Source organism: Triticum urartu, chromosome 3A, assembly GCF_056163025.1.
Source record: "Triticum urartu cultivar PI428250 chromosome 3A, HENAU_Tu73, whole genome shotgun sequence".
NCBI classification, from domain to species: domain Eukaryota; kingdom Viridiplantae; phylum Streptophyta; class Magnoliopsida; order Poales; family Poaceae; genus Triticum; species Triticum urartu.
In genome coordinates, this window is record NC_141875.1 from 50,354,849 (window position 1) to 50,499,027 (window position 144,179).

The 144,179-nt window shown below is 46.3% G+C and overlaps 2 protein-coding genes and 4 pseudogenes across 5 annotated transcripts; 4 read left to right on the top strand and 2 right to left on the bottom strand.

The window, feature by feature from the left end:
• Positions 1–35,608: 35,608 nt before the first annotated feature.
• On the top strand, positions 35,609–41,371 carry LOC147978422 (zealexin A1 synthase-like). Its single transcript, XM_087516595.1, has 2 exons — positions 35,609–36,394; positions 40,675–41,371. Exons 1-2 carry the CDS (start codon positions 35,612–35,614, stop codon positions 41,308–41,310), a joined length of 1,419 nt encoding a protein of 472 aa, XP_087372721.1. The 5' UTR covers positions 35,609–35,611; the 3' UTR covers positions 41,311–41,371.
• A 21,660-nt stretch (positions 41,372–63,031) lies between these two features.
• On the bottom strand, positions 63,032–63,719 carry LOC147978423 (uncharacterized; annotated as a pseudogene).
• Positions 63,720–68,018: 4,299 nt separating this feature from the next.
• LOC147978424 (uncharacterized) lies at positions 68,019–70,979 on the top strand (annotated as a pseudogene).
• Positions 70,980–73,469: 2,490 nt separating this feature from the next.
• Positions 73,470–77,494, top strand: LOC125546633 (disease resistance protein Pik-2-like; annotated as a pseudogene).
• A 1,898-nt stretch (positions 77,495–79,392) lies between these two features.
• On the top strand, positions 79,393–83,634 carry LOC147978425 (disease resistance protein Pik-2-like). 3 transcript variants are annotated; one of them, XM_087546271.1, is made up of 3 exons: positions 79,393–80,375; positions 81,170–83,119; positions 83,257–83,634. In XM_087546271.1, exon 1 carries the CDS (start codon positions 79,549–79,551, stop codon positions 80,242–80,244), a length of 696 nt encoding a protein of 231 aa, XP_087402397.1. In that variant the 5' UTR covers positions 79,393–79,548; the 3' UTR covers positions 80,245–80,375; positions 81,170–83,119; positions 83,257–83,634. The 3 variants fall into 3 exon arrangements, with proteins under 3 accessions (XP_087402397.1, XP_087402396.1, XP_087402395.1); XM_087546270.1 differs by having other exon boundaries at positions 79,410–80,375; positions 83,219–83,634; XM_087546269.1 differs by having other exon boundaries at positions 79,410–80,375.
• A 752-nt stretch (positions 83,635–84,386) lies between these two features.
• Positions 84,387–88,494, bottom strand: LOC147978426 (DNA excision repair protein CSB-like; annotated as a pseudogene). Its single transcript, XR_015599255.1, has 5 exons — positions 88,241–88,494; positions 87,481–87,574; positions 86,489–87,362; positions 85,772–86,200; positions 84,387–85,683 (listed from the first exon to the last, which is right to left on the bottom strand). The product of XR_015599255.1 is annotated as a DNA excision repair protein CSB-like (transcript).
• Positions 88,495–144,179: the final 55,685 nt, after the last annotated feature.

The window sequence follows — 144,179 nt, forward strand, 5'->3', positions numbered from 1 at the left end:
GAGTAATACCCACCGTAATACTTATGCTCTCGAGAGAAGCCACTAGTGAAACCTATGGCCTCCAGGTCTATTTTCCATCATATTAATCTTCCTTCAACAAGCTATTTCCTTTTATGTTTATTTTTCTTTCTTTACTTTGCATCTTTATTATAAAAATACCAAAAATATTATGTTATCATATCTATCAGATCTCACTTTCATAAGTGACCGTGAAGGGATTGACAACCCCTTTATTGCGTTGGTTGCGAGGATTTTATTTGTTTGTTTAGGTGCGAGGGACTCGTGCGTGGCCTCCTACTGGATTGATACCTTGGTTCTCAAAAACTGAGGGAAATACTTATGCTACTTTGCTGCATCACCCTTTCCTCTTCAAGGGAAAACCAACGCAGTGCTCTAGAGGTAGCAAGAAGGATTTCTGGCGCCGTTGCCGGGGAGTCTATGCAAAACTCAACATACCAAGTACCCATCACAAACCCTTATCTCCCGCATTACATTATTTGCCATTTGCCTCTCGTTTTCCTCTCCCCCACTTCACCCTTGCCGTTTTATTCACCCTCTCTCTCTCTCCATCCTCCTTCTCTTTCTCTTTTGCCTCTTTTTGCCCGTCTCTTGTTTGCTTGTGTGTTGGATTGCTTTCTTGTCACGATGGCTCAAGATAATACCAAATTGTGTGACTTTACTAATACCAACAACAATGATTTTATTAGCACTCCGATTGCTCCTCTTACCAATGCTGAATCTTGTGAAATCAATGCTGCTTTGTTGAATCTTCTCATGAAAGATCCGTTTTCCGGCCTTCCTAGTGAAGATGCCGCTGCCCATCTAAACAACTTTGTTGATTTGTGTGATATGCAAAAGAAGAAAGATGTGGACAATGATATTGTTAAATTGAAGCTATTTCCTTTTTCGCTTAGAGATCGTGCTAAAGCTTGGTTTTCGTCTTTGCCTAAGAATAGTATTGATTCATGGAACAAGTGCAAAGATGCTTTTATCTCTAAGTATTTTCCTCCCGCTAAGATCATCTCTCTTAGAAACGATATAATGAACTTTAAACAAATTGATCATGAACATGTTGCACAAGCTTGGGAGAGAATGAAATTAATGATACGTAATTACCCTACTCATGGTTTGAATTTGTGGATGATTATACAAATTTTTTATGCCGGATTGAATTTTGCTTCTAGAAATCTTTTAGATTCGGCCGCGGGAGGCACTTTTATGGAAATCACTTTAGGATTAGCTACTAAACTACAAGATAATATTATGGTTAATTATTCTCAATGGCACACTGAAAGATCTACTAATAAGAAAGTGCATGCGATAGAAGAAATTAACGTTTTGAGTGGAAAGATGGATGAACTTATGAAATTAGTTACTAATAAAAGTGTTTCTTCTGATCCTAATAATATGACTTTGTCTACTTTAATTGAGAATAATAATGAATCTATGGATGTGAATTTTGTTGGTAGGAATAATTTTGGTAACAATGCGTATAGAGGAAACTTTAATCCTAGGCTGTATCCTAGTAACTCCTCTAATAATTATGGTAATTCTTACAACAATTCTTATGGAAATTTTAATAAGATACCCTATGATTTTGAATATAATATTAAAGAATTTATTACTTCGCAAAAGAATTTCAATGCTTTGATTGAAGAAAAATTGCTTAAGATTGATGAGTTGGCTAGGAACGTTGATAGAATTTCTCTTGATATTGATTTTTTGAAACATATATCTATTCCACCTAAGCATGATATTAATGAGTCTCTCAAAGCCATGAGAATTTCCATTGATGAGTGCAAAGAAAGAACCGCTAGGATGCGTGCTAAGAAAGATTGTTTTGCGAAAGCGTGTTCTTCTAGTTTCCATGAAAATAAAGATGAAGATCTAAAATTTATTGATGTGTACCCTATTAAATCTTTGTTTTTCAATATGAATCTTGATAATGATGGGACTGAATCTGATCCACCTTTACCTAGAAGGCGTTCCAAAAATTCGGAGTCTTAAAATTGTTAAAAGTGGGATTGAAGAGGTCAAAACTATAAATATCAATGAACCCACTATTTTGGATTTCAAGGAATTTAATTATGGTAATTGCTCTTTGATATGTTGTATTTCCTTGTCACAATCCGTGCTAAATTCTCCTCATGCTTATAGTCAAAATAAAGCCTTTACCAAACATATCGTTGATGCTTTGATGCAATCTTATGAAGAAAAACTTGAGTTGGAAGTTTCTATCCCTAGAAAACTTTATGATGAGTGGGAACCTACTATTAAAATTAAAATTAAAGATCATGAATGCTATGCTTTCTGTGATTTGGGTGCTAGTGTATCCACGATTCCAAAGACTTTGTGTGATTTGCTAGGTTTCCGTGATTTTGATGATTGCTCTTTAAACTTGCACCTTGCGGATTCCACTATTAAGAAACCTATGGGAAGAATTAATGATGTTCTTATTGTTGCAAATAGGAATTATGTGCCCGTAGATTTTATTGTTCTTGATATAGATTGTAATGCTTCATGTCCTATTATTCTTGGTAGACCTTTCCTTAGAACGATTGGTGCAATTATTGATATGAAGGAAGGGAATATTAGATTCCAATTTATGTCAAGGAAAGGCATGGAACACTTCCCTAGAAATAAAATTAAATTACCATATGAATCTATTATTAGAGCCACTTATGGATTGCCTACCAAAGATGGCAATACCTAGATCTATCTTCGCTTTTATGCCTAGCTAGGGGCGTTAAACGATAGCGCTTGTTGGGAGGCAACCCAATTTTATTTTTATTTCTTGATTTTTTCTCCTGTTTAGTAATAAATAATTTATCTAGACTCTGTTTTGGTTGTGTTTTTTGTGTTTAATTAGTGTTTGTGCCAAGTAGAACCGTTGGGAAGACTTGGGGAAAGTCTTTTTAATCTTGCTGTAAAAAACAGAAACTTTAGCGCTCACGAGAATTGCTGCCATTTTTATTTGGAAAGCGCTATTTAGTTAATTATTTTTGAAAATGATTAATAGATAAATTCCTCACGTCAAGAAATTTATTTAAGAATTTTTGGGGTTCCAGAACTTGCGTTAGCTACAGATTACTACAGACTGTTCTGTTTTTGACAGATTCTGTTTTTCGTGTGTTGTTTGCTTATTTTGATGAATATATGGCTAGTAAAATAGTTTATAAACCATAGAGAAGTTGGAATACATTAGGTTTAACGCCAATATAAATAAATAATGAGTTCATTACAGTACCTTGAAGTGGTGTTTTCTTTCCTTTCGCTAACGGAGCTCACGAGATTCTCTACTTTAAGTTTTGTGTTGTGAAGTTTTGAAGTTTTGGGTAAAAGATTTGATGGATTATGGAACAAGGAGTGTCAAGAGCCTAAGCTTGGGGATGCCCATGGCACCCCAAGATAATCTAAGGACACCTAAAAACCCAAGTTTGGGGAAGCCCCGGAAGGCATCCCCTCTTTCGTCTACTTCCATCGGTAAGTTTACTTGGAGCTATATTTTTATTTACCACATGATATGTGTTTTTCTTGAAGCGTCTCGTATTATTTGAGTCTTTATTTTTTAGTTTTCCACAATAATCCTTGTCGTACACACCTTTTGAGAGAGACACACATGATTCGGAAATTGATAGAATACTTTATGTGCTTCACTTATATCTTTTGAGCTATATAATTTTTGAGTGCTTCACTTATATCTTTTAGGGCACGGTGGTGGATTTGTTTTATAGAAACTATTATTCTCTCATGATTCACTTAGATTATTTTGAGAGTCCTACAAAACAGCATGGTAATTTGCTTTAATTATGTTAGGCATTCAAGATTAATAATTTTTTTCTTATGAGTGTGTTGAATACTATGAGAAGTTTGATACTTGATAATTGTTTTGAGATATGGAGATGGTGATATTAGAGTCATGCTAGTTGAGTAGTTGTGAATTTGAGAAATGCTTGTGTTGAAGTTTGTGATTCCCGTAGCATGCACGTATGATGAACCGTTATGTGATGAAGTCGGAGCATGATTTATTTATTGATTGTCTTTATTATGAGTGGCGGTCGGGACGAGCGATGGTCTTTTCCTACCAATCTATCCCCCTAGGAGCATGCGCGTAGTACTTTGCTTCAATAACTAATAGATTTTTGCAATAAGTATGTGAGTTCTTTTTGACTAATGTTGATTCCATGGATTATACGCACTCTCACCCTTCCACCATTGCTAGCCTCTCTAATACCGCGCACCTTTTGCCGGTATCATACACCCACCATATACCTTCCTCAAAACAGCCACCATACCTACCTATCATGGCATTTCCATAGCCATTTCGAGATATATTGCCATGCAACTTTCCACCGTTCCGTTTATTATGACACGCTACATCATTGTCATATTGCTTGCATGATCATGTAGTTGACATCGTATTTGTGGCAAGGCCACCGCTCATAATTCTTTCATACATGTCACTCATGCATCATTGCAGATTCCGGTACACCGCCAGAGGCATTCACACAGAGTCCTATTTTTTTCTAAGTATTGAGTTGTAATTGTTGAGTTGTAAGTAAATAAAAGTGTGATGATCATTTTTAGAGCATTGTCCCAAGTGAGGAAAGGATGATGGAGACTATGATTCCCCCACAAGTCGGGATGAGACTCCGGACTAAAAAAAGAGGCCATAAAAAGAGAGAAAAGGCCCAAATAAAAAAATGAGAGAAAAAGAGAGAAGGGACAATGCTACTATCCTTTTACCACACTTGTGCTTCAAAGTAGCACCATGATCTTCATGATAAAGAGTCTCCTATGTTATCACTTTCATATACTAGTGGGAATTTTTCATTATAGAACTTGGCTTGTATATTCCAATGATGGGCTTCCTCAAAATGCCCTAGGTCTTTGTGAGCAAGCGAGTTGGATGCACACCCACTTAGTTCTTTTTGTTGAGCTTTCATATACTTATAGCTCTAGTGCATCTGTTGCATGGCAATCCCTACTCACTCACATTGATATCTATTAATGGGCATCTCCATAGCCCATTGATACGCCTAGTCGATGTGAGACTATCTTCTCCCTTTTTGTCTTCTCCACAACCACCACTCTATTCCACATATAGTGCTATGTCCATGACTCACGCTCATGTATTGCGTGAAGATTGAAAATGTTTGAGAACATCAAAAGTATGAAACAATTGCTTGGCTTGTCATCGGGGTTGTGCATGATTTAAATACTTTGTGTGGTGAAGATGGAGCATAGCCAGATTATATGACTTTGTAGGGATAACTTTCTTTGGCCATGTTATTTTGAGAAGACATAATTGCTTAGTTAGTATGCTTGAAGTATTATTATTTCTATGTCAATATTGAACTTTTGTCTTGAATCTTTAAGATCTGAATATTCACACCACAATTAAGAGAATTACATTGAGATTATGCCAAGTAGCATTCCACATCAAAAATTCTGTTTTTATCATTTACCTACTCGAGGACGAGCAGGAATTAAGCTTGGGGATGCTTGATACGTCTCCAACGTATCTATAATTTTTGATTGTTCCATGCTATATTATATCCTGTTATGGACATTATTGGGCTTTATTATACACTTTTATATTATTTTTGGGACTAACCTATGAACCGGAGGCCCATCCCATAATTGCTATTTTTTTGCCTATTTCAGAGTTTCGCAGAAAAAGAATATCAAACGGAGTCCAAACGGAATGAAACCTTCGGGAACATGATTTTCGGAACGAACATGATCCAGAGGACTTGGACCCTACGTCAAGAAAGCAACCAGGAGGGCACGAGGTAGGGGGTGCGCCTACCCCCTCAGGCACGACCTCCACCCTCGTGGGGCCCACGTTGCTCCACCGACGTACTTCTTCCTCCTATATATACCTACGTACCTGCAAATTACTAGATACGGAGCCAAAACCCTAATTCCACCGTCGTAACCTTCTGTATCCGTGAGATCCCATCTTGGGGCCTTTTCCGGAGCTTCGCCGGAGGGGGCATCGATCACGGAGGGCTTCTACATCAACACCATAGCCTCTCCGATGAAGTGTGAGTAGTTTACTTCAGACCTTCAGGTCCATAGTATTAGCTAGATGGCTTCTTCTCTATTTTTGGATCTCAATACAAAGTTCTCCCCCTCTCTTGTGGAGATCTATTCGATGTAATCTTCTTTTGCGGTGTGTTTGTTGAGACCGATGAATTGTGGGTTTATGATCAAGTTTATCTATGAAAAATATTTGAATCTTCTTTGAATTCTTTTATGTATGATTGGTTATCTTTGCAAGTCTCTTCGAATTATCAGTTTGGTTTGGCCTACTAGATTGATGTTTCTTGCAATGGGAGAAGTGCTTAGCTTTGGGTTCAATCTTGCGGTGTCCTTTCCCAGTGACAGTAGGGGCAACAAGGCACGTATTGTATTGTTGCCATCTAGGATAAAAATATGGGGTTTATTTCATATTGCATGAGTTTATCCCTCTACATCATGTCATCTTGCTTAAAGCGTTACTTTGTTCTTTTGAACTTAATACTCTAGATGCATGCTGGATAGCGGTCGATGTGTGGAGTAATAGTAGTAGATGCATGCAGGAGTCGGTCTACTTGTCTCGGACGTGATGCCTATATACATGATCATACCTAGATATTCTCATAACTATGCTCAATTCTGTTAATTTCTCAACAGTAATTTGTTTACCCACCGTAATACTTATGCTCTCGAGAGAAGCCACTAGTGAAAACTATGGCCCCCGGGGCTATTTTCCATCATATTAATCTTCCGTCAACAAGCTGTTTCCTTTTCCATTTATTTTGCTTTCTTTACTTTGCATCTTCATTATAAAAATACCAAAAATATTATCTTATCATATCTATCAGATCTCACTTTTGTAAGTGACCGCGAAGGGATTGATAACCCCTTCATTGCATTGGTTGCGAGGATTTTATTTGTTTGTGTAGGTGCGAGGGACTCATGTGTGGCTTCCTACTGGATTGATACCTTGGTTCTCAAAAACTGAGGGAAATACTTACGCTACTTTGCTGCATCACCCTTTCCTCTTCAAGGGAAAACCAACGCAGTGCTCAAGAGGTAGCATAACCATAGAAGCATGTTTACTAATAAGTTTAAGTTCACCTTTAATATTAGCCATATAATCACCCAAGTGTTCAAGCATATCAGCATTGCATTTTAATTCTCTACCAAAATAAGCATTAAAGTTTTCTTGTTTGACCATAAAGTTATCAAACTCATCTAAGCATGGGCTAGCAAACTTAGTAAATGGGATTTCAGCTTTATTATATCTATAGAGAGAATTTACCTTTACTACCTGTGTCGGGTTATCAAGACCATGTATTTCTTCAACAGCCGGTAAATTAAGACCATGTATTTCTTCAATAGGAGGTAAATTCTTAACATCTCCAGCTTTAATACCTTTTTATTTCGTAGATTTCTTTGCCTCTTGCATATCTTCAGGACTGAGAAATAGAATACCCCTTTTCTTCGGAGTTGGCTTAGGAGTTGGTTCAGGAATTGGATCAGAAGTGTCCAATTATTTTCATTAGTCAACATATTATTCAATAGAATTTCAGCTTCATCTGGTGTTCTTTCCCTGAAAACACAACCAGCACAACTATCCAGGTGGTCTCTAGAAGCATCGGTTAGTCCATTATAAAAGATATCAAGTATTTCATTTTTCTTAAGAGGATGATCAGGCAAAGCATTTAGTAATTGGAGAAGCCTCCCCAAGCTTGTGGGAGACTCTCTTCTTCAATTTGCACAAAATTATATATTTCCCTTAAAGCAGCTTGTTTCTTATGAGCAGGGAAATATTTAGTAGAGAAGTAATAAATCATATCCTGGGGAGTACGCACACAACCAGGATCAAGAGAGTTAAACCATATCTTAGCATCACCCTTTAATGAGAACGGAAATATTTTAAGGATATAATAGTAGCGAGTTTTCTCATCATTAGTGAAAAGGGGGCTATATCATTTAATTTAGTAAGATGCGCCACAACAGTTTCAGATTCATAGCCATAGAAAGGATCTGATTCAACCAAAGTAATTATTTCAGGATCAACAGAGAAATCATAATCCTTATCAGTAACAAAGATAGGTGAAGTAGCATAAGCAGGATCATATTTCATTCTAGCATTCAGAGTTTTTTGTTTCAGCTTAGCTAATAATTTCTTAAGATCACTCCTATCATTGCAAGAAAGAAAATATCTAGCAGTTTCTTCATCCATAACATAACCCTCAGGCATAACAGGTAATTCATATCTAGGGGAGAGTCTTCACTATCACTTTCATCAATATTATCAGTTTCAATAATTTCACTCTCTCTAGCCCTAGTAAGTTGTTCATCAGGAAATTCATGAAGTGGCACAGTAGTATCAAGCATAGAAGTAGTTTCATCATAAGTATCTTACATAGCAGAAGTGGCATCATCAATAACATGCGACATATCAGAAGCAGGTTTAAGTGTTGCAAGCTTACTCAAAACAGAAGGTGAATCAAGTGCAGAGCTAGATGGTAGTTCCTTACCTCCCCTCATAGTTGAGGGATAAATCTTGGTTCTTGGATCTTTCAAGTTCTTCATAATGATAAGCAGATATAAATCCCAAGTGACTCAAAGAATAGAGCTATGCTCCCTGGCAACGGCGCCAGAAAATAGTCTTGATAACCCACAAGTATAGGGGATCGCAACAGTTTTCGAGGGTAGAGTATTCAACCCAAATTTATTGATTCGACACAAGGGGAGCCAAAGAATATTCTCAAGTATTAGCAGCTGAGTTGTCAATTCAACCACACCTAGAAACTTAATATCTGCAGCAAAGTGTTTAGTAGCAAAGTAATATGATAGTGGTGGTAACGGTGGTAAAAGGTAACTATAGCAAAAGTAATATTTTTGGTATTTTATAGTGATGATAACAATAGCAACGAAAAAGTAAATAACTGGAGAACAATATATGGAAATCTTGTAGGAAATGGATCGGTGATAGAGAATTATGCCGGATGCAGTTCATCATGTAACAGTCATAACCTAGGGTGACACAGAACTAGCTCCAGTTCATCAATGTAATGTAGGCATGTATTCCGAATATTGTCATACATGCTTATGGAAAAGAACTCATGACATCTTTTGTCCTGCCCTCCCATGGCAGCGGGGTCGTAGCGGAAACTAAGGGATATTAAGGCCTCCTTTTAATAGAGTACCTGAACAAAGCATTAACACATAGTGAATACATGAACTCCTCAAACTACGGTCATCACCGGTAAGTATCCCGATTATTGTCACTTCGGGGTTAACGGATCATAACACATAATAGGTGACTATAGACTTGCAAGATAGGATCAAGGACTCTCATATATTAATGAAAACATAATAGGTTCAAATCTGAAATCATGGCACTCGGGCCCTAGTGACAAGCATTAAGCATAGCAAAGTCATAGCAACATCAATCTCATAACATAGTGGATACTAGGGATCAAACCCTAACAAAACTAACTCGATTACATGATAAATCTCATCAAACCCATCACCGTCAAGCAAGCCTGCGATGAAATTACTCACGCACGACGGTGAGCATCATGAAATTGGTGATGGAGGATGGTTGATGATGATGATGATGGCGACGGATTCCCCTCTCCGGAGCCCCAAACGGACTCCAGATCAGCCCTCCCGAGAGAGTTTAGGGCTTGGCAGCGGCTCCATATCGTAAAACGCGATGAATCCTTCTCCCTGTTTTTTTCTCCCTGAAAGTGAATATATGGACTCAGGATTGAGGTCGGTGGAGCGTCAGGGGGCCCACGGGCAGGGGGACACGCCCAGGGGGTAGGGCGCGCCCCCCACCCTTGTGGACAGGTGGAGGCCCCCCTGACGTGGATCTTCCTTCCAGTATTTTTTATATATTCCAAAATAATTCTCTGTTGATTTTCAGGTCATTCCAAGAACTTTTATTTCTGCCCAAAAATAACACCATGGCAATTCTGCTCAAAACAACGTCAGTCCGGGTTAGTTCCATTCAAATCATGCAAGTTAGAGTCCAAAACAAGGGCAAAAGTGTTTGGAGAAGTAGATACGATGGAGACGTATCAGTCGACGCTGGCAGCACCCCCACTCCCCCGCCCCGCGACAATAGAGAGTAATTATGTCCACTGACTTGTTTGTGACTATTTTTCCATTGTATTGATGTGAACTGATTAGAAGCAAGTACAAAGGTACTAGTTTAGCTTGGTTAGTCCGTTAGCCCTCAACGTTTGCGTGCCATTTGGATGTGTTCTAAGTCAGGATGTGATGCCCACATCATATGCAACAAGTTAACATCCCAGTCTAGTTTAGTTTCCTCAGATAAATATTTACTTCCTTCATACATCAATAAATCTAGTCATAACATTTATCTTTGACTCTCCGACAATTGATAATTCAGAACAGTGCCCGGTCTCATATACACCTGTTGAAAAGTCTATTTTTCAAAAAAAATATGAAAATTTTAACATGTGCACAAGGTGTGTGCAAAATTTCGTGGTGTTTGGACATGTGAGGAGCTCATGCCAATTTTTTTTACCCCGAATAGTGTTCTTTTTCAAAGTTCTCACACACTTGAAATTTGTTTTTTTGGCACGAAGTCCTAAGATGTCAAACAACACAAAATTTTGAACACGGCTTGCACACATGAGTATCTTGGATGCTTAAAAATTTCAGATTTTTTGGGAGTTTGTTTACTGTTTCTCTTGAATTTTCTGTTCAGACCCGGGTGTAGATGAGAGTAAGTGCAGAATAGCCGCTCTTGTAGTTATTTACATACACATTACTCCTACAATTTTGAGTTGCAAAGACCGTTGTAGTGCAATCTTCCATCTTTCCACAAAATAAAAATCCTTCGTCTTTCATAATATATATCAGACGGAAATTATTATTTGGTCAAGTTAAATTATCTCCGACGTTGTTGGATAGATATTCATACAATTCCTATATGTATCTGATGCATGAAATTTAGTATCAGCATGTAGGTATATGCTTAGAAATCAGTGGTCACATGTAACGCCCCGGACACACCCGCCGGTGGTCGTTACTCCTGGCGGGATCCAGACTGGCCCCGCAGATCAATACTAGTCTTTTCTGCGCACTTTGTCCTCACTCGTGCGCACCCGGGAGCAACTTCCCGGTCGGTCACCCATCCTAACACTACTCCAAGCTGAGCACGCTTAACTTTGGAGTTCTGTCCGAATGGGCTCCCGGAAAAGAAGGAATTCCTTATTGATATGAGTAGTCTATCATCCCTAATAAGCTAGGCTATCACATACACCCCCACTCAGAGGAACCGACGTCCTCGCTGGGCCACAGGAACGTTCCCTCTTGGCACAAACGTCTGTGCTTCCAATCCGGTACATGTGCCATGCCGGGTGCCACGACGGGTCAAAAACGTCATGAACAACATGACCACGCACCTGTCCGCAACCATCCGTGTAACTGCGAGGGTCGGCTCTGATACCAACTTGTAACGCCCTCGATGCGGCTATATCTCCTACGTGTCGAAGCATGACTTAGAGGCATAACCGCATTGAAAGCAATGTCGCAAGTGAGGTAATCTTCGCAAACAACCCATGTACATAAATAAAGGGGAAAAGTACAAAGTTGGCTTACACTCGCCACGTCACACAAATACATAAATAAGTCATTACATTCATCCAATACACTCAAGGTCCGACTATGGAACCAAAATAAAGATCAACCCCCAAATGCGACAAAGTCCCCGATCGCCCCAACTGGGCACCACTACTGATCATCTAGGAAAGACACATAGTAACGATGAGAGTTTTCATCGAACTCCCACTTGAGCTCAAGCGCATCATCTGGAACGGTATCATCGGTGCCTGCATCTGGTTTTGGAAGTAATCTGTGAGTCACGGGGACTCAGCAATCTCGCACCCTCGCGATCAAGACTACTTAAGCTTATAGGTAAGGTAAAGGTATGAGGTGGAGCTGCAGCAAGCGAGTAGCATATATGGTGGCTAACATATTCGCAAAAGAGAGCGAGAAGAGAAGGCAAAAGCACGGTCGAACAACTATGATCAAGAAGTGGTCCTAGAACAACCTACGTCAAGCATTACTCCAACACCGTGTTCACTTCCCGGACTCCGCCGAGAAGAGACCATCACGGTAACACACGCGGTTGGTGCATTTTAATTAAGTAAAGTTTCAGGTTATCTACAACCGGACATTAACAAATTCCCATCTGCCCATAACCGCCGGCACGGCTTTTGAAAGTTCAAATCCCTGCAGGGGAGTCCCAACTAGCCCATCACAAGCTCTCATGGTCAACGAAGGATATTTCTTCTCCCAAGACAATCCGATTAGACTCGGCATCCCGGTTACAAGACATCCTCGACAATGGTAAAACAAGTCCAGCAACACCGCCTGAATGTGCCGACAAATCCCGATAGGAGCTGCACATATCTTGTTCTCAGGGCACACTCAGGTAAACAATCCGTACAACTAAAACCAGCCCTCGAGTTTCCCCGAGGTGGCGCTGCAAGGGGCTCTAGTTTGGACCAACACTCAGAGGAGCACTGGCCTGGGGGGTTTAATAAAGATGACCCTTGGGCTCCGGAAACCCAAGGGAAAAAGAGGCTAGGTGGCAAATGGTAAAACCAAGGTTGGGGATTGCTGGAGGAGTTTTATTCAAGGCGAAATGTCAAGGGGTTCCCATTATAACCCAACCGTGTAAGGAATGCAAAATCCGGGAACATAACACCGATATGACGGAAACTAGGGCGGCAAGAGTGGAACAAAACACCAGGCATAAGGCCGAGCCTTCCACCCTTTACCAAGTATATAGGTGCATTAAGATAACAAGATAATATTGTGATATCCCAACAATAAACATGTTCCAACAAGGAACGATCTCCAATCTTCACCTTCAACTAGCAACGCTATAAGAGGGGCTGAGCAAAGCGGTAACATAGCCAAACAACAGTTTGCTAGGACATGGTGGGTTAGAGGTTTGACATGGCAATATGGGAGGCATGATAAGTAAGTGGTAGGTATCGTAGCATAGGCATAGCAAAAGAGCGAGCATCTAGCAAGCAAAGATAGAAGTGATTTCGAGGGTATGGTCATCTTGCCTGTAAAGGTCTCAGAGTTGTCTTGATCCTCGAAAGCGAACTCAACGGGCTCCTCGTTCACGAACTCGTCTCCCGGCTCTACCCAAACAAGAACAACAAGCAAAAGGGAACACAATCAACCACGTGCAATGCTCAAGCAACATGATGCAAACATGGTATGATATGCGGGATGCGATATGCGATGCATATGCATGATTTGCAAAGGAATGATTTAACCTAGCCTCAACTTGGAAATCCAAGAGTGCCACTGGAAAGGTGAGTTGATTTCGGTCGAAATCGATATAAAGACCACCGGAATCGGATGCACGATTCGGAAATGGCAAGCAAAACAAATATGGCACCGGTCTGCGATAATCAGCAAGTGACCAACTAACTGCATCAAGATAAATATGCTACAACACTCAAACATAACAACAAAATACATGGCAGGGATCCACTCATGATGCTTGACAAAAGATGAACACTGAATATGCTAGTCGCTTGCTGCAACTCCACCTCATACCTTTTACCCTACCTATAAGCTTAAATAGTCTTGATCGCGAGGGTGTGAGATTGCTGAGTCCCCGTGACTCACAGATACTTCCAAAACCAGTTTGCAGGTGCCAATGTTACCAAGCAGGTGACGCAAACAAGCTCAAGGAGGATCCCGATGAAGATCTTGTCCTTTGTGTTGTTTCGCTTCCTTTTGATCAGTAGTGGAGCCCAGTTGGGACGATCGGGGATCTGTGTAGCATTTGGGGTAGTCTTCTTTTATTTTTGGTTCCATAGTCGGACCTTGATTGTATCTGGATGATGTAATGCTTTATTCATGTATTGTGTGAAGTGGCGATTGTAAGCCAACTATGTATCTCTTTCCCTTATGTATTACATGGGTTGTTTGTGAAGATTACCTCACTTGCGACATTGCTTTCAATGCGGTTATGCCTCTAAGTCGTGCTTTGACACGTAGGAGATATAGCCGCATCGAGGGCGTTACAAGTTGGTAATCAGAGCCTTCCCTGACCTTAGGAGCCCCCTGCTTGATCGAATCGTTGGCGTTATTGAGTCTAGAAAAATGTTTTGAGTCATTTAGGATTATATATATCGGAGAGTTAGGAATTCTTTTTACTCCTCAGTCCCTTCGTCGCTCTGGTGAGGCATCCTGACGTAGAGTTTTGACTCTTCTCTTCTCAAATTTCACTAAATTTTTTTAGTATCACGCGGGTATCTTCGAATCGTTCCAATGGTTTTGTGACGAGAACATTGTTCTTGGTGCCTCCTGACATTTAGGGGTTGTGGCAGTGTCCCGGGGAGTTGAGCTCCGAGGTGTTGTCGTCACAATTTTATCGTTGCAGTTCTGGAATACCTGAGTTCGCCGACATCGAAAATCTCTTTTATGCAGTTGTTGGTGAGATAACCTCAACGCCACCCAGTACTGGGGCGGGAGTTCGGGAGTATTGCCATAACTTGTATAATGGATGCTTTTCGAAGGTTGAGGTAAACGATTTCCGAAGGTTTCTTGGTTATGTGTTGAAGGATGGATACAACTGGATGTAGGATTTGCTAGTTTTGGGTGAGATATTATGCTTCCCCTATATCCCCAACACCTGATTGCATAACCGGAAAGTTTCGGGAGTTTATAAGTGGGAATTCAAGTAGATCTTAGGATATCTTTCCGATAGATGTATGATATAAAATTGGGGTTCGACGTTTAGTGGTCCGCCTATCCACGGTTGGTTTTACAGTGGTCTCGTTGTGTCTTAAAGAGTCCTTGGCTATGCCGACTCGGGGACGCTTCGTATGTCGTGTGCACTGCCTTATACATGATGGTGCTGTACGATCGAGCCCGTGTAGGCCCCACCACGAAAACTTCAGACGAAATCTCTATCATATGTTTGTTCCGGCTTATTCTGCAAGCCAATCCTTTTTTTTGTTTTGAGTTGTGGTATTCGAGTTGCTTTGAAGTCAAATGTTGATTCCATACCTTCCCCAAATGGTGTTCCCATACTCCGATGTGAATACTAATCCTTCATGATCATCGAGATTGTCATGTCAATCCTTTTCAACCGGTGTGCTTCTCTTCAAGAGGATCCGTCCATTTTCAACATCCGCAAGATCAAGTATCAGTTTCTTCTGAACGGTGTTTGTTTCATCCGTTCCAAGTTTCCTTTATTTTCCCACCCTCCCTCCCTTGTTTTTCCTCAAGGACTCAGATGTCTTAATCAAATATCCATTTTATTCTTGTGAAGTCTCTCCATACTTTTCCGTCAATGTTCTTACCCGGTGATTCTCATGAAGATTCTAGTGGAGCTTCAAGCTCATCATTCTGCGTTCTTTTCCTTCTCCGGTGGATTCAATTCAAGCTTTGGTATTGAGAATAGTCCTTTCATTTTGGCCAATGCTTTTCTCGTGTCGGTGCACCTCATAACCATTCACTTCTCGCTATTCATTTGTTCCAGAGTGCTCAAGATATCCCGAAGATTCGTGTTTCCACTCTGCATTCGTTCAAACTCTTTTGAGGATGTTATCTAAGTCAAGCCTTTTATTCAACCGGTGCAATCTCTCTTCAAATCTTTCAACGGTGTATCTTTTGAGTGGTCCCTAACCCATAGGTCTTTTTCCAGGATCTTACCTGACTCTTCTTATTTTCCCGGAGCTATCCTAAATTCTTTTCATAGTTTGACGTAAGAATGATTCATCATCAGTCATATGTATTTCTCCAAGATCTTTCAAATTCTTTTCATCATTGGCTCAACCTTTCCATTCTTCATTCCGGTGTGCCTCAATAATTCTTGGTGGTGTTTCTCGTCATCATTCTCAACATTTGAAGACCTAAGAAGATTTTTACCTCCATATCTTATCCGTTCTCTCAGAGATTCATGGTTCTAGTTCGAGGCCATCCTCTCATAATTGTTTTGATTGTGAGAATTATTTTCACCCATCCGGAGCAATTAAGGAGTCTTTTCAGTTTGATTCTTCGGAGCCCATCATCTTAAAATTATTCATTCTCAGCTTTCAGATCTCGTTCTCCAATCTTACCGGTGCATCGATCAAATATCCTTTAATCAGTTCATGATCTCTTCGTTCTTTTGTATCTAAACTCTCTCAAGTATCTTCGTTCATTTGTTAATTCTTACCGGTGATTCACCCCTTTATTTGTTTCATTTCCAATTCTTACGGTGGTTCGTTCAAGATTTCTCTTCCTTTGTTATTATATCAATTCATTCGTTGTTTCCAAATCCTACCGGTGGTTCGTTGAAGACCTTCTCTAGTTTTCGCTATATCTATCTTAATCCTTTCTACGAGAATTAGTAGTATGCCAAATCCAATATGGGTCATCATTTAATTGGTGAAGAATAAGCATAATGTAATTCTTATTCTTGTTTCATCAAATTAAATCAATTTCTGCTTTCCGGAGTGATTCATCATATCACATTCTCGGTTAGAGATGCTTTATCTTTCCTTCCGGAGCCCCAAGTGTCCACTTTATCTCGTCGCAAAGTTTCTTCCAATCATTGCAAGGATTCACCTTGTGTTTTCAACTTCTCTTTCCTTTTCGTTTGATCATTCTTTTATTACCGGAGTCCTTCATGGAGGTTCTACATGATTGGTTCATCAAGGATTTAATTCCTTTTCAAAGTGTTCATCGACATTCTTTTCTAAGGAGCTCAAGCATTCTTCATCTTGCAATCCGGAGTGCAATTCGTTCTTTCGTATCATGGGAGGTGGTTTTATGTCATTCTTGATAATTTGAGTTCATGTTTCATGATTCACATGTTGTTAAGAATGAGGTATTTTAAATCCACCAACCTCTTCGTTGGAGTTATCTGGTGTCATGTTTCACCTAAATCCTTCCCTAAGGATTGTTTCTAAAGGACCCAAGTTCTTCTTTCATCCTTTCGGTGAAATAAGCTTTCTCGTCTCCTTCTTCATACCAATCCAATTCTTTTCCCGCGAGTGGCAGGCTGTCACCTCATAATTTGAGATGTTTCCATAAGACCATATCAAGCTTATCCTTTTCGTTGTTGGTTTTCCAACAATTCCATTCGACCCTTCTCCTAAGGATGCCTACTCAAACTCTTTTGTGACAGAAGTTGGCATTTGCTTCTCCATTCTTTTATTTCAATTATCTATATTCTATTCTTTCGTTCCGGAGGCATTGTGATGTTGCTCTTTTCAACCCATCATCTCGTTTGTCAAAGATCATGTTCTTTTCATGCTTATCCATTTAACCGGAGTGTTGTGTCCTCTGCTCAAGTTCTTTCATTTTATCAAGCCTTGCATATCTTTCCAACCGGAGTGCTGTCCGAATTTGTTCTTCCTTTGTTCTTTCTTTTTCCTAACGGAGTGCTTTCAACTTCGCTCTTTCTCGTTGCATTCTTTCTTTCAATTTGTTCAACCTGTCAAGGCTCGTGGTTTCACTCGTTTGTCAAAGAAGCAACTTAGTTTTACCTCTTCTCTTTCTCTTCCGTTTTCCCTCCGGTGCCATTCTAGATCTCGGGACGAGATCCTCTCGTAGTGGTGGAGTGTTGTGACGCCCCGAGACCAATGTGCCAGGTGTCCTCCAGTTATTCGCTGTTGTTGAATTGTCATTGCTTGTGTGTCATGCATTGCATAGCATGTCATCATGTGCATTTCATTTGCATACATGTTCGTCTCATGCATCCGAGCATTTTTCCCCGTTGTCCGTTTTGCAATCCGGCGCTCCTATGTCATCCGGTGTCCCTTTCTACCTCTTTTCGTGTGCGGGTGTTAAACGTTTTCAGATTGGACCGAGAATTGCCATGCGGCCTTGGTTTACTACCGGTAGACCGCCTGCCAAGTTTCGTTCCATTTGGACTTCGTTTGATACTCCAACGGTTAACCGAGGGACCGAAAAGACCTCATGTGTGTTGCAGACCAACACCCCTCCAAAGTGGCCCAAAACCCACCTAAACCCCCTCCATCATCTAGATCGTTCGATCACGATCGCGTGGCCAAAAACCGCACCTCATTTGGACTCTCCTAGCTCCCTCTACCTATAAATATGCCCTCCCCGTCCATTTTCGCGGACGAAACCCTAGATCCATCGTCCCCGCGCCGCCGGACATGTCCGCCACCGCCCCGTAGCAAATCGGAGAGCGCCACCTATCCTCCGCTGCCGTCCTCGCGCCGCCGGCCCGCGGGGCCCACGGCAGGCCTGCATGGGCCCGGATCCGCATCGCCGCCGCCCGACCGCGCGCCCCCGCGTCCTTCGCCCGCCGCCCGTCACCGGCGAGCCCCCGCCGCGGCGATATAAAGATCACCGGAATCGGATCCACGGTTTGGAAATGGCAAGCAAAACAAATATGGCACCGGTCTGCGATAAACAACAAGTAGCCTCCTAAATGCATCAAGATAAATAAGCTACTGCACTCAAACATGGCAACAAAATACATGGCAGGGATCCACTCATAATGCTTGACAAAAGATGAACATTGAGCTACGGCTAATTCACTCAATAACAGGTTCAAACAAGCATGACAAATGGGCAAAATATAACAGGTTACAGACTTAGTGAAATTAACACCATGTCAGGAATTCATCGACAGGAAGCAATTTTTAGAGCATGAAAACTACATGCTACAGGAACATATCATGGCAAAGCAAGGCATGAAATCAAGCTACTCTAAGCATATAACAAAAGTCCCTTAGTGACCTTGAGCAAAAAGGGATCAGAAAATACAATTGCAAGCATGTGAACATAGCAAAAACATAAACAGATTCAGACTTTGTGAAAAACTGGAGCATGCAAAATAGTTAACGAGTAGGCATGTTTACGAGCTCGATGCACTCACTACAAAGCATGGCATGATAATCCAAGCATACATCCAGCTAATAGACATGGCATAGAATCTAGACATGGTAAGAACAACAACATATCATGCACGGATGAACTACAACAAGCTCGGCAAAATTGCTAAACATGTTAACAATCTGCCGGGAACATTTTATAGCAAAAGTAGAGCTCGATTGACTGAAGCTAGGGTGATCCATAATTGCAAACAAAGACATGGATGGATAGAGCACCACAATATTAACAAAACATCCTTACTGATCATCCTCAAAAGAGGCACGGATCACTAGTAAACAACATGAACATATGGCATAAAAATAAGGATAGGCAAGGACTTAGTTAAATTCTAAGTCCCTGAAATCAGCATCATTGAGTAAGCTACTTTGCATTCTTGTGCTAGTCACCACAAATATCACAAAAATACATGGCACACACCCCTGTAAAGATGGCATGGCATTCTACAAAACACATGTAGAGCTCAGGATCATAGCATGCACACATTAAACATGGCAAAAATGACAAAAGGCCATTTGCTGAAACAGATCTGACATAATCATCACATAGCCCTCTTCCAACAGCGTTTCGGGCATTAAGATGAGCTCAAATGAAAATGATGCAATGAGATGAAATGATGTACTTGTCTAGACGAACATTTTGATATGCTACACGCGTGAATCGGAGCTACGATGAGGGAGTTATGGCATGTGAAAGTATGCAAAAAGTTAGGGTTTCGGGCGAAAAAGTCAACCGTCTTGTTGGATCTGGATCTGGATCTCAGATCGGTCCGGCACTGTAGCTGTGAGGACGAGGACGCCGGAGACTTGGCCAGCCGGAGCTGCCAGTGGAGGTGGCCGGACTTGGGCCGGAGAGGAGGGGCTCGCCGGAGGAGGGAGCTCCGGTGGCCGGCGCGCGGATCCGGCGGACTCGGGCGCGGCGCTCGCGGAGGCGCGGCGAGGTCTCCTGCAGCGGCGCGCGGGCTTGGCGGCGAGCGGGGCGGCGACCGGCGCGGGTGGCGCGGTGGCCGGCGGCGAAGGAGCGCGGCAGAGGCGGCGGCGAGCCAGCGTAGAAGGCGCGGCGTCGGGCGGGCGGCGCGTGCCTGTGGGCGGGGGCGGCGGCAACCGGGCCCGAGCGGGCCTGCCTCGGCCCCACGGGCCGCGGCGGGGAGGAGAGAGAGGCGCGGCGAGATGGCGGCGCCTGGTTGGTGGAGAGTGGCGACGTGGTGACGTGGCGTCTTGCCATTGGGCGGAGTGAGGTGGCGGCGGCGAGCGGACATGTCCGGGCGGCGAGGTTTTGTCCGGCGACGATGAGGGAGTTGGATCTAGGGTTTGTATCGCGAATATTTTGGAGGGGATCACATATATATAGGTAGAGGGAGCTAGGAGAGTCCAAATGAGGTGCGGTTTTCGGCCACGCGATCGTGATCGAACGACCGAGATGATGGAGGAGGTTTAGGTGGGTTTTGGGCCACTTTGGAGGGGTGTTGGTGAAAGATCGTGGATGTCGCCTAGAGGGGGGGTGAATAGGCGCTTTAAAATAATTACGGTTTAGGCTTGAACAAATGCGGAATAAACCTAGCGGTTAATTTGCCAAGCATAAAACCTAAAACAACTAGGCTCACCTATGTGCACCAACAACTTATGCTAAGCAAGATAAGCAACTATGAGATAGCAAGATATATGACACAGAACAATATGGCTATCACAAAGTAAAGTGCATAAGTAACGGGCTCGGGTAAGAGATAACCGAGGCACGCGGAGACGACTATGTATCCCAAAGTTCACACCCTTGCGGATGCTAATCTCCGTTTGGAGCGGTGTGGAGGCACAATGCTCCCCAAGAAGCCACTAGGGCCACCGTAATCTCCTCACGCCCTCGCACAATGCAAGATGCCATGATTCCACTAAGGGACCCTTGAGGGAGGTCACCGAACCCGTACAAATGGCAACCCTTGGGGGCGGTCACCGAACCCATACACTTTGGCAACCCTTGGGGCGGTCACCGGAACCCGTCAAATTGCTCGGGGCGATCTCCACAACCTAATTGGAGACCCCGACGCTTGCCCGGAGCTTTACACCACAATGATTGAGCTCCGAACACCAACAACCGTCTAGGGCGCCCAAGCACCCAAGAGGAACAAGCTCAAGGGTACCAAGCACCCAAGAGTAATAAGCTTCTCAACTTGTAACTTCCACGTATCACCGTGGAGAACTCAAATCGATGCACCAAATGCAATGGCAAGGGCACACGGAGTGCCCAAGTCCTTCTCTCTCAAATCCCACCGAAGAAACTAATGCTAGGGAGGAAAATGAGAGGAAGAACAAGAAATAGAACACAAAGAACTCCAAGATCTAGATCCAAGGGGTTCCCCTCACATAGAGGAGAAAGTGATTGGTGGAAATGTGGATCTAGATCTCCTCTCTCTTTTCCCTCAAAAACTAGCAAGAAACCATGGAGGGATTGAGAGTTAGCAAGCTCGAAGAAGGTCAACAATGGGGGAAGAACACGAGCTCAAAGGATAAGGTTCATTGGGGAAGAAGACCCCCTTTTATATGAGGGGGAAAATCCAACCGTTATGTGCTCAGCCCGCACACGAGCGGTACTACCGCTCCACGAGCGGTACTACCACTCAGGTGGAAGAAACAGGGAAAAGGAGCAACAAAACATGAACCTTGGGGAGGTAGTACCGCAGGAGACAGCGGTACTACCGCTGGGTTAAGCGGTACTACCGCACCCTTCAGCGGTACTGCCGCACAGAACGAAGGGTAAAGGGAAATAGGGAACCGGGCGATACTACCGCGGATGAAGGGCGGTACTGCCGCTAAGGAGCGGTACTGCCGCACTACTGCCGCGGTGAGGTACCGTACAATCCGACACAGAAAAAGACCCCTCGAATCGACACGGTAGAGACCCGGTAAGCCAGCGGTAGTACTGCTGCGGAGTCACCGCCGGTACTACCGCTGCGGAGCGGTACTGCCGCTTGTGACCCCTCAGCGGTACTACCGCTGGGTACCACGGTACTACCGCTGGGACCCTGACAAAACCACACTCAAGAAAACAAGAACTGCCATAACTTCTGCATATGAGCTCCGAATTGAGCAAACTCAAGCTTGTTGGAAACAAGACGACGAGTAGCATCAAAATAGTAAGAAGAGGCAGGGGAGGTATGCCAACAAATAGAGGAGTGAAACCTCCAACCGAGAAGAACCGGCAAAACCTCCAACATCGAAAACATCATGGAAGAAGCATGTGAACTCCGTTTTCGATGAACTCGAGCTTGTCATGAAGATGACCATAAGCTCTAAGACTCTCAAAGAGAACCAAACAAGAACCAAGAAAGATGATTCAAGGATGCAATGGTTTGAGCTCTCATCGAACGATACGATCAAGCTACTCATCGAGAGCCCCCCTTGATAGTACGACAATCGATCCTATAACCCGGTCTCCCAACTACCATCATGAGACCGGTAAAATAGAAAACCTATCAAGGGCAAACCTTTGCCTTGCACATGGTCTACTTGAGCTAGATAATGACGATCTTGACTCCCTCAAGTTGGACCACCTTTCTTGATTGGGTTGACTCGATGAAGACTAGTTGATTGCTCCCCCATACTCCACTATGGGTGAGCCACTCTTCCGCACATCTTCACAAGTCCATTGTCACCACAAAGGACGACAAGCTTCAAGCATTTGATCTCTTCGTGATGCTCCACTTGAACTTGCACACCGCAACCTTTCTTGATTGTGTTAACTTGATGAAGACTAGTTGATTGCTCCCCCATACTCCACTATGGGTGAGCCACTCTTCCGCACATCTTCACAAGTCCATTGTCACCACAAAGGACGGCAAGCTTCAAGCATTTGATCTCTTCGTGATGCTCCACTTGAACTTGCACACCGCAACCTAACCCCACAAAGAACCCTCACGAAGACCATGGGTTAGTACACAAAGCGTAATTGACAATGCTTACCATACCATGGGATCACTTGATCCCTCTCGGTACATCCTCTATGCTTTGTGGGTTGGTCAACTTGATTCACTCTTTGACTTAGTCTTGATCAACCTCTCACAAGACCACTCTTTAGGTAATTCCTTGAATAACACCTTGGTCGACGCAAACTCTCCTTGAAACCAACACATGTACTCCAAGAAAAGCCTATGGACAAAAACCTTCAAATATAACTCAAGGCAACCATTAGTCCATAGAGATTGTCCTCAATGACCAAAACCAAACATGGGGGCACCGCATGTTCTTTCAGTTGGGCTGCAACACACATGAGGCCTTTTCGGTCCCTCGGTTAACCGTTGGAGTATCAAACGAAGTCCAAATGGCATGAAACTTGACATGCGGTCTACCAGGAGTAAACCAAGGCCGCATGACAAGTATAGGTCCAATCCAAAAACGTTTAACACACGCACACGAAAAGAGGTAGAAAGGGGCACCGGATGGCATAGGAGCGCCGGATTGCAAAACGGACAACTAGGAAAATGCTCGGATGCATGAGACGAACATGTATGCAAATGAAATGCACATGATGACATGATATGAAATGCATGACACGCAAGCAATGACAAGGCAACAACAACGAATAACTGGAAGACACCTGGCACATCGGTCACGGGGCGTCACAACACTCCACCACTACGAGAGGATCTTGTCCCGAGATCTAGAATGGCACCGGAGGGAAAATGAAAGAGAAAGAGAAGAGGTAAAACTAAGTTGCTTTTTTGACAAACGAGTGAAACCAAAGAACCTTGAAAAGGTTAAGCCATTTCGAGAAAAGAATACAACGGAGACGAACGATGTTGAAAACACTCCGTTAAGAAAGAGGAAAAAAAGAACCGATTTGGGTAGCACTTCGGTTGAAAAGAGAATGAAAGACTTGATAAAATGAAAAAGCTTGAGCAAAGGGACACAACACTCCGGTTAAATGGATAAACCAAGAAAAGAACACGATCCTGACAAAACAAGATGATGGGTTGAAGAGAGCAACCTCATAATGCCTCCGGAACAAAAGAATAGAAGATAGATAATTGAAATAGGAGAATGAAGAAAAAAATGCCAACTTCTGCCACAAAAGAGCTTGAAAAGTCATCCTTAGGAGAAGGGTCAAACGGAGTTGTTGGAACACCAACAACGAAAAAAGAGTAAGCTTGTATTGGGCTTATGGAGAACAACTCAAAATTTATGAGGAGAAATTCTGCCACTGACGGAAAAACAAAAGATTGGATTGATAAGAACAAGGAGACGAGAAACTTATATCACCGGGAGGATAAATGAAGGGCTTGGGTCATTTATAAGCACCATAATTAGCAACAGTCCTTAGGGAAGGCTTTAGGTGAAATATAACCCAAGATAACTCCAATGAAGAGGTAGATGGATTTAAGATATCTCATTCTTGACAACATGTGAATCATGAAACATGAACTCAAATTATGAAGAATGACATAGCACCATCTCAAAAGATGAGGTAAAAAGAATTGCGCTCCAGAATGGCAAATGAAGAATGATAGAGCTCCTCTGAAAAGAATCTTGATGAACACTTCGAGAAGGAATTAATTCTTTGATGAACCAACATGTAGAACTCCATGAAGAACTCCGGTAATAAAAGAATGATCAGACGAAAGGAAAGAGGAGTTGAAAACACAAGGTGAAGCCTTGCGATGATTATATAGATCTCCAGGACGATATAATTAAGAGAGCTTGGAACTCCGAAAAAGAAAGATGAGCAAAAGAAACCAAGAATTTTTCGATGAACCTCCGGAATAAAGAATTGATCACTTGGATGAAACACGAATAAGAATTACCTTATGTGTATCCTTCACCAATTTAGATTGATGACAAGCAACGGATTTGGCATACTACTTATACTCGTAGAAAGGATTAGGAGAGATATAGCGCAAACTTGAGAAGGTCTTCAACGAACCACTGTAAGAATTGAAAGAACGAATAAATTGATATGGTAAAGAAGGAAGAGAAGTCTTGAACGAACCACCGTAAGAATTGGAAATGAAGGAAGTAAAAGAATGAATCACCGGTAAGAATTAGAGAACGAATGATGATACTTGAGGGGATTTAGATACCACTGAAACGAGCTGATTAGAGAATATTGAGTGGTGCACCGGTAAGATTTAGAGAAGGAGAGCTGAAAGCTAGAAAGAATAATTCTGAGATGATGGGCTCCGGAGAATCAAACTAAAAAGACTCCTGAACTGCTCCGGATGGTTGAAAATAATTCTCAAAATTGAGATCAATTATGAGAAGATGGCAACAAGCTAGCACCATGAATCTTGAAGAGAATGGAGCAAGATTAAAGAGAAAACTCTTCTTTGACCTTCAAAAGCAGAGAATGACGATGAGAAACACCACCATGATTTGTTGAGGTACTCCGGAATGAAGAATGGAAAGGTTGAGCCAACAATGAAAAGAAATGGAAGATCTTGGAGAAAGGCATTTGACTGATGACAATTCATTCTTACGTCAAACTTCGAAAAGAATTTTTAAGGATATCTCCGGGAGAATTAGAAGAGTCGGGTAAGATCCTGGAAAAAAAGACCTGTGGGTTAGGGCCCACTCGAAAGATACACCGTAGGACGTTTTATTGAAAAGGAGATAGCACCGGTTGAATTAAATGACTTGAATGAGATAACATCCTTGAAAGAGATTGAACGAATGTAGAGTGGAAACACGAATCTTCGAGATATCTTGAGCACTCTGGAACAATTGAATAGCGAGAAATGAATGAATATGAGGTGCACCGGTATGAGAAGGCATTGAAATGAGGAAAAAGGTATGATCAACAAAGCTTGATTTGAAACCATCGGAGAAGGGAAAAGAACGAAGGATGATGAACTTGATGCTCCGTTAGTATCTTCATAAGAATCACCAGATAAGAACATTGAAGGAAAATAATGGAGAGACTTCACATCAATAAGATGGATACTCGATTAAGAAATCTTAGTCCTTGAAGAAAAAGGGTGGGAGGGCGGGAAAACAAAGACAACTTGGGATGGATGAAACGAACACCGTTGAGAAAACTGAGATTGAATCTTATGGATGTTGAGAAAGAACGGATCCGCTTGAAGAGAAAACACACCGGTTGAAAAGGATTGACGTGACAATCTCGATTATCATGAAGGATTGGTATTCACATCGGAGTATGAGAACACCATTTGGGGAAGGTATGGGATCAACACTTGACATTGAAGCAACTCGAATACCACAACTCGAAACAAAACAAAGGATTGGCTTGCAGAATAAGCCGGAACAAACATATGATAGAATTTTCGTCCAAAGTTTTCGTGGTGGGGCCTACACGGGCTCGATCGTACAGCACCATCATGTACAAGGCAGTGTACATGACATACGAAGCGTCCCCGAGTCGGCATAGCCAAGGACTCCTTAAGACACAACGAGACCACTGTAAAACCAACCGTGGATAGGCGGACCACTAGACGTCGAGCCCCAATTTCATACCATACATCTGTCGGAAAGAAATCCTAAGAGCTACTTGAATTCCCACTTATAAACTCCCGAAACTTTCCGGTTATGCAATCAGGTGTTGGGGATACAGGGAAGCATAATATCTCACCCAAAACTACACAAATCCTACATCCAGTTGTATCCATCCTTCAACACATAACCAAGAAACCTTCAGAAATCGTTTACCTCAACCTTCGAAAAGCATCCGTTATACAAGTTATGGCAATACTCCCGAACTCCCGCCCCAGTACTGGGTGGCCTCGAGGTTATCTCACCAACAACTGCATAAAAGAGATTTTCGATGCCGGCGAACTCAGGTATTCCAGAACTGCAACGATAAAATTGTGACGACAACACCTCGGAGCTCAACTCTCTGGGACACTGCCACAACCCCTAAATGTCAGGAGGCACCAAGAACAATGTTCTCGTCACAAAATCATCGGAACGATTACAAGATACCCGCGTGATCCTAAAAAAAATTATTGAAAATTTGAGAAGAGAAGAGTCAAAACTCTACGTCAGGATGCCTCACCAGAGCGACGAAGGGACTGAGGAGTAAAAAGAATTCCTAACTCTCCGATATATATAATCCTAAATGACTCAAAACATTTTTCTAGACTCAACAACGCCAGCGATTCGATCAAGCAGGGGCTCCTAAGGTCGGGGAAGGCTCTGATACCAACTTGTAACGCCCTCGATGCGGCTATATCTCCCACGTGTCGAAGCACGACTTAGAGGCATAACCGCATTGAAAGCAATGTCGCAAGTGAGGTAATCTTCACAACAACCCATGTAATAAATAAGGGAAAGAGATACATAGTTGGCTTACAATCGCCACTTCACACAATACATGAATAAAGCATTACAACATCCAGGTACAATCAAGGTCCGACTACGGAACCAAAATAAAAGAAGACTACCCCAAATGCTACACAGATCCCCGATCGTCCTAACTGGGCTCCACTACTGATCAACTGGAAAACGGAACAACATAAAGAACACGATCTTCATAGAGCTCCTCCTTGAGCTTGGTTGCGTCATCTACACGGTTCAACGGCACCTGCAAGCTGGTTTTGGAAATATCTGTGAGTCACGGGGACTCAACAATCTTACACCCTCGCGATCAAGACTATTTAAGCTTATAGGTAGGGTAAAAGGTATGAGGTGGAGCTACAGCAAGCGACTAGCATATTTGGTGGCTAACATACGCAAAAGAGAGCGAGAAGAGAAGGCAAAAGCACGGTCGAACAACTATGATCAAGAAGTGATCCTAGAACAACCTACGTCAAGCATTACTCCAACACCGTGTTCACTTTCTGGACTCCGCCGAGAAGAGACCATCACGGTTACACACGCGGTTGATGTATGTTTAATTAAGATCAATTTCAGGTTTTCTACAACCGGACATTAAAAAACTCCCATCTGCCCATAACCGCGGGCAGGGCTTTCGAAAGTTCAATCCCTGCAGGGGTGTCCCAACTTAGCCCATACAAGCTCTCACGGTCAATGAAGGATATTCCTTCTCCCAAGACAATCCGATCAGACTCGGCATCCCGGTTACAAGACATCCTCGACAATGGTAAAACAAGTACAGCAAAGCCACCCGAATGTGCCGACAAATCCCGATAGGAGCTGCACATATCTCGTTCTCAGGGCACACCGGATCGTCCAAACTTCCGGTAGGCCAGCCCAGAGTTGCCCCTGGTGGCCATCGGCGGCTGACAGGTTGGACCAACACTCAAAGGAGCACTGGCCCGGGAGAGGGGGGGGGGGTAAAATAATGATGAACCTCGGGAGCGCGACTCCCAAGGGAAAAGAAAAGGCTAGGTGGCGAATGGTAAAACCAATGTTGGGCCTTGCTGGAGGAGTTTTATTCAAGGCGAACTGTCAAGGGGTTCCCATTATAACCCAACCGTGTAAGGAACGTAAAATCCGGGAACATAACACCGATATGATGGAAACTAGGGCGGCAAGAGTGGAACAAAACACCAGGCATAAGGCCGAGCCTTCCACCCTTTACCAAGTATATAGATGCATTAATTAAATAAGAGATATTGTGATATCCCAATAAAATATCCATGTTCCAACATGGAACAAACTCCAATCTTCACCTGCAACTAACAACGCTATAAGAGGGGCTGAGCAAAGCGGTAACATAGCAAACAACGGGTTGCTAGGACTAGGTGGGTTAGAGGCTTGGCTTAACAATATGGGAGGCATGATAAGCAAGTGGTAGGTATCACAGCATAGGCATAGCAAAAGAGCGAGCAACTAGCAAGCAAAGATAGAAGTGATTTTGAGGGTATGGTCATCTTGCCTGAAATCCCACAAGGAAGAAGAACAAGTCCATGAAGAAGACAAACGGACGTAGTCGAACGGTTCCTCACAAACGCGACGTTATCGGAACCAACCAGAAGAAGCAACACCGGGAAGAAGCACACAACATAGTAAACAACCAACACACGAACATGGTATGATATGCGAGATGTGGTATGTGATGCATATGCAAGATTTGGAAAGGAATGATTGAACCTAGCCTCAACTTGGGAATCCAAGAGTGCCACTGGAAAGGTGAGGTGATTTTGGTCGAAATCGATATAAAGATCACCGGAATTGGATGCACGGTTAGGAAATGGCAAGCAAAACAAATATGGCACCGGTCTGCGATAAACAGCAAGTAGCCTCCTAACTGCATCAACATAAATAAGCTACTGCACTCAAACATGGCAACAAAATACATGGCAGGGATCCACTCATAATGCTTGACAAAAGATGAACACTGAGCTACGGCTAATTCACTAAATAATAGGTTCAAACAAGCATGGCAAAAGGGCAAAAGATAACAGGTTACAGACTTAGTGAAATTAACATCATGTCAGGAATTTATCAACAGGAAGCAATCTTTAGAGCATGAAAACTACATGCTACAGGAACATATCATGGCAAACTAAGGCATGGCATGAAGCTACTCTAAGCATATAACAAAAGTCCCTTAGTGACCTTGAGCAAAAAGGGATCAGAAAATACAATTGCAAGCATGTGAACATAGCAAAAACATAAACAGATTCAGACTTAGTGAAAAACTGGAGCATGCAAAACAGTTAACGAGTAGGCATGTTTACGAGCTCGATGCACTCACTACAAAGTATGGCATCATAATCCAAGAATACATCCAGCTAATAGACATGTCATAGAAGTTAGACATGGAAAGAACAACAACATAGCATGCACGGATGAACTACAACAAGCTCGACAAAATCGCTAAACATGTTAACAATCTGCCAGGAACATTTTATAGCAAAAGTAGAGCTCGATTAACTGAAGCTAGGGTGATCCATATTTGCAAACAAAGACATGGATGGATAGAGCACCACAATATTGACAAAACATCCTTACTGATCATCCTCAAAAGAGGCACGGATCAATAGGAAACAACATGAACATATGGCATAAAAATAAGGACAGGGCAAGGACTTAGTTAAATTCTAAGTCCCTGAAATCAGCATCATTGAGTAAGCTACTTTGCATGCTTGTGCTAGTCACCACAAAGATCACAAAAATACATGGCATACACCCCTGTAAAGATTACATGGCATTCTACAAAACACATGTAGAGCTCAGGATCATGGCAAGCACACATTAAACATGGCAAAAATGACAAAAGGCCATTTGCTGAAACAGATCTGACATAATCATCACATAGCCCTCTTCCAACAGCATTTCGGGCATTAAGATGAGCTCAAATGAAAATGATGCAGTGAGATGAAATGATGTACTCGTCGAGACGAACATTTTGATATGCTACACGCGCGAATCGGAGCTACGATGAGGGAGTTATGGCATGTCAAAGTATGCAAAAAAGTTAGGGTTTCGGGCAAAAAAGTCAACCGTCTCGTTGGATCTGGATCTCAGATCGGGCCGGCACTGTAGCTGTGAGGGTGAGGACGCCGGAGACTTGGCCGGCCGGAGCTGCGAGTGAAGGTGGCCGGACTTGGGCCGGAGAGGAGGGGCTCGCCGGAGGAGGGAGCTCCGGTGGGCGGTGCGTGGATCCCGCGGACTCGGGCGCGGCGCTCGCAGAGGCGCGGCGAGGTCTCCTGCGGCGGCGCGCGGGCTTGGCGGCGAGCGGGGCGGCGACCGGCGCGGGTGGCGCGGTGCCCGGCGGCGAAGCAGCGCGGCGGAGGCGGCGGCGAGCCAGCGCGGGAGGCGCGGCGTCGGGCGGGCGGCGCGTGCCTGCGGGCGGGGGCGGCAGCGACTAGGCCCGGGTGGGCCTGCCTCGGGCCCCACGGGCCGCGGTGGGGAGGAGAGAGAGGTGCGGCGAGGTGGCGGCACCTGGTTGGTGGAGAGCGGCGACGTGGTGATGTGGCGCCTTGCCATTGGGCGGAGTGAGGTGGCGGCGGTGAGCGGACATGTCCGGGCGGCGAGGTTTTGTCCGGCGGCGATGAGGGAGTTGGATCTAGGGTTTGTACCGCGAATATTTCGGAGGGGATCACATATATATAGGTAGAGGGAGCTAGGAGAGTCCAAATGAGGTGCGGTTTTCGGCCACGCGATCGTGATTGAACGACCGAGATGATGGAGGAGGTTTAGGTGGGTTTTGGGCCACTTTGGAGGGGTGTTGGGCTGCAACACACATGAGGCCTTTTCGTTCCCTCGGTTAACCGTTGGAGTATCAAACGAAGTCCAAATGGCACGAAACTTGACAGACGGTCTGCCGGGAGTAAACCAAGGCCGCATGACAAGTCTCGGTCCAATCCAAAAACGTTTAACACCCGCACACGAAAAGAGGTAGAAAGTGGCACCGGATGACGTAGGAGCGCCGGATTGCAAAACGGACAACGGGGAAAATGCTCGGATGCATGAGACGAACATGTATGCAAATGAAATGCACATGATGACATGATATGAAATGCATGACACACAAGCAATGACAAGGCAACAACAGTGAATAACTGGAAGACACCTGGCACATCGGTCACGGGGCGTCACATCACATACGAGATCAAAGTAATTCAGTGTCAAAAGTGACAAGGCATTAATATATGTTGAGCAAATATTTTCAAAACTTTTCAGAAAGGCATGGTGTACATTGACCCAACTAATAATGTTGAAAATAATTGGCCAAGTTTATGTTGAGATGAGACAAAAAAGTCTTATATAATGCTGGGTTAATTACAAAAATACGAACAACAACTCAGCAACAGGCATAGGCATACGACTGGTCAAAAGATAGTATCAATACAAAGTTTAGTTTGTCTCAAATACTGCTCCATATCCCAAATAATTCTTTTTGAAACAATTAAAATATGTTGGCTCAGTCTAACGGTAATCATGTAGAAGCTTTGCAAAATTATTATGAAGCATTTTTTGCTGATGAAAATTATTATGAACCTACACGACTAGAAATCTATCCCTAAGTTTGAAGTTATATACAAAGGGCTTTCTACATAGGGATCGTAAAAAGGCTTTGGGAAATTATTCTGGGCACTAGAAAAAAATCCTTCTTACCGCAAGCTTTTAATGATACACTGTGCTCTGTCAATACATGCGACTATTTGTGCTATAGAAAAAAGGATCAAATTGTTTAGTAAGTACTAAAAGGGGGCTTTCTATATAGGGATAGTGAAAACAAAAACTTTCCCTTATCGGCTCTAGGAAGGAAGGTCACTTCATGATAATAAAAAGAAGAAGAAAGTATGGCCTATATTAGTACTCTATGGATAAAGTTTCTCTAATTTATAGAGAAAGCCTAGTAAAGATCAGTTAGTGAGCAACTGGGTCAACAAAATTAAAAAGACCTCTTACTTATCCCATGGTATGGGTCAAAATTTAGAAATCCGCTTAATGTAATAGAGTTGATCCACTAATGGTGTGTTTCTTAGATGTTCTCTCCCTAGAATGGATGTTCCCCTTTGAGACATGCTTAGTGTAGATGTGTTGAGCACATGCAACTGCAGTTGTTTGGTAGCCATGTATGAGTTTAGACATGCTGAGTTTAGACTTTCATTGGTGGCCTGCATCTAGGGAGACATGCTGGGCTGAGGCTGTGTTTTGGTAAATTGTACCTGATGCGGCCTGCAACAATGGGGTTTTTGGCGCCAATACAACAGTCGATCAACGTTTCGACTATATGTAAATCTGAAAATCATATTTCAATAGTGAACACATAATTCCAGCAATAAAGATCATCATTTTAACATACTCAACAATAGTAAGTTTTTTTTTGACTATTTGTAAATATGAAAAAACACATTTCAACACTTAGCACATAATTCCAGCAATAAAGCATCATCATTTCAACATAGCGTCGACAATAAACATCATAAGTTGTCCTAGCACATTACTAAAATTCATATTACATAGCTCAAATTCAAGTTATAATAGGCATTAAAAAAGGGATAGTTCCTCAACATGCACAAACTACGATCATCTCAAATAAGATCTGGATTCTTTTCCTAGATACGATTGAACGTTGTTGTGCTGAATTCATCATCCATCTTCACGAAATTAAGACATTTTTATTATTACAACTGTTACTATGATCCAAAACAAGCAACCACTCGGCGAGAGGAAACCCAACAAGATCCATGATAATCTTGTAGGGGTCAAGGTCGGCCAGTGAGACGATGGGGGATAAGCTTCATCGTCGAGAGGGAAACAGCCCGGATCACCAGCTAAGGCCCGAGATGGCAAATATTCGGAGATGACTATGAAAACACCTCTCTGGATCCTCGAATTGAAAGAGAGATTGAGAGGGATAAAGAATCCTAATTCTCGCTATTTGGAATTCAGGGTGTGTCTCATCATTTCAGCATGTAAAAATGATTGCAGCATGTACATGCATATCTGAGTGTGACCCAAATAGTGTTGGTCTTCTAGTACTATCATTTTCTTGTCATCATCCCAGAGTGCACCACTTATTATTGGAGATAAACAATTCTTGACCACTTATTCTGCCATTTGCGAAGATGATTGTGCACTTGGATGTTAGAGACGTTATAACCAACTAAAGCAATCAAGGACTTTGCAACTTTCATTTGACCGCTCATCGGGCCTAATAGGTGGTGGTATCACATCCTTCTCAAAGGAACCGTATGTGAGACTCTCGCCTCATACGGCTCCGTCCTGTAATTTGGTACCCCTTTTCCTTTGATCAACGGGTCCTCGAACCCATGGGAGTTACGAATAATTCATTGTTAAGTTTGCATCAGCCGCCCATGTATGCTTACGGAACTGGCTGCAATTAGCCGCCAATCGAAATACTAATTAACATGGGTTTCTATGTGTGTGAGAGCATGCAGCAAAGTTGTCTAGCTTACGGAACTGGCTGCAATTAGCCGCCAATCAAAATACTAATTAACATTGGCTTGACGTATTCGTGTGCGACCAGATCTAATTGCAGTTAGTGTTAACATATTAAGGTCAAGGTGATTCATCCGGCTGCTAACGATGAGAAAATGCATATACTTATGCACAGTAAGTTATGAGCTCTTAATTAGTCTCTACGAATGGATCCTGTGATATACCACAAGGAATCTTGCGGCCTTCTCTGTACGTTCCTTCCCAAGCTAATTAACTAAGTGCTGGCTTCTGAGCGTTTGGGCAATTTGTTAACTTAGCCAAGAAATACCACTACCTCCGATCCATAATAAGTGTCGTAGTTTTAAACTGACCCTAATTCAAAACTGTAAAACTTATATTGAATCGAATGGAGTAGTTGTTTTGTGAATAGCGGTTACAGAACATTACCAGCCAAGCCTAGAAGTGTGAATTCCCTGATTTCCAATGAACCTGTCAAAATGCTTTTGAGGCAAGATATTTGTTGCCCAAAAGTTTTTCCTATAAGTTATCCTCGATAAAAAGTTGAAAAATGGCATTTTCTAAGGAAGGCAGTATTTTTTTTTACCTCAAGATCTTGAGTCCCAAGTAGTGATTTGGTTACTGGGGAGAAAATTCGGTTACCGCCCGGTAATCGTGAATCCCGGCCGGTACCCCACAAGAAATCGTTCTACCAAGCAAAATACCTCAGATTTTTGAATTTTAATGATTTTTTTGGATTCAAATCCATTAAAAAATTGTTCGATAATTATTTTTCTGGTTACTGCTGTAACCGGAAATCTCGGTGCCCCATGAGATTATTTTGCATCAAGAAATACAAAACCTTGATCCCAAGACCACCCTGATCTTTTGGGTGCCAAACGACATCCCATTTCACATGGTTGTATTTCTTCTTTTCACTGTAGTTTTTGCAAGAATAAACTGGAGCTACAATAGTCCAATCTGTGCAGTATTCCTTTTAGAATTGGGAAATGATTATGATCAATCGGCCGATTCAGCGTGGCGCGTCCGCCTCCACTAGCGCGTAAGCGTGTTCCCTGTGGGCCCATGCACCACACTACTCCTTTCTCCCTTTGTCTCAGTCGAGTTGCTCGTTTTTATCCCATCTAGATCTCCTTTTCTCTCCCATCTCTCTTTGTCATCTCTCATGCCTGGTCATGGGTGGCTAGCAATTCACGCGCATGGAGTGGTCGCCTGGACTATGTGAGGTGCCGCAACTCGTTGGGCCGTCGGCCACTTCCACCACGACCGTCAGCCGCTGTAGGTCTGTTGGCTGCTGTGGAGCGCATGGCACGACCCCACCAACCTCCTCCATGCAGTTCCCAATCATCACCATCTGCCTCCCGGTTGCAATTAAGGGCAAAGGCGACGAACGACGGCAATGCTGCTGTGACATGCGTCTGCAAGGACAGGCACCATTTCTGCAGCATCATCTCCATTGCAAAAATTGCTGCAACATTACATATGTTGCAAAAAGGCGAAGGCAACTTTTTTTGCTAATGACCTATGTTGCAAAAGTTTTCTGCAACATGACCTCTGTTGAAAACATTTCTGCAACACAACATTTGCTGCAAAGGTTTCTGCAGTATTACCTCTATTGCAAAATTAAAGAACGCCGCTTGGCCACACGATCTAATGGCTTGTGACCCGACACATTTTTTAAAAAGATCAGCCGGCGGACGCATAGCACACCCCTTTAGAATTTAGAAATGTAGAAGTAAAATTAAGATAGTTTACAAAGGATCAACATATTATCTATAATAAACAATCTTAATAAGTATGGCAGCTTTATTGTCTCGATGCAGCGAATATTGGTACTAGTACTATATATATACGAGCCAAAGCGACAATCACATTTGCAGCTAGCACAAAACAAAACAATGGGCCAACCACCGGGGCCGTGGACGTTGCCGGTTCTCGGCAGTCTGCACCACATCGCCGGGCAGCTCCCGCACCGGGCCTTGCGCGACATAGCGCGGCGGTACGGGTGGCCCGTCATGCTGCTCCACTTCGGCGAGGTGCCCACGCTCGTCGTCTCCTCCCGCTCCGGTGCGCGCGAAGTGATGAAGACCCACGACGCTGCGTTCGCCTCACGGCCCCTGAGCTCCACCGTGCGCGTGCTCACAAACGGCGGGCGGGACATCATCTTCGCCCCCTATGGCGACCACTGGCGAATGATGCGCCGGATCGCCGTGACCGAGCTCCTCACGGCCCGCCGAGTCCTCTCCTTCCGTGCTATCCGGGAGCAGGAGGTCGCCGCCATGCTCCGCGCCATCGCTGCCGGCGGGGAAGAGGTCGACATGCGCGCGCGGCTGTCGGCAATGCTGGCGGACAGCACGGTGCGCGCCGTGATGGGGGACCGCTGCAGGGACCGGGACGCGTTCCTCCGGGAGGTCGACCGCGCCAACGAGCTTGGCAGGGGGTTCAACCTGGCCGACTTGTGGCCATCGTCGCGGCTCCTCGTTTGGGCCAGCGGCGCCGTTCGCCGCGCCGAGGAGTGCCGTGACACCGTGTTCGGGATCCTCGACGGCATCATCGTCGAGCACCTGGAGAGGATGGACGGTGTTGGAGACGACGATCAGGACCTTATCGATGTGCTCCTGAGGATACAGAAGGACGGCGGCGGCGGCCTCGACATGGACTCTCTTAAAGCCGTCATCTTCGTAAGCAATCTCAGTTACATTTACTATACTTAATAACGTCAGTAATTAATCCCGTGCTGGCGAATTTCAGTGTTTACTGCATGTAATGTTTGTACAGAATCATAGACATAGGGTAAACTTAGTAAACCATTTTTATATGCTTAATAATGTATTTTTTAAGAAATACTACTCCCTTAGTTCCAAAATACTCCCTCCGTCCCATAATATAAGAGCTTTTTTGACACTACACTAGTGTTAAAAACATTCTTATATTACGGGACGGAGGGAGTAGATGACTCAAGTTTGTACTAACTTTAATATTAGGTTATCTATTTTGGAATGGAGGGAGTACTTGTTTAATAATATTATCAGTCATCAATCCCTTTCTCACGAGTTTCCAGTGTTTAATCATAGAGACGTAGGGTTGACTAATGTTAAAAAAAGAGATGTGGGGTTGACTTAGTAAAACATTTTCAGAAATTATTTTAAACTTCTCAAAGCTTTTTCTGTTAGCCCTAGGAGGGAACGAATTAAACTACTCCAGTCAGTTTGTGCTTAGAGCACGATAATCTAGTTGTGTCATGTCCAAGCAACTTCTGATTAGTAAACTCATGTAAGAGTAGCAAATTTATGAAGCATGCATGCATGTGTATTGAGGGGATTCAGTGCATATATTGTTTGTCCTTTTTCGAACGGAAACATGATGGATCTTGATTATAATTTTGCAGAAATGTTGAGCACATATACACTCCCGTCATCTATGAATTTCTTAGGATTCTCTTTTTGGATTATATATTTTCAGGACTAATTCATATACATGTAATAGTAGTATTTATTGTGAACAAAATCATGTATTAGTACTAACATAAAATGTTTTTGTTACGGATGTCATGAGGACACCCATTTTTGCTTGATGATCATCGTCCAATCTATTCATGACATTCTGTCAGCGTGGATGTGAGATATTCATGACCTCTATAGTAGTACATTTTTCATGGAACCTCGTGAGAGGAGAGGGTGTTCCTATGATTTCGTTAAGAAAAAAAGAGTTAACCTGGTTTATAGGAAAAAGTAGGCCCTAAACCACACAAACATGGTTGATTATGGGATAATCGCACAAAAAACAATAAGAAATCCCTAACGAATCTAGACACCACAATCAACCACAAACTAACGATCAAGGGCCAAAGAGACCCGACATAAGGGAGAAGCTCTTTGGAACACCTTCAAGGAGGAAATGGTGGCCGTGGGCGCCAATGGTACTGGCACAATGCTTCATCTTGCTCCATACTCCACCACCCCATCATCTTACCAACCCTGTGGAGGGGATCTGCCCGTACCCGCAACCGGAAACCTAGATAGCTACGGCCAACAATGATCTAGTGTCAGGATAAAATCCTCGACAACGTTTTCAAAAAGGAAATAGATGCATGTGGATGCCTCCGCTGCCGATACGAACCCCCGTCCACCAAAGCATATGTCCAAAGCCCGGACACCTTCCACCTCGACAAGCCTCTTGGGAGGAGGACATGCCTCCAACATACTCCAAAGTAGCCTAAGCATGAACGAAGTGGCAATGGCAGACCACGCGAAGTATAAGAAAGGGCGAACCGCCACCTGATGCCTTTCCTCCGCATCACATGTGACCACACCAAGGATACTGGCCTCTCGCCAAGGGCAGAACACACCCATGAGGACTCCATCAGTGTGAGGTATCCACGGACTACCAGAGCACCCACCGGCGAGCCCTAGCCCTAAGACCCCTTTTCTCTCATTGTGGCACGCCACAAGACACCGATGACGAATCTAAGCGGGACCCTAGATCCACAGCTCAGAACCATCCTACAGCAGCCAGAAGTGGCAATCACATCGCTAGAGGAAGAGGATTTTTGTCGCTGCCATTGCTCATAAAACGCCATCTTAAGCCACCTCGTAATCCCCAGCAAGACGCCAAACACCGCAGAGAACACCTCCTCCATGAGCAGCATTGCCAACCCCGACAGCACAAGCCACCACCAAAGTTCAACCATGCGCGCCACCACACACTGGCTCGGACAACCACTGCGCAACCACAACAAAAAGAAGTCGACACCGCCCACCGAGGGTAGTCAGAATCACGATTCTATTGTACAATTCTACGATTTTACGATCCAGACTAACCCTATGATTTTATCATTTGGTTAGTAGAATCTATGTTCCTAAAATTTTAATAGTTTTTTTTGCGACAATAACTCTTCCATTACTCAAATGTTCAAGTGATTACAATCTCGCAATACAATATCCAGGACATCCTCGGGACCCGAACCAAGCCAGACCATGGTTGCGACGAATATGAGTAATGGAAGAGTCCCGTTCCCCCATACTTTGCTTAATCTCTCTGATCATGAAAGAAAACTTTGACATGTTACCCTCAGCGCTCTTCAACATAGTCACAGCTTCTAGGCAGTCGGATTCAATATCGATAGGTAAGGTGCTCCACTGCAGCGCAAGGTTGATCCCTTCCCGAACAGCCAGAATTTCAGACTCCGGTGCATCCTCACAAAGCTCAACATGCCTGCACGCACAGAATATTATGTTGCCTAGATGATCACGAAGAACCATGCCTGTCCCGGCCACACCATTTAGAACCGAGCCATCTGTATGTTTTGTGACCATGCCATTAGAGCTCTGATATGATTTAAGACCATGATACTAACTACCTCAGACCACCTGCAGCCCCCCTGCACCTCGACAGACGGTTGCCAACCACGACCACGCACCCAGGTCACGCGCCCATATTATGCCCGCATCCGCGACCACTACCGTACGTAGTTGGGTGTCGCGCCACCATGCCCAAACGATGCATCCCCCACCCCGCCCCTACGACCACCACGTTGTAGCACCACGACAAGGAGAACCACCACTACGGAGCAAAACTTTGACCCACAACACCGTGAGGAGAGAAAGCCTCACCTCCGCTATCGGCGGAATGGGCATAGCCTAGTCGCATCTTCTGGCAGCGGTGAGGATGGTGCACAGACGATAGTGGGGGAGAACTAGCGGCGGTTGGTTGGGGAACCGCCAGTGTCACTCCTGGGCGGAGCGACCCAAGGGTCTGGCTCTTCCATTCCAGAAATTGTCAAGTTATGTCACAATAAAAGAGACGATTTGTACTTATTTTCTGTTTTTTTCTTTTTACATTAAAAAATATTTTACATTTTTCTAGTAAAGGAAGTCTATTGTTGATTCCTTGGAATTTATCACATATTTGATGCTAGATGACATTGATTTTATTTGTTTATTTATTTCATATTTCTAGATGCTTTATTTACTAATTATAGGGGATTCTATCGTTGCAAGTGTTCTATGGGTGTTGATGGGTGTTAATCAGGACATTCATTTTTTCTTGATGATAAGCATTAAATTTAATTTATGCAATATTTTGTTCAGTACACACACGAGTTCCAAAATATATGACGCTTTGGCAGGCTAAACTTATTACTACATCTAAAGAAATCATTTGTATTTGTTTGCTCTTCCTTTTATGTTTTTTCCATCAAATATGTGAACTCGAAGCCTATTATTGCTTCCCTAAAAGTTATCACGTATATGACAAAAGCTTATAATTAGCTAACGAATAGCTTATAATTTGCTTATCCAACTGCTAACAAAAAGCCTATAATTAGCTTTTCCTAATTATGTGGCAAAACTAAGGGCATATATAGTATTCGCATGAAATATGAGCATAGGACGAAGCTGCCACCGGCCATTACTTGATGTCAACTCCTCGCATGAGTCTCCTCAACGCTTCACCTTCTGTTGGATAACTGCCGATGAGACGCTCATCAACATGACGGTTCAATCAGTTAGCGTTTGTGTAGTTCTCTTCTGCAATTGATATGTAGCTTTCCAATCATTAAAACACTTCTACTGCCTACTAGTTTTTTTTTCGGAGACTCCTGTTCATTGTTCGGAGTGGTAGGGTAGCATAGTCTAGCCAGACACTTATGACCAACTCGCATATAATCTGAATCATTGAAATTTCCTTTTATATAGAATTGACGGCTTAGATCTATTTGCTTGTAGAATTAATGTGGTGGCTGGGAAGATGCCTCCAGTTAGTAGATAGATAGATTCGCCATATTCGATAGATAGATAGATAGATAGATAGATAGATAGATAGATAGATAGATAGATACTAAACCACTTCCATGAATTAATGTGGTGGCCGGAGTAGAAGATTTATGTATGAGCTTGATGGTTTAGTCGGAGTCAGCAGACGGCATAGTCGATTTCTCAACTCAGAAACAATATGAATGCAGGACATCTTTGCTGCGGGCAGCGAGACATCATCCACAACACTTGAGTGGATCATGGCGGAGCTGGTGAAGAACCCGAAGGTGATGCATCGGGTCACAACAGAGGTTCGCCAAGCTTTCGAGGCGGGCGGCACAGTGGTCGAGGAGCAGCTCGCCAACCTCGTCCCGTACCTGCAGCTCGTGATCCGAGAGACGCTCCGACTGCACACGCCGCTGCCGCTGCTGCTCCCCCGAGAGTGCAGTGAAGAGGCAGGTTGTCGTGTGCTCGGATACGACGTGCCGCAGGGCACACAGGTGCTGGTGAACGCCTGGGCGCTCAGCCGCGACGAGCGGTACTGGCCCGATGCGCCGGAGGAGTTCCGACCGGAGCGATTCGAGAAGTCGGAGGTGGATTTCAGGGGAGCGGACTTCGAGCTCCTGCCGTTCGGTTCTGGGAGGAGAATTTGCCCTGGCTTGGCGTTTGGACTCGCCAACGTGGAGCTCGCCCTTGCTAGTCTGCTGCTGCACTTCGACTGGGAGGCGCCGGGGCTGGGTGATCCTGCAGGGTTTGACATGACGGAGGCCTTCGGCGTCACTACAAGGCGGAAGAATGGACTCGTGTTGCGCCCTGTCCTCCGCGTGCCATTGCCAGGTGTCTAGTTGTAATTGTCATTTGTATTTTATTTAGCTCATTGGTTTGGGGTTGCTGAACTTATTTACAATCTGCCACGAAGTAATTCTCAAAATAATTAAAACATTTGACAAAATATTTAATCCACCACACCAGAAAATTCCATGACTTGAATTTTTTTACGGGTCGGCTTTGCGGCGTCTGATTTGGCGCAGCTCCTTCCGGCCCTCCAAACTTAGATTTGCAACTTAAATTGATCTAGCATAATGCATTTCTTTACTTTTGCAACAACATTAGATACAAAAGAAATCACCAAATCTTTGCTAGAATAGCAAAATCAAAGAAAACAAGAACCACAAGTATGCATTTCAGAAGATTTCCAACTTCCATAACTGCTCCCACAAGTTGGACTAATATCTTCTCCATGCATTCATTGTCGATCTGCGGATTCTTGATTTTACATTCTTCTTTCTTCATCTTTGGTTCGAAAGAAGTAGACGTTGCTTCCCCTCTAGTTGCACATGCAGCCGCATCATTGCCTTCGATTGTACTAAGGAGTGCACTAACATCTATTAAGTTTCTTTCTATCAACAAATCAATGTATTGGCCTTCCCAAAACCAAAATGAGCATCCATCGCCCTACACAAAAGAATGAGCAAGCTCGAAGTGAGCTACAACAATTGAACTAAAAATGAGCTATGAAATGAGCTACCGCAAGTGTACCCTGTCGTTTTCGCATTTGAAGAACACCCATCCGGGGTGCTTCGGCGTGCCCGAAGTGAGCCGCAACACTTTCCGCGTGCAGTCGTCGCACTCTATGAGCGGCATCGGCAAGCCACAAAGACGCTGCGCGAGCGCCGAGCCCGGTGGACGGCCGGACGAATCCATGCCCGCAAACCTTCCGCGGCGGCGGGCGGACGAACCGGTACCTGCAGGCGGCGATGCGCCCTTGCCTGGGTTGCGGGAGAGGCTCTCCAACCACTCCATCGCTTGGGGCAGCAACCGGCGGCCGGAAAAAGACAAATCCGACGACCTGCGATGAAGTGTCGCAGATCTGCAAATCCGGCGGCCGGCTGACGCAGGGGAGAAGGGAGGGGAGGCCTCGTGCGCGTGGTGGCCTTCCGGCGTGCTCTTGCCGGCTGCTTTCGCCGGAATCTTAGGCGGCGGCCGGCGGCGGCACGAGGGGGGAGATGAGAGGTGGTTGGTGGGGGAAAGTGCGGGATGAAATGTCCCCCCACCAACCGCTTTCGTTTATATGCAGGGCACCGTAGCCGCGAGGGGGAACCCCGCGTTTTTCTGGGTTGGGGCCGGGATTTTGTCGCGCCGCTTAAAATTTTTTGCAGGCCGGGACGAGATACGGGGTCTGATCGGGCTGGTTTTTCTGCTCCGACCCGCATTTTGACGGTTATTTTATGGGTCGGGACGAGATACGGGGTCTGCTAGAGTTGCTCTTAGGCTGTCTTGGTAGATGTTAGGAGTAGTTTTTGGTTTACGCTACCTTGGTACTTTGATGGATTCTCCATAAGGAATCTATCCAACTAGCTCTACGGCTCTACCTCCTGTACTTTGTACTCCCTCTGTAAATAAATATAAAATCGTTTAGATCATTAAAGTAGTGATCTAAACGCTTTTATATTTGTTTACAGACGGAGTATTTCTCAGCAAAACAGAGTATCTCATACTACGCTCTACATATGGCCGGAAAGTACTCTACCGGTTCTGTGGGCGTGCTCTCAGTCGAAAGTACTCGTCTATGAGTGACGTGTGCACGGTCCCAATACCAACAATCCGTACCGAGCTTTGGTGCACCGTCCATGATTTTCGTAAAGCAAGAAGCAGGTTATGGCATTGGGAGACAAGCAAAACGTGTTGGCAGCAACAGGAGAACCGATGTTGATGGCGAGGATGTCTCACAATACCCCAGCCTAGATCATGAGACTATGCCCCGCGTGATGAAAACGAATGTCGCGATGCAGGGGGCCGAGGTCTGGAAAGCCAGCGACCCGGCAGTGAGTGTTGTACCATGTGGGATTTGAAAAGAGAAAAGAAGAGAGAAATCAAATGTGACACATGCCTTTTGCTAAAGTTTTTTTTAACATCAGTACAGACTTAAGCGCTCATACATACGCGCATACACTCATCCCTATGAACGCACACATGCACACCTATCCCTATGAGCACCTTCGAGAGACTGAGTCGGCATGTCATCTTGAAATTTACGAAGTCACCGTAGGCGCCTCGTCGTCGACGGGAACGTCTCCTTCTACTGAAAGCACATCGCCAGAAAATCCTGAAATAAATCCAGGAATAGTGCGAGTACCAGGACTTGAACACGGTGGGCTGAAGATACCACGGTCCCTCTAACCATCCAACCACAGGTTGGTTCGCTTGCTAAAGTTTTTTATGCATGCGTGTTCGTTGTATTTAGATGTGACCGATTTGTGAACAAATCCCAACAAAGCAGACACTCAAAACTTAGACGGTACAAAGAAAGATGGCTGGCCATCAGGCAGACATGCATGGGCATATGAGATATGACTCATATATAGTGTGTTTTTCTTGGGCTAGCAAATCACCGTCCTGTATATAGTTCAACAATGATGTAGAATATCACAAATGTCCAGCGTACTCTCTAGTTTTTCATGGCTTCACCTTGCTAGTTACCGAAAGAAAGAACAATGCTTGGTCTACAAAGTGTGCTAATGAATTCTACCGAGACACACGACTGTCCAAACGCAAGTTACAAACGCCAATTCTGCCGGCGAGATCCTCCGGAGTCCCCGTGACTTGCGTGCATGTATCCGTACGAGGATCGTAGATCTGAAGCACCAACGATTTCCCATAATCAAGTGAGCATTGTAACAGCAGTTTTCCATCATGCATTACGCTCAACGGCATATAACGGCATACGCACTGGGCCATTGTGATCGTGTAAGCTTTGATCCAGCTGCTCTTGACGGAATCTTCCAGGATCCATATGTTGGTGGACGGAACAATCGGCCGTTCAGCCTTCCTCCAGTAGCACCGATCGGCCACCATCTGTACCATGCAAAAGGCGCCGTTGAGCTCTGTAATGCGCATCGCTATTGTTTCGCTCCACTTCATCTTGCCCACGGTTTTCAGCGGTCCATGGATCACGCCGGGCCTCCATCGCTCGCCCTCGAGGTCGAAGCAGCGTAGTATATCATGGTACACATAGTTGTTCTCATGTTTCTGCAAGCGTTTCTGCTCCGGTGCTCCCCCCCCCCCCCCCCCCCCCCCCCCGGCTGAACGCGGGGTGAAAAAACACATCGACGGTCAGGATGAACCAAAAACGGTCCATAACAAGGGGCACGATCGTCTTTGTTGCCCCCGCGTATAGCCGTCGAGGAGCCCTGGGAGGCCCGTACGGGCCCGGTTAGATAGTATGCCTGGCCGTATACATATGCCCGTCCATATACGTATTTGTTTGTATACGGCGGCCTTTCGTGCACGCGTGAACCCGCCTGCGCGTGGGGCAGCACGTGTCACGGGTAGTTGCCAAAACTGTCGCATCATATAAATGTGGACGACAACCACCTCCGGCCGCATCGCCCACCATTTTCCCCCGCCGCATCGTCTCCCTCTCTCCACTCTCCACTCCCCACTCCCTCTCCTCTCCAACCTCCTCGTCTCCCTCACCGCATCCTCTCGATCGCCATGACGGACGCAGGAGGCGAGCGCCCCGATTGGGGCGCAGATCTGGTGGAGCAGGCGCGGCAGGTCGATGCGGGCACCTTTGTGAGGGGGCGTGCCGGCGTCCAGCGCGGTGCTCCCTCCGCTGGAGATCTGGAGAAGGCGGGGGCGGGCCGCAGCGGCGCGGTCCAGCCAGATGCACCCGCTCTGGCGAACTCCGGCGAGGCGCAGAAAGTGGAGGCGGGCTCTGGCGAGGCGCAGAAGGTGGGGGCGGGCTCCGGCGAGGCACACGAGGTGGAGAAGGTGGAGGCCGGCTCCGGCGAGGAGGAAGCGGAGTAGAAAGTATCTGCGGCTAACTTTTAGTTGGTAGTTTTTAGATTGTGTGGTTTGTGGCCAGAACTTTGTTTGGTTAGATTTGTTGGAGGTAGGGTTTTCTCTGCATTAGGGTTTTTCTGTATTTGATTCGTGCAAGAATGGTGGACCACATATGATTATTAGATTAGGTTAGAAGTAGCCAGATTGAGGGATGGGGTTTTTTCAGATGCTTATTAGATTAGTAGTGAATTTTTTGCAATTCTTTAGGTGTTTGGAGTCAAATATATACTTCTGTATTGGTTTGGGTTGGTGCCTGCTTTAGTTCTTTGGCTTGATGATTAATTAAATGGATGCTTAGTTCTAGGGATTATGGCTGTCATAGTTGCAATTCTTAGATGCTTGATTGATGCATGTTGTCATAGTTGCAGTTATTTGATGCTTGATTGATGCCTGTCAGGCAAAGGCTATGAGATGAGTTGTGCACGGCCTTGTGTTTTTGGAAATTGTCTACGTGAGGTGATTAGATGGTGCATTAGTTTGGTTGTAAATATAGTGAAGGATGTGCTCATGTACTGGGTGTTGTCATGTTAATCAAAAAGAGCTTCTCAAGGGCTGGATTTTTTTGTGCTGAATTGGGGCTTCTGAAGGAGAGGGGAAGCGTGGTCGAGGGGAAGGGGCATTCTATGCTTATTTACTTTGGGTTAGTAGTGGAATTTTGTCGTTGCTTCAGAGATATTGACAGCATTGAACATCCTCTCCAATGTCGTTGCTTCAGAGATAAAAGCATCTTGGGTTTTTTCAGATGCTTATTAGATTAGTAGTTGAATTTTTGCTTGTTAGAATTTAATTAGTATGAGGATGAATACCTTATTTAAGGGGGAATTTAAGATCAGATAGATGTCATATGATTATTAGATCTGTAGTTCAATGCTGCTGACATTTATGATTATTTGATTTGATCTGTGGTTCAATGATACTGGATGGAAACATATTTGATTTGGAATGCATTAATTAAGATGTGCCAATGAATTGATTTAGATGATACAAGATTCATCTATAGTATAATTTGTTGTTGTTTAGGTAAGTAATAAAATTTTAGATGTTTGCTAGAGATGTTTGCATTTATAGTTGAAGTTGTACCTAAATAACTACTGCATTATATTAATATGTGTAGGAGCTTTGCTGCATTATCCCAAAAACAGTAATTTGTGCATATTAAAATTTGTAGTTGGCTTCTGTAATTAGTATATACTATATGTAAAGTGTGAAGTAAACATTCCAAGGCAGGATCCTAGCAACAAAATATACTATATGTTTCCATTAAGTAGTGTGGGGGGGAATTCCCTCAAAAGAAAAGTCTTGGGTTAATCCAGGGAATGTCAAGAATCCAGCTTGCATTTTCATTAGCATTTATGAAGGGCATCATTTATCTGTTGATTGATTGCTTAGATTCTGTATTTATAAGGAAAGCATTTGGTCACTTGCAACATACCAATGTGGTTCACATTCACAATTTTGTTTGTAATGACATTCTGTGAACTGCAATTCAATCATTGTAATTGATGTGCATGTTTGACAATATAGCAGCAGGAGGAGGATCTTCTGGGCAACAAGAGGAAGTGGGACAAGACTGGGTTCTACCCATATGAGTCTGATGAAGATGAGCCGTACGAGGTAAGGCCTAGTTGAAATGTTATTTCTGCATTGAGTTAGTATTATGTGTTTATAGTTTTTGAATGCATAATGTATTAATGTCAGTCATTAATGTGTGCAGTATGAATCTGGAGATGATGTGGTCGAGGGGAACATCGAGTCCTTTAAAGAGAAGGAGGTGTTGAAGATCAGGGTCCAAGGACCTGCTAAGTACTACAACTGGAGGAATGAAAAGTACCGGTGCCCCTACTGCAGCAAGCCCAAGCCCAGGTCTGAGTTATTGGAGCATCTGATAGAACATTGCCGGGCTACATCGATCTCCAGTCATGACTACAAGATCATTGGTCAGCATTCTGCCCTCCTGAAGGTCCTGAGAAACCCTGACCTCTAGTCGTACATCATGCTGATCATCGGAAGCTGGAAGCCGTACTCATCATCAGTATATTTGATGATGTTTTACTTTTGGAATGCTGCATCTGGGTCTTAACTGCTTGAAAACTTGCTATATTAATGTAATGTAATGTAATGTATTGTGTGTTTGAACTGGATCTGTTGTGAACTGCCTGCTACCTATGGTGGTAACCTAGAATGCTATCTATATATGTGTGGCCTTAACTTTATTGGTGGTGAATGCTTCCTTCATGTTTAGTTGTTGTTTCGATGGTGCAATGATCACAAATGGCGCTTCAGTGTTGCTTGAGACATGCTGCACCACTTGTCTATGCTGTGGGCAAGTGCAACATGTTGTGCCCATGTGCCAATTATACCAAATATTGAATGTGGCAATGTTCCAAAATGGCTGTCATGAATTATAGTACATGGGTTTTAGTAAAGTTACTGATAATTGTTCATCCTCACACATTCCATCAACGCATAATTTGAATAAGCAAAAAGATCAAATGTTCCATCATTTGAACCTATGTTGCAATTAGAGAGCAAATATTCCATCATCAAAGTGTGAATGAATTAAATGTAAATTTAGATGAGTAATGTAATACTAGTTAAAAATAATGTGTGCAAAAAAAAGGAATTTGAAATAAGATCTACTTTATTTTGTAATAAAGTTATATTACCCTACTTATTAGAATTTTGAAAATGTCACTTATTTATAAGAAAAGAAAATATAAATATTCAAAAAGATGTGTTTGATAAAAATACCTTTTGAATTTTTGGTATGTTATTATTTGAGGGTTCATGTAATTTTTATGTTATTTTTGGAGTGCTCAGGTAATTTTTATTTAAAGTGAAGGAAAAGGAAAAAAATAAACAAAAGGAAAAGGATGGGCCATCCTAGCCATCTTGGAAACCTAGCTTTATAAATAAAAAATTCAAAAAAGAGAGGGCATTAAAAAAGTAAACAAATATAAGAGGGCATTATAAATTCAAAAAATTTCAAAAATATAGAAAGAATATTTTGCAATGCCCCCCTGAGGTATAGACCGATGTTTTGACCAGTCAGTCTAGAGGGCATTATAAATTAATAAAAAATTCAAAAAATTATAAAACCTTGGAAAACCACCTTCGTTTGTGCAATAGATCATGTGTGCCAAAGTTGAGGTCATTTGGAGGTGGTCGAAAAAATGACCGCATTCCGGAGGGGCCATTTGGTCTAACTTAAGCCAGTTTTTGAAAAAATGTGATTTTCCCCACCACCTCCAAATCACACAAACTTTCTTGAACATGGTGACCCACATGTGCCAATCATGGTTATGAAAGAAAATTTTGAAAAACAATATTTTACAATGCCCCCCTGAGGTATAGACCGATGTTTTGACCAGTCAGTCTAGAGGGCATTATAAATTAATAAAAAATCCAAACAAATTTAAAAAAATTTATTAGATGACTTGAAGGTCAAAACATTAACTTGTCATATATGCAAAAAAAATATGTGTATTGAACGCAAGTGAGCATGTGTATAATTTTGTGTGTGATTTCATGATCAAATCAATACACAATGGCAATATGCCAAAAAAAAGTGCCCACCTACCAGAGCAGGAGAATTCACACTCCACGGCCTGCATATGACTAGGAACCCTGCGGTGCATGGGCCAGGATACAGGCCCGTGGTGCAGAATATCTCTGCTGCTAGTAGGCCCCACCGGGCAAAGGGGACAAGAGTTAGGCAATGTACTGCCTGCAATAGATAGGAGCTTGGGAGGGGAGTCGCAGCAGGGTATATAAACCGGTGCGGCGCTCCCTCGCTTGGAGAGGTGGGACTAAACTCCCACCACCCAACGGCTATGCGCTGCGATGTGCCCTGCGCGACTCCGCCTTGGGTCCAATTCGGACGGGATGACCCAGGTCAGCCTTACTCCGCTCGCTGATACGTTTTATATTTTCTTTGTTTCTTTTCTTGTTTATATTTCTAATATTTAAAATCAAGTCTCTTTATTTCTATATTATTTCTAACAGTGTTTACTAAAATTTAAAAAAATATGCCAAATTCTGTTGTGTTTTATTTCATTTGTTCGTACTCTTTTGTATATTGATAATATTTACGAAATATGAACTAAAATGTTGTGTTTTAATTCAATTCTTCATTCCAATATTTCTTATCTTTATTATTTTTTAAATATTTTTAGTTTGTAAGATAAAATGTTCTGTTTTATTTCACTTCTTCATTCTAATATTTGTTCTCTTCTTTATATTTGAAATATTTCCAAAATGTAAGATAATATGTTGTCTTTTATTGCACTTATTCGTTCAAATTTTTTCTTCTGTTTTCTATATTCTCCTCTTTTCTTTGTTCTGACAGTTATAAATTTAAATAATGTATGATATAATGTTCTCTCATATTTCACTTTTCATGGTTGTCTTTCCTAATTATAAATTTTATTTTCTGTTTCATACTTGAAATATTATTAAATCAAATATAGTTGGGACAATCGCATGTATGCCTCCACTTGCACCATGTACTACAAGCAGGTTCTTCTTCTCGGTCTCACCAATTGATACCAAACTTTTATGCACACCCTACGATGACCATAGCAAGCATGCCTGGCAACTACCATTCATTTCCGACACTCTATGCATCTTGTAGGCGTTTTGCGGTGATAAAACCCTAGAACACTGCCGCGGCGTGACGCAACATGTGTTTTGTGTCCGAACTCATGCACACCTTGCCTGGGGGGGCACATTGGCCATGCTCACATGCTCCCAAAAGTTGGGGTCATCTCATGCATGCCCCCACATGCACCATGTACAAGCCGGACCATTCGGGTCTGTCGGAGGGCAAGTTTGGAAGAGGTTTTTCCTTGACGGTCCCACGAAAAGATTCCAAACTTTTTGCACATCGTACCATGACCATGGCATGCATGTGGTAGTAGAATTCATACACCACGGCCTCATTTTTGTTGAAATCCAATTAGTATCCATGTGTATTACATGTAAGTGAGCATGTGTAAAATTTATTAGATGACTTGAAGGTCAAAACATTAACTTGTCATGTATGCACACAAAAATTGTGTATTGAATGCAAGTGAGCATGTGTATAATTTAGTGTGGGCTTTGAAGATCAATACACATGGCAATATGCCAAAAAAAAGTGCCCACCTACCAGAGCAGGAGAATTCATACTCCACGGCCTGCATACGACTAGGAACCCTGCGGTGCATGGGCCAGGATGCAGGCCCATGGTGCAGAATATATCTGCTACTAGTAGGCCCCACGGGGCAGAGGGGACGAGAGTTAGGAAATGTACTGCCTGCAATTGATAGGAGCTTGTGAGGGGAGTCGCAGCCGGGTATATATACCGGTGCGGCGCTCCCTCGCTTGGCGAGGTGGGACTAAACTCCCACCACCCAACGGCTGTGCGCTGCGATGTGCCCTGCGCGGCTCCGCCTTGGGCCCAATTCGGGCGGGCTGGCCCAGGGCAGCCTTACCCGCGCGCTGATATGTTTTATATTTTCTTGTTTATATTTCTAATATTTAAAATCAAATCTCTTGTTTCTATATTATTTCTAAAAGTGTTTACTAAAATTTAAAAAATATGCCAAATTATGTTGTGTTTAATTTCATTTGTTCGTTCTCTTTTGTATATTGATAATATTTACGAAATATAAACTAAAATGGTGTGTTTTATTTTAATTGTTAATTCTAATAATCTTATCTTTATTATTTTTGAAATATTTTTAGTTTGTAAGATAAAATGTTCTGTTTTATTTCACTTCTTCATTCTAATATTTATTCTCTTCTTTATATTCGAAATATTTCCAAAATGTAAGATAATATGTTATGTTCTATTGCACTTCTTCATTATTTCAATTCTTCATTCCAAATTATAAATTTTATTTTCTGTTTGATACTTGAAATAATATTAAATCAAATGTAGTTGGGACAGTCGCATGCATACCTCCACATGCACCATGTACTAGGAGCAGGTTTATCTTCTCGGTCTCAGCAATTCAGACCAAACTGTATGCACACCCTAGGATGACCATGGCAAGCATGCATGACGAGTATCGTTCATTTCCAAAACTCGATGCATTTTCTAGGGTTTTTTTTGGCGACAAAACCCTACAACACTGCCCCCACGTGACGCAACGTGTGTTTTGTGTCCGAACTCATGCACACTTTGCCTAGGGGGGCACATTGACCATGCTCACATGCTCCCAAAAGTTGGGGTCATCTCATGCATGCCCCCACATGCACTATGTACAAGCAGGACCATTCGGGTCTGTCGGAGATCAGGTCTGAAATTGGTTTTCCTTAACGGTCCCACCATATGGTCCCAAACTTCATGCATACCCTACGATGACCATGGCATGCATGCTTGACAAGTATCATTCATTTGCGACACTCGATGAATTTTCTAGGGTTTTCCGGCGACAAAACCCTACAACACTACCCCCACGTGACGCAACGTGCGTTTTGTGTCCGAATTCGTGCACACCTTGCCTAGGGGACCACATTGGCCAAGCCCACAAGCTCCCAAAAGTTGGAGTCATCTAATGCATGCTTCCACATGCACCATGTACAAGCAGGACCATTCGGGTCTGCCGGAGGTCAAGCCTGAAATTTGTTTTCCTTGACGGTCCCACCAAATGATCCCAAACTTCATGCATACCCTACGATGACCATGGCTTGCATTGTCACATGTATCATTCATTTGCGACACTCGATGCAATTTCTAGGGTTTTCTGGGGACAAAACCCTACAATACTGCCGCCACGTGACGCAACGTGCATTTTGTGTCCGAATTCATGCACACCTTGCCTGGGGGACCACATTGGCCAAGCCCACAAGCTCCCAAAAGTTGGGGTCATCTCATGCATGCTTCCACATGCACCATGTACAAGTAGGACCATTCGGGTCTGCCGGAGGGCAGGTCTGAAAGTGGTTTATGCGTAACCTACGATCTCACGAAATGATCCCAAACTTAATCCATAACCTACGATGACCATGGCATGCATGCATGACAAGTACCGTTCATTTCCGACACTCGATGCATGTATAATATTGTAGAAATGATAGAGATACTATAAATATTGTTGAACATATACAACTATACAATAACTAATACGTGTGAAAGAGTTTTTTAGGGATGAACCAATGATATTTATTTTGACGGAAGAAACAATAAAGGTAGGTGGGCCGGCCCAGACCGCAAATAAGTGTCGGATCCATATTGTGGAGCCCACAATGCTGCGCTTTCCATGCACATCGATCACACGCACGTCGATCACGGGAGTAGTTGCCGTTCTGTTACACAATTCTGGGATCGTGCTAATCCATATGTTCCTAATCCTACGATTGAGGAGCACGTTCAGCCTCGCTTCAACGGAGGAAAATATAGATCGCGAGATTGGCCATAGGGAAGTTACAACGACCTAGGCGTCGACCTCATATATAATCTCCTCCTCCTCGCACATGTCGTTGACTAGATCGACTCCTGCCGGCGAGGCGTCGACAGCTCCGTCCGCCGCATCCCACACGCCACAAAAACCCCGAGAAGATCAAGGTCGTCCGCACGTGCAGGCCAACCTCGACGAACTACGTCGAGAACGCATCGCCGACTTCTTTCATCTTCGTCGACCGATCAAGTAAATTGTCCTCCTTCTCTCGCGCCTTCATAGCAAGCTACTTCCTCCGTCTCGTTGCTTTGATGGACATAGGTTTACCACATATTTTCAACTAGTATGAACTCGACTAGATGCGTTCTGACCAGATGGCGTAGATGAAAACATTCTTTGGTTCTTTCATAGCATGGTAGAATAAGATGTTGTTTCTCGAGAAGCATGACGCAATACAATCCAATTATATTTTTGTCACACGATCCAATTATATTGTTGTGCACATAGAACATTAAAGAGTTATTAACATTAGATGTTGATGAACCTCAAATAGGTACCATTGCTATAGACTCTAGTTTATTTACAGCTCAACAATTTGTCACCCTGTTAGTAAGACAACCAGACGAATTAGTATCAGTTTACCATATTAAATTTATTGGTTATATAATTTATATGATACTCAAAGAACTTGATCAGATGCAAGTAAATTCAATTACCAATTGTAGTTATTTTTTTATTACCTCGTGTCAGCACACACTTGGTTGCATGTTGCAGTATACATGGTGATAGTTTTGTATTTCCATTAGTGTTATTTTTGCATTAGTGTTAGCTACTACCAGAAAGTTTTATATTTTTGCATGCCTATTGTTATTTTTGCTTTAGTGTTAGCTAATGTCACGAAGTTATATATTTTCTTTCAACAGGATGGACGAGCTGAATGGAGAAATAGTATGCGCAGTTGAGAAATGTAGCAAGCTTGTTGCAGATCTATCGAGCGGTCAACGCGCTAGAGTGGCTGATACATCATTGCGCAGCATGCTGCAGATACCATCTATTAAGATGCGTACCCTGCTGATTAGGTATATGATTGAGAATTTTCAGGCCAGCACGGGCAGGTTCATTATACAAGAGTAGGTTGGGGAGGTGACTATCGGTGCGGTCGACGTCGAGTGCATCTTGAACCTCGAGAACCAAGGACTGTCCGCTTCGGACATTCTGACTGAAGAAGGCGAGGACATGAAGGAGCGGGTGCCGCCACAATTTCTCAGTAAGACATCAGAAAACATAGTGATAGATAATCTCATTGAGGACATAATTAAAAGTAAAGCCACCGGCGACGATTTCCTTCGCAAAGTAGTGCTTGTCCTGTTAGGAACAATTATTGCTCCCATGTCAAGCAAGATTGTGCCAAAGCAGTACTACGCTTTGGTCGAAGATGTGAAACGTATTTCAAAGATTAACTGGAATGCCTTCACCATGCGTGTTCTCCTTGATTGCCTTCGCATAGTGAAGAAAGGAAAACACCTCCGCCAATGGCCGAAAGGCAATTTGGCTCTCTTGCAGGTACACATATGAGACCTGTTGTATAATGTCAATTATCATATCATTGCAATTTTATGTGATGTATTACTAACTCTAAATTCTTATATTTTTTTGTAGTACTTGTACTGGGAGAAGGTGCAACCGGTCGAAGGCGAATGCGCCTATAATCCCAACTTGTCCATACAACCTCTTATGAGGAACTGGACAGAAAGTGCAGCCACTAGGAGAGATAGGTTCGACTATGATAATGGGCGCGGCCGTGGTAACGTAATGGTAAGTCATTGTGTTTCGTCTTTCTTAAATGTTTTGTAACTTAATACTATTTATTTTTTATTCATGACATGTACTTCAATATCGCATGCAGATCGAAAATAATATCACCCAGGAATATAGGGCTCAGGAGCCCAACATCCTAAATAATGTGCCTACCATGAAGCCAAAAACCAAGCCTGTAACTGGAAACGCAAAGAAGTCGACGACAACCGCATTTTCAGAAGATTTGATGGAGCTTCTAATGAAGCGGTGCATGGACTTCATACACACCCAGATGAGGCAAATCCCTGATCTAGTTGCTAAGGTATCACACCCAAACTTTATAGTTTACAGTATGTTTGCTGTTTTAAACCATGCTACCATTACTAAGTTTATATTTCTATTGCAGAGGTTGTTGGAGAAGTTGAACAAAGCAGGTGTCATGTACAAGTCGGCTGCTGCCGTGCCATCCGCGGACAATGATCCGGGCGAAGTGGATTCGTTCGAGAATGGTCCATATGAAAAGAAGGAATTCGTGTACAAGGAAGACATGGACAGTGATGGACAGTCGATCATTGACATGACGCAGCCTGATATAGTGCTTCCCGACCATAAAACCGTTCCTGAGGTACTATGTATTTATCTTTTTGTCTATAATTTTCTCGTTTAATTTTTTACGTCCAGAAATGTTCACACGATTTAGTTTGCCAAACAGAAAACCCCACCGAAGATGAATGGACACAAGGAAGCTTCACCTGTTAAGCGTAATGATGTATGTGGGGGTACACCGGAAAACCCTTGGGTGGTTGGTACTTCTACTGTAGCACCTTCATCGGACATAGACATTTGTCCATCTTCTGTCAGCAAGTTCATGGCTAAGGCGAATGGAAAAAAGGGTGTAACAATCGATAAGGATGAGGAGGTTATGTCCGGTAAGCGGAAGCGGACCGTTCCCAAGAAATTTGAATCCCCCTACGCACTTGACAAGCCCGGCAGGCGTACCAGCCGTGGTCAGAGAACCTCTGGTACTAGTACTGCTACTAGAGGTATCGTAACTAACATTCTTAATTTCTTTTATTTACTACCAATGCATATGATCACCATTGTTGACGTTCATATTATTTCATGCAGCTCTATTTTCGAACAATAATGTGCCAGAGGTTGTGGCAGATGAGTTGACGCCGGAAATAATTGATGTAGCTATTTCATTTGTCGAGTTAGCTGCTAGCACTGAGAAGAACAAGAACAAAAAAAATTACTACAGTGAAGGGTGTGGCATAACTCTGACTTCCGAAAGGATTCTACCGGTACTAGCTCATAGATGGCTGTCGGACGATGTAAGTACTACTTGCATGTCCTGTTTTTAAAATGCTCAATAATCTATGTCTCAACTTTCAACATGTAATGCGCTGATATTCTATGCAGGTTATTGATGCTTATATGGGACATTTGGAGCTGCATGTTGGTCATGATCGTTACCTCTGTCCAGCGTGGAGGTCCAAATTCCTTGTAGATCGTGCTATCGCACATGACGATCCATTGCCATCGAGCTGCAACATGGATAGTGCTCTGACCAAAGCTGGAGCTTTTAATAGAGTCACGAAAGAGTATATTGTGTGTGATAAGGTACGTAATGTTTGTGATTCATCACTACATGATAGTTCATCAAGTATTTCTTTTGATCCGTAATGGTTTTTTGCACTGTAGACGTATATCGCGTTGAATATCGACAATAGCCACTGGATGACCGTGGTCATGCACATGATCAAGAAAGAATTCCAAGTTCTCGATTCGCTCTATCCTCTGGACCTGACTGAAAGGACTGTTAAAGCACTGGTAATGTAACCAACATTTGTACCATTGCTCTTACATGTTGTTTATGATTGTTCTTTAACACTATCCTCTTTATAGCGAATGGCTATAGCAAACGATATGTGTCAGGCAAATATTATTACACCAGGGAAATATCCGGACGTAAGTAAGTGGCCTATCAACGAGTATGACCTACCCCAGCAAGAGGATGGGTGAGTTAATAGGACATCATGCACAATCAAACAACAACACACATGTTTGTATTGCCCACCGCTAATGTTTGCATATGTACCAGGAACTCTTGTGGCCTTTTTGTCACAGAATGTCTAGAACATTGGGACGGGGACCGAATCACCCGCCAATTTACACAGGTATGCTGTTATTTTCATTTGTAGACTAGCTACTATGGTGGTGTAGCAACTTCGGTTCATGTAACCTTTATGTCATTTTTTGCAGGCCACCGTTGACGCAAGGAGAAGACGTTTCGTCGCAGAGTTGATTATGTCACCTTCAAACTCGATGGAGTGTGTGAAGAACAAAATTCGCGAAATCGCAAGGAAAAGGCGCCTGAAGAATTCATGCGGCATGCAAGATTGAAGTTTTAGTGGTTTGGATTTAGTCCGGTCGAAGGTTTCGACGGCATGATTATCTTCGGGGTTCTATAATTTTTATGTAATAAACAGGGCACATGCATGTGTATGTGTCTGTCAGACAATTCGCTCGTACAAGACAATTCGGTCATAAAATTCGCTCGGAGAAGACATTGGTCGTACCAATAAAGTTTTGGCTTCACTTATCAATTGTTCTTGCTTAATATTTTTCTTGTTCTCCAATTTTTTATAATTGTATTTTTCACGGCTTCACTTATCAAGTGTTCTTGCTTAATATTTTTCTCCTTCTCCAATTTTTTATAATAGTCTATTTTTCTCTTCAACTGCTCTCGTAAGTTTCATATTAAAAATTTCACAATCTTAACTTTTTTTTTAAACTCTACCAAGCTTAGCATTTTGCCTTAGCTATCTACATGTCATCATCTTGCATAATCTCCTAGTAATTCCCCCTCATCACATTATTATGAAAAGTAGTCATGGTAGATAAGTAAATATATTGAGCCAAAATGTAATATTACACTCATCAAAATTAGTCATGTCGGCTCGTTGGCTCTATCGCGTGTTATCAGGCATCATATTTTTCTAGTTTGTTTTACAAACCCGTTGTTTTTTTATTATATGTATAATTAAATTTTTCTGTACTCACCATAATGCCAGGCACGGCCCATCTAACCACGTGAGGGGCCCCACAGGTGGGCTATCTTCCCGACAGCGCTACACCAGCCCATTTTGCCAGGTTCACATCGATCTTTCCCCTTTTCTCGTTTCCCTTTCCAAATCCCTAGCCCTCTGTCTCTATTTGCGCCTCCAAATCTCGACGGCGAAAGCATGACAGCGAGCTGGGCGTCGGGCGGCGGCGGCTGCGGCGAGAAGAGCGGTGGCGACCGCAAGTTAGGTCGAACCCTGGGTCCTGCAAGCAGGTGGGCCGGATTCAGTGGCACAGGAGGCAGCGGCGGCGGATCTAGTGGAAGAGGGGATGGGGGTTTCGTGGGCGGCGGCGGGCCGGGAGAACCCACAGCTAGGGTTTCTTCAGTCCTTCACTTTGGTGGCAAAAAGGTAAGTTCTTTACCGTTGTTCTTTACATCCCAGCATTATCGCCCATAATTCATCACCTGTGGCCATGACAAGCTCCATCAGAAATTTAACTAAACTTGGCACTTAGGGTGAGCAGTAGATATTCAGTTCTTCAGCCACAAAGAACCCGATCAAACCGTACCGATTGCATAACTTATATGCTTACATATAAAAGCATACCTAACCAACATCAAACCCAAAATAATGTTAACTTATATGCTGAAACATATAACAGCATACCTAACTTAAGATAATCAGCAGCTTCCTCCTCCTTCAGCAACTGTGCCCATCTTCACTTCTTCAGAAATTTGAGGCGGCGTGAGCGGCGCACCACACACGGAGAAGCCTTCTTCTTGACCACCGTTTTGTTGGACAGCTACGCCACCTGATCCTGAGCCATCTCCTCTTCTTCCACCTTCACTATGCCAGGGGGGAGGAGCTCGACGTCGATGGGCATTGTCTTGCCACCCTCGACGGCAACCGGCGCTACCACAGCGTCCTCCTCGCCCTCCTCCTGGTCCAACGGCAGAACTGGCTTCGACACATGGCGGACCTGGTAGTCCGGGCTGACGGGCGCAGGGACAGCGAGCTCGACGTCGACGCGGTCCGCCCTCGACGCGACGCGTGCTGAATCTGGCCGCAACGTCATGGTGGTGGAGCGGTACATCCACCACCTTGCGCGCTGAACAGGGGAGTCGCTCAGCGTGGCCTCTCGCATTTCCCACACGAGTAGGACAGCCGACGGGACGCCGCGGCCGTAGGGGAAGGCGTGCTTCCTCTCGGCGTCGGTGAGGACTTTGACGAGGCCACGCGCGTGGTTGACCAACATCTCCGTGCTGGGGAACCAGCCGCACACCTCCGTCAACTGCGCGCGCCACCCCTCGTCATTGCCAGCGGGGTCCATCATCGCTCTCTGCCAGCCGAGGCTTCTCTCCATGGAGGCGGCTGCAGCGGTCGCCGGCGAGGGTATTTTCGATCTACTGTAGGTGGGGATAAGAGGGGAGTTCGAACCGGCGCCCGTGGGAGGTGGGTGAGTGTGTGGTGGGGAGGAGAGTGGTACAGTTACTTATTTAATGGCATTTAGGACGTGGGCAGGGGAAATGTACAATAATATTCTTTCTACCTCCCGCCCCGGTCATTACACGGCCCCGGTCATTACACAGTAAAGAATTTTTTGATTTTTGTTTACAGGGAAACATCTTACTTTATTTAAACAAAGACTGGGATCTCGTCTGCTAATACACTAAGGATACAATCACGGGGCCAAAGCCTCCAAACCAAAGAAACACAAGCGCCTACAGCTACCTTAGCCGAAGTATGAGCCGGCCGATTAACACAGTAAATAATTGAAGCAAGTGTTCTACTCTTGTTCCTTCTCCACTTTTCTGCGCCTGATAGAAGACAAGGTAAGTTAATGAATGATACAAACTTTAATAATCCACAATGCATACAAACACTTACTTCTGATTTTGTTTGCATTTCTTGCTACGTCTAGTGTGTCCTACCAATTTGCAAGCGCCGCACCGGGTTTTCAACTCATCAAAAGAGAGTGGTCTACCATTTTTCGAGACAGGGCGGCTCTCATCTGCCTTTGTTGCACCTTTGCTTGACACTTTCATAGGATCTTTAACCTCAATCATGTTGCCTTCACCATCGTCCACATATTCAACTGCACACTTACTGATGTCATTTGTTTGCTTCAACACATTTTCCTGTACCAGATCATACTCATGACTCTTAGCTATCACAGCCTTCAAACTCTCCTGTAACTGATCCCACAAAGCAGGGTGTTTTCATGCCGCATGCATAGCTTCAGACGCTAACACACTGACCTGGCTATATTTCATTCTTTCCCCGGCCCCAGTCCAACCAAATCCCAACAGATCACTTGTGCGCCTCGCGGGCAGTCCCAACCTTGCTTCTTTCGTGAACCGAATAAGAACTAAACACTTTGGTATTTCATATATGTTCAAGTGCTTCAGTACATGGAATATGTGCTTGCAAGGTAGACCATTTCGAATCATTCTTCTACAGCTGCACCTTATAGTTTCTGCGGAATTTACTGGTGTATACTCCACCCAAAAACAGCGCTTTCGGTTATTCTTCCAGGCCACGATGTACTGCTGTGATCCGTCTCCCAGCTTAATTTCTACAATCTCCATGCCGTCACTTTTTCTAAGATCATCTTGCAACATATAGAAGTTTGCTGGAGTGAAGACGTGAGAAGTAGCTATCTCAAGTTCCCTCGAGCTAGTAACTGGCACTGGTAAACTCTGTGAGGCCGTGCAGTCATCTCGCGCCTCGTTTTCATGGATACGCACAACGGCGTTCTCATAGTGCAAAATCATATCCACCAGGGTCATTTCACCGTCTAGGTGGAGGTGAAGGCATGAGTTCAGGCTTTCACTCCGCTGGTCGCTTTTCATGCCAAGCCAAAACCCCTCAGTTAGATATGTCGCGGCCCACAGTCTCCTCTTCTTATACATCCGCCTCAACCATGTTACAGTTTTTTCCGACTGCCATCTTTTGGAAAATGCGTGCCATCTCTCCTCAAACGTTGCCGTGGACGTGCTTTAGTACAGAAGAGTTCGGAACTCCTTCAAGGACTTGTGACTGAGGTGAATCTTCATATTTTTCTCTATGTGCCACGTACATATACGGTGCCACACGTCTGGCAAGACTTCACGAATTGCCTTGATCATCGCAGCATCGGCGTCTGTGATAACACTCTTAGGCATCTTTTGACACATGGACCTTAAAAAAGTCTGCAGAAGCCACACGTATGTCTCCTTGGTCTCGTCGAAACTATGGCACAACCAAAAACAGTGGTCTTCCGGTGATTGTTAAGACCAACAAAAGGTATGAATGGCATACCATAGCGGTTCATCTTGTATGTGCTGTCAAATACAAGCACGTCGCCGAAGTCCTCATAGTCATGACGAGACTGGGAGTCGCACCAGAACATCCTATTCAAATGTCCTTCCTTATCTAGTCTGTACTCGAAAAAGAAGTTAGGATCCCTCTGTTTCCTACTGGCCATGATGCCTATGGCTGTGGCAGCATCACCTTTTGAAAGCAGCTTCCTCTTCTCCTTGGCGCAAAGGTTGTATATTTCACGCCTGGTAAAACCAACACCGCCGTACCATACATGTTTGCTAATGAAGCAATCCATCATGTCGTGAATTCTAATCCCTGCAACTCCCATGGACATTATCTCATGCTTCTGGTACTCTTTGATTTTTCCATGGGACCAAAGAAAAGGTACCTCATCCGGTCCTGCCAACATATGGCTATGCTTGTCCTCAAAACTTTCAACATACCAAACCCCACGCTTTTGGTCAAGCTTGACGGTCAGGTGCGCTTCGCAAAAGCAGCATGTCTCGGCTCTGAGCCTACGGCTGTGTCCTTCCTCGGTTAGCAACTTGCTGTCACGTTTCCCTTGTCTTGAACAAACAAACCGTCTATAACGCATATGACGTGACTCTGTTTTGCTATACCTGACCTTATTCTTTCTAATGCTGAAACCATTATCTCTAGCATAGCTGTTGTAGAAATCATACTCAGCATCGTGAGACGTAAATGTCATTTCCATTATCTGCATGAACATATCCCTCTTATCATCTGCACTGGCAGTATCTTGGACATTCTTTGCCCCATCATCTTGTGTCACCTACACAATCAAACCACAGCCATGAAAACAGATTTCTAAGGTTTAACATTACTTACTTCCATAGAACATTGATTACACACATACCTCACTCATGATGACCGATGACTCGGACTCCCCAGAACCAGGTGCATCTAATGATTCGTCGTTAAGGCCTGTCTCTGCGTCGGATTCACCGTAATAGTCGTACGCATTATGACATTCGGAAATGAACTGGAAAATACAACACAAATACATAATTACTTATCATATAATATTCCTGAAGAAATTCAATTTGCATGCCAACAAAAATTTTCACTTACGTACCTGACTAATGTAATCTTCATTCGAGAGCTCCGAGTTGTTTTCCTGATCATCATCAAGCTCATCGATCTATAAATTTTCAACACAAAGATTTAATGTTGTCGGATGCCACCAAAAAATTACAACATGACAATGCCACTCACATTAAGATCGTCCCATTCGTTCCCATTCTCTGACCGATCTTCACGATCTGAATTTTCATCATCTGACCAATCTTCTATCCAGTCTTTCATCAGTTCTCCAAACTCCATGTCTACCATGATATCAGTTAACTCCTCGTCCGCCATTTCCTACAACCAATATTATGTATCATCACATGTGCAAACATTATCAATGATGAAATATAAAACACATAGCACATGATCACGGATGTTATGTAAACAACCGCAACCGAGGCCGTTCAAATCTGCCCAACTTAGTAAGGAAGATGGCCACGGCACCCGTCGTGATCACTTTCAATCGCGAGGAACTGCACGATCTCAAAACCTAGCTTGATCTGTGATTACCTCTGCCGCCGGATACCTAGGTTAGCCGCCACATCAAATAACGATACCGGTGGTGCGCACAGCCGACGGCAACCGACGCTACGTGAACCCAGATCACGAGGAGCAGCACTACCGGAACAAGATCCACGATCGCATGCGCCGCCGGGTAGCTAGGTTACCCGCCCCGCTAGGTTAACCACTACCACTGGCGGCGGCAGTTTGTTCGATGTTGCCGCGAGCGAGACTAGAGGGGGGACGCGGGATGTGGTACCTGTGCGCGTTCGTTGGAGATTCACGACGTTGTCGCGCCCGCTGTCCGACGAGATCGCCGGCGACGAGATAGCCGCCGCTGGAGATCTACTACGTGACTTATGGAGCTGCGTCAATGCTCGCGAGATTGATGGAGCTGCTCGCGTGAATGATTGGATTCGGCAGGTCTTACGTGGACGTGGGGTCGTGTGATGTTTTTTTTTCAAACCAGGGTACTGTACTATACGTTCTGGATTATACAAGGCTAGACAAGGCTTGGATCTGGGCTGCGGCGGGCCAGGAAAAAATAATTTCGCGGGGACAAAAATACCTCTCCGAAATTAGGTTAGGGGAGAGCACTGGAGCAGGGCTCTTCTGCAAGAAGTACATGACCCCGTCGATGGCGACGGGAGAGCCAAGTTAAAGTTGAGGTCCTCGATCGGCGGCTCTTGTGTTTTCCTCCACCCCCTTTCGTCTCCTAAGGTGAGGACCTCGACGGTTCAGTCCGTGGCGACGTAGCGAACCAGCTTGTATTCACCGGACGGGGCGGCACGGCCGAAGCCGAAGATGCTGTAGTAGTGCGTTGCTGCGTAGGGAAACGCGTCGTGCTCTACCACGTCCACCTGTGGGCATGTCACGAGCACCTCCCCGGTGGCCGGATCGATCACCTGGACGCCGTCGCAGCAGGCGCCGTTGACGCAGATGAGGTCGTCGACGCTCGTGGTGCACATCATCCAGTAGCCGCCGACGCCCTTGATGACTCTGAGGACGTTGCCATCCATGTCCATGAGCCGCATGTCGCGGCCTCCGCCGGGCTCTTCTTCTGGAAAGCATCCTGAGTCGACGAGGAGCGGGCCATGGTGGAGCCGGTGCGCGGCGGCGAAGACCGCGCCAGCCCTTTGACGCACACCGGAACCGGCAGACGGACTTCACCAGCGTCCTGGAGAGGATGTCCAAGATGGCATGGTAGGGCAACGTGACACTTGCGGCCATGGCGCCGTCGTCCGTGTTTGCTGCGCCGCCGGCCATGATGCAGTAGTACGTTGCGATCCCTCTGCTTGATGTATATTTTGATTGGTTTATTATGCCATCCACGGAACAGATGGGATGCAATCTGTGCATGGACTCTGTTGTATTTTCTTTTTTCTTTTTTGCAATTGGTGTATCGACCCTGTTTATTGATTGTCCATCAAGTAAACCTACCTGGAGAATTAATCTCCTGGTTCGTTAAACACAAACCATCCCAAGAAAGCAATAACGTGAAGATCCATTCACCTACTCCCTCCGGTCCTTTTTACTCCGCATATAAAAATTTTCTGAAGTCAAACTTCACAAAGTTTGACCATATTTATATTAAAATATCAATATCTACAATGCTAAAGTTATACAATATGAAAATTGAAGTCACGGCGCATCTAATGATAATGATTTCACATTGCGAATATTCGTATTTTTTTCTATAAAGTTGATCAAACTTTATAAGGTTTGACTTCAAACAAATTTTATATGCGAACTAAAAAGGACCTGAGGGAGTATTTATTATACCACCAAACCGGTGAAAACGACAAATTTAACTTTTTTGAAAAGTTTAGCACAAAAAACAAATTCATTTCATAAAAAAAAATCACAAAATGGCCCATCCGCATAATGCCCGGGCCAGGGGCGCCATGGGACGGCGCTGACCCACTACGTGGGATTGAATTGGGCCCAGCTGATGGCAGATAATGCCCGGGCACCATGGTGGAACCGGTGCGCGGCGGCGAAGACAGGGCTGGAAATGAGGATGTGCCAGCCCTTGACGCGCATCGGAACTGGAAGACGGACTCGATCGCGTCCTGTACAGGATGTTGAAAATGACGCGGTACGTCAAGAGACAGCTCTGGCCATGTCGCCGTCATCCGTCTTTGCTCGCCGCCGGCTGTGTATGATGTAGTAGTACGTCGGAATGCCTCTGCTTGATGTAGTATCTATTGATCTGTTTATGTGATCCACGGAACGGATAGGATGCAGTGGAGTCTATTGATCTGCTTGATGTAGTATATGCATGGAGTCTGGCTGATTTCTTTTCGAGCACAGCACGTAGATCTATCTGTAGAATCTCCTGGTTCGTTAAAAACCAACGGATCCATGCGTTAGCTGAGTGCTACTGTTGTTAGTGATTGATCATCGTGGCGGAGCTTTTTTCTTTTCATTTCTTTTTTTATTTTTTGGCTGTGTGTATTCTTGGTGTTTTTGAACATCTTGTTGGTACAAAGGCCGGGTGTAATTGGTATCTTTGCGATATTAATATATTTCCTTTATAAAAAAAATTATGTTCTTAACGGGCCAAGATGCTTAATAACCCCTACATAATTAGCCGGACGGTCCTATTTAAATACCACCAACCCCCCACGTGATCTAGGGTTTTTATTTTGTGACAGAAAACACAGGAAGCAGCCAACACGAGAGAAACCTCATGGATGCCGACGATCATGAGCACAAAAGGCAATCGGCGGAGCAGTATTGGAATCCTAATGAGTAATGAACACCACTACTATGATTCACACGCCCACCGCGCTCATGATTATTTCGCCAACAGGGAGTGGCCGTCCCAGGAAAATAAAAGTAAGCACGCAGCCTCCTAATGGCATACTATTAATTTTCTTTTTCTCAAATACGCATAGCATGCGTATCATTTTATATAAGGAGAAAAAGGCAAAGAAAGCCCTTCACAGGTATAGTTACAGCTTACATCTTTCATGTTACACCATAACCATACTCCACTCCACGCCACCCTAGTGAGCTGTTCCATACAACCGACTACTCACACAAGCTCCACCTACTTAACCTACCGAAGAAACCGTGCACACTACCCTTCATGAGCCCTGCATTCCACCAAGCTCTTCCTTCCTGCTCCACATGTTGCATAACCATGGCAACGCTCGGAGTGACACCATCGAAGACCACAACATTTCGGTGCTTCCACAATTGCCAAAGACCAAGCAGGATTATAGCCCTGGACGTCCTGATGCCAAGGCCTTGCTTGTCTCTACCTTGGCACCATGTGGAGAGCACGTCCGTGCCACACAGAACCCATGTCGGCTCCTCTAGTGCATGGCATATGTGCGTCCAAGCCTCTCTCGAGAAACACACGTTAGCAGTATATGGTTTATTGTTTCTCCCTCTTGGTTGCAGAATGGGCAAGAATCCTGGTGCAGTAGCCCCCTCCTTGCTAACATGTCAAACGTCCAACACCTGTTGCAGAGGGCCAACCATGAGAACATCCGACACTGCAAAGGTGCCCTAGATTTCCACGAGAAGTCTGCCATGGGAACGACCTCACGACCTGCAAACTTGGATGCGTACGCTGATCGTACTGAGAATACGCCACCCCTCTCCCAGGACCATGTAGCCACATCCGGGATGTCATCTTGTAGCTCAATGCAGCTGATCCTAGTCCACAGCCGAAGATACTTTCTTATAGTGTCGATCTGCAGGTCTGGCCCGATATCTCTTGCCCATGCGTTACCCTCGATGGCATCGGCCACCGTCCGAGCACGTCTCAGCCTAGGCGGCATACCAGCATAGACTGCCGGGGCCAGCTCCTGGATGCGGTATCCATCTAACCACCGATCCTCCCAAAAGAGTGTGTTGCGTCCGTTGCCTAGTTGCATCCGAGTTGCTACCCTGAACAGTTGTGTGGATTCCTTTGGCACCGAGATCCTGAACTCTTGCCAACACCTGTCTTCGTCGGCTCGTTTCAACCATGGCCACCGCGCCTGCATGGCGATGTTCATCCACCTCAGGTCTGGGACTCCGAGACCACCAGCCCATTTGGGCGCACACACCGCCGTCCACGCTACTGAGAAGTTACCACCCCTTGCCTCCTTCTTCCCGCACCAAAGAAAACCACGTATGATCTTGTTGATGGCGTTTATAGTTTTCGCCGACAATTCCATGGCCATCATTTCGTGTATAGGCATTGCGCTGAGGACCGAAAGCATGAGGAGAAGGCGTCCGCTTTTGGGTAATGCTGAGGCCCGCCAAGCCGGTAGACTTGCTCCGAGCCGATCCACCAGATACTGCAGCTGTGAGGCCGACTGTTTCCGTAGTGATAGTGGCAAACCAAGGTACTTGCATGGAAAACCTCCCACTAAGCAGCCAAGAATCTGCCCTACCTCCTGTATCTGCTGTTGCGAGCAGCGAATGGGGACGGCAGTGCTCTTCCTCTTGTTCGTTTGCAAACCCGAAGCCATCCCGAAAGTCTGGAGTATTGTTCGGCATCCCACTACGTCTGCGACATGTGGTTTCAGGAAGATAATCACATCATCCGCGAAGATGGACATCTTCTGCTCCAACCCACGCGCGGCCAAGAGCGTGAGGATTCCATCCGTCCCAGCCTTCTCAAAGAGCTTCTGTAGCGGTTCCATGATGAGGATGAATAGCATTAGTGACAACGGCCCCCCTTGCCCAAGCCCACGACAACTAAGAATTGGCTTGCCCGGTACTCCATTGACCAGGATCCGGGTGGACAAAGTTGCTAGCAGACCACTAACCCAGGAGATCCAATGCCGGCCAAACCCCATGTGCTCCAAAACCTCAAGTAGAAACGGCCACTGTACTGAGTCAAAAGCTTTAGAGATATCCAACTTGAGCATTGCCGTGGGCTCTTTTAATGCATGCAATATCCTGGCCATACACTGCACTAGCATGAAATTATCATGTAGTGATCACCCTTGACGAACGCATCTGATGCTTGCCCACCAGGAACGGCAGTTCCTCGGCTAGTCAAACTGCCATTGCCTTATCGAAAATCTTCACAGCACCGTGCATGAGACTGACTGGGTGAAAATCCTACAACTCCTCAGCACCATCCACCTTTGGCAACAAAGCGACTATGGATTTGTTAATGCACCCGATGCCACGTATATCCCCACGGTAGAATGCCTCCAGTGCCCTCATGAAATCCACTTTTATGATCTGCCAACAACTCGCATAGAAGCGACCAGTAAACCCATCGGGTCCGGGTGTCTTGTCCAAGGGCATGGATTTGATGACTCTCTCAACCTCCTCCTCTGTGAAGGGCCTCTCCAGAAGTGACAACTCATGACGCGGCAAACTTAGGGCTTGGAGGTTAACTGCAAATTCCCGCTCCGATGCAACCCCAAAAACGCCCTCGTAGTACTCATCCACCGCAGCCGCAATGGACTCACGGTCGGTCAGGAACTGCCCATCCTTCTTGATAGTAAGACAGAGGCGTACTATTAATTTTCACCACATTCCCTTAATACTTACAACAATGTATAGCTAACTCCACGTGCTTTGATCCGTGGAGCGCCCATCCCTCCTATGTGTTTTACCGACAATCGTCCTGACTGTTTCGGCGGCCCAAGAGATACTTTGCAGATCATTTTTATCAAAATTGCAGCAATAGCAGGAGGTTTATAGTGGCCGTTGGATGTGTTTGGCATGGTCACTGCACGCGATGTCGCGGACGGCCGCAGGCATAATATTATCTATACTCGTACAAGAAATAATTGTCAAACCATCACGGAGGAGGTAATTATTTGTGGATGGACCGGTGTAGCTTGTTATCGTATTTTCTATTCATTGTGGATGGACCCATGCTAAGCTTAGCTTATTATATCTGTTGCGTGCAGCATCCCTATCTTACACTCACCGGCCCTACCCGTGCCATACGGACTTGTTACAATCCCGGGAGCATCGAGATCATGCTCAAAGTTACGGGCGCTACTGAAAGTCAAGACAGAGACCTAATTAAGCTTTCTAACCTTACTTTTAAAAGAAAGAATGTATTGGTTCTTTTCATAAATATTACACTAGCAGGCGTAGCACACTCCAGTGTAGATTCCACCACATGAACAACTTTCTGGAGGCGACAATCAGTGTGCAACTCATTGGTGGGTCATCATTGCCACCTGGTGGTTTTCGAGATGTGATCACAGCTAGTACTGCCAGCATAGATGACGAGGAAGTTGTGTTGCATGCTTTCTGAGATGGTGAATTGCATGTTGTTGATGATGACACAATTACTCTTTCACGATGTGTTGTCTCTATCAAATTGGATGGTGAAGAAGAACTGCTACGTCTTGAGCACTGTGTTGGATTTCCTTGAAGAGGAAAGGATGATGCAGCAAAGTAGCGTAAATATTTCCCTCAGTTTTTGAGAACCAAGGTATCAATTCAGTAGGAGGCTACGCGCGAGTCCCTCGCACCTGCACAAAACAAATAACTCCTCGCAACCAACGCGATAAGGGGTTCTCAATCCCTTCACGGTCACTTACGAGAGTGAGATCTGATAGATATGATAGGATAATATTTTTGGTTTTTTTGTGATAAAGATGCAAAGTAAAATAAAAGCAAAGTAAAAAAGCAAAGGCAATAATAAAGTGATGGAAGATTAATATGATGAAGATAGACCCGGGGGCCATAGGTTTCACTAGTGGCTTCTCTCAAGAGCATAATTTTTTTACGGTGGGTGAACGAATTACTGTTGAGCAATTGACAGAATTGAGCATAGTTATGAGAATATCTAGGTATGATCATGTATATAGGCATCACATCCGAGACAAGTAGACCGACTCCTGCCTGCATCTACTACTATTACTCCACTCATTGACCGCTATCCAGCATGCATCTAGAGTATTAAGTTCAAGAAAACAGAGTAACGCCTTAAGCAAGATGAGATGATGTAGAGGGATAAATTCATGCAATATGATAAAAAAACCATCTTGTTATCCTCGATGGCAACAATACAATACGTGCCTTGCTGCCCTACTGTCACTAGGAAAGGACACCGCAAGATTGAACCTAAAGCTAAGCACTTCTCCCATTGCAAGAAAAACCAATCTAGTAGGCCAAACCAAACTGATAATTCGAAGAGACTTGCAAAGATAACCAATCATACATAAAAGAATTCAGAGAAGATTCAAATATTGTTCATAGATAATCTTGATCATAAACCCACAATTCATCGGTCTCAACAAACACACCGGAAAAAGAAAATTACATCGAATAGATCTCCACGAGAGAGGGGGAGAACATTGTATTGAGATCTAAAAAGAGAGAAGAGGCCATCTAGCTACTAACTATGGACCCGAAGGTCTAAGGTAAACTACTCACACTTCATCGGAAGGGCTATGGTGATGATGTAGAAGCCCTCCGTGATGGATGCCCCCTCCGGCGGAGCTCCGAAACAGGCCCCAAGATGGGATCTCGTGGGTACAGAAGGTTGCGGCGGTGGAATTAGGTTTTTGGCTCCGTATCTGATCGTTTGGGGGTACGTAGGTATATATAGGAGGAAGAAGTATGTCGGTGGAGCAACAGGGGGCCCACGAGGGTGGAGGGTGCGCCCTGAGGGGGGGGCGCCCCACTACCTCGTGCCCTCCTCGAAGCTTCCTTGACTTAGGGTCCATGTCTCCTGGATCATGGTCGGTGAGAAAATCACATTCCTGAAGGTTTCATTCCGTTTGGACTCCGTTTGATATTCCTTTTCTGCAAAACTCTGAAATAGGCAAAAAACAGCAATTCTGGGCTGGGCCTCCGGTTAATAGGTTAGTCCCAAAAATAATATAAAAGTGGATAATAAAGCTCAATATTGTCCAGAACAGTAGATAATATAGCATGGAGCAATCAAAAATTATAGATACGTTGGAGACGTATCAAGAACTCAAGGTCTCTATGGTGTTACAAAGTGAAGAGGATGATCAAGTTGCGACAAGAGATGACATAGTTTTCAAGCCAAAGTATGTCGGTAGAAGTTTAGGCATTCTTAATGCTGTGCATGTAAGATGCAAATCATGATTGCTTGGTCTGGATTCTCGTATTAACTTAACTAATCTAGCAGCGCTGGTCTTTTGTTCAATGACATCATTTGCTATAGATATTCCAAAAGCTAGTGTGTTTGTTATATTGCTCATCACAAGGTTGAGAGTTGATCATCCGGTCAAAGGATTCTTTAATGTGGTATTTAGTAGTAACTAAAGGATTGCTTAATGTGCTATTTAGTACAATAACTATTGAAATATGTTTTATATTGTTGGCGATATGGAATGTGTTCCATTTCATTTTAGGACAAAAAATCCAAATTGTCATGCTCAGGTACGTTTTGAGCCCGAGGAGAATGAAGTGTCGATGGGTCACTAGCCTTTTCTCCATTTTAGCATCCTTAAACAGTATTATGCTCTTCGTATTAATTTTATGCAGCAATACAAAATAGTACAGAATTCAAGCACCTTGCAGTATAGTTACGATGTGGTAATTGTGAGGAGAACTGGAGAAGTACCATGAAAGACCTAAGATGTCTCGTCTTAGGTTATACATGGGCACCATTGCCTTTCTAAATCCGGGCTAGTTGCCTAGTTCCAGTAGCCTAACGAATTTTGATTGCTAGTGTGCATAAAAACAATGAATTAGTTTACAACACTCATGTGAATTTCTAGAATATATTTGTTCAATATCACTCAGATGATTTGTTTGTTTTGTTACTTTTTGGACAACCCTGTTTGTTTGCAATTTGTACTTCCTTTTGCGACTTAGATTTGTAGTAAACCTCGCACGCAAGTGGGGTTGGGCTGTGGTTTTTGAGCTATCTAATTCTTATACAGTTTAATTTTTTGGTTGGTCTGTTGCACCAAACACACTCGAGCAATGAAATATATGGAAAACCTAGAAAACCACTTGCTTAGCCGTGAGCCACTTCAACACCTTGCGGCCCATCCGCAATGCGTTCGCATTCGTGCGGCGGCGGCATTCATCTTCGCCAAGGGCAATAACACGCGCATGATGGTGCAGTGAAGCTGGTCCTTGCCTTAGAGTTGGAGGGCGGGGGACTACCTCGGTCTAGCAAGATTCATGACTAGAGTGCTTGGATCCTGCCCGGGCTGCCGACCTAGCGCCGGGAGTTGCCCACACCTCTGACTCGGGGAGCCGCCACAGTCTTGGAGGTGCCGGGACCAACACTTATTGTTGATCGGCAGAATGGGGGCCCAAAGGTGATAACTCGGAGCTCCAAGAGCCTTGTCTTTTCCAAACCACGACGGTCTGGAGCAGAGCTGTAAGGGTTCTAACGGGCCACCCAAGAGGGCATGGAGCTCGACGACCCGCCTATATCCATCTACCATCGGCGGACGGCAATGCGGATCGCGAGGTCCTTGTCCGGATCGGAACCGGAGGAGCTGCTAAAGCTGGACATGGTGGCAACGGTCAGCAGAGACAAGACTGAAGTAGAGGGGAGGGGTGTTGATAGAGTGAGGTAGGGTTTGGCCCGCGGTGGGGTAGGGTGGGTGAGCTAGCCTGCGCCTATCCGTTGTGGCCGCATGTCCGAACGTCCCCATATCCATCTCACATATGAGTTGGATATGAGTTTGGGGTCTGCAAAAAAAAGTCTAGGATCTGCCATTTTACAGGATCTACTCGGTGCGTTTTTTTCAACATGTACTGCAAATTAGAGGTTTCTTAGAGTACATGTCAAAAAAGGGCAAAAGGATAATTGTAATTCACTCTTTTATTAAATCAGAAATTACATGATTTAAAGATACAAATGTATCCATTGAAACTTGAGTCAGTCAATAATAGTTACTCATCTTTTGAGCAAGATCGAGAATACAGTCAAATTAACACTCAACAAGTAGAGAAAATATAGAGAAATGCCTCAAAGCACGCCACATTATTTCATTGGCAATTAATTTTTTATTATAACACATTGATTTTAAATAAATAAGAAGATAAAATAGATGTGGGAATTATTTTTGGCTCCACGGAGCCATATATTTTTTAAAAAACTGATCTTTAGGTTTTAAAAAATCTGAAAAAATAAATTCACATATACCTATGAATGCATATTACTTGTATGTGAAATTTTATGGTGAATACATTTTTATGTGAGCTACACCAAAATAAAAAATCATTTATTTCTAGCACATGTATTATTTACTAGAAAGTACTCCCTCTGTAAACTAATATAAGATCTTTTAGATCACTAAAAGTAGTGATCTAAAATATTTTATATTAGAGTGATCTAAAAGTTGTTATATTAGTTTACAGTGGGGGTATGTGTTAACGTGCCTCATAGTATGTAGTCCCTTCGTCCCGAATTAATTATCGCAGAAATTGTTAAAAATAGATGTATTTAGAACTAAAAATGTATCTAAATATATTCATTTCTGTGACAAGTAATTTGGAGCGGAAGGAGTACATGTGAATGTGGTTATGCATATGCCTCTTGGTGTAGTTAGACATGTGCTTATTCATAATCATGTAAGGAACCAAATACCACGTTTGTCTATGAGCGAGCTATCAATGAAACTCTGCACTTAATTAATAAGTGCCTTGATGGATCTAAAGATCCAAACAAGGGGAGTGGTGCATGTACGGTCGCCCTGTCGCTCTTGCGTGTATAAATTGTAATCATCCCGCTTATCAATTGCATCTACTTTTTGTGCCATGGCTGCAACGGAGCGCCGAGATGTCAAATGTCATAAATCAAATATCATATCTTTATGGATAATTCATAAAACATTTTATTCGTATCTTACTTAACTTCTCGATTGTAATTGGTCTTTGCGTCACTCGGAGACGCAATGGGTCATCTATAGTATACTATAGTCCTTACTTGCGTGCAGGTCCGTGTGCAACTTCGGTGGTGCTTCCAAACGCTGACTACATCGATCGATGAGAAGTCTTCTCGCATGCATGTGCAAACCATCTTGCAATATGTGAGCGTATCGCCTCAACGTCCTCAACGCACAAACCCATAAGCTCGATCTAGGCAATACGCTAGCGCTACATATCTATGTACATACCCATTAGACAGCACTAGCACTCCGTAAGTTTGCAGCCTGTACTCCCCACCATAATCAGAAGCGTTTCCAAAATCCACATATCGAGAGCACAGCCAACAATGGGTCGAGCCATAATGCAGGTGGTGGCGGGTGCCATTGGCTTCCTCATCCCCAAGCTGTTCCGGCTCCTCAAGAAGGAGTACAAGCTCCAGAAGGGTGTGAAGAAAGACGTGGACTTCCTCACAAGAGAGCTTACGAGCATGCACGCAGCGCTCCGCAAGGTCGCCGACGTGCCGCGGGATCAGCTTGACGAGCAGGTCAGGGTCTGGGCCGACGAGGTCCGGGAGCTTTCATACACCATGGAAGATGTGGTTGATGACTTCCTAGCAAGTGACGAGCTGGGTTCTGATCCCAACTCGAATAAGCTCAAGCAGCTGGTGGAGAAGATGAGAAACTTGCTGATCAAAGGCAAGACTGGTCATCAAATTGCAAAGAAGATTAAAGCAATGAAGATCCTAGTCAAAGTGGTGGCCGATAGGCGTGACAGGTACAATGTCAATGGGGTTGTTGGTAATCCAGCAGCCACGACAACCGTCGACCCTCGGCTGTTTGATCTGTTCAAAGACCAGAAAGAGCTCGTTGGCATTGATATGGCAAGTGAGGAGATAACCAAGAAGCTTGCAGATGGGGATGGGGATGTCCCGAAGAAGCAGCTGAAGATTCTGTCCATTTTTGGATTTGGAGGACTTGGCAAAACAACTCTTGCTAAAGTAGTGCATGAGAGGCTCAGAGACAAATTTTTGCTGAAGGCTTTTATTTCTATCGGTCAGAAGCCAAATGTGAAAAAAGTTCTTGGGGACATTTTCCTTCAGCTTGACAAGGAACGCTACCAAATTTCCAATGCATCAACTTTGGATGAAAAGCAGCTCATCGAACAACTCCGAGAATTACTCGAGAATAAGAGGTACACACAAACCACATTAATATTTTCTCGAGTTTATATTTTCCTCTCAAATAAGGAAACATGTATGCACACACACACACACACACACACACACACACACACACACACACACACACACACACACACACACACACACACACACACACACACACACACACACACACACACACAAGAAATCTAGCTTAGCACCATGAGGAATAACCACCGAGTTCAAGACTTGATAACTTGTTCACATGTATACCACTTACCGGTACAAAATTAAATATCTTGTATTCTATGTTTTATTGGTGCATTTGCCTCATGCATATAAAACACTGACCTTTGAGTATATTGACGACATGGAGGAACGAGTTGTTGATTATCTTCGAGTTGTACAATACAATTTGGATAGTATCAAATTTGATAACATATTATATCTACCATTTTTATTTACATTGTTTATGTTATCTAGGTCATCACCGTTGACAGCCATATATTTTCCTATGTTCCAATACTTCTAAAATATTTAGACTAACCATGAGTTCAAACCAAGACTTCAAAACTAAATTCAATATTACAAGCAAACCCGTCCACTTATAAAAATACAGTGCATGTAAATTTTGTCCTAAGTAAGTTTGACCAAATTTATGGAAATACCAACATGACTGTACACCACCAAAAAGTTACAATATAAAAAATACATTTCATGGTGGATCTAATGATATTTATTAGATAGTGTAGATGTTCATATTTTCTATCTATAGACTTGGTCAGACATAAAAAAGTTTGACTTAAGATAAAATCTATAAATATTATTTTATACATGATTTTCCTGATTCCTAAGACGATATCGGCCAACTTATGAATGCCAATAAATATTTATCTAACACTAGCTTGGCTTTCTCCTTTTATTTTGTTTCTTTATATGTTGAATGGTTTAGATTGAATATTATTTCGATTTTTCGATACTTTTTGAGATAGATGCCATGCTTTTTGTTTCATGCATATATGTTCTACGCAAGTTTTAATTACTAATGTCATGCCATGGCTCTTTGATGTTGATAGATACTTCATTGTTATTGACGATATATGGGATGTACAAGCATGGAAAATAATCAGATGTGTTTTGAAGGATGATAACTGTGGGAGTAGAATAATCACAACTACTCGTATCATTGAAGTCGCCAAAAACTGTGGTGAAGTATACCAGCTAAAACCACTTTCTGATGACAATTCTGAAAAATTATTCTATACAAGATTATATGGTGGTAAAAGCAAATGCCTGTTCGACCAACCAGTTTGGGTGTCCAAAAAGATTTTACAGAAATGTGGAGGTGTACCATTAGCTATCCTCACAATAGCTAGTTTGTTAGAAGGTAAACCAAGAGAAGAATGGCCTAAGGTCTATGACTCAATTGGTTTCGGACACGGAGAAAACCAAGATGTAGATAATACAAGAAAGATATTGTTATTTAGCTATTATGATTTATCATATTATCTAAGGACTTGTTTGTTGCATATGAGCATATATCCGGAGGATTATATAATCTGGAAAGAAACTCTGATATGGAAGTGGGTAGCCGAAGGTTTTATCATGGAGGAACCAGAGATAGGTCAATTTGAGATTGGAGAGAGATACTTTAACGAGCTTTTGAATAGAAGTATGGTCCAACCAATTGAGGCCCATGACAATATTGGTGTGGTAGTTGGATGTCGTGTCCATGATTTGGTGCTTGATATCTCATATGTTTGCTGCCAAAGGAAGATAATTTGTTACAGTAATAGACCTTAATGATCTATACATATCATCCCAAAATAATTCTCGTAGGCTAGCCATCCAAAAGATAGTCATAGAGCATGACAACTCTCTGGCTATCGTGTGCACACCACAACTGAGGTCATTCAATGCCATGTCATGTGATATTCGTATGATGCCATCGCTTTCAAGCTTTAGAGCTTTGCGTGTCCTAGATATGGAACATTGTACTTTTATGAGTGATGGCAATTATCATCTCGACTATCTTGGGTGTTTACTCCAGTTGAGGTACCTGGGATTGCGGAACATGCCTGTTGATAAGCTCCCGGAAGATATAGGGAATCTAACGTTTCTGCAGATACTGGACTTGGAGGGTACTAGTATAAAACAATTGCCACAAAGTATTGGTAAACTGAAGCAGCTCAAGTGCTTGAATGCTGATTTCGCTAAAGGAGTTGGAGGGTTTCATTTGCTTGGGAACCTAACATCATTGGAAGAGCTAAGCTTGGGATATGCCAACGGGTCCCCTGAAATTGTGGTAGAGTTGGGCAAGCTTACGGAGTTGAGGAAGCTCTATATGGTAATTTCATATAACACACACTTTGATGATAGCATGGTGAGAGCTCTAGTGAAGTCTCTTGGCAAACTGCAAAAGATCCAAGTCCTAGACCTTTTAGCTGATTCCGTACGTTTTGGATCTGAGGACTGGGAAGGTTATGTGCCACCTCGACAACTCCGTGAATTGAGGCTAACAACAGAGTATGACATGTTGCCGGTGTGGATTAACCCATCCCTTCTTCCCAACGTCACCAAGTTATCGGTGGCGGTGGGGGATGTGAAGACGCATGACATGAAGATCCTTGGGAGTTTACCAGAGCTCGTGAGTCTAGCATTAGAGACCTTGCAGGACTTCCTCCCAGATGTCATGGCCGGCGACAGTGATGGTGGTGGATTGTTCCCCAAGTTGAGGTACTTCAGTACAGATGCACCGCTGAGGTTTCTGCAGGGAGCGATGTCGATCGAGCCTTGAATACCTTGTGTTCAGTAGGCTCAGCGTGGGGTGGTTGAAGCGTAACAACAAAAACTTTGTATTTGAGTTTGGCAGCTTGAGTAACCTCCCTTTGCTTCAGAGAGTGGAAGCTGGTATCAACTCTCATGATACCGTTGAAGAGGTCGTGAATGAAGCCGAGGATGCTCTGGAGCTTGCAACGGGCGAACATCCCAACCGTCCAAGCCTTCAAATCCGGATTTATGCCTAACTTGTAATCTTCGCGTTTACTAATTATTATTGTGTGATCAATTGCTTCTGCTGCCAGCCTGCTGCACGGTGTACGTACATACCAGTTGCTAAGTTTAGTTTTCAGCTTCTTTAATGTCACCAGACAAAACTGACTTGGTAATCTTCTCTTTTTTCTTCCTCAATTTCAGGCGGAGTATGCATTGTCCAAACATCTGCGTTCAGGTCCTAACGCAGTCCTGGATGCATGTACTTTATCACTTTTGTTTTGGACAACTAAGAAGTGTACATATATGGCCTTCACATATATGGCGCTTGCAGTTGCAGGCAGTAGAAGCTAATCAATTCTTGTGGTTCGTGTGCACGTGCAAGCCTCCCAACTCCTTCAAGCTAACATGGCAGTCAACAATATACTGCTCCATCGTTCTCACCAAACTTCTCCATCTTTGGTTCAACTTTTACCTGCCTACACCTGATGAACGGTGGGCACTAAGAGCTTCTCCCACAACCTAATCGATACGCCCAGATTTAAGTATTTTAGCTGGCTCTGGGGTATTGCAATAAACTACCTAGATTCCACTCTTTGTGCAACGGTGCTATCAGGTTTTTGCCTCATACTATTTGTTTGTGAAATTGGATACGATAAGATAGTGGGCTTCCTGCGGTGTGCCGAACTCACTACCTTTTCACATTTTGATCCTTGACAATTTATTGTTTCATCACGGAACTCTGTTCAAAAAAATTATTTATAGTCTCCATATATGCATTTTGATGGTTGACCTAAAAAAGTATGCATTTTGATGTTTCCTACAAGCTGGTCTCTTCCATGTCTATTCACCGTGATTGTAATAAGAATACGTATTATATGTCGTACTTGGAACAATGTTTGTCACAACAAAGGAAAGATCATAAGATGTTTCAGCATGAAAATGCCGGCGTTTATCATCCTTGCTAATAATGTGTGCATGTTTAGGTGCATTTAGTTTATTACACTCCCTAATTATTTGGGTTTGCCACTAATGCTGGTTTTGAAAGGTTATTCTGGCATGATGAGTACGTGATGCAGGCATGAGATTTTTTTTCACAGTAAATCAATTAAACATTATTTTCCAAAGTAATTGGCAACATACCTAGTATTATTATAGTTTACACAAATATTTGCATGTCCTCTAAGATGATCTATGCACATATTGTTTTCTCATATTAGTGCTCTTCCTTTTGAGATGCATAATCACAGAAAAAAGTTGGATGTGCACCAATATGCATAACGCATTTCTCATAACACCCTCAATGAGAAAAAAAAATGCTCATTTTCTTTGCAGAATATAACAGAAAGCTCATTGTTCTCCCTAATTCTTGGTCTGAGTTTAGGCTCAAGCGGTTACTACGGCCAGGAATTTGGAAGTCGGTCGAGTCACTGGTCTTTCAAGAAAAAAAGAAAAACTGAATCCACCTTACTTCACGCACTGACAGTTCATTCCTCAATTGTTCCTTCCTCAATAGCCCAACAGTTCATTGTGAGCTTAGCATTTCTTGCCGGAGAGAGCAATTTTTACATTGTTTCACCCGAGTGCTTAAACTACGGGCTACTAGGCTGTCTTGTGAACAGTATTTTAGGTTTTCTTGCATCTCGTTCATGTCTGGTTCTTGAGTCTTGACACCACTTTTATCAGTCCCAAGGCCAGATCTGAACCCACTCGCCGGCCAGTCAGTCTTTCGAGTAGTACTAATTAGTATTTTGAGCCATTCCACATCAGCTTGTGAGCCGGCCGGCAGGACTTAGGTTATTTTATTTCCCCGACATCGGCCCAGCGGTGCAAAGCAGTCAAGATACAGCCACATACTCCATATTTATACTACATTCCGTAAGTGCGTGCTGAGTGCCAACGGGCAACTTCCATGTGCTGACTGTCGACCTTTTTGTTGAAGAGTCTGCTAAAACCGCAAATTACGCTAGATCTAGCCTCGGGGGTTGTGCTGACTGTCCACCTATACACACAGCTGTTTCCATTAGCACACCCAGTTTATCTATGACTATGAGTACATAGATAGATGGATGCACACCCAGTTTCCTTTAGCTCGCACTGATCATACTCCCAACAAACTACGCATTTCCACATTCACTCCTCCAAGCTCCAGCCATGCAGGTGGTGACGGGGGCCATGGGCGCCCTCATCCCCAAGCTATTCCTGCTCCTCAAGGAGGAGTACAAGCTTCAGAAGGGCGTGAAGAAAGACGTGGAGTTTCTCTCCAGAGAGCTTACCAGCATTCACGCGGCGCTTCGCAAGGTCGCGGACGTGCCGCGGGACCAGCTTGATGAGCAGGTCAAGGTCTGGGCCGACGAGGTCAGGGAGCTTTCATACACCATGGAAGATGTGGTCGATGACTTCCTAGCAAGTGCCGAGCAGAGCTCCGAGCCCAACTCGAATAAGCTCAAGCAGCTTGTGGAGAAGATGGGCAACTTGCTGACCAAAGGCAAGACTGGTCATCAGATTGCAAAGAAGATCAAGGCAATGAAGATCCTAGTGCAGGAGGCGGCCGATAGGCGTGACAGATACAAGGTCAATGACGTTGCTAAACCAGCATCAGGCACAGCCATCGACCCTCGGCTGTTGGATCTGTTCAAAGACCAGAAAGAGCTCGTTGGCATCGATGTCGCAAGGGACGAGATAACCAAGAAGCTCACAGATGGGGATGGGGAGGTGTCCAAGCAACAACTGAAGATAATCTCCATTTTTGGAATTGGTGGACTTGGCAAAACAACTGTTGCCAAAGTAGTGCATCAGGGACTTCAAGAAAAATTCATGCTCAAGGCTTTTGTTTCGGTGGGTCATTAGCCGGACGTGAAGAAAGTTCTCAGGGACATTTTCCTTGAGCTTGACAAGGAAGGCTACAGGAAATCCAATGCACATACATTGGATGAAAAGCAGCTCATATTAGAACTCCGAGAATTATTTGTGAATAAGAGGTACGCACCAACCACCTATTAATTACCGGAGTTTATTTTATCTCGGACAGTATCTTCAAGTTTGTATTCATTGACTTTCAGGAAATACAGCTCAACGCCATCACTAATAACTGTATTGAGCACCCAAAAAATGATCAAATTATGGATATAAATGATTGCGTGTTGACATGGATGTCGCCCAAATTAAATACAAAAGAATTGACATTCATCTTTTTGTTATTAGTGCATATGTATCATCAATTCAGCATGCATAGCTTCGTCTTCAGTACTAGTATATTGAAGACACAAATTAGGAGCAACTGGATTATTGTCTTTGAGTTTTGTCTTGAGTACAATTTGGATAGTAGGTATTGATTCAATTGTATCTTTAGATTAAAAAATACATTCTGTTTTCCTTTCATGTCTGTTTCATCTAGGTCTTGAACAGTGACATCCATTTTTTTCCAATGCTCCTTGAAAAGTACGTAGAATAAACATGAGTTTAAACTTAGATTTTGAAACTAAATTTGATATCACAAGATATTTTCATTATTTATTTTGAAATGAAATTAACCAGAACTAGAGTTCCAACCAGTAAGATGGCATTGGTAAACTAACGCATGTCGATATATATTTATCTTGTACTAATAGCCATATTCTTTTTGTTTATTTGCTTATATGTTAATTGTTGTAGAAAGAATAGTACTGCAATTTTTGGATAGTCTTCGGGATAGCTGCAATATCTTTCTTTAATACATGTATTCTGCACAAGTTTACTTACTAATTTCATGCCTATGGTGCTCTGATGTGGATAGGTACTTTATTGTTATTGATGATATATGGGATGTAGAAGCATGGAAAATAATCAGTTGTGCTTTGAAGGATAGTAACTGCGGAAGTAAAATAATCACAACTACTCGCAGTTTGGAAGTTGCCGCAAAGTCCGGTGAGGCTTACCAGCTAAAGCCACTTTCCCCCGACAACTCTGAAAACTTATTGTATATGAGATTATATGGTGGTAAAAGCAAATGCCCTTTTGATCATCCGCTTGAGATATCTGAAAAGATTTTACAGAGATGTGGTGGTGTACCATTAGCTATCCTTACAATAGCTAGTCTGTTAGATGGTAAAGAGAGAGAGGATTGGTCTAAGGTTTATGACTCAATTGGTTTTGGGCACGGAAAAAATCAAGATGTAGACAATACAAGAAAGATACTGCTATTTAGCTATTATGATCTACCCTATTATCTGAGACCTTGTTTGTTGTATCTAAGCATATATCCAGAAGACTACACGGTCGAAAAAGAAACTTTGATCTGGAAGTGGTCAGCAGAAGGGTTTATCAAGGAGGAACCGGGGATAAGGCAATATGAGCTTGGAGAGAGATACTTCAGTGAGCTGGTGAATAGAAGTATGATACAACCCATCTGGGGCGGTTATGGCTCATGTTTCGTGACTGGTTGTCGTGTCCATGATCTTGTGCTTGATATGATATCTCTATTGTCAAATGAAGAGAATTTTGTTAGGGTATGGGATGTTAATGATCAAAGGATATCTTGCCAAAGTAATGCTCGTAGGTTAGCCACCCAAAAGATAGTCTTGGAGCAGGATGACTCTCTGGCTAACATGTGCACCCCACAATTGAGGTCATTCAGTGCCATCGGATGTGATATTCATGTGATGCCATCACTTACAAGTTTTGGAGCTTTACGTGTCCTAGATATGGAAGATTGTAGTTCTACTGGAGATGGTAGTTATCATTTGGACCATCTTGGGAGTTTACTCCATTTGAGGTACCTGGGATTGCAGAGGATGCCAATAGATAAGCTACCAGAAGAAATAGGGAATCTGAAGTTTTTGCAGACACTGAACTTGATGTACACTGGGAATCGGATAAAAGAATTGCCACAAAGTTTTGGTCTGTTAAGGCAACTCAAGCGCTTGCATTTTAAAGTCGCTGAAGGAATAGTTGGGATGCATTTGCTGGGGAACCTAACATCATTGGAAGATCTACGGTTGAGATTTGACACTTGGTCTCCTGAGTTTGTAGTAGAGCTGCGCAAGCTGACGATGCTGAGGAATCTCAACCTTGTCATTGTCTCTCACAAAGGCATGGATGATAGCCAGGTGAAAGCTCTGGTGAAGTCTCTTGGCAAACTGAAAGAGATCCAAATTCTGTACATTTACTTTGGGGGTTATGTGAGTATTGGACCCCAAGGGTGGGAAGGTTATGTACCACCTCGACAGCTCCGTGAATTCTCGATAAGAACGGAGAAGGACATGTTGCCGGCGTGGATAAACCCGTCACTTGTTCCGAACCTCACCAGATTATGGTTCAATCTGAAGGAAGTGAAGGCACGGGATATGGAGATCCTTGGGAGTTTTCCAGAGCTCGTTACTCTACGGTTGGCTGATATGTTTCTGGGGTTGAGAGAGTCGCAGGACTTTCTCCCAGACGTCATGGGGGGGTTATTCCCCAAGTTGAGGTGCTTCCGTACACCTGCACCGCTGAGGTTTCTGCAGGGAGCGATGCCAAGCCTTGAATTCCTTGATTACCGTTATCTCGAAGTGGATCAGTTGAAGCGTGACAACAACTTTGTGTTTGAGTTTGGTAGCTGGAAAAACCTCCGTTCACTCCAGAAAGTGGAAGCTACCTTCCGTTCAGGTGCAGCTCAAGAGAAGCAGAATGAAGCTGTGGTTGCGCTGGAGCTCGCAGCCAACCAACATCCCAACCGTCCTAACCTTACAGTCGAGAAATACTGAGTGTGAGTACATGCATACTTCTAATTGATTTTAAGTAGTTATCAGGTTTTTTATTAGTCCTCTTTCTTGCCTAATTAATACTACTGTATTCTCAATTTCAGCCCGTCGGATTCATGAACTCGAATCTTCGCTTATGCAGGTACCAAAAAAAGCTTAATGATGAGGCAACTATTATCTGTCTTCGCTTCAACTATTATCTGTCTTCACCTGCAACTGATGAGAGGCAGGCACCAAGAGCTTCTACCACTACTTAATCGATGCACCGGGATTTTTTTTTCCTTTTTTTCTTCCAAGCTCTAGGATTGTAATAAGCTACCTTTCATTCTTTACGTGACGATGCTATCAGGTTTTTGTCCCATGGTTCAGCAAAATCAGATGCGAGCAGTGGGTTTCCTGATAGTGCGCAGAACTCATTACCCCTTTCCCTTTTGCTGCTTGAAAGTTTGTTGTTTTCGCAATGGATCTCGGATGGAAAATTTTACCTATCATTCCCATGAGTACATTTTGATATTACTTCCGAGCTGATTTCAACTAGAGTACATTGTACATCTATTAAAGAATAAAGAGTGGCCCAGTGCCTCAGAAATATTGACTGTCAGAAACGTTTGCTTTACAATCTCCACGTTTTAAGTAACACCCTTGCTAATGTGTACATGTTTCAGGTGCGTTTAGTTTGTTTCCCAACACTAATTCTACTGCAGTTTGTATCCTCACATTTTTAGGATTGTTTTCTTCCTCACACAGCCATAGAACTGTTTTGCTTTTTTTTCGAGAAGGGGATCATCTCGGCCTCCGCATCACCGTGATGCAGACCCATAGAATTGTTTGCTTCTGGAATGAAAGTTTCGCTCCTGGATTCAATGTTTTGCTTGTGGATGAAACTGAAACAGTCCTATGATATCAATTAGAGTTCTACACACTTGCGAAAATGATTTAACAAGTAACTCTGCCTCGGCTGCTGCACTACATGCACAACCAGAAACTGCAAATTCAGTTTGTTCTCAAGATACACCACCTCCACCAACCAGAATTTCAGAGATAGTACACCAGAGTATTACTTTCATAATAAGAAACCTGTAGTTTCAACTCAAAATGTGCATCATCTTCCAGAAATCTGAAAAACAGAATTCCTGAAGGCATACTACGAGGGAAATATATATACAGATGAGGAAAAGAGGAGCGCGAAAATAATTATTCACAACAATCATTTGCCACCAACCAGAATTCAGAGATACACCAGAGTAATACTTTCGTAATAAGAACCATAGCTAGTGTAGTTTCAGCTCAAAATCGACATCGTCTTCCAGAAATCTGGAGAGAAAAAAATCCTGAAAGCAATACTACGAGGGAAATATATAAACAGTGGAAAAAGAGAGCGCGAAAATAAATATTCACAACAATCATTTGTTTGAATAAAGCCCCCGCATAATCGATGCCTAGCAATTGCATCTGGAGTAATATATGATACATAAAAGTATATTTGAAACCACCATAAATGCAAGAAAAGTGACCACACCGCGCTCATACAGAAACAGAACGACGCATACAAATATTATAAGAAAAGTAGAAGCACGGAGACAGAAAGCAGTATTTGTAAATACTTGTGAATTCAGATTGTAGTTGATTCCCAGGAAACATGTACACCAGAAAAGGATAAAAGGCTAATAAGGGCTTCTGCAAACCACTAATTAACTGAGGAGAAAAAGAACCGCCACCTAACTAACATTCCTGTGCCATCTCTTCCATGCAAAAAGGTATCTCTCAGCCATATCCAAAGATTTAAGAGAGAAATTTTCCATCTCTGTATCAACATCCTATTTAAATGATTTTTTTATGCGAGAATCTACTCCTAATCAAAATTTTGAGCCCATGAACTACTGCCGCAAATTACCCATACTCGGGTTTCAGCACCCACGTTGAGCCGCCTGCGCCCCTTTGCAACATTGCTATCTCCTTGAGCAGGTTCTTGAACACCAGCATATCCTTTGGTTGTATGCGGTTCTTGAAATGTTCCGTCAAGCTCGTCGAGCTGGCGGAGCCACCGTTTTGTTGTATGAAGGTGCACAGCTGGCGGATCAGGACTTCAGGTTGCACGATAATGTTCCTACTAGAAGAAGAGTTAGATGTGCGTCCGTTCTCTGTCGAGCCTGGTCTCTGGTTGGAAGCAGAGCCCAGGCTGAGCTGATGTTCCAGTGCGTCTGAAGCTGCCCCCTCTCGCGTTCCACGCATCTTAGCCAAAAGCTCGGCGGAGGACAGTGCTTTGCCATGTAGAGCGCCCACCTGAAGACTTTGAACCCTGCTGCCGTTTGAACCTTCTGATGGCTGCGAAGAACTAACCAGCTGGGTGTTGAGTGTTGACCCAAATTTCCTGCGGACAGAAGACGGCGCCCCGGCAGCACCAGCTCTTCCTGTCCATGTGGGGACAGCAAAGTCGTCACGGGCTTCTGAGCATCCGTGATTGGCGTAAAGCCTCAGCTGCCCTGTGTGCCACCTGTGAAGCTTCTGCTTCTAGGCGCAGCTTCTGATCGTCGTTAGCACTCATTATGGCATCATGATTTATAGCACTCTGTGCAAGTACAAAATTGAGGGTTATTTACAAAATATTGAACAGAAAAACAAAAGCACAGAGGCTGGGATCAGCACATATTACTTACATGAACGCCCTGGCCATCAAAAAGACTCTTCAAAATGTTGGATTCTTCATCCGCTTGGTCAGATCTAAGGTCTGATTTCCCATTTCCATCAACAGATGGTTCAGCCTCTGCGCTGGTCGGTAAAGCTGAAGATCCCTCGCCTCGCTCCTCACCATCTGGAGCACCGATGTTCACATCTTCAGACAATTGGCCAAAAATGTTGGATGTTTCAGTTGAACCATTCTTGTCATCATCTTGTAATGTGAATAAATCTTTCATGTCTCTGGCTTTAAAGAACCTCCTTTGCTGAGGGTTTTTCAGTACTTTGTTTGTGAGAAAATGCTTGTATATCTGTCGATGGTAGACTTTCTCCTCTATCGTCCCACGTGTGATCAACCTGTAAACTGTCACATCTCTTTTTTGCCCAATTCGCCACGCTCGTTCCCTGGCCTAGTGCACAGAAAGTTTAATCAGGTTAGTGTGATCACTTGTCCTAGGACATAAAATAACACGAGATTATCTTTGCTGCTATCACAACAGAGGACTCCTTAAAATTATTTTATCTACAATGTACTCATCGGCATCCATTTTTGGATGTCAACCATCTCTTCCAAATCCAAAAGGCAAGATAATGAAACCTTAATGTAATTTTATCGAATGACAATGCATCTACAAAGGTTAAAAGGTGGTAGGTGCAGAATTATATACAGGGCAGGCAAAATTTCACATGGACCATACCTGCATGTCTGTCGAAGGGTTCCAGTCAGGATCAAATATTATAACCCTGTTTGCCCCAGTCAAATTCGTACCCAATCCACCAACTTTTGTTGTCAGAATGAAAATAAAAATCTCATCTGTATTATTAAACTCATCATGAGTGCCATTCTTTGCTTTGGAGGTGTAAGTCCATCCATTCGTCGATATTGGTAGTCGCGGGCAGTCAAGAAGTTCTCCAAAATGTCAAGCATCTGTTGGGTCTGAGCAAAAAGAAGAACGCGATGACCTTGATCTTTCCAGACTTTAAGTACTTGCTCAACCACTTTCATCTTTCCACTTCTTTCAATATTTCCATAATCAGGATTCTGAGCAGCTTGTTCTCTCTCAAGAAGATCAGGATGATTACATATCTTCCTCAGGACATCTATCCCATAAAGGGAGTTTCTGTTACCATCAAATATTTGTTCCACCTCTGAACTAGCAAGAAATGCACGATAAGTAGCATGTTGCTCTTGAGTTAAACTACAGAAAAGAACCTGCTCTGTTTTCTTGGGAAGTTGTGCATTGACATCGCCTTTCATTCTCCTAAGAAGATATGGCATAATCAAGTCACGCAGGACAAGAGCACATCTGTACGCTGTGGACACTTGCAACGGTGTTGCATTAGCATACCCGCCGACAATAATTGGAACAGAAAACTCTGTCTCGAACACAGGCAGGACGCCCAATTTCCCAGGGAACACACGTGTTCAAAGACAGACCACAGTTCCGAAAGTTTATTCTGAATAGGCGCCCCTCTCCTGTGCACAGTCTGCAATTGCTTACACACGAGAGTTACTTCGGCATTAAGATTCCTTATGCGGTCGAGTAAGTCTGCAGCTCTTGCCCGGGCGACCTACTTTCCTTCCTGTACTACACGCCGATTAATTAGCACGGAGGTATTGACGGCTCTCTGCTACCATGCCTCTGATCTTATATGCTGTCAACGGCTCCGATGCTTTCCTCTGGATTACCATGCCGTTCCTCTTTGTATGGGTTTTTAGACTACTTACTATGTGTACCAGACTACCGGTGTCGGTGCAACAAATCCTGGGTCTGTTGCCCAGACTGTGCACAGGCACGGAAACAATATCAAGGCTCCAACCCAAGACAGGGTACGAGAAACCAAGAGCTTAGAAGCAAGACACCCTGAGGGAAAAAGCCTCCCTTGCTGGGCAGGCGAGCTCAGCAAGGACGGGGCCACCCCCGGAACAAGACGTCCAGGGCGTCCCGGCAGGGCCTATCGGGACTCGCGAAGGCAGAACCACCTCACCAACTACTCCGCCACGATCCACGTCGTCAATCAGTACGGTGTCAAGCCACAAAGTGACTAAGTGGCGGCTGTTAGCCACATGGCAGCCTCTTTCTACAGAAAATGGCTACAGATGACACCCGTCCTACGACGTGTCAAGCGGGCAGGCACGGAGCCGGCGAGATATCCCGGCAAGGCTTGTCAGGCACCCAGTGATGTGGCATTGAGCGTTGCATTTAATGTGCCCTATCAGCCTGTAGAGTTAGGTATGATAGCACCGTTTGCTATCTTATCAGTGCATAATGACTACTTTGCCATTGTGGTAACCCTTTAATCTATAAAAAGAGGTCCATAGCAACCGTAGAAGGGGTTAGAAGGTTGGACAACCCACACCCTCATACGCGCGAAGCCACTGCTGCCCTCGTTCCCCTAGCGTCACTCCCGCGAGCGACCGAGGGGCCAAGCCCCCCTTCGCCCTCCACCTCCCCTCGCCACCGCCGGACCGCGCCGTTGGGTAAAGCCCGATTGGTGTTGGCAGCGGCTGGACCTCTCTCTCCCCCGCACGGTGGGGCTTGGCACTGGGCGACGCCTTCGTGTGGTGGTGCGGCACGGCGGTGGGATGGCTTGACGACGACAGCGGCATGGGCCTCACCCGAAGCGCTGGAGGACTGGTCGTGGCGAGGCTTCGACCTGGGGCAGCATCGAGCGGCTGGGGGCTCTGCCCAGATCCGTCCATGGGTGCCTTCAGGGCCTCCTGCACGCTACTCGGGGCGCATGCCTAGTCGTGGTGGCTAGGGTTGTGGCTGTTGGTGCTAAACAACTCGGGCATGGTGGATGGGCGCGTCATGGTGGTAGATCAGGGCCACAGCGGTGGCCCAGTCAGATCTATCCTCACGGTGGCGTGGGCCGCGGGTGGGTAGGGCTGCGGGCGGCTGCCTCAACCGGGCCGTCACGGCTGGTCGGTGTGGAGGTGCAGTGGCGGAGGTTTGACCCTCTCCTACTTCTTCATGAGGTGCTCGGGTCTACGGTTGGAGGCGCATCCTGCGGGTGGTGCACGGCGGCTCGACGAGCTTGTCTTTGGCTAGACACGAGGCGCGCAGAGGGCGCTCTGGGGAGATGGCAGGGGTGCCAACAAGGGTCTTGCTGTTGCCGGCTGTGGTGACGTTGGCCCGGACACAGTTCGAGAAATGACGAGGTGGTTGCGGTTTCGCCGGCCGCCGCCTGTGGCCTGCCCCTCCCTTGCTCCGGCCGGCTGGACCTCGTTCTTGCCCAAAGGTGGCGCTTTGCCAGCAGCAGTGCCGGTGAACCATGGTGTAGGTGGCGTGATGGTCTTGGATACTGGGGCGGCGGCTCAGGTGGTGACAGCGCAGGCTCATGGGTGTAGCCCGTGGCTCAACTGCTACCATGGCCGTGTGGGCGACATGGTGGCCGAGGTGTGACGTTCGGTGGAGGTGGTGCGGAGTTCGTCCCATTTGCCGTTGGCAGTGAGCTATGGCCGGGTTGAAAACCTTGTTTTGTCTTTGGGCAGTCCAGGGGCGGCGATTTCGTTCCCTTCTTGAAGGCATCATCATGGATCTCATTGCCCATCATGTAGCTCTAGGGGAAACTCTAATTCTCGGATCGGGTCATGGCGGCGCTCTGGCGCTGTGACCTTCCTGAAGGCGCCGCCTTGGATCTCAAGGTTCGTCATATGTGGCTTCGTCTCCTCATGGTGGCGTGTTCTCGATGGAGGACCCTGGTAGCTCTTGTAGTGGTAGGGGTGGTGTTGCTGCACTCAACTCCTATGTATCCAACCTTGGGTGTGTGCGTGTGTTGGGAAGGTATTTGTTTGTATCGGATTGTCAGTGATCGTTGCTTTATATATAAAACGGGGCGAAAGCCTTTTTCGATATGCCTACAGCGGAGGACCAACTCATCGGGCGAAAGCGCCCACACCTCTTGTGCCATATGAAGCTGGTGCATCACCAAAAGTGTGGTGTGGTGGAGCACCTTTGCCGCCGAGAACAAGCCTTTACTCCATGTAGCGATGTGATCGCCGGTCTTTTTTATCTTGTGGTGCAGGACTTGGTAGGGCTCGGTGTGGTCGGTTTGCTCGTTCCAGGCATTGTGCATCACCTCACTGAAGGCTCGGAGCGAGGCCTAGAAATTCTCAAACTTGAAAGCACGTGGCCTACGCACCCATGTCATCCGCAAGTAACAGAGGGCAATGATCTGAAAGGGACGATGAGAGGGCAACAAGGATATGAGTGCCAAACTGCAGGTTCCACTCGGCATTGCAAAAGAAAGAGTCAAGTTTGCAAAGCATTGGATTTTCCCTTTCATTGCTCCAAATGAAGCGACAATTTTGAAGATGGATCTCCTTGAGGTCACAAGTATGCAAAGTGTCAAGAAACCGACTTATCCGCCTCCTATTGGCATTCCTCTTATTCTTATCACGGGCTCGATACATTTGATCACCTAAAGCAAACCACAGAGAAACATTAGGCGGCATTTGCAAGGTGAGCTCGGCAAATAAAGCTTCTCTGAGGGAGGAAGTTTTTTTTGGAAAAAGGAGGATAACCCCCGGCCTCTACATATGGGAGATGCATGCGTCCATTTTATTGATTATTCTCGAGGACCTTACAAAGTAGAACAACAATATGCCTAAATCTGCCATTTTGGCAACATCTGCCGCTACTCCTATTCAAATGATGAAGGGGGTGCAAGTTGGGCCACATACCCAGACCTCTCACCTAAGCCTAACATCTAAAGCCGGAGGCCCCGACCGACCCATCTGCCGGGCCCGGGGCTCAAACCGGTCCGACACACTCACATGTGTCGCCGCCGCCATCTTCCACTAGACAATCTTCAGAGTAGATTGAGGTGACAACCTTGGCAGGTCCTCCGCCATCGACGCCACCACGACGCCAAACGACGACCTCCACCTACATGACCCTTGGCAGGTCCTCTGCCATTGACGCCACCACGACACCAGCCGACGACCTCCACCTACCCGAGTCCATCTCCAAGCAACGGACGTAATCCATGCTAGGATAGGGCCGCGCCAGCGCCGTCGTCCACCACCCACAAGCGCCACCTAACCCCAAGGTTCCCAAAGCAGCGCCTTCAAGAAGGGAACAGCGCCGTGAGCGCCGCCGCCTTCCCAACAAAGTTAGGGCTTTCGCCCGGGAGAGCTAGGGGAAGGTGAAGTGAGGAGATCATTCCATACTGACGCCTCCAAGAAGGGAACGGTGTCCTCAGGCGTCGCCGTCGGCTCGGCCGATCATGGCCAGCCAGGGATTTCGCCTGAACTAGATCCCCGCCACCAGCAGCGCCTCCTATACAGAATCGGCGACCAAGAGGAAGCGCGGCCCGACCAGGCTGGCCCGCACGCCGAACGGGGGAGGAGGGGAGGCACCAGATCGCGCGCATCGACCGTCGCAGAAGCCGTCGGCGACCGCCAACGACCACCGGATCCCGCCGCCTGCGCGGCCGGGACACGAGATCCACTGCCCACGCGGCTGCTAGCCAGCCGTGCCTTGCCAATGGAGCCGCCACTCCAGATCCGGGGTTCCCCATGCAGAAGCAGGGCAACCAAGGCCCCACCGCCACCATCCTTAGCGCCCCTGGCTTGCCCGATGGCTGCCTCAGGCGGCGGCGAGGAAGGGAAGAGGGAGGGGGTGAGGAGGAGGGGCGGCTAGGGTTGGGTGGTAGGTCAATAAACCGATGTTATCTTAAATCATGAATCGGATTCCTTCACATGGACGCCGAAAGGCAGAAAGCGATGGTGGTGATGTTGGTGATGTCGACCACATGGTCGTCCCAAAGCATGAGAATCGACCACATGGTTGTACTGACATTGATAAACAAGGATACCCTTAGAAACAGGCTTGAAACCACAATGGTTACAACAGCTAATTAAGCAAGGCAACATGCCCACAACACAACAACACACGCACGACATCTAGAACAGGAGCTGGCAACATGCTCACACACACAGCATCCATGGACGCTGTCCACCCTTGAAGGTTGCACTATCATCAGAACCTGTAGAAGCCCAAGTCCCAACGATCCATCAGATAGCAGCAGCCTCCTCGTGGTTGACCCTCAAGCTAATAATGTCCAATATGCCTTCACATATATGTCATTTGCAGTTGGAATCCTCCCAACTCCTTCAAGCTGACAAGGCAGTCAACAATATACTACTGGATCGTCCTCCCCAAACTTCAACATCTTTGCTTCAACTATTAACTGCCTGCACATGACGAATGGCAGGCACTGAGAGCTTCTCCCACAACCAAATGGTACCCCCCGGATTTATGTATTTTAGCTGACTCTGGGGCATTGCAATAAGCTACCTTAGTTTCCACTCTTTGTGGAACGGTGCTATCAGGTTTTTGCCTCATATTTATTTGTGACATCGGATACTATCAGTGTAGAATATGTGAATTGCACAATACATTCCTCTTGTGCATAGTCATGTATATATGATGTACAAAGGTGGGTCGCGGACCTCAACTATACAAGGAACTAGGAGGCGGGTCCAATACACAATGTGCACATATACTCAACACCCCCCGCAGTCGAAGCGGCACCGCGGCTGACGCAAAGACTGGACAGGAACTCCTCAAATGACACCGTAGGCAAGCCCTTGGTCATGATATCAGCAAATTGTTGAGAAGTAGGGACGTGTAAAACACGAATATGACCAAGGGCCACCTGTTCCCGAACAAAATGAATATCCAACTCAATGTGCTTGGTCCGTCGATGATGCACCGGGTTAGCGGAGAGGTAGACCGCCGAGACGTTATCGCGGTAGACCACCGCGGCACGGTCAACAGGGCAAGAGAGCTCCTGAAGCAGCTGGTGAAGCCACGAACACTCGCCGACGGTGTTGGCCACCGCACGATACTCAGCCTCAGCACTGGAACGAGAGACCGTAGGCTGCCACTTGGACGACCACGGAGGGTCCAAGGTAGACACAATAGCCCGAAGTGGAGCAACGAGTGTCAGGGCAGCCCGCCCAGTCTGCATTGGAGTAGGTGGTGAGGGTGGTGTCGGCGGAGGCATGAAGCGTGACGCCAAGATCCATAGTGCCACAGATATAGCGGAGAATCCGCTTGACGACAGCCTAGTGAACGTCTCAAGGAGCATGCTTATGAAGACACACCTGCTGCACGGCATACTGGATCTCCGGTCGAGTCAGAGTGAGGTACTGGAGAGCACCAACGATAGACCGATAGAAAGCAGCATCCGAAGCAGGAGAACCAGCCGTGGAAGAAATCTTGGCCTTCGTATCAACAGGCGTAGCGGCAGGGCTTGCAGTTAAGCATGCCAGCGCGCTCCAGGAGCTCGTGAGCGTACTTCCGCTGATGAAGAAAGAAGCCATCCAGACGGCGCACCACCTCGACACCGAGGAAGTAGTGCAAAGGACCCAAGTCCTTGATGGCGAACTCAGCACGGAGACGAGCCGTGAGCTGACTGAGGAGACCAGCTGTCGGGAGGATGGACCCCGAGAAGGCAACGGAACCTGGATCCTCTTCAAAAATCAACGGGGCTGGCACCGCCCCTCAATACCAGCACGCGCTTGGCCGAGTCGCTCGACCCGGCCAAGCACCACAAGCCGGGCAGACTAGCCGACCCGGCAAGACACGTTGACTCGGCCCCAACAACTAGCGCAAGACAGCCGAACCCGGCACGACCGAAGCCTCCTCGACAAGCCAGCACCACCCATGGCATGCTACGCAATCCATCCACGGGTCAACTCTCGTCCCATCCAGGTCGTATGATGGGACGAGACCTCAATCAATGATGACCGAGGTAACAGTGCCCCGCCCATGACTCTTGTCAGCAGGAACGTGGCAACAGTGCCCCTCACCTACCCGCTGACCAGGGCTAGCGTGCCTACAGTGCCCCCGCCTTCACCGCTGACGACTGCAAGCGGCAGCCTGACGGAGATCACTGTACACGACTCGACTCGGCCACGCCCTGACGATCGGCAAGACGGCGCACAGTCCCCCTAGGCACGCGGGGCCCGCACCTAGGGGAACCCGGCGAACCACAAACCCTCAGCGGGACCCAGCCCGGGTTCCCGGACGTTGACAATATGGACCCACCAACTTGTAACATTACCCTTGTACCCCTGGGGGGTTGGACTATAAAACCCCCCGGGAGCCCGCGATCATGGGCAACCGAACAAGAGAGAAAGCAGAAGACACATAGGAAAAGCAAGCAAGCATAGGACTAGCCACAAAACAGCGACACCGGAGAGGAGTAGCCCAAGCCTTGGCCAGCTTCCTTCCTCCTCCATACAGCTCCAGGAGCAAGGTTGTACTATCGATCATCCAACTACACTCGACAGGACTAGGGGTATTATCTCTCCGGAGAGCCCCGAACCTGGGTATGTCGGGCCTCCCGCGCCCGCTCATGCCAACCTCGCCTTTGGAGTCCACCAACGCCCTCAAGCCTCCTCCTCTCTTTAGACATCCCTTGGCATCTGCCGTGCGCCCACCACGACAGTTGGCGCCCACCGTGGGGCAGCTCGAGGAGCTGGCCGGGAACATGCTTCACACGGGGCCCTTCTCCTACACCGACGAGTCCGTCGCGCTGGCGGACGACGTCGTCGGCACGCTAGCCGCCTCCGTCGCCGCGCTGCGCATCTCCGATGCCTTCGCGGCCGACGAGTACCCCAGCGAGATGCTCAGCTACTCCGACTCTCCGCTCTCCCTCGGCGGCGGCATTTCCGTCGAGGCAATGGACGCCCACGTGGAGGTTTTCGTTACCAGCGACGGCGCCTCCTCCTCGTCGAGCAAGACAAGGAAGGCTACCGAAGCCAGGGCCGCAGCGGAGCGGATCGAGCCTTCCGATCTGTTGCGCGCCGCAATGCAGAGCCTCGTCGACGCCACCAACGTCACTGAGGCCCGAACCCAGCTCGAGGAAAGGCGCCAGCAGATGCTGGACCTGTCCGAGACGCTCGCCGCCACTCAGCGTCGCCTGGACGCCGCTCAGCTGGAGCGCGATGCCGCCTACGGATTCACGCCCACCGCGGCCGACCCAAGCCGGGTCGCCGACGTGCGTGCCCAGGGAGGCGCGATCGGCCGCGCCATCCTAAACGTCTACGAGACCCCAGCGAAGAATATGCGCGCTGCCCAGGCAGCCGCAGCTGGCCTGGACCAGCTCGCGGGTGAGGAGCTGAACGAGCGCACCGGGCGGATGCCCAAACTCCTCCACGCCGCCAACACCCAGCATGACCGCCTCAACCAGCTCGCCAAGCTAGCGGGATCCGGCTCCAGCCGCCTTGGCGGGCCAGACGAACTTCTGCACACCGCTTCCTCGCCACTCGGCAAGGCGCACTCCGGCCGAGTCCGGACTCGGCGCGACCTGGCCGCTACAGCCGCCGGCGGATTGGGCGACGAGTCCGTCCTAGAGATCCAGCGCGGAACCGGCCATCATGGCCGGCGTCCGGCTTCAACCGACCCGGCCCCCCGTGGCCTGGCCGCAAGTCGACTCGGCCAGCGCGCCATCGACGACGCCGACGCCCGCCACCGCCTCGATCGGCTTGCTCGCTCCCTGAAGGTGGAGGAGAGCGGCGCTATCGGGTCGGCGTGCTTTGGCCCACGCATCCGGGAGGAGCCCTTCCCCAAAGGATTCATGCTCCCCCGCGACACCCCCAACTACAACGGGACAGTGAAGCCAGAAGACTGGCTCACTGACTACACCACGGCCATTGGCATCACCGGTGCCAATCGTTGTCTCAGCGTGCGCTACGCACCGCTCATGCTCCAAGGATCGGCCCGCACGTGGTTGAACAGCCTGCCGATGGTCAGCATCAACACGTGGGTGGACTTCGAGGAAGCCTTCGTCCACAACTTCACGGGGACCTACAAGCGGCCCGGCTGCCCTAGCCAGCTCGCCATGTGCGTGCAAGGGCCTATGAAGACCAGTCGCGAGTACCTCACACGCTGGACCGAGCTCCGAAACAGCTGCGAGGGCGTCCATGAATTCCAGGCGATCCAGTACTTCGTCAGCGGGTGCCGAGACGACACCCTCCTCAAGCACAAGCTCTTACGCTCCGAGCCGGCCACCATGGCCGCGCTCATGGTGACGGCGGACAAGTACGCCACCGCCGACTCCGCCATGAAGATCCAGGTGGCGCTGGATGAAGCCGGCAAGAAGAAGCCAGTTCCCCCTCCGAAGCCGGCCGGTGAAAGCAGACGGCAGCAGTATCACCAGAACAACAAGCGCAAGGCCGACCAGTTGGCGCCGCGTCATGACAACCGGCTCGTCGCGACCACCGAGCCCACGGTGGACCCGGCGGCAAAGCGCCGACAAACCGGCAAGACGGCATGGCAACCCGCCATGAGCTTCGAGCAGATGCTCGACGCCCCCTGCAAGCACCACAGCGGCGCAAAACCCTCCACGCACACGCTTTGGCAGTGTGCCATCACCAAGCGCATCATAAGGGGCGACGTCCCGCCCCCTCCGGCTCCGGCTCCGGGCGCAGGGAAGCCGCCTCCGCCTCCACGACCGCCTCCAGCTGGCGGCGCGATGCACGATGACGCATACCCGAACCAGAACGCAGCCTACGTCGTCTTCACCAGCCTCGGCGATGACAAGCGCAGCGAGCACCTCCTTCGGCAGGAGGTGAACACCGTCGTCCCGGCCAAGCCGGAGTTCATGCATTGGTCGGATCGCCCAATCACCTGGACCCGGGAGGATCACCCGGCAGTCATGCCGAGTATGGGTGGTTACGCCCTCGTCCTCAACCCCACCATCGTCGCACGGCGCACATGCAAGTTCTCCTGAGTCCTCATCGACGGCGGCAGCAGCATCAACATCCTCTACCGCGACACGATGACCAAGCTCGGCCTCAAGGCCGAGGACCTGGAGCCGACCCAGACGATCTTCCATGGCATCGTGCCCGGCCTCTCCTGCTCCCCCATTGGCCGGGTCCGGCTAGATGTCTTGTTCGGTGACAACGGCCACTTCCAGCGCGAACCGATCTGGTTCGAGGTGGTGGACTGATACGTCTCCATCGTATCTACTTTTCCAAACACTTTTGCCCTTGTTTTGGACTCTAACTTGTATGATTTGAATGGAACTAACCCGGACTGACGCTGTTTTCAGTAGAATTGCCATGGTGTTGTTTTATGTGCAGAAAACAAATATTCTCGGAACGACCTGAAACTCCACAGAACATCTTAGAAAAATAATAAAAAATCCTCACCAAAGATGAAGACCAGGGGGCCCACACCCTTCTCACGAGGGTGGGGGGTGCCCCCCCTAGGGCGTGCCCCCTACCTCGTGGGCCCCCTGGATGCCCTCCGACGCCAACTCCAACTCTATATATTTGCTTTCGGAGAGAAAAAAATAAGAGAGAAGAAATCATCGCGTTTTACGATACGGAGCCGCCGCCAAGCCCTAAAACCTCTCGGGAGGGCTGATCTGGAGTCCGTTCGGGGCTCCGAAGAGGGGGATTAGTCGTCGTCGTCATCATCAACCATCCTCCATCACCACTTTCATGATGCTCACCGCCGTGCGTGAGTAATTCCATCGTAGGCTTGTTGGACGGTGATGGGTTGGATGAGATTTATCATGTAATCGAGTTAGTTCTGTTAGGGTTTGATCCCTAGTATCCATTATGTTCTGAGATTGATGTTGCTATGACTTTGCTATGCTTAATACTTGTCACTAGGGCCCGAGTGCCATGATTTCAGATCTGAACCTATTATGTTTTCATGAATATATGTGAGTTCTTGATCCTATCTTGCAAGTCTATAGTCACCTACTATGTGTTATGATCCGGCAACCCTGAAGTGACAATAATCGGGACCACTCCCGGTGATGACCATAGTTTGAGGAGTTCATGTATTCATCATGTGCTAATGCTTTGTTCCGGTTCTCTATTAAAAGGAGGCCTTAATATCGCTTAGTTTCCAATAGGACCCCGCTGCCACGGGAGGGTAGGACAAAAGATGTCATGCAAGTTCTTTTCCATAAGCATGCATGACTATATACGGAATACATGCCTACATTACATTGACAAATTGGAGCTAGTTCTGTGTCACCCTATGTTATGACTGATACATGATGAACCACATCCGGCATAATTATCCGTCACTGATCCGGTGCCTACGAGTTTTCAATATACTGGTTTACGCTTATTTACTTTTCCGCTGCTACTGTTACAATCACTACAAAATACCAAAAATATTTACTTTTGCTTGCACTACTCTTTTGTTACCGTTACCACCACTATCATATTACTGTGCTACTAAACACTTTGGTGCAGATACTAAGTTTCTCAGGTGTGGTTAAATTGACAACTCAGCTGCTAATACTTGAGAATATTCTTTGGCTCCCCTTGTGTCGAATCAATAAATTTGGGTTGAATACTCTACCCTCGAAAGCTGTTGCGATCCCCTATACTTGTGGGTTATCAAGACTAATTTCTGGCGCCGTTGCCGGGGAGCATAGCTCTATTCTTTGAGTCACTTGGGATTTATATCTCCTTAACGTTATGAAGAACTTGAGAGATCCAAAATCCAAGATCTATCCCTCAACTACGAGGGGAGGTAAGGAATTGCCATCTAGCTCTGCACTAGATTCACCTTCTGTTATGAGTAAGCTAGCGACACCTACACCTGCTTCTGCTATTTGTTCTGATATGTCGCATGTTATTGATGATGCCACTTCTGCTATGCATGATACTTATGATGAAACTACCTCTATGCCTGATACCACTGTGCCCCTTGGTGAATTTCTTGATGAACAAATTGCTAGGGCTAGAGAAAAAGTAATTATTGAATCTGAATACGATGATGATAGTGATGATGAAAATATGCCTGTTATTCCTGAGGGCTATCTTTTTGATATGGAATCTTCTGGCGCTATTTTAGCTTGCAAAGATAGATATGAGCTTAAGAGGTTATTAGTTAAATGGAACAAAGAATCACTTAGAGATAAAATGAAACCCGAACCTGCTTTTGCTACTTCACCAATTTGTGTTCGTGATAAGGATTATGAATTCTCTGTTGATCCTGATATAATTACTTTGGTTGAATCTAATCAGTTTTATGGCTACGAATCTGAAATTGTTGTGGCACATCTTACTAAGTTAAATGATATAGCTGCCCTGTTCACTAATGATGAGAGATCGCGTTACTTTTATATACTCAAAATATTTCCGTTCTCATTAAAGGGTGATGCTAAGATATGGTTTAATTCTCTTGATCCTGGTTGTGTGCGTAGTCCCCAGGATATGATTTATTACTTCTCTGCTAAATATTTCCCTGCTCATAAGAAACAAGCTGCTTTGAGGGAAATATATAAATTTGTGCAAATTAAAGAAGAGAGTCTCCCACAAGCTTGGGGGAGGCTTCTCAAGTTACTTAATGCTTTGCCTGATCATCCTCTTAAGAAACCCGAAATACTTGATATCTTTTATAATGGACTAACCGATGCTTCCAGAGATTACCTGGATAGTTGTGCTGGTTCTCTTTTCAGGGAAAGAACACCGGATGAAGCTGAAATTCTATTGAATAATATGTTGACAAATGAAAATAATTGGGCACCTCCGGAGCCAGCTCCTGCTCCAATTACTGAGCCTATTCCTAAACCAACTCCGAAGAAGAGAGGTGTTCTATTTCTCAGTCCCGATGATATGCAAGAGGCAAAGAAATCTATGAAAGAGAAAGGTATTAAAGCTGAAGACGTTAAGAATTTACCTCCTATTGAAGAAATACATGGTCTTAATATACCGCATGTTGAAGAAACATATGATCTCAATTCTTTATTTATTGAAGAACCTCCTGATCCCGATATCCCGACACAGGTAGTAAAGGTAAACTCTCTCTATAGATATGATAAAGCTAAAGTCCCTCCAACTAAAATTGCTAGTCAGTGCTTGGATGAGTTTGATAACTTTAGGTTTAAGCAAGACGACTTCAATGCTTATTTTGGTAGACACCTAAAAGAAAATGCTTATATGATTAGACGTTTAGGTGATTATATGGCTAATATTAAAGGTGAACTTAAACTTGTTAGCAAACATGCTTCTATGGTTACCACGCAAGTAGAACAAGTGCTTAAAGCTCAAAAAGAAGTGCTTGATGAAATGAATAGTAAGAAAAATTATTATGCTGTTAGAGTGGCTACTAGAACTGGTAGAATGACTCAGGAACCTTTGTATCCTAAAGGCCACCCTAAGAGAATCGAGCAAGATTCTCAGAGAAATAATATTGATGTTCCTAGTTCTTCTAAAAAGAAGAAAAAGAAAAATGATAGAACTGTGCAAACTTCTAGTGAACCTATTGCTGAACCACCTGATAATCCAAATGATATCTCTATGTCTGATGCTGAAACACAATCTGGTAATGAACATGAACCTAATGAAAATATTAATGATGATGTTCATGATGATGCTCAACCTAGTAATGACAATGATGTAGAAATTGAAACTGTTGTTGATCTTGATAACCCACAATCAAAGAATCAACGTTATGATAAAAGAGACATTGTTGCTAGGAAACATGGTAAAGAAAGAGAGCCTTGGGTTCAGAAAGCCATGCCTATTCCTCCAAAACCATCCAAGAAAAAGGATGATGAGGATTTTGAACGCTTTGCTGAAATGATTAGGCCTATCTTTTTGCGTATGCGATTAACTAATGTGCTCAAAACAAATCCTTATGCTAAATATATGAAGGATATCATTACTAATAAAAGAAAGATACCAAAAGCTGAGGTTTCCACCATGCTTGATAATTATACTTTTAAGGGTGGAATACCAAAGAAACTTGGAGATCCCGGAGTACCTACTATACCTTGCTCCATTTAAAGAAATTATATTAAAACTGCTTTATGTGATCTTGGAGCCGGTGTTAGTGTTATGCCTCTCTCTTTATATCATAGACTTGACTTGAATAAGCTGACACCTACCGAAATATCTTTGCAAATGGCTGATAAATCAACCACTATACCTGTCAGTATTTGTGAGGATGTACCTGTTGTGGTTGCAAACATTACTATTTTAACGGACTTTGTTATACTTGATATTCCCGAGGATGATAGTATGTCTATTATTCTTGGAAGACCTTTTCTTAATACTGCAGGGGCTGTTATTGATTGCAACAAAGGCAATGTCACTTTTCATGTTAATGGTAATGAGCATACCGTACACTTTTCGAGGAAACAACCTCAAGTTCATAGTATCAACTCCATTGGAAAAATTCCATCGATTATAATTGGAGGTTTTGAATTTCCTCTTCCTACTATCAAAAAGAAATATGATATACTTATTATAGGGGATGTGCATATCCCCGTTGAGGTAACTTAGTGTTATTTGAAATTTCTCCGGTTTCATGTTAATCGGAATGAGTTTGTTAACAAGACTTGATCAACCTTGTTAGTGGATTCCTTTTGATGAGCATGAGATGGATGAAACTAGAAGCACAAACTTCTGTACCCTCTCTATATTTTCTGTTATTTAGTAGAAATAAAGTAAAAGTAGTATTTTTTTGTCTGTTTTCTGGCTTATCCGTGCAATATAAAAATATCCCGAAAATAAAAGTCCTCAGAATGACATGCCAATTTAATATGATTTTTTCGGGAATATTTGAGGATTTACTGTGCAAAAATTACCGCGGGAGGAGCTGCCACCTGGCCACGAGGGCGGTGGGCGCCCCCCTCTAGGGCGCGCCCCTGCCTCGTGGGCCCATGGTGGCCCTCCTCCACTTATCCCAGCACCCATCTTCTTCCCCTGTCTCACACAAACCCGAAAAACCAACTCAAGCACGAGTTCCAGCCACTTTTATTGTGATTTTCGATCTCCTTGCTCAAAGCACCTCTCGCAAAACTACTTGGGGAGATTGTTCCTTGGTATGTGACTCCTCCATTGGTCCAATTAGTTTTTGTTTGACTGCTTTATTCATTGCAAATTTGTGCTGCATAGGTGACCATGTTCTTGAGCTTGCATGTCAAATTTATATGGTTCTAAGTAATTCTAATGCTTGATATAGGCTCTAGGCACTTGTAGGAATAGTTGCTATCAGTTTTATTGAAGTTGGTTCACCTTTGTTTGAAGTTACTAAAAATTTCAGAATTTTTCAGAGAAAAATATATGCTTAGGAAGATGTTCCAAGGTGGTTCCTCTAAGAAGCAAGGACCCAGGATTGCTATGCGCGATGCTGATGAGGATCCACCCAGAGACGCTCCAGTACAGCCTTGTGAATGGCCGTCGGAAAATTTTATGGACCGTGCGAGAATTAAAGAAGAATTCAAAGCATATTTGCACAATGCCGGTCTTGAGGATTTTGAGGCTAACAAATGCCCCCAGTATCATGATCTCACAAGTTCATTTGTGAGGAGGTTTGAGTATTCATCTTCGCGTAATTCTCCTTCAGTCATGTTTGATCTCTATGACAAATCTTATACCATGGACTTAGAGGATTTCACTTCTGCTTGCAAACTTCCATCATGGGGTAGTGTTAGGGATCCCCCTAAATCTGAATTTAGAAACTTTCTTGCTAGTATAACTGTATTGGAATCTAGAGATATAACGCAGGCTACCATAGGGAGCATTCACTTTCCTGCTATACATGTGTGTCCCTGATCTTAGCATTCTTAGGAGTGCTGTGTTAGGAGACCAATCTTATCATATGGGAGCCATTGTAGCTCGTAGGTTGCATCATAATAGACATAATGGAGATTTCTTTGGAGGAATTTATGCAACCTGCTTAGCTCATTTTCTTGAGATAGACATTCGTGAAGGTGATACGGAGTTGCCTCCTGCATATTTAGATTATAACTCTATGGCTTCGCACCAGTTTGTCGAGAGGCTTGAATCACCTCTCTTATATCGTTTAATTTTTGATAAATGACGTGTTTTCCGTATTACTCTCCCTGCTCCTGCCTTCTTTGATTCACAGGCAAAAAGAAGATATGTTATTACCAGAGAGGAGGCAGAAGAGTACGAGACGAGAGCCGAAGCAGCTCGACTCCACGCTGCAGATCAGCAGGCGATAACCGCTGCACATCAGTATGATCCCAAGTATTCCTCATCACAGTACGACCCCAACAACTATTATTATGGATATCAGCCAGGCTAGCCGTGGCCATAAACCAACTTAGGCCAAAAGCCTAAGCTTGGGGGAGTACGTATTTCTCACCGATATTACATTTATGCTCACACACACTCATTGCTAGATGTCGGTGCTCATACTTTTTCATTGTAATATCCATGCTAGTTTATTTTCTTTTTCCTGTTTTCTTCTTGTGTGTTTGTTAAACCTTAAGAAAAACCAAAAAATATTAGTAGTAGTTTATTTTTATGCTGTAGTAGTAATAATTAAAAAGAAAACCCAAAAATATTTCCCATTCTTGTTTTGCTTGTTGGGAGCTTTCCCGTGTAAATATTTTTATTTCTTTTCTTTTCTTTGGGGGTCAGTAGGAGAAGACCATGATTAAATTGTTGAAGTGGCTCTTATATGAATTTTTGTTGATTTAACCCAGAGCCCATATTGCCTTGTCTTCTCCTATTTATTGAATGCTCGCAGGTTCCAGCTTAGTCCAATGCACGTACACTCTTATTATTATTCACACCGTTCAGTCATGCAAGTGAAAGGCAATTATGATGATATATGATGGACTGACTGAGATGAGAAAAGCTGGTATGAACTCGACCTCTTTTGTTTTTGTAAATATGATGAGTCCCTCGTTCTTGATTCAGCTTATTATAATAAACAAGTTTGCAATGACAATTAGAGATCGTGGTTACTTGTGCCATGCTTGATTAGCTATGAGTTATAATGATTTACCTTGTGTGCCAACATGCTATTGAGATGGTTATGATGTGGTATGATGGGGTGGTATCCTCCTTTGAATGATTTAAGTGACTTGACTTGGCACATGTTCACGCATGTAGTTGAGACAAATCAACATAGCCTTCACGATATTTATGTTCATGGTGGATTATATCCTACTCATGCTTGCATCCAATGTTTATTAATTTTAATGCATGTACATGGTTGTTGCCGCTCTCTAGTTGGTCGTTTCCCAGTCTTTTGCTAACCTTCACTTGTACTAAGCGGGAATACTGCTTGTGCATCCAATCCCTTAAACCCCAAAGTTATTCCATATGAGTCCACTATACCTTCCTATATGCGGTACCTACCTGCCGTTCCAAGTAAATTTGTATGTGCCAAACTCTAAACCTTCAAATAAACATTCTGTTTTATATGATCGAATAGCTCATGTATCAACCAAGGCTGTCCTTATCTTCCGTGTTAGGTGGGTTATTCTCAAGAGGAGTGGACTCCGCTCCTCACTCACGAGAAAATGGCTGGTCAATGGGATGCCCAGTCCCATGCTTTATGCAAACCAAATCAAAATTAATTGCAAACAAAACTCCCCCTGGGACCTGATGTATGTTGGAGGCACTCGTTATTTCGAGCAAGCCATGGATTGATGTTTGTTGGTGGAGGGGGAGTATAAACATTACCATTCTGTTTGGGAACCGCCTATAATGTGTGTAGCATGGAAGATATCGCCATCTCTTAGTTGTTATGTTGACAATGAAAGTATACCGCTCAAAATACAATTTATCTCTATTGCAAAACCGAGCTCTGGCACCTCTATAAATCCCTGCTTCCCTCTGCGAAGGGCCTATCCATTTACTTTTATGTTGAGTCATCACCCTCTTATTAAAAAGCACTAGCTGCAGAGCACAGCTGTCATTTGCATTCAACACTATTAATTTATGTTGGGTGTGACTATGATTGGATCTCTTTTACCATGAATTACAATGTCTAGTCAGTCCTTGATCTTTAAAGGTGCTCTGCATTTATGTTTTGCGGTCTCACAAAGGGCTAGCGAGATACCATCTTGTTATATCATATTATGATTGTTTTGAGAAAGTGTTGTCATCCGAGATTTATTATTATGGCTTGATAGTTGATTATGCTATTGATATGAGTAATTATGAGACCTGAGAATTATTGCAAATGTGGTTAGTTATGATCTATGCTGAAAACTTGAATGATGGCTTGACATAGTTACAACAACAAGAGCAAACAGAGTTTGGAAAAGTTTTTCTTTCTTTCTTTCTTTCAGTTTGTCAACTAAATTGCTTGAGGACAAGCAAGGGTTTCAGCTTGGGGGAGTTGATATGTCTCCATCATATCTACTTTTCCAAACATTGTTGCCCTTGTTTTGGATTCTAACTTGTATGATTTGAATGGAACTAACCCGGACTGACGCTGTTTTCAGCAGAATTGCCATGTTGTTGTTTTATGTGCAGAAAACAAATATTCTCGGAATGACCTGAAACTCCACGGAACATCTTAGAAAAAATAATAAAAAATCCTCGCCAAAGATGAAGACCAGGGGGCCCACACCCTTCTCACGAGGGTGGGGGGCACGCCAGGGTGGGGGGCGCCCCCCCTAGGGCGCGCCCCCCTACCTCATGGGCCCCCTGGATGCCCTCCGCCGCCAACTCCAACTCTATATATTTGCTTTCGGAGAGAGAAAAATAAGAGAGAAGAAATCATCGCGTTTTACGATACGGAGCCGCCGCCAAGCCCTAAAACCTCTCAGGAGGGTTGCTCTGGAGTCCGTTCAGGGCTCCGGAGAGGGGGATTTGTCGCCGTCGTCATCATCAACCATCCTCCATCACCAATTTCATGATGCTCACCGCCGTGTGTGAGTAATTCCATTGTAGGCTTGCTAGACGGTGATGGGTTGGATGAGATTTATCATGTAATCGAGTTAGTTTTGTTAGGGTTTGATCCCTAGTATCCATTATGTTCTGAGATTGATGTTGCTATGACTTTGCTATGCTTAATGCTTGTCACTAGGGCCCGAGTGCCATGATTTCAGATCTGAACCTATTATGTTTTCATGAATATATGTGAGTTCTTGATCCTATCTTGCAAGTCTATAGTCACCTACTATGTGTTATGATCCGGCAACCCCGAAGTGACAATAATCGGGACCACTCCCGGTGATGACCATAGTTTGAGGAGTTCATGTATTCACTATGTGCTAATGCTTTGCTCCGGTTCTCTAGTAAAAGGATGCCTTAATATCCCTTAGTTTCCAATAGGACCCCGCTGCCACGGGAGGGTAGGACAAAAGATGGCATGCAAGTTCTTTTCCATAAGCACGCATGACTATATATGGAATACATGCCTACATTACATTGACGAATTGGAGCTAGTTCTGTGTCACCCTATGTTATGACTGATACATGATGAACCACATCCGGCATAATTATCCATCACCGATCCGGTGCCTACGAGTTTTCATATATTGGCTTACGCTTATTTACTTTTCCGCTGCTACTATTACAATCACTACAAAATACCAAAAATATTTACTTTTGCTTGCACTACTCTTTTGTTACCGTTACCACCACTATCATATTACTGTGCTACTAAACACTTTGCTACAGATACTAAGTTTCCAGGTGTGGTTGAATTGACAACTCAGCTGCTAATACTTGAGAATATTCTTTGGCTCCCCTTGTCTCGAATCAATAAATTTGGGTTGAATACTCTACCCTCGAAAGCTGTTGCGATCCCCTATACTTGTGGGTTATCATGGACCTGTCCAGCGCATATCACGCGTTGCTGGGTCGGCCTGCGCTCGCCAAGTTCATGGCGGTTCCCCACTACGCGTACCTGAAGATGAATGTGTCAGGTCCCAAGGGCCTCATCACCATCACCGGCGATTACCGCAAGTCTCTGGAGTGCACCTGAGACGGCGCCAAGTTGGCCGAGTCGCTGGTCATTGCCGAGGAGCGGCGCCAGCTCGACTGGATAGTCGCCCTGGCAGGCGAGGCCTCCGCCACGTCGATCCCGACCCCAGACCCGGCTGACGAGGCTGCCTCTAAGCCCTCCAAGGAGACCAAGAAAGTGAAGATCAACCCGGAAGACCCCAGCTGCAGCAAGTACGTTGTCATAGGCGCCCGCCTCGACAGCAAATAGGAAGGCGAGCTCGTCGACTTCCTCCGTGAGAATCAGGATATCTTCGCATGGACTCCCAAGGACATGTCGGGTATCCCGAGGAAGTACGCCGAGCACAAACTTCACGTCGGCAAGGACGCCAAGCCTGTCCATCAACCCCTACGACGATTTTCCGAAGAAAAGAGAAGAACCATTGGTGAAGAGGTCGCCAAGATTTTGGCGGCCGACTTCATAATGGAAGTGTTTCACCCCGAGTGGTTGGCCAATCCAGTCCTCGTCCTGAAGAAGAACAAGACGTGGCGCATGTGTATCGACTACACCAGCCTCAACAAGGCCTGTCCCAGGGATCCATTCGCCCTCCCGAGGATCGACCAAGTTATCGACTCGACCGCCGGGTGTGAGTTCCTGTCCTTCCTGGACGCTTACTCCGGCTACCACCAGATCAAGCTGGACCCAGCCAACGCCCTGAAGACGTCCTTCATCACGCCCTTTGGGGCATATTGCTACATCACCATGTCGTTCGGCTTGAAGAACGCCGGCAACCACCTTCCAGCACTGCATGCAGAAATGCCTGCTGCCGAAACTCGGCCGCAATATCCACGTGTACGTGGACGACATCGTGCTGAAGACCAAGCAGCACCTCACGCTCCTCGACGATTTGAAGGAAACATTCGCCAACCTCCGTGAATACAAGGTCAAGCTTATGCCGGAAAAATACGTCTTCAGCGTCTCGGCCGGAAAGCTACTCGGCTTCCTCGTCTCGGAACGCGGCATTGAGGTGAACCCGGAGAAGATCAAGGCCATCGAGCGCATGCGCAAGCCGGCTCGGCTGCGCGATGTCCAGAAGTTCAGCGGATGCTTGGCCTCAGTCAGCCGGTTTCTAAGCCGGCTGGGCGAGAGGGCGCTACCCCTATACCAGCTGATGAAGAAGACAAGCCCGTTCAAATGGAATGGTAAGGCAGACGAGGCCTTCCAAGACCTCAAGCGCATGCTCTCCACCGCATCAGTCATGGTCGCGCCGACCGAAAAGGAGCCGCTGCTGCTCTACATAGCCGCGACCACGCGGGCGGTCAGCACGGTGCTGGTGGTCGAGCGACCAGAGAAGGGCAAGATCCAAGCCGTCCAGCGCCCAGTCTACTACCTAAGCGAGGTGCTCTCCAACTCCAAGCAGAACTACCCGCACTACCAGAAGATGTGCTACGGCGTGTACCTCACCGCCATGAAGCTGAAGCAGTATTTCCAAGAGCACGTTGTCACCGTGGTCAGCACGACACCTATCGGAGAAATCATCGGGTACTGGGATGCCTCTGGCCGGGTTGCCAAGTGGGCGATCCGGCTAGCCGGCCACACCATTCTCTACGAGCCCCGCACCACGATCAAGTCTCAAGCCCTGGCCGACTTCCTCGTCGACTGGACAGAGATCCAGTACTTGCCGCCACCTCCCGAATCGACGCATTGGCGCATGCACTTCGACGGGTCCAAGATGTGACTCGGCTTGGGGGCCAGCATCGTACTATCGTCCCCGAAGGGCGACTGGCTCCGCTATGCGCTCCAGATCCACTTCGCCGCCTCCAACAATGTCGCTGAGTACGAAGCCCTTGTGCACGGCCTCCGGCTTGCCAAGGAACTCGGCATCCAGCGTATCCTGTGCTACGGCGACTCGGACCTGGTGGTGCAGCAGTGCTCCGGCGAATGGGACGCCCGCGACTCCAACATGGCAAGCTACCGCTTCCTCATCCAGAAGATGTCCAGATCCTTCGAGGGCTGCGAGTTCCTCCATGTCCCGCGCGCGGAGAATGAAGCAGCCGACATGCTCGCCAAGATCGCCTCGTCACGACAAGCCATCCCGTCCGGCATCTCCCTCGAGCACCTGCGCAAGCCGTCCGTCAAGCCATCGCCGGACTCCGAGTCCATCCACGTTCCAGACGACCCGGCCACACCTCAACCCGGCCCGGGAACTGCTGAACTCGGCTCGGGGACTGCTGAACCCGGCCCGGGGGCTGCTCAGCTCGACCTGGCCACCATCGTCCCAGACCCGACCATCGCCATCCCCGACCCGGGGGCTGCCGACTCGGAACCCACCCTGGTGGCCGCCTTCGCCTTGGTTGCGGCTCCATCTTGGGCCCTCCCAATATCAGAATTTTTGGAGAACGGGGTTCTCCCCATGGACGAGACCGAAGCGCGGCATGTGCAGCGCCGGTCGTCCGCCTACAACATCATCAACAACGAGCTCGTCAAGCGTAGCTCCACCGGCGTGTTCCAGCGCTACGTCGACCAGCAATGGGGCATCGACATCCTCCTCGACATACATCAGGGCGAGTGCGGGCACCATGCCGCATCACGATCCCTGGTGCCCAAGGCGTTCCGCCACGGTTTCTACTGGCCCACGACTCTCCAAGATGCCAAGTCGCTCGTCCGCAAGTGTGGGGGATGCCAGTGCTTCAGCAAACGCAGCCACCAGCCGGTGTCAGCACTCCGCACCATACCGATCGCCTGGCCCTTCGCGGTCTGGGGACTCGACATGGTGGGACCCTTCAAAACCGCTCCAGGCGGCATGACGCACTTGCTGGTGGCAGTGGACAAATTCACCAAGTGGATCGAGGCAAGACCAATCAAGAAACTGGACGGGCCAACAGCCGTCCGGTTCATCAAGGACATAGCGGTGTGTTACGGCATGCCGAACAGCATCATCACCGACAACGGCACCAACTTCGCTAAGGGTGCGCTCGAACAATACTGCTCCATCTCCGGCATCCACCTCGACCTGGCCTCCGTTGGGCATCCGTAGTCCAACGGGCAGGTCGAGCGGGCCAATGGACTCATCCTATCCGGCGTCAAGCCGCGACTCGTCGAGCCACTCATCCGCTCACCCGGCAGCTGGCTTGACGAGTTGCTAGCCGTTCTCTGGAGTCTACGCACCATGCCGAATCGGTCGACCGGGTTCACCCCGTTCTTCCTCGTCTACGGAGCCGAAGCCGTCATCCCGACCGACGTCAAGTTCGACTCGCCGCCCGTCGCTATGTACACCGAAGCCGAAGCCAGAGAAGCCCGCGAAAATGGCGTCGACCTGCTCGAAGAAGCACGCCTCCTGGCGCTCAGTCGCTCGGCCATCTACCAGCAAGGCCTGAGGCACTACCACAGCAAGAAGATCAAGCCCCTCGCGTTCCGCGAGGGCGACCTCGTCCTCTGACTCATCCAAGAGCAGGCAGGCCAGCACAAGTTGTCCCCTCCATGGGAGGGCCCATTCATCGTGAGCAGGGCCTTGCGCGACCGCAACGCCTACTATCTCATCGACGCACGCAAGTCAAGGAAGCGCAAGAAGGACACTGCTGGTGAAGAAATGATCCGGCCGTGGAACACGGAACTCCTCCGCTCGTTTTACAGTTAGCCCACGAGCGTATGTATCGTCACCTTTTGTAAACGCATGAAACTATGGGGTCCTCGAACAAGACTCGGGGGCTGCCTTTTGTCGACCAATTTATTGTGTCCTATTTTCTTGCATCACTATACCACTGAACCCGGCCACTGGTCCGACTCGCTCGACCCGGGGGCTCGGGGGCTAGCTGGCTCGGTCGCCACCCCGCCGCCTTACTTGGTGATTCCTGATAAAGTAAGGATGTCACGGTCCCCCACTTCGCCCTAAAGCGATAGATCCAGCTTTGGCTGTCGGCTGGCAAGCACAACGGGCCAAAGCTCCTTTACGCTTCATACACGAAGTCAAAGGCTGTCGGGTCGATCAACCCGGCTAACCATTCATCAAATGAACAATCGCGCTACCGGCTGCTCGCCAACCGGCTTCGCCGGATTGCCGCCAACCGGCCCAGTGGGTGTTTTGCTCGCGCTCAACGTTTCGAGGGACCCAAGTCCTATGCGCTCCTCTCAAAGAACCGAACTCCTTATCACGGACCGGAGCCTCAGCCGTCTGACTCGCGGGGGGGGGGGGGTTGAGAAAGGAAAAACGCATGAAATTGGTCCAAAAAACGGAAGGCAAAAAAGCAAAAGCACCCACGACATCTACACAAGTATTTAAGAAAAGGCCCACGGCCCGAGTTCATTACACCCTAAAAACCCCCCAATGGGTGGGTGGACCTGCTATTTAACAAATTTTAAACAAAGTGTCTTAGGCATCTCCAGCGCCGCGTCGCGACATCGACGGCTCCCCCCTGGCGGCCTCCGGGTCCAGTGAGGCGCCGGTGTCCTCCTCAGCACCCGCGTCGCGGTAGACACCCGTCTCCTCCGAGCTCCCCTCCGGATCGTGGAAGAGCAACCGTAGTCGTCGCTGTCCACGGCCCTGCCGTCTTCCGTCCGCTCCGGATGGAACTCGTCGTGGAAGGCGAACTCGGCGATGTAGCTGGCCTGGGAGGCGATCCGGCCGACTTGCTCCTGCAAGTGCTGTTTTGAACCGGCCCGCTGGCCCATCAATGCGTCCAGCTGCAGGTCCGGATGCCAGGACAGCGCGAAGACACGCCACTCACCAAGCCGGTCCAGCCCCATCTCCATCCAACGCGCCAGGCGCGAGAAGCTGCTCGGTTGGACAGAGTCCGGCCATAGGGCCGCCGTCATCCCGGTGCTGGCCTGGGACAGCCGCGCCAACTGCGTTCCCAGGACCTGCAGGCGGGCCTCAGCGGCGGCGATGATCTCCGGGAAGGTCCAGGCCACCCGCGGATCCGTCCCGGACCCAACAATGTCGGTCGGGTCGCGCTGATGGCGGATGGCTTCCTCCGCCAGCCGTTGCGTCTCCGGGAAGGCCCCTGCCGCAAAGGAAGAAGCGAGTTAGAAGAAGAAGAACAAGGAGGAAAGGCCGGTGAGGGAGTCCTGGATTAGGGGGTGTCAGGATGGCCGGACTATACCTTCAGCCGGACTCCTGGACTATGAAGATACAAGATTCAAGACTTCGTCCCGTGTCCGGAAGGGACTTTCCTTGGCGTGGAAGGCAAGCTTGGCGATACGGATATGTAGGTCTCCTACCATTGTAACTGACTTTGTGTAACCCTAACCCTCTCCGGTGTCTATATAAACCGAAGGGTTTTAGTCCGTAGGACAACATACAATCATACCATTGGCTAGCTTCTAGGGTTTAGCCTCTCTGATCTCGTGGTAGATCTACTCTTGTACTACCCATAACATCAATATTAATCAAGCAGGATGTAGGGTTTTACCTCCATCAAGAGGGCCCGAACCTGGGTAAAACTTCGTGTCCCTTACCTCCTGTTACCATCCGGCCTAGACGCACAGTTCGGGACCCCCTACCCGAGATCCGCCGGTTTTGACACTGACATTGGTGCTTTCATTGAGAGTTCCTCTGTGTCGTCGCCATCAGGAAGGATGCCTCGCCTCGTCTTTAAAGACGGCACCGTTGCTAAGGGGGCTTTGGCCGTCGGCCAAACCCTCCAGCTAGGTGGTTTTCTTATGACCGCCTGTTCGGCTTCTGCGCCGACGATGACCTCTCGAGCCATCGAAAACAATCTTCATGTCAGCTCGGAACTCGCCAAGCAGTTAGATCCAATGGAGCTCTCCTCCATAAACGAGCTCTTGGATCGCATCGCCGCCCTGGGAGTCGCTACGGATTACGACCAGATTGGGCCTAAACCCGATCTGAGAGAGATTAACTCTCCCCAAGTCACCCATCACGTTGCCGTGGTAGAGGGACAGTGCGGCGACCCTTCATCTATCTTAAGGACTAGCTACGTCCGGATTCCCAATCCCTCCAAGACGGATACCCGCGGAGGGGAGGATATCACTCAAGACCTGAACTTAGAGTCAGGCGACGAGCTGGATTCATTGGACAACATCCAGGAATCCAAATTTTTGAGTTCAGAAATTCCTCGGCCTCTGAGCCTCAGATGGGGTGAGGCTTCGGATTTAATTCCGCCCACCCACCCGAACATAAGCGATCTATCCCAAATCAGGCAAGAGCCCGATGAAATAGTACATCATTACTGGGCCAGATTCCTCCTGGTTAAGAACAGGGTAAAGGACTGCCACGAGGAAGACGCAATCTCAATCTTCTGTAATAATTGCACGAACAAGGGAATTCTCAACGCCATAAGTCGCCGTGATATTACACGCTTCGCTGACTTGGCATCCATTGTACGAAAGTACTATGCGATCCGGCCCTGGAAAACCGAAATTAAATTTTGGGACGATCCGGCCCTGAATAAAAACCCAGTCCGAAATAAAAGGGTGCATCATCGCCAAACACCCGGGTCAAACACCAAAAAGCAAAAACCCTCTATAGGGCATGGAACCGTACTGGAAGGATGGCTTAATTGACCCTGTAAAATTCATAGTACAGAGGACGCCACACCAACTCACAGCCTTAGAGCATGTTGGATACTCCGGCAGGTGGCCAAAATTGGCGAAGATCTCCTAATTCCAGAGGCCACAGAAAGCCACCCCAGAGACACCAATACGGTATTAACAGTCTTCGAGACTTTCACATCAAATAATATGCGAAAAAGGACACGCCGCAGCCTTTCCGAAGTCTACCAAGTAGCAACAATAAACCCATGGAGTGACACGGCTATTACCTTTAACGCCAGTGATGAACCTAAATTCCGAACAGCCCGAGCACCAGCCGCATTGGTCCTCAGTCCAATAGTGGACGGCTTTCGTCTTACCAAGGTACTCATGGACAGCGGCAGCGGATTGAACCTCATTTATGAGGAAACCCTTCAAAAAATGGAAATAGACTGGAACCGCATTGAGCGAAGCAGCACAACCTTTAGAGGAATAATCCCCAGTCGGGAAGCGCACTGTACAGGAAAAATCACACTAGATGTGGTGTTTGGCACGCCGGATAATTACAGGTCCGAAGAGGTCACGTTCCATGTGGCTCCGTTCAGCAGCGGTTATCACGCTCTGCTAGGGAGGGAAGCGTTTACAATCTTCCAAGCAATACCCCATTACGGGTACATGAAGCTCAAGATGCCCGGTCCTAACGGGATCATCACTCTCGCTAGTGATCCGGACATAGCACTCCGCGCCAAAAACAAAACAGCTGCACTGGCCCTCGAGGCACTATCCGAAGCCCAAGCGGCTGAGGAACTGACTGTGCTGCGCTCTACGGTGAATAGGGACGATGTGGTACTCGACAAAAGATCCAAGTCCACCTCCTTTAAACCGGTGGACGAAATAGTCAAATTCCAAGTCCATCCAACGGACCCCAATAAAACAGCTTCCATCGGGGCACAGTTAAACCCTGATGTAGACGCCGCACTGCGAGAGTTCCTACGTGAGAACTGGAACATTTTCTCCTGGCACCCGTCAGACATGCCAGGAATCCCGCGCAGGCTGGCCGAGCACAGCCTAAATATCCAAACAGGATTCAAACCTGTCAAACAGGCTCTTCGGCGTTTTTCCGAACCTAAGAGACAGGCCATGGGAGAGGAGCTAGCAAAGCTATTGGAGGCCGGATTCATCGGAGATATAAAACATCCGGACTGGCTAGCAAACCTGGTGATGGTACCAAAGAAGGACAAATCTTGGCGCCTCTGCGTTGATTTTAAAGACCTTAACAAGGCTTGCCCAAAGGATCCCTTCCCCCTCCCCCGCATCGATCAAATTATCGACGCCACCGCAGGAAACGATTCGTTGTGTTTCCTCGATGCATATTCTGTCACATCCCTAGCTTCTGGTGTTGCCTAGTGTTTGCATCTTGCTTGCATCATGTTTAAATTTCTGAAAGTTGAATTGGGGAAAGCTGAAAGCCTCACAAATCATTTCAAAAAATGATCAACATTAAAAATTGCTTCAAATATACCCAAGAAAATGTTCCTGTTAAAGCTATAAAAATATTGGCAAGAGGTAAAATTCAAACCAATATTTTTGGAGTCACAAAAATATTTATTTTGGGCATTTGAGTTAATCCAATAATTATTTGCATTGGATTTATGTAGGTGATATATTAACTATATGTCCAATAATTCTGATAATTGTTGAGCGCTTTGGAATAATCCATTTAGTCCCTGCAAAAATTGTCAGAAGCAGAAAAATTAGTTTGGTTCAAAAACCAAATTAAAACAAATGTCAGAAATAGAAAAACAGAATAAATTAGAAAGGACAGAGAGAGAAGCCCAGCCACTTACCTGGAGCTGGCCCAGTTGGCCCAGGCCACCAACCCCCTGCCAGTCGTCTCCTAGCTTCTGCCAGGAGGACGACGCCGTGTCAACGCGCGCACAATCGAGCTCCACCTCCTGCTTCCACCTCCTGCTCCCCTTCGCCCTGTCCTCGCGACGCCACGGAGATGCCCAGAGACCCCTGTCCTCTCTCTCCCTCGCCCGCAACCTCTCCCCTTCCCTCTGCTCTCTCTCCCTCTCACCACCAAACGCCACTGTCACCGCCGTTCGCCGTACCCAAGGCCACCGACCACCCCTCGCCCTGCCGCTAAGCCTAGGAGCTCCGCCGCGTCTGCCTTGCCCTCTCCACCGAGATACGTGACGCCCGGAGGCCCTGCTTCGTCGCCACCATCATCGTCTTCACCGACGAGCACTGAAGATCGCTGGCTCCGATTCGGCGCGTCCAGAGCTTCCCCGACTTCGCTGTCTTCCCCGCTAGCCCTCCGTGAGCTCTCCTACGTTTCCCCTCTCTCCCCGTGGATTTCCCGCGCTGTAGCCGTGCTAGCCACCGTACCGAGCGCCGCCGTCCGCCATGGACGCCGGGCATGGCGCTGCCGTGTTGTTGCGCTCAGTCCGACGAGCCTAGCGAGGTCCTAGCTGCCCCAGGAGTCCGTATAGCCCCTCAGCCAGCCCCTAGCACTCCGTAGCCTCGCTCCGCCCAAACCCGTAGCTCCGGCCGCCGCCCAAGTGGTCGCCGCCATCGACCCCGACCTCCCTGTGCCCAGCTGCGTGCGCCCCTAGATGCGCAGGAGCACGGGCTCCCTCCTGGTGCCCTCAGCGCGACCAGTCGCGGCCTGTAGCGCCGCCCCGACCAACTCCGGCGAGATCCCGCCGCTGTTGTGGTCGCCGGCGTCACCTACTGACGTGGCGCCATTTTATTTAGCACTTATAACCCCACTAAACACCCCCAGGGCCACTGCCATGTGGGCCCTAGTGCATGTTTTGGTTAGATCAATTTTTTGTTTAGATTAGTGATAACCCTGTGGCCCACGTGTCAGCGTTCACTTTGACCTAGTCAGCGTTGACTGGACCCACCTGTTTGTGGGACTAACCAGTGTGAGTCACTGACATGCAGGTCCCACTGGTCAGGTTTGACCTGGACCGGATCTGTTGACCTGCTGAGGTCAGCATGATGCAATGCTGATGCAGTAATAGGTTTTTCTGGAGTTTTTTCTTATTCAGGAAATTCCAGAAAATAGTATAGACTTCTAAAATTCATAGTAAATCAATCGTAACTCCAAATGAAATAAATTATATATGAAAAATTATCAGAAAAATCCAAAGAATCTGAATATGGTATTTTCATGCATGTTTGAACAAGTTAACCTCACTGAATAGGACAATTCATGATTATGGAATAATTGGTAATAGGTTTGGAGTTGGAATTTGATATACTTTTGAATTCCACTTCAATTAAAATGACTTTCTGTTGCATTAGCCCAAAACACATTCATATTGCCATGTCATAGCATGCATCATATTGTTGCATATCGTCATGTGTTGATTTTGTTCTTTCTCAGATGCTGGTGTTTGTCTCCCCCCTAGTAGATGTTGATCCAGTGATGAATTTGATGACACCAATGAAGAGATATACTATCTTCAGAAGTGCCAGGCAAGCAAAAACCCCTTGTTCATTCCGATACAATCCCACTCTCTCGCTCCTGCTCTCTTTTACTGCATTAAGGACAACACCGATTCAACTGTTACATGCTGCGGTAGTTGAACCCCTTTCCTCTGCATGACCTGTCATTGCCACAGTAAATAGATGAAACCCACTAGCATGAGTAGGAGTTGTTTGAGCCCTGATGTGCCTACTCGTTCATGCTTGTTGTCATGCCTGCTACTGCTTAGAGTTGAGTCAGGTCTGATTCATCGGCAATGAATTGGAATGTGGTGAACATGTTCTACCGTTGAGAGCTAAGCGTGTGAACACGATTTGGTAAAGGTAGCGGTGAGAGGCCATGTAGGAGTACATGGTGGGTTGTCTCATTGCAGCCGTTCTCAGGAACCGAGTTCTGTGTTTGTGATCCATGAACAGCTACTACCACGCATTGGAATGCTTAAGTGCCCCTCTCGACTTATTAATCAACCTGATCTCTGTCCAGGAGTTGCAAATAGTTTCCGGTGTTTGTAGGTAGTGTTAGTAGTCTACCAAGTGGCACCCGGTACAAGTGGGCTTGGGACAAACTAGGCACAGTGGCACGGTGTACCAAGTGGCACCCGGATGGTGGGCTTGGGAACCCTGCTCACATCATTTGGGGCCGTGAGCGACACCCCGGCCGGATCTCCTTGCGGATGGAACCCGAATAGGCGATAAACCTAGACTAGAGACTTGTTGGTTAGTCAGGTCATGGCCGACTCCCTCGCCAGGCTTCCGCATGAAGGTTGCCGAGATACACGATGTGTACATGGTGGTAAGTGGCGAGAGCGTGTGTGAAGAAGAACACCCCTGCAGGGTTTATCATTATCTATTCGAATAGCCGGATTCCTCGGATATGGAAACTTGGACCCCTTGCATAGTTCATAGACAAGCGAAAGTGGATACTCTAAAATGCGCAAGATAAGTGTGAGTGCTATGGATGGCGTTCTCGCAGGGAGACGGGAGCGGATCCATAGTGGTGTATTGGTCTGGTGAATTTGTGGACTCGTGTGCGCCACCTCAAAGAGTTACTTGCAGTCGTAGTTCAAGATAGCCACCGAGTCAAAGCTAGCCTGCTGCAGTTAAACTCCACCACCCCCTTTGTTGATACCGATGCATATGTAGTTAGTTCTGATGTAAGTCTTGCTGGGTACATTTGTACTCACGTTTGCTTATTTTATGTTTTGCAGAGAGACTTCAGTCCCACTAGTAGTTCCGCTTGGACTTTGACGTTTAGCTTGTTACCTCAGCTACGATCTTGAACCTTGGGAGGGTCTTGTAGATAGTCAGGCTTCTCAGCCTTTTTCATTTGTGGATGTCTGTACTCAGACATGTTAAGATTCCGCATGTGCGTTGACTCGTATGCTCTGAATGTTGGGTCATGAGACCCATGTTTGTAATATCTCGCTCTTCGGAGCCTAATGAATAAATACTTGAGTCGTAGAGTTATGTTGTGATGCCATGTTGTATTTACACATATTGAGCATATTATGTGTATGATTGAAATGCTTGGTATGTGTGGGATCCAACAACCTAGTTGTTTATCCTTGGTAGCCTCTCTTATGGGGAAATGTAGTCTTGTGCTTCCATGAGCCATAGTAGTCTGCTACAGCCCGGTTCACCGGAGTCCTGCTAGCCCAGCACTGCTGCTCAGGACACTTGACTAGCCGGTATGTGTTTCACTTCGTTCCTGTGTCTGTCCCTTCGGGGAAATGTCACGCGGTGACATCCGGAGTCTTGCCTAGCCTACTACAACCCGGGTTCCCAGAGTCCTGTTATCCCAGTGCTATAGCCCGGATTCACACGCTGTTGACCGACATGCTCGATGTGATACATGTATGCCTGTCCCCATAGGTTGGTGCCACTTTGGGTTCATCACTAGCCATGTCAGCCCGGGTTCTCTGTCATATGGATGCTAGCGACACTATCATATACGTGAGCCAAAAGACGCAAACGGTCCCAGGCCATAGTAAGGCGACACCCGTGGGAATACCGTGCGTGAGGCCGCGAAGCGATATGAGGTGTTACATGCTAGATCGATGTGACTTGGAATCGATGTCCGGACAACTTTGAAGAAGTACACCCCTGCAGGGTTTATCATTATCTATTCGAATAGCCGGATTCCTCAGATATGGAAACTTGGACCCCTTGCATAGTTCATAGACAAGCGAAAGTGGATACTCTAAAATGCGCAAGATAAGTGTGAGTGCTATGGATGGGGTTCTCACAGGGAGACAGGAGCGGATCCATAGTGGTGTATTGGTATGGTGAATTTGTGGACTCGTGTGCGCCAACTCAAAGAGTTACTTGCAGTCGTAGTTCAGGATAGCCACCGAGTCAAAGCTGGCCTGCTGCAGCTAAACTCCACCACCCCCTTTGTTGATACCGATGCATATGTAGTTAGTTCTGATGTAAGTCTTGCTGGGTACATTTGTACTCACGTTTGCTTATTTTATGTTTTGCAGAGAGACTTTAGTCCCACTAGTAGTTCCTCTTGGACTTCGACATTTAGCTTGCTACCTCAGCTACGATCTTGTACCTTGGGGGGTCTTGTAGATAGTCAGGCTTCTCAGCCTTTTTCATTTGTAGATGTCTGTACTCAGACATGTTAAGCTTCCGCATGTGCTTTGACTTGTATGCTCTGAATGTTGGGTCATGAGACCCATGTTTGTAATATCTCGCTCTTCGGAGCCTAATGAATAAATACTTGAGTCATAGAGTTATGTTGTGATGCCATGTTGTATTTACACATATCGAGCATATTGTGTGTATGATTGAAATGCTTGGTATGTGTGGGATCCGACAACCTAGTTGTTTGTCCTTGGTAGCCTCTCTTATGGGGAAATGTAGTCTTGTGCTTCCATGAGCCATAGTAGTCTGCTATAGCCCGGTTCACCGAGTCCTGCTAGCCCAGCACTACTGCTCAGGACACTTGACTGGCCGGCATGTGTTTCACTTCGTTCCTGTGTCTGTCCCTTCGGGGAAATGTCACGCGGTGACATCCGGAGTCCTGCCTAGCCTGCTGCAGCCCGGGTTCCCGGAGTCCTGTTAGCCCAGTGCTACAGCCCGGATTCACACGCTGTTGACCGACATGCTCGATGTGATACATATATGCCTGTCCCCATAGGTTGGTGCCGCTTTGGGTTCACGACTAGCCATGTCAGCCCGGGTTCTCTGTCATATGGATGCTAGCGACACTATCATATACGTGAGCCAAAAGACGCAAACAGTCCCGGGCCATAGTAAGGCGACACCCGTGGGAATACCGTGCGTGAGGCCGCGAAGCGATATGAGGTGTTACATGCTAGATCGATGTGACTTGGAATCGGGGTCCTGACAGCTTTGGTATCAGAGCCTGACTGCCTGTAGGATTACCAAGCCAAACTGGTCGAAGTCGTGTCTAGAAATGCTTTAGTTATATAAGGGAATTCATTGTGGATGGGAACGTAAGGCTCTTTTTACTCCTTATCCTCATGACCTTCTGATCTGAGTCATCTTATCTTTTCTACGGGATTGAGAACTAGGCTTCTCTTCTATCTCTCAGGATGACGTGTTACTAAACCGTAGTTGCCTAGGATTGTTGAGTTCAAGCCTCAGTTCAGTTCCTACTACCTCCATATGTTCATAGCCGGCCTCAGAACCTTGATATTGCGATATTGAGTGGTTATGCCACCATTTTTGCAGGATGTCTCAAATCATTTTGAGAATTTACAGCCGTTATGCTGTCCGAGTCATTCCTGGTTTCTAACTAATCTGATGCATTTGCAAATCCTTCCTCCATTCCCGATGTCCTTTTGGTCAGAATAAGCAAACTAGCCAGAGAGTTGAGGTACTCTGCTGCCTCGACATATATGCTGGAGCTATTATTATGACCCTAGGTGTCTTAGAGAGTCACCTAGTAATCTAGCAATGTTTTGTGTTCCCAGTGTGATGAATCTGGCCACCATTCTCGAAAGCATCCCGTGATGCCACTTAGTAGTAGGCATTCTACTCTTCGGTTTTGAACCCGAGATTCACCCTACTTTATGTTGTTAGTATTTGCTAGTTCCCTTAAGATATTAGTAACCTTGTGATAGTCCTCGAGGCCTGTGGTATATCGTTCTTCCAATACCATGAGCCAATATGGCAGAAGTTCTATTGAACCAAAAGATCACAACCAGAGTGCTCTTGATGAGTTCTTCATTCTATATTGTGACTCTGCCAATTCTATCTTTCTGCATGGGTTATCCGGAAGAAATATGTTGAACCCGTTTGACATACTAATCTATGCATCCACAACTCAGAAAGTTATATGTTCCTTTGAGTTGTCCCCCTTCAGTTATATTCCGACCTTTCATCTATCAATTGATAGTCAAGAGTATGTGAGCATTCGTTCATCGGTGCCTATTATTCTTGTGGTCCGTCGAGCCGTTCTATTTCAGAATGACTAGGAGAAACAAACTCCATTACCTCATCCATATCCAGGATTGGGTCAAAGTAGTTGTATTTCGCAGATCAAAATGCCCATCCAGCTTTTGCTTTGTTCTACCTTGGAGTGTTACAATCTTTATGTCAGGAATGTCATGAGAATTGCACCGCCTCCTATGAACTCTTGACGCAGTGATACTTCTCTCCATCATTATTCATTCCTCGGTCCCGTGTTGTTGTAATCGGAATGCCGACGAGTGAACCATGATGCGTGAAATCAATACTCCTAGCAACTGTGTTGCTTGGTAGTTATGGACATTATTATCATTCTTAGCGTGTTGGTTATCGAATCACTATTCTAGGATTGATCATGCTATCTTGTCCTTATTTCTGGTGCACTATTCGATCAATGAGTTAGGATTATGTCAAACCCTTGCTCTATTGGTCACATCGTCTTGCCTCGCAAAGCAAGATTGTTCTCGAGCTTAGTAACATATCGGTGGTTCGTGAATTTCCGAATATCTTCTCGGAAGTGTTACCAGGTTGTCACTTGACCGCTATGTTGAGTTCGTGATCAAGTTGGTTTCTTGTAAACCACTCCTTCTCCAAGAATCTGTGTTGGATACCCCTGAGCTAGTTGGTCAAGCTAAATAACAACTTGGAGAGTTGGAAGAAAAAAGCTTAATCCACTTATTTCACTCCAAAGGGGATATCTTGTGTGTGTGTGTGTTGACGAGAGATGATACCTTCATCGATTGTTCCTCGTGATCGGTTGTTGAATCTATCATCTTAACCAAACCTTGATTTGAGTGTGGGCTATCGTCAAATCAAGTTAGAGCCAACGATATTCATAATGTTGTCTTACTCGTGGTTGTTCCTCGGGCATACACCATTACATCCTTTGGTCTGACCAATACTATCACATTGTTCACATAATGGTGGAATTCCAGTGATATGGAAATTCTGATGAGTTGCTGTTGAGCCCATCAGCAGCATCTTGTCTCCTCCATGATTCATGTTGAACATTGAGCTAGTGTTGGAACTTTTGCAAGCATTGCCTTCGTGTTTAGCTCATGAGGTATATGTTTGGGTGAAAGAAGTGACTTTCTCTAAGTTCACGTGCATTAGGTGTAAGTTGCCGCCATGAATTTGAGAAAGGATTGTTTTGTTTCCCTTGGAATCATCCCAAATCAGTCATGCATATGTGCAAAGTATTCTATGGTTTGGTAGATTAAGTACCTCCACTCCATATGTGTTCCTAGCACACCAAGCCACTGATTGATTTGTTCAAGGAGAAGAAGTTCCTTTTTAAGAGCTAACCCGGGCTTAATCAAGGACTTCGTTATCCGCAATGATGGTTCCCCACCTGAACTCGGTAGTTTTTCATTGTAAGACTACTACGTGGTCATGCTTGTCTGGGACAGCGTGTTCACATGTTTGTAGCAGAACCAACTCATGTTTTGGAGCTTACCACCATAGTCTATTTCCCGAGAATCCTGCAACGTCATCTCGTCGACTTGTGTTGCAAACTTTCATTTTTCTCTGTAGACTTGATGAGTCTGGAATATCCTGACACCAACCAGATCTGAATCTCAGGCAGATACGATGGTTGGAACATTTTCCAAGAACTATAAAATTGGTCTCTATGTAACCGATAAAGTGGATGTCGTGGCCAACACACCCAGCCGGAAGACCTATTATTGTAGTATCTTGATTGGGGAAGTTGGCCACCTCCCCATAAGGATTTTGTAGGATTTACTCCAGAAGTTGTTCTTTATGGATCCTTTGTATTCCGAAGTCCGACCACTACTTGATGGCTATGTTGATGCTTTAAGCATGACCGTAGTAACGAGTACATCAAGGAGAACATTAGAAGCGGAGTGCTAAATGTCTCTCGGCCGATCATCCAGATTTCGTTTCCTTGGCCTCGCTAAGGTGAAATCTGAGAAAGGGTTGTCTTTCTATGCATCTGCATTGTCCATCTCTATTCGTCAAGGTAGTAAGATGTGTTCCCAGGATCCTCGATACGGATGTTGGTAGAACCTTGATGAATATGGAAATGCTCAAGTTCTTGAGAGCACGCGCAAGCAAAATCATCCATTGCATTGTCTTCAACCAGGTAGTCCACATCATTCATTCTAGTTCGAGTATGCCATTTCTTCGAGCTCCTTCACACAATCGTTTGTGATTGCCTGAGGCTGGTATAAAGAGTTTCAATGATCTTTGTATCAAAAGTAATTCTTTTTGTCACTTAAGGGAAATGCTCTACGAGTCACCTTTCCCTAAGGTGTCCCATTATGGAATCATGGCAACTACCTCCTCGCTACTTTGAAACCATGCACCATCCTACTCCAGCGTGGAATTGTTGCCTACCAATTTGAACCCTTGTCATCTATTACCTTCCATCTCTCTGATGTGTGTTTTGCCTCACAGCTCCAGAGATGTTACCATGTCTCATTCCATGAGTTGATCTTGTGATCATTAAGATGATCCTAAGTTGCTCGAACCGCAGGAAGGTCGATTCTTCTTAAATTCTCCCTTTCTACTCGTTGTCATGTTGGATGTAGTTCTCAAAGCAAGACGTCGAGATCAAGGTGATGCAATGAATCAACATCCTCGAGAAATACATCTGGATCATGAAGATTGTGTTAGCTTGTGTCCCTCTATCTTCTTACCTCACGACTTGAATCTTGGGACGAGATTCTTGTTTAGTAGGGGTGAGCAGTCACATCCCTAGCTTCTGGTGTTGCCTAGTGTTTGCATCTTGCTTGCATCATGTTTAAATTTCTGAAAGTTGAATTGGGGAAACTGAAAGCCTCACAAATCATTTCAAAAAAAAATGATCCATATTAAAAATTGCTTCAAATAAACCCAAGAAAATGTTCCTGTTAAAGCTATAAAAATATTGGCAAGAGGTAAAATTCAAACCAATATTTTTGGAGTCACAGAAATATTTATTTTGGGCATTTGAGTTAATCCAATAATTATTTGCATTGGATTTATATAGGTGATATATTAACTATATGTCCAATAATTCTGATAATTGTTGTGGGGCTTTGGAATAATCCATTTAGTCCCTTCAAAAATTGTCAGAAGCAGAAAAATTAGTTTGGTTCAAAAACCAAATTAAAACAAATGTCAAAAATAGAAAAACAGAATAAATTAGAAAGGACAGAGAGAGAGAAGCCCAGCCACTTACCTGGAGCTGGCCCAGTTGGCCCAGCCCACCAACCCCCTGCCAGTCGTCTCCTAGCTTCTGCCAGGAGGACGACGCCGTGTCAACGCGCGCGCAACCGAGCTCCACCTCCTGCTTCCACCTCCTGCTCCCCTTCGCCCTGTCCTCGCGATGCCACGGAGACGCCCAGAGACCCCTGTCCTCTCTCTCCCTCGCCCGCAACCTCTCCCCTTCCCTCTGCTCTCTCTCCCTCTAACCACCGAACGCCACCATCGCCGCCGTTCGCCGTACCCAAGGCCACCGACCACCCCTCGCCCTGCCGCTGAGCCTAGGAGCTCCGCCGCGTCTGCCTTGCCCTCTCCACCGAGATACGCGACGCCCGGAGGCCGTGCTTCGTCGCCACCGTCGTCATCTTCATCGACGGGCACTGAAGATCGCCGGCTCCGATTCGGCGCGTCCAGAGCTTCCCCAACTTCGCCGTCTTCCCCGCTAGCCCCCCGTGAGCTCTCCTACGTTTCCCCTCTCTCCCTGTGGTTTTCTCGCGCTGTAGCCGTGCTCGCCACCGTACCGAGCGCCGCCGTCCGCCATGGCCGCCGGGCATGGCGCTGCCGTGTTATTGCGCTCAGTCCGATGAGCCTAGCGAGCTCCTAGCTGCCCCAGGAGTCCGTATAGCCCCTCACCCAGCCCCTAGCACTCCGTAGCCTCGCTCCGCCCAAACCCGTAGCTCCGGCCGCTGCCCAAGTGGTCGCCGCCGTCGACCCCGACCTCCCTGTGCCCAGCTACGTGCGCCCCTAGATGCGCAGGAGCATGGGCTCCCTCCTAGTGCCCTCAGCGCGACCAGTCGCGGCCTGTAGCGCCGCCCCGACCAACTCCGGCGAGATCCCGCCGCTGCTGTGGTCGCCGGCGTCACCTACTGACGTGGCGCCGTTTTATTTAGCACTTATAACCCCACTAAACACCCCCAGGGCCACTGCCATGTGGGCCCTAGTGCATGTTTTGGTTAGATCAATTTTTTGTTTAGATTAGTGATGACCCTGTGGCCCACGTGTCGGCGTTGACTTTGACCTAGTCAGTGTTGACTGGACCCACCTGTTTGTGGGACTAACCAGTGTGAGTCACTGACATGCAGGTCCCACTGGTCAGGTTTGACCTGGACCGGGTTTGTTGACCTGCTGAGGTCAGCATGACGCAATGCTGACGCAGTAATAGGTTTTTCTAGATTTTTTTTCTTACTCAGGAAATTCCAGAAAATAGTATAAACTTCTAAAATTCATAGTAAATCAACCGTAACTCCAAATGAAATAAATTATATATGAAAAATTATCAGAAAAATCCAAAGAATCTGAATATGGTATTTTCATGCATGTTTGAACAAGTTAACCTCACTGAATAGGACAATTCATGATTATGGAATAATTGGTAATAGGTTTGGAGTTGGAATTTGATATTTTGAATTCCACTTCAATTAAAATGACTTTCTGTTGCATTAGCCCAAAACACATTCATATTGCCATGTCATAGCATGCATTATATTGTTGCATATCGTCATGTGTTGATTTTGTTCTTTCTCAGTTGCCGGTGTTTGTCCCCCCCCCCTTAGTAGACGTTGATCCAGCGATGAATTTGATGACACCGATGAAGAGCTATACTATCTTCAGAAGTGCCAGGCAAGCAAAAACCCCTTGTTCATTCTGATACAATCCCACTCTCTCGCTCCTGCTCTCTTTTACTGCATTAAGGACAACACCGATTCAACTGTTACATGCTGCGGTAGTTGAACCCCTTTCCTCTGCATGACCTGTCATTGCCACAGTAAATAGATGAAACCCACTAGCATGAGTAGGAGTTGTTTGAGCCCTGATGTGCCTACTCATTCATGCTTGTTGTCATGCCTGCTACTGCTTAGAGTTGAGTCAGGTCTGATTCATCGGGAATGAATTGGAATGTGGTGAACATGTTCTACCGTTGAGAGCTAAGCGTGTGAACATGATTTGGTAAAGGTAGCGGTGAGAGGCCATGTAGGAGTACATGGTGGGTTGTCTCATTGCAGCCGTTCTCAGGAACCGAGTTCTGTGTTTGTGATCCATGAACAACTACTACCACGCATTGGAATGCTTAAGTGCCCATCTCGACTTATTAATCAACCTGATCTCTGTCCAGGAGTTGCAACTAGTTTCCGGTGTTTGTAGGTAGTGTTAGTAGTCTACCAAGTGGCACCCGGTACAAGTGGGCTTGGGACAGACTAGGCACAGTGGCACGGTGTACCAAGTGGCACCCGGATGGTGGGCTTGGGAACCCTGCTCACATCGTTTGGGGCCGTGAGCGACACCCCGGCAGGATCTCCTTGTGGATGGAACCCGAATAGGCGATAAACCTGGACTAGAGACTTGTTGGTTAGTCAGGTCGTGGCCGACTCCCTCGCCACGCTTCCGCTTGAAGGTTGCCGAGATACATGATGTGTACATGGTGGTAAGTGGCGAGAGTGTGTGTGAAGAGGTACACCCCTGCAGGGTTTATCATTATCTATTCGAATAGCCGGATTCCTCGGATATGGAAACTTGGACCCCTTGCATAGTTCATAGACAAGCGAAAGTGGATACTGTAAAATGCGCAAGATAAGTGTGATTGCTATGGATGGCGTTCTCGCAGGGAGACGGGAGCGGATCCATAGTGGTGTATTAGTATGGTGAATTTGTGGACTCGTGTGCGCCACCTCAAAGAGTTACTTGCAGTCGTAGTTCAAGATAGCCACCGAGTCAAAGCTAGCCTGCTGCAGTTAAACTCCACCACCACCTTTGTTGATACTGATGCATATGTAGTTAGTTCTGATGTAAGTCTTGCTGGGTACATTTGTACTCACGTTTGCTTATTTTATGTTTTGCAGAGAGACTTCAGTCCCGCTAGTAGTTCCGCTTGGACTTCGATGTTTAGCTTGCTACCTTAGCTACGATCTTGTACCTTGGGAGGGTCTTGTAGATAGTCAGGCTTCTCAGCCTTTTTCATTTGTACATGTATGTACTCAGACATGTTAAGCTTCCGCATGTGCTTTGACTTGTATGCTCTGAATGTTGGGTCATGAGACCCATGTTTGTAATATCTCGCTCTTCGGAGCCTAATGAATAAATACTTGAGTCGTAGAGTTATGTTGTGATGCCATGTTGTATTTACACATATCGAGCATATTGTGTGTATGATTGAAATGCTTGGTATGTGTGGGATCCGACAACCTAGTTGTTTATCTTTGGTAGCCTCTCCAATGGGGAAATGTAGTCTTGTGCTTCCATGAGCCATAGTAGTCTGCTACAGCCTGGTTCACCGGAGTCCTGCTAGCCCAGCACTACTACTCAGGACACTTGACTGGCCGGCATGTGTTTCACTTTGTTCCTGTGTCTGTCCATTCAGGGAAATGTCACGCGATGACATCCGGAGTCCTGCCTAGCCTTCTACAGCCTGGGTTCCCGGAGTCCTGTTAGCCCAGTGCTACAGCCGGGATTCACACGCTGTTGACCGACATGCTCGATGTGATACATGTATGCCTGTCCCCATAGGTTGGTGCCGCTTTGGGTTCACGACTAGCCATGTCAGCCCGGGTTCTCTGTCATATTGATGCTAGCGACACTATCATATACGTGAGCCAAAAGAAGCAAACGGTCCCGGACCATAGTAAGGCGACACCCGTGGGAATACCGTGCGTGAGGCCGCGAAGCGATATGAGGTGTTACATGCTAGATCGATGTGACTTGGAATCGATGTCCGGACAGCTTTGAATAAGTACACCCCTGCAGGGTTTATCATTATCTATTCGAATAGCCGGATTCCTCAGATATGGAAACTTGGACCCCTTGCATAGTTCATTCACAAGCGAAAGTGGATACTCTAAAATGCGCAAGCTAAGTGTGAGTGCTATGGATGGCGTTCTCGCAGGGATATGGGAGCGGATCCATAGTGGTGTATTGGTATGGTGAATTTGTGGACTCGTGTGCGCCACCTCAAAGAGTTACTTGCAGTCGTAGTTCAGGATAGCCACCGAGTCAAAGCTGGTCTGCTGCAGTTAAACTCCACCACCCCCTTTGTTGATACCGATGCATATGTAGTTAGTTCTGATGTAAGTCTTCCTGGGTACATTTGTACTCACGTTTGCTTATTTTATGTTTTGCAGAGAGACTTCAGTCCCGCTAGTAGTTCTGCTTGGACTTCGACGTTTAGCTTGCTACCTCAGCTACGATCTTGTACCTTGGGGGGGGGGGGTCTTGTAGATAGTCAGGCTTCTCAGCCTTTTTCATTTGTAGATGTCTGTACTCAGACATGTTAAGCTTCCGCATGTGCTTTGACTTGTATGCTCTGAATGTTGGGTCATGAGACCCATGTTTGTAATATCTCGCTCTTCGGAGCCTAATGAATAAATACTTGAGTCGTAGAGTTATGTTGTGATGCCATGTTGTATTTACACATATCGAGCATATTGTGTGTATGATTGAAATGCTTGGTATGTGTGGGATCCGACAACCTAGTTGTTTATCCTTGGTAGCCTCTCTTATGGGGAAATGTAGTCTTGTGCTTCCATGAGCCATAGTAGTCTGCTACAGCCCGGTTCACCAGAGTCCTTCTAGCCCAGCACTACTGCTCAGGACACTTGACTGGCCGGCATGTGTTTCACTTCGTTCCTGTGTCTGTCCCTTCGGGGAAATGTCACGCGGTGACATCCGGAGTCCTACCTAGCCTGCTGCAGCCCGGGTTCCCGGAGTCCTGTTAGCCCAGTGCTACAGCCCGGATTCACACGCTGTTGACCGACATGCTCGATGTGATACATATATGCCTGTCCCCATAGGTTGGTGCCGCTTTGGGTTCACGACTAGCCATGTCAGCCCAGGTTCTCTGTCATATGGATGCTAGCGACACTATCATATACGTGAGCCAAAAGACGCAAACAGTCCCGGGCCATAGTAAGGCGACACCCGTGGGAATACCGTGCGTGAGGCCGCGAAGCGATATGAGGTGTTACATGCTAGATCGATGTGACTTGGAATCGGGGTCCTGACAGCTTTGGTATCAGAGCCTGACTGCCTGTAGGATTACCAAGCCAAACTGGTCGAAGTCGTGTCTAGAAATGCTTTAGTTATATAAGGGAATTCATTGTGGATGGGAACATAAGGCTCTTTTTACTCCTTATCCTCATGGCCTTCTGATCTGAGTCATCTTATCTTTTCTACGGGATTAAGAACTAGGCTTCTCTTCTATCTCTCAGGATGACGTGTTACTAAACCGTAGTTGCCTAGGATTGTTGAGTTCAAGCCTCAGTTCAGTTCCTACTACCTCCATATGTTCATAGCCGGCCTCAGAACCTTGATATTGCGATATTGAGTGGTTATGCCACCATTTTTGCAAGATGTCTCAAATCATTTTGAGCATTTACAGCCGTTATGCTGTCCGAGTCATTCCAGGTTTCTAAATAATCTGATGCATTTGCAAATCCTTCCTCCGTTCCCGATGTCCTTTTGGTCAGAATAAGCAAACTAGCCAGAGAGTTGAGGTACTCTGCTGCCTCGACATATATGCTGGAGCTATTATTATGACCCTAGGTGTCTTAGAGAGTCACCTAGTAATCTAGCAATGTTTTGTGTTCCCAGTGTGATGAATCTGGCCACCATTCTCGAAAGCATCCCGTGATGCCACTTAGTAGTAGGCATTCTACTCTTCGGTTTTGAACCCGAGATTCACCCTACTTTATGTTGTTAGTATTTGCTAGTTCCCTTAAGATATTAGTAACCTTGTGATAGTCCTCGAGGCCCGTGGTATATCGTTCTTCCAATACCATGAGCCAATATGGCAGAAGTTCTATTGAACCAAAAGATCACAACCAGAGTGCTCTTGATGAGTTCTTCATTCTATATTGTGACTCTGCCAATTCTATCTTTCTGCATGGGTTATCCGGAAGAAATATGTTGAACCCGTTTGACATACTAATCTATGCATCCACAACTAAGAAAGTTATATGTTCCTTTGAGTTGTCCCCCTTCAGTTATATTCCGACCTTTCATCTATCAATTGATAGTCAAGAGTATGTGAGCATTCGTTCATCGATGCCTATTATTCTTGTGGTCCGTTGAGCCGTTCTATTTCAGAATGACTAGGAGAAACAAACTCCAGTACCTCATCCATATCCAGGATTGGGTCAAAGTAGTTGTATTTCGCAGATCAAAATGCCAATCCAGATTTTGCTTTGTTCTACCTTGGAGTGTTACCTTCTTTATGTCAGGAATGTCATGAGAATTGCACCGCCTCCTATGAACTCTTGACGCAGTGATACTTCTCTCCATCATTATTCATTCCTCGGTCCCGTGTTGTTGTAATCGGAATGCCGACAAGTGAACCATGATGTGTGAAATCAATACTCCTAGAAACTATGTTGCTTGGTAGTTATGGACATTATTATCATTCTTAGCGTGTTGGTTATCGAATCACTATTCTAGGATTGATCGTGCTATCTTGTCCTTATTTTTGGTGCACTATTCGATCAATGAGTTAGGATTGTGTCAAACCCTTGCTCTATTGGTCACATCATCTTGCCTCGAAAAGAAAGATTGTTCTCGAGCTTAGTAACATATCGGTGGTTCGTGAATTTCCGAATATCTTCTCGGAAGTGTTACCAGGTTGTCACCTGACAGCTATGTTGAGTTCGTGATCAAGTTGGTTTCTTGTAAACCACTCCTTCTCCAAGAATCTGTGTTGGATACCCCTGAGCTAGTTGGTCAAGCTAAATAACAACTTGGAGAGTTGGAAGAAAAAAGCTTAATCCACTTAGTTCACTCCAAAGGGGATATCTTGTGTGTGTGTGTGTGTTGACGAGAGATGATACCTTCATCGATTGTTCCTCGTGATCGGTTGTTGAATCTATCATCTTGACCAAAACTTGATTTGAGTGTGGGATATCATCAAATCAAGTTAGAGCCAACGATATTGATAATGTTGTCTTACTCGTGGTTGTTGTCGTGGTGCTAAGTCTGACAGTAATGTAGGGGGGTAAGTATGGAGAGGCGAGATCTTAGCTATGGAGAAGTTGTAGGGACGCAAGGTTTACGAGTTCAGGCCCTTCTCAGAAGAAGTAAATACCCTATGTCTCGGAGCCCGGAGGCGGTCGACTGGATTATGTGAGTATGAGTTACAGAGGTGCGAACCCTTGTCTCAAAGGAGGGGGTGGCTTATATAGAGTGCGCCAGGACCCCGGCCAGCCCACGTTACGAAGGGTTCAATGTACATTAAGGCAGGGCGTTACTAGTAACGCTAGTAATAAAGTTCTATGATGACCATAAAAGCTATTTAATGGCAGGGTGACTTTAGGTCTCCTGGCCGTCGAGTGGTTGGATCTTGGTCAAGTGATCACTTCTTGGTCGAGTGACTTCGAGTCTGTCGAGTGGAACACCTTCAAGTCGATTGAAAGATGATTTCTTCTAGAGATGTCCTTGGGTAGGGCAGTTAGGAGAGGTCCATGACCCTACCCTAGGTACATAGCTTCATCATTAGCCCCTGAATGGATCGAGGTTTGAGTGGGGAAGGAGTTGAGGACCTCTCCGACTCATTTTTCATGCCGTGAGCATATCTTGCTCTAGATCAACGGACCCGAGTGATGGCAGCAACCTCCTTTTCAGTTGCCTTGATCCATTCTTAATTCTTCGTCGAGTGAGTTTCTTTACTTGTAAGGCTCCGAGTGACGGTGCGGAGGAGATCTGTGGTCTGGCAAGTTATTTGCTGCGCGCGGATTTAGTGGGATCTTAATTTTGGGAAGCGCGTGGGACGGGGGAGGCCGCAGTTATCGGACGAGATAGAGCGGAGCCGCCTCGATCCCCGCGCCACCTTTTTCGCCACGTATCACTCATGCGGTCGTTACGGGATTTGACAGAGCCATCTGGGCCTACCTGTCAGCCACTCGGAAGCGGCCTCATATAAGGCGTTGGACCGGGGTCTCCCGAACAGTGCGCCCCATTATCTCTTCCCCTCCTCACGCCTCTCCTCTGCGCTCGCTCTCGCTCCAGCGCCACCGCGCCACACGCGTCTCGTCGGCGACAATAGTGAAGGAGAAGACAGCGGCTCTGGAGCGGGCAAAGAAGGCGACGGCGAGGTCAAAGGGGAAGGCGACGAGCCGAGGCGAATCTTCCTCGCGGACTGGCCTGCCGAGGGGTTGGATCCAGGGCGACTGGATCCACTCGAGGATCTCCCAAGAGGACCTCGACGACCTGGTCGAGGGAGGGCTGATCCCCTATGACTCGGTGCGGCTTCCGGGGAAGGAATCCGAGCCGCAACCCAGGGAGGGTGAGCGCGTTCTTCTTGCCACCCACGTCGACCGTGGGTTTTCCTTGCTTCCTCATCCTTTTTTCCGAGGGTTTCTGAACTTCTTTGGGGCTCAACTCCACCATTTTACCCCCCAACTCAATCGTTTATCTAGCCGCGTTCATTTCCTTGTGTGAGAACTTCTTGGGTTGTCGACCTCACTGGGGTCTTTTCAAGCATATTTTCACTTGTCGCTCCCAGACAGTGAAAAAGGCTAATCCGAGTGACGAGAGGACCCAAGTGATCCAGATGTGTGGGGGTCTTGGCATCCAGACGAGGGGAAAATGCTCCTTTCCGGCAATGATTCTTCCCGATTTAGTTCGTGGATGGCAGTCGACCTAGTTCTACTGCAAAGACCAGTCAACGCCAGGGCAATCGACTAGCCTCCCTCCCTTTACCATGGACCGAGTGGAAAAACCCTCCCCTCTGAAGGTGCTCCCGGAGGAGAAGGCGCACGTGAAGGTGTTGGTCAACCGAGTGGTCCATCTCATTCGTGACGGGGTCACTGGTATGGATCTCTTGGAGGTCTTCCTTCAGCGGCGCATCCAGCCTCTCCAAGCCCGAGACCACCCGATGTGGATGTATTCGGGTCTAGAAGACTCCACTCGGATCCACCGGGAGGAGGTCTATAACGACACACTAGAGAAGTGGTTGTCGAGCATTACCGGGAACAAGGACAACCCCAGGGGAGCCAGGAGAGTCCCTCCATTCGACAAGTCTCATGCACCAGAGAAGGTCTGATCCTGAGTTTTTGCTTGTAATCTGAATTCACTCGCGCAGCTATCTGTATTGCGTCGACTGACTTTGTTCTCCCTGCTTTCTTTCAGGCCATTATTGAAATGTATTCGATGCCCAACGGGGAGCAAGAGCAAGCTCTGGAAGGCGAGGCGAGTGGTGGCGAAAGTGGCGAGTGGAGTTCCGATGGTGAAGGGGATGGAGGAAGCGATGACTCGAGTGATGAGGAAGAAGTCGAGCCGCCTCCTCGCATAGAGAGGCGATCCAAGCTTGGCCAGGATCGGCCAAGTGCCTGCGACAAGGCGACTGCTCAGGCTGGTCAATCTTTGAAGCGTCCTCGGATCTCTTCACCAACCACGACTGAGAAGGCGCCAAAGCACCCCAAAGTTGCAGAACCGAAGACTCGGAAGGCGCTGCCGAAGATCAAGATCGATATCCCTGTCGCCTCCGCGTGAGTGTCTCTCCTTGTATTCACTCGACGCTTCGCGCTATTTGTTTTTCTTGTTTTAACTAGACGAGCTTTGGAATTGTTAGCGCTGCCACTTCCGGGACCTCAGCTTACAGGGATGATGATGAGGTGATGGAGGATGCAGTCACTTCTAATCCGGGTATGATTTCTGCCATACTATCTTTCTTTGGTCGATTCAATTGCATCATGCATCATTGGGTGACGTGATTTTGGCAATTTGAACTTTGTACAGCTCCCAACATTATTGACCTCCCTGATGATGATGAAGAGCCCGAGAGGTCTTTGATGAGGAAGAGTAGGCGAGCTCCTGTAAGTGAGGCGCTGCAGTCGACACCGAGGGAGGAACCAGTCGTTCAGGACGCTGGTGACGTCAATCGGGGTTCTGTTACCTTCGCGGAGCCCCTGTCGAGTGCCTTGCCTTCTTCTTCGACTGCTCAGGCCCCTGTCGACCCGCCTTCACTTTTTGCAACTCATCATATCCCGGAGGACAAGGTGGTTGCTGCTAGGGAAGCCATACGCCAGGCGGGCATTATGATGGAGAAGATGAAGACGGTACGGGACGCCAGCCAAGCCGCCTATGATGCCAGCTCAGCTCTCCAGAGCAATGTTCAGGTTAGTTGGTCCCCGCTTGTCCTGTTAGGATATGCTATCTGAAGATTCTTTCCGAAAATCTTTTCATTTGTACACCCACTCGGTGTGTCGATTGAATTTTTTGGACTAGTGGGGGCATGCTGAGTGCACCCACTGGGTGTAGTCCCCGAGGCTACGGCAGACTGCTGGCAGTCGACTGTAGTCTTTGTATTTTGTCGAGTAAAACCGAACTGGTAGTTTGTTTCTTCCGCTCGACTCCGGCGGGCCGGTCGAGTGGAATCAGAACCGGTGGGGGCACGCAAAGTGCACCCACTGGGTGTTGTCCCCGAGACCGTGGTCGACTGCTGGCAGTCGACTGTGGTCTGAGTTCTACTTTGTCTCTCTTTTTTTTGAACTTGACTCCGGCGGGCCGGTCGAGTGGAATCAGAACCGGTGGGGGCACGCAAAGTGCACCCACTGGGTGTAGTCCCCGAGACTATGGTGGACTGCGGGCAGTCGACTATAGTCTTAGTATTTGTCATTTTTTTGCTGTGGAATAATGTCTCCCCTTTGATTTCAGAAATTTTGTGATCTTGGAGCTCGCTTCGCTGATTTGGAAAGTCGGCAGATTCAACTGAAACTTGACTTGGAGCTGGCCAGGACAGAACTGCAGACGGTCAGAGACGGCGCCGCTGGTAAGACAAGTCTGTCGACTGGTCAGTTTTAGGCTCGAGCACCCTTCTGCTATTTCTAAATCAATCATCATTTCTTTGCAGAAAACCTGAGAGAGGCTTTGGCGAAAAAGGATCAGGATTTGTCTGCTGCCTAGAAGGGGGCTGACGACAGGACTGCTCTGGCCGAACAGAAGCTGGCTTCAGTCGGCCAGTTGGAAGAAGAGAATACCAAGATGAAGACTGCTCTGAATGAAGCCAACAGGGAGTGCACACGTTGGAAGAAGGAGAACCTCAACCTGAACGAAAAGATGGAAGGCGTCGCTCATAGGAGGGACGATCTGGAGAGCTACCTGAGGAGCCTTGCCAAGAAGTTGTATATCAAGCTTGAATGTGCACATTTAGTTCCGACTGATTTTTTTGTGTCGACTCAATGTATGAAGATTGACTTATCCTTGGATCATGAATGCAGAGTTTTGCCAGAACTTTGAAGAAGTGACTGGGAGGATCGAACCAGGTTTGGATCCAATCAACTCTCTAGTGAAAGATGAAACTGCCATGAATCTGCTCCGACTGGAATCTCGCATCGACGGTGCCGTGGACTACTTGGCTCGACTGAAGTTCGCCATGTCACGGATCGACCCGGCACTCTGGCCAGAGGCTACGCTCCGGAACGATCTTGAGTCTCTGATGGCTCGACTCAACGGAATCCCTGACCGAGTGCAGGAGTGGAAGAAGTCTTCTGCTCGTTGTGGCGCTGATGTGGCTCTATCCTTGGTTCATGTCCACTGCAAGGAGGTGCGACAAGACAAGCTGGCCGCAATCAAGGTCGCAAACACCCAGAAGCACGACTTCCGAACTTTTATGGAGACCTTCATAGCTGTCGCCCCTCGAATTGCCGATGGTGTCGACCTGGACGAGTTCGTTGAGCCTGCCAGCCCTCCTCCCGTGGAGTGAACAAACTCTCGTGTCCTACCTTAAATTTTCCTCGGAATGCCGAGTGGTTTTTGGAACCATTAAACTTTTTTGGGCTGCGTGCCCGAGTACCTCGATCTGTGATCCAGAACCTTTAGAATTTTACCTGAACTTGGTTTACCATTGAATATCTTTATGAATCTCCTGCTGAGTGAACCCAATCTTTATTCGGGACAACTTTCTGCAGCGCAGCTCCGAAGGAGGGGGAAGCAGTCGACCCATGTCTTGTATTTGTGGCGAAGCCCCCCAGGGGCAGGCGGCGATCGACCCACACCCTGTTACTGTAGAATGGGACGGAGCGCACATTGTATTTGTGGCGAAGCTCTCCAGGAGAAGGTGGCAGTCGATCCGTACTTCGTTACTGTAGAGTGGGATGAATCGCGCATTGTATTTGTGGCGAAGCTCTCCAGGAGAAGGTGGCAGTCGACCTGCCCCTCATCGTCCTTGAGGATTGAGATGTGTTTTGGGAGAACTTAGGCGAGTACTGGACTGCAGCTAAGCCCCCGAGTGAGAGGATCGCTCTCCACTCGGTAGGATTTTTTCGAACTTAGGCAAGTGCCTGATTGCAGCTAAGTCCTCAAGTGAGAGAACTTAAGTGAGTACTAGACCGCAGCTAAGCCCCCGAGTGGGAGGACTGCTCTCCACTCGGTAGGATTTTTTCAAACTTAGGCGAGTGCTTGACTGCAGCTAAGTCCTCAAGCAAGAGGATTTAGGCGAGTACTGGACTGCAGCTAAGCCTCCGAGTGGGAGGACTGCTCTCCACTCGGTAGGATTTTTTTCAAACTTAGGCGAGTGCCTGACTGCAGCTAAGTCCTCAAGTGAGAGAACTTACGCGAGTACTGGACTGCAGCTAAGCCCCCGAGTGGGAGGACTTCTCTCCACTCGGTAGGATTTTTTTCAAACTTAGGCGAGTGCTTGACTGCAGCTAAGTCCTTAAGTGAGAGAACTTAGGCGAGTACTGGACTGCAGCTAAGCCCCCGAGTGGGAGGATTGCTCTCCACTCGGTAGGATTTTTTTCAAACTTAGGCGAGTGCCTGACTGCAGCTAAGTCCTTAAGTGAGAGAACTTAGGCGAGTACTGGACTGCATCTAAGCCCCCGAGTGGGAGGATTGCTCTTCACTCGGTAGGATTTTTTCAAACTTAGGCGAGTGCGTGACTGCAGCTAAGTCCTTAAGTGAGAGAACTTAGGCGAGTACTGGACTGCAGCTAAGCCCCCGAGTGGGAGGATTGCTCTCCACTCGGCAGGATTTTTTCAAACTTAGGCGAGTGCTTGACTGCAGCTAAGTCCTCAAGCGAGAGGATTTAGGCGAGTACTGGACTGCAGCTAAGCCTCCGAGTGGGAGGACTGCTCTCCACTCGGTAGGATTTTTTCAAACTTAGGCGAGTGCCTGACTGCGGCTAAGTCCTCAAGTAAGAGAACTTAGGTGAGTACTGGACTGCAGCTAAGCCCCTGAGTGGGAGGATTGCTCTCCACTCGGTAGGATTTTTTCAAACTTAGGCGAGTGCTTGACTGCAGCTAAGTCCTCAAGCGAGAGGATTTAGGCGAGTACTGGACTGCAGCTAAGCCTCCGAGTGGGAGGACTGCTCTCCAGTTGGTAGGATTTTTTCAAACTTAGGCGAGTGCCTGACTGCAGCTAAGTCCTCAAGTGAGAGAACTTAGGCGAGTACGGGACCGCAGCTAAGCCCCCAAGTGGGAGGACTGCTCTCCACTCGGTAGGATTTTTTCAAACTTAGGCGAGTGCCTAACTGCGGCTAAGTCCTCAAGTGAGAGAACTTAGGCGAGTACTGGACCGTAGCTAAGCCCCCGAGTGGGAGGACTGCTCTCCACTCGGTAGGATTTTTTCAAACTTAGGCGAGTGCTTGACTGCAGCTAAGTCCTTAAGTGAGAGAACTTAGGCGAGTACTGAACTGCAGCTAAGCCCCCGAGTGGGAGGATTGCTCTCCACTCGGTAGGATTTTTTTCAAACTTAGGCGAGTGCCTGACTGCAGCTAAGTCCTCAAGTGAGAGAACTTAGGCGAGTACTGGACTGCAGCTAAGCCCCCGAGTGGGAGGATTGCTCTCCACTCGGTAGGATTTTTTCAAACTTAGGCGAGTGCCTGACTGCAGCTAAGTCCTCAAGTGAGAGAACTTAGGCGAGTACTGGACTGCAGCTAAGCCCCCGAGTGGGAGGATTGCTCTCCACTCGGTATGATTTTTTCAAACTTAGGCGAAGCGGATTCGCAGCTAAGCCGCCCACTGGGGGATTTCTTACGCAAACAAAAACAATAATAATCACTGGGAAAATTATAACACTCTTGTCTTTTGATAAATAAACTACAGGAGTTTTTCTTATTACATCTCATCCGAGTCAGAATTCAAGTATAAAAGGGGCGGAGTAGCTCCGCATTCCAGGCTCGTGGCTCATCAATCTGGCGATCGACATTGTAGAGGTGGTATGCTCCATTGTGGAGGACTCTGGTGACTATGAAAGGGCCTTCCAAAGTAGGAGCAAGCTTGTGTGGTTTCTGCTGATCCACTCGAAGGACTAAGTCTCCTTCTTGGAAGGCTCGGCTCTTCACATTTCTGGCATGGTCGATCGGATCAGGGCCATTTCTCTTTCTTCTTCTAGGAGGTCGACTGCGTCCTGCCGGGCATGTTCTGCTTCATCTTCTGAGTAGAGCTCGACTCTGGGAGCGTTGTGAAGCAAGTCACTCGGTAAGACTGCCTCGGCTCCGTAGACCAGAAAGAATGGGGTTCTTCCGGTCGATCAATTCGGGGTTGTCCTCAATACCCAAAGGACTGATGGGAGCTCGTCGACCCATGCACCTGCTGCGTGCTTGAGATCGCGCATCAATCGGGGTTTCAGTCCTTTGAGAATTAGGCCATTTGCCCTTTCCGCTTGTCCATTCGACTGGGGGTGAGCAACCGAAGCATAGTCGACCCGAGTTCCTTGAGAGGCGCAAAAGGCCCTGAACTTGTCGGAATCGAAGTTTGACCCATTGTCCGTGATGATACTGTGCGGAACTCCATATCTGAATATCAACTCTCTGATGAAACTGATAGCGGTGCAAGCATCGATATTCTTGATAGGCTTGGCTTCAATCCATTTGGTGAACTTGTCGACTGCTACCAGCACATGAGTGAAGCCGCTCCTGCCTGTTCTCAGTGGCCCAACCATGTCCAGCCCCCAAACAGCGAAGGGCCAGACGAGTGGAATTGTTTTCATGGCTGATGCGGGCTTGTGCGGCATATTGGAGTAATACTGACACCCTTCACATTTGTTGACTATCTCTTTAGCCATCTCATTGGCCCTTGGCCAGTAGAACCCCGCTCGGTATGCTTTAGCCACAATGGTCCGAGAGGACGCATGATGACCACAGGTCCCCGAGTGGATATCGTTAAGGATCATCTGACCTTCTTCTGGTGTGATACACTTCTGGCCGACCCCAGTCGCGCTTTCCCTATATAACTGTCCCTTTATGACTGTAAAGGCCTTGGATCGACGGACGATCTGTCGAGCCTCTTCCTCGTCTTCTGGAAGTTCTTTCCTTAGGATGTACGCGATGTATGGTTCTGTCCAGACGGGAGTGATAACCAGCACTTCCATTATCAGATCGACCACAGCTGGAACTTCAACTTCAGTCGGATCCGTGGCGCTTTTTGGCTGTGGGGCCTCTTTCGTGAAGGGATCCTCCTGGACTGATGGTGTGTGGATGTGTTCCAAAAACACATTGCTGGGAATGGCTTCTCTTTTGGAACCTATTTTTGCCAAATCATCAGCTGCTTAATTTTTTAGTAGGGGTATGTGATGAAGCTCTAACCCCTCGAATTTCTTCTCCAGCTTTCTCACTGCATTGCAATAACCAGTCATGGCTGGACTTCTGACATCCCACTCCTTCATCACCTGATTAACCACCAAATCTGAGTCGCCATAGACCATGAGGCGACGGACGCCGAGTGAGATGGCCATGCGCAACCCATATAAAAGTTCTTCATATTCTGCCTTGTTATTGGAGGAATCAAAATGGATTTGAAGGACATATCTGAGTTTATCTCCTCTGGGGGAGACCAACACCACTCCAGCACCGGAACCACTTAGCATCTTGGAGCCGTCGAAAAACATGGTCCAATGCTCCGAGTGAATCTGAGTCGGCAGTTGCTGATCAATCCACTCGGCGACGAAATCTGCGATTGCTTGGGACTTGATAGCTTTCTTTGCCTCAAATTTGATATCAAGGGGAAGGAGTTCAATCGCCCATTTTGCCACTCGACCAGTTGCATCCCTGTTATGTAGGATCTTTGATAATGGAGCGTCGTTGATGACTGTAATGGAATGATCAGAGAAGTAGTGAGCAACTTTCTTGGTGGTCATATAAATCCCATATACAAGCTTCTGATAGTGAGGATATCTTTGCTTCGATGGGGTCAAGACTTCAGAAATATAATATACTGGGCGCTGAACTTTGAAGGTTTTCCCTTCTTCTTCCCGCTCGACCGTAAGTACCATACTGACGACTTGTCCTGTGGCTGCAATGTAAAGCAGCAAAGGCTCTTTGCTGATTGGGGCAGCAAGCACCGGCTGGGTGGAGAGCAGAGCTTTGAGCTCTGCAAACGCTGCATCAGCTTCGGGAGTCCACTCGAACTTGTCGGACTTCTTCATCAATCGGTAAAGAGGTAATGCCTTTTCACCGAGACGAGATATGAATCGACTTAGGGCGGCCAAACAACCAGTAAGCTTCTGGACGTCGTGCACTCGCATAGGGCTTTTCATTGGAGTATAGTGCCAACTTTTTCTGGATTGGCGTCGATTCCCCGTTCGGAAACGAGAAAGCCGAGTAACTTTCCGCCAGGGACTCCGAATGTACACTTTGATGGATTAAGCTTGATATCATACCTCCTGAGGTTGGCAAAGGTTTCAGCAAGGTCAGTCAGCAGGTCGGAACCCTTCCGTGACTTGACCACAATATCGTCCATGTATGCTTCCACGTTTCGACTGATTTGAGTGAGTAAACACTTCTGAATCATCCTCATGAATGTGGCTCCGGCATTCTTGAGGCCAAACGGCATGGTAACATAACAGAAGCACCCGAATGGAGTGATGAAAGCTGTCTTGATCTCGTCAGGTCCATACAGACGGATCTGATGGTACCTGGAATAGGCATCTAAGAAAGACAGTCGCTCACATCCCGCAGTCGAGTCGACTATCTGGTCGATGCGGGGGAGAGGAAAATGATCTTTCGGGCAGGCCCGATTGATATGTTTAAAGTCAATGCACATGCGAAGTGACTTGTCCTTCTTGGGGACCATGACAACGTTGGCGAGCCACTCGGAGTGGTAGATTTCTCGGATGAACTCCGCTGCTAAGAGCCGAGCCACCTCTTCGCCAATAGCTTTTCTCTTTTGGACGGCGGACCGTCGAAGATGTTCCTAGACAGGTTTTACTTTTGAGTCGACTCTCAGGCGATGCTCAGCCAGCTCCCTGGGAACACCTGGCATGTCAGAAGGCTTCCACGCGAAGATGTCCCAATTCTCACGGAGGAACTGGATGAGCGCTTCTTCCTATTTGGAGTCGAGTGTTGCCGAGATATGAGTCGGGGCGGCGCTGGGGTCGGTCGGGTGGATTTGAGCTGTCTTCGTGTCGCCAGTCGACTGGAAAGCTGACTCTGTAGCGGGCTTCTTGGCTCGCAACAGATCACTCGGGTCTGCAGTCTTCTGGTATTCCTGCAACTCGACCACTGCCATATGTGCGTCGGCGAACTTCGAACCCTTCTGAAAACATTCTTCCGCTTTCTTCTGATTGCCCGTAATGGTGATCACACCTTCGGGGCCAGGCATCTTCAATTTGAGATACACGTAACATGGTCGGGCCATGAAGTGTGCATAAGCCGGCCTGCCCAAAATAGCGTGATAGGCACTCTGGAAGTCTACAACTTCAAATGACAATTTTTCTTTGCGGTAATTCTTGGAATCACCGAAAACCACATCAAGAGCAATCTGGCCGAGTGATTCAGCCTTCTTCCCAGGAATGACTCCATGGAAGCTCATGTTGCTGGCACTGAGTCTGGACATCGGAATGCCCATCCCCTTCAACGTCTCAGCGTATAATATGTTCAAACCACTACCACCATCCATCAGGACTTTGGTCAGTCGAGTGCCTTCAACAACTGGGTCGACCACCAAAGCTTGCCTCCCAGGGGTGGCGATGTGCGTTGGGTGGTCGGACTGGTCGAATGTTATTGCAGTCTGAGACCATTTCAGGTAACTAGGTGTCGCCGGAGCGACCATATTCACCTCTCGGTTAATAACTTTCAGTCGACTTTTGCTCTCAACATCAGCAAAAATCATCAGGGTGGAATTGACTTGAGGGTATCCGTCATCACTGTCCTCTTTGTCTTTGACCTTGTCTGACTCCTTTTCCTTACCCTTGGGCTGCTTGCCCTGGAACTGCTGGATCAAGAGTCGACACTGCCGAGTGGTATGTTTCGGGTAAATAAAATTACCCTCTTCATCTTTCTTCGTGTGGACGAGACACGGTAAGTCCAACACATCATTTCCCTCCTGGTCTTTAACCTTTTTGTGGTTCCAAGGCCCTTTAGGTTTCCCTTTAGACTTTCCTTGGGCCAAAGCTAAGGCTTCCCTGGGAGCCGCTGGCTCGGCTTTCCGCTTCTGTTTCCGATTGGAATTGCCTCCGGTTTCTTGGGCGACTGACTTGAGCTTGCCACTCCTGAGTCGGTCCTCATCTTCACCGTTAGCGTACTTGGTGGCAATCTCCATCATCCGATTCAGGGACATATCTCCGGTTCGACCGAATTTCAAATTCAGTTCTCTGTACTTGATGCCTTCCTTGAAGGCACAAACTACTTGGTGGTCAGGCACATTCTCCACCAAGTGATGTAACGTGATCCATCTCTGGATGTAATCCCTCAAAGTTTCATTCGGCTTTTGCACACAGGACCGCAGTTCCGTTAGTCCTGCCGGTCGCTTGCATGTGCCTTCAAATGTGGTTACGAACACTCGGGAGAGATCTTTCCAAGTGTAAATGCTGCTGGGTGCTAACTGGTTTAGCCACGCTCTGGCCGAGCCCTCCAACATGAGAGGCAGGTGCTTCATGGCCACTTCATCATTGCCGCCGCCAATCTGGACGACCACTCGGTAGTCCTCAAGCCAAGTATCGGGCTTGGACTCGCCAGTGAATTTACTGATTCTAGTCGCCAACCTGAAATTGGGAGGAATCACAGCAGCCCTGATGGCTCTACTAAAGCACTCTGGCCCCGAAATATGTACTCTGCTGCTGGCAGGTGCATCTCTGTCGTGGCCTTCTCGGTGAGCCCTGTTCCTGTTGACCAGACCTTGGATGACGATGGATCTCGCGTCAAAGCCTGGCCCTCTAGGGTCGACTGGAATCCTTCGCCCACCACTATGAGGGCGCCTGTCATCCTGCTAGCGGGGCACATACGACCCGCTCCTCGGGGGAGGCGTGGGCACTCGACGTCGACCGTCGCGATCGACTCGGTGATCATACTGCTCATGGTTCCCATACTGGTCACGCCGGTCTCCACGTCCCTCACGCCTCGGGGGGCGATCTCGGGCTGTGAGCCGACTGTACTATGTCTGCAGCAACGGATCTGCTGTGAATTCTGTTCCGCGACTGAGAAACAACGGAATTCTGATCTCCTGCTGCCCGGAGTAACGCTCTGATCTGCAGCAAGCCTCTGCCAGCCTCCGACTGGGAAGGCTGAATCGACTCCGCTATACGGGCCGCAGCTGCTAAATTCTGAATCGGAGTCCGATATACCTGCATGGGCGGGAAGAGCTGAAGTCGACTGGATTCGGGAACCCGTTGTCGCGCCCGCTCGTCGAGTGCTTGCTGGAGGTTCTCCAGTCGAGTGCGCTCGGCCAAGTTTGCCAGGCGCGTGTCCTCCAAGACGCGAGCCTCGGGGGTTTCTCCAATGATAGGAGTGTGCAGCGCATCCATATTCCGGCGGCGAAGTTCTTCTCTCTACAGCGACGTGAGAGGCTCGGGAAGATATTCCTCATGGGGACGCGACGGGTCGCCTCCTCCCGCGCCTCCGTCGGTGTGGGTAAAACCGGGGGGACTGGGCGGTCCGTCGACCATCAGAACCTCTGCCGCCGGATTGCTGCCGTCGCACTCGGATGCAGTCTCTTCGGAGCAGGTCGAACAGGCCGTAGAGGGATACATCGGGCTCGATCGCCGTGACTTGAGGGATGGCCGACTGACGGGCCACCGCGTGTCTCACCCACCGCTGAAGTCTCGACCGACCGGAGCGCTTGCACTGGCGGGAAACGGGGAGGGAGGACAGCACAGGAGCCGACCGGTAGAGGGTCGACGGTTGCCGCAGGAGAACACCGCAGACGCACGCGCTAAAGTGCGTTGCCCCGCGGACAGGGAGTGTGTCCAC

Coding starts and splice junctions, on each gene's coding strand:
- LOC147978422 (XM_087516595.1), top strand. CDS start 35,612: ATGGGCCAACCACCGGGGCCGTGGACGTTGCCGGTTCTCGGCAGTCTG. Junction 36,395..40,674: donor CTCTTAAAGCCGTCATCTTC/GTAAGCAATCTC, acceptor ATATGAATGCAG/GACATCTTTGCTGCGGGCAG.
- LOC147978425 (XM_087546270.1), top strand. CDS start 81,357: ATGAGATTATATGGTGGTAAAAGCAAATGCCCTTTTGATCATCCGCTT.